The sequence below is a fragment of the Miniopterus natalensis genome, chromosome X (genome assembly GCF_054644295.1).
Source record: "Miniopterus natalensis isolate mMinNat1 chromosome X, mMinNat1.hap1, whole genome shotgun sequence".
Classification (NCBI taxonomy): Eukaryota; Metazoa; Chordata; class Mammalia; order Chiroptera; family Miniopteridae; genus Miniopterus; species Miniopterus natalensis.
The window spans coordinates 58504950-58626845 of record NC_142103.1 but is presented as its reverse complement, the minus strand read 5'-3'; the positions used below and the strand labels follow the sequence as shown (position 1 = coordinate 58626845).

At 40.6% G+C, this 121896-nt stretch overlaps 4 protein-coding genes across 5 annotated transcripts; all 4 read left to right on the top strand.

Annotated features, from left to right (window-relative positions):
- The first annotated feature begins 854 nt into the window (after positions 1 to 854).
- OTUD6A (OTU deubiquitinase 6A) lies at positions 855 to 1730 on the top strand. The gene has a single exon (XM_016207381.2). It carries the CDS (start codon positions 855 to 857, stop codon positions 1728 to 1730), a length of 876 nt encoding a protein of 291 aa, XP_016062867.2.
- A 4888-nt stretch (positions 1731 to 6618) lies between these two features.
- IGBP1 (immunoglobulin binding protein 1) lies at positions 6619 to 46512 on the top strand. Of its 2 annotated transcripts, none has more exons than XM_087829322.1 (6): positions 6619 to 7158; positions 7528 to 7821; positions 17160 to 17355; positions 19154 to 19233; positions 20230 to 20342; positions 36392 to 36489. In XM_087829322.1, exons 1-6 carry the CDS (start codon positions 6965 to 6967, stop codon positions 36448 to 36450), a joined length of 936 nt encoding a protein of 311 aa, XP_087685448.1. In that variant the 5' UTR covers positions 6619 to 6964; the 3' UTR covers positions 36451 to 36489. The 2 variants fall into 2 exon arrangements, with proteins under 2 accessions (XP_087685448.1, XP_016062918.2); XM_016207432.2 differs by lacking the exon at positions 36392 to 36489 and adding an exon at positions 46041 to 46512 and having other exon boundaries at positions 6635 to 7158.
- Positions 46513 to 56321: 9809 nt separating this feature from the next.
- DGAT2L6 (diacylglycerol O-acyltransferase 2 like 6) lies at positions 56322 to 75640 on the top strand. Its single transcript, XM_016207392.2, has 7 exons — positions 56322 to 56406; positions 67211 to 67321; positions 67932 to 68002; positions 68339 to 68543; positions 69917 to 70091; positions 74847 to 75058; positions 75486 to 75640. Exons 1-7 carry the CDS (start codon positions 56322 to 56324, stop codon positions 75638 to 75640), a joined length of 1014 nt encoding a protein of 337 aa, XP_016062878.2.
- Positions 75641 to 101584: 25944 nt separating this feature from the next.
- Positions 101585 to 107062, top strand: AWAT1 (acyl-CoA wax alcohol acyltransferase 1). Its single transcript, XM_016207391.2, has 7 exons — positions 101585 to 101660; positions 102607 to 102714; positions 102974 to 103044; positions 103907 to 104111; positions 104768 to 104939; positions 106499 to 106698; positions 106908 to 107062. The coding sequence occupies exons 1-7, from the start codon at positions 101585 to 101587 to the stop codon at positions 107060 to 107062; spliced, it is 987 nt and encodes a 328-aa protein (XP_016062877.2).
- Positions 107063 to 121896: the final 14834 nt, after the last annotated feature.

Genomic DNA, 121896 nt, shown 5'->3' with positions numbered 1-121896 from the left:
TTAAATTTTTAATTTAATTTTTAAAGAACTTTTAGAGACTCAAAATAATCATAAAGAAGTGCTTCCCGGGAATGCTAGGGAGCCTGTTTTGGAAGGTGGGAATCCAGGAGAAAATGAGTTTAGGGAAGGTGCATTCAGTTGTCACAAACCGAGAGGTCTGCGTAGTTGTAGTGAATGGCTTTAAGGAGAGTGGCTGTGGCCTTTTTACACTGAGATGGGACAGGGTGGATTTGAAACGTAAACTGAAAGAACTCTGTTCCCAGGAACGCAAGGAAATGTCTTTGTTCTAATACACAAAATTAAGGGTCCGCTAGTCAAGAGATTTGAAAAACTGGAAAAGGCTGCATTGCTTCCCGGACATTAGAAGTAATGTTAAGTCCAGCGTCACGGTACATTCAGCTGGTGGTATAATATTTGTCATGTGCTTCTCAAGCACGACCAGTGTCTGCGTTGTGTTTAGGCTTGGAAATGAAGTAGGGCGTAAGAGTCCATGAATAATTCTACAAGCCCAGTTGCTGCACATAACGTGCAAAGGCTGGATCTTTCAGGCCGAATTTCAAACCTCGTTAAAGCGGAAACACCTGTTGCTATGGTGTCTAATAGGGGCGTATCTAGGGTCTCCCAACAGCCAATCCCAGTGCCAGGCGTGTTTGGAGGCGTGGCCATAGGGACAGTGACCAATGGCAGAGAGGGCCATGAGTAGGGGGCGGGCAACCAGAGGCTTAAATGAACAGAGCAGCGGCCTCTGGAGGCTGAGGATCCGCTACCTGTTGGGCGGTTGGAGCTGTTAGTCGGAACTGTAGCGGGTACTTTTGCTGCCACCAAACTTAGGTTCTCGCCAGTCGCTAAACACCATGGAAGATTTGCAGCTTGAGTATCAGCGGATGGAACGACGCCACCTCCGCGAGAAAAAAGACCTGCAGGACCGCATCCAGGCCATGAAGAGTGCGGTCCCTAAGAGCGACAAGAAGAAAAGAAAGCAGTTGCTCCTTGATGTGGCCCGCCTTGAGGCCGAACTGGAGCAGAAGCATCAGCTGGATCTGGAGAAGTTCACAGAGCTTTTCCCTGCTGACAGCAACCTCGATTCCATCACTGAGGGTCTGGCCAAGATGGATCTTGAGAACCAGCCTCCTTGCCTCTCCAGAGCCCAGAAAAGGCGCGAAAGAAGGGCGGCGCTCCAGAGAGAGCGCCAGAAGATGGCGGCCGACGCCGAGGTAGGGTACCTGGCCAACTATCGTCGCGACGAGGAGGAGAAGCTAGCCGTCATCCTGGAGGCCAAGAATCTGGAGATGAAGGATATCCCGGCCGACAGCCACTGCATGTACCGCGCCATCCAAGACCAGCTGTCGTTCTCCGTGACCGTGGAGAGCCTTCGGGGCCACACAGCCAACTACATGCGAAAGCACGTCGACGACTTCCTGCCCTTCTTCAGCGACCCCGAAACCGGTGATGCCTACACCCGCGACGGCTTCTTCAACTACTGCGACAACATCGTGCACTGCGCGTCGTGGGGAGGCCAACTCGAGCTGAGGGCCCTTTCGCATGTCCTGCAGTCCCCCATCGAAGTGATCCAGACCGAGTCGCCTGTCCTCGTCATCGGGGAGGAGTACACCAAGAAGCCGCTTACCCTCGTCTACAGGCGCTACACCTCCAGCTTCGGGGAGCACTACAACTCAGTGAAGCCGCTGGAAGCCGGCGCCCGGGGGGGCGTCGCCCCGCGGTTCTTCTAGGCCTTTTTTGTCGCCGTCGCTGGCCGCCGCTGCCGCTGCTGTTGCCGCCGGACCCCGAGCCAAAGCCGCCGCCGGGTCTCCTCAGTAGGCTCTACTTTTTCCTTTGCCCTTCTCTGGTTTTCTTTTCTTCGTTTTACTCAAAATTTAACAACCTTTCGCCCCGCTTTGCCACCTCTCTTTCCGTCTTTGCTTCCTTCACGGGGTGGGGGACGGGGACTTGGTACAGGGAAGGTAACTGTATTGCACCACTTGAGGGGGAGTCAGTTTGAAAAGTTCCAACCACATCTTGCCCTTAAGGGCTTTTGCCTCCCTGGCCGATGAGAATTGGTTATGTTACAAATAATTTGGGGATTAAAATGGAAACTTGGTTTGATGGCGTTCTTAACTTGGGAAAAAATCAGTTTAGCTCAGAATCTTCAGATTGTCCATGAATATATTGGATTAGTTAGATAAACTTGGCTTTTATGTACTCAAAATGCTTTCTGAATGTCTTTTGCCTAGTTCTTTGGGGGAAAAATGTATCGTGGGCTGTTTGAGGTTACTTTTTTTTTTTTTTTCCAAACTACTGTACACGTTGAAATAATTAATGACCTACTTCTTGTCTCCAACTGTAAGTTCCAATAATATCGAGATGCTTCTGGTTCCCTACATATGGTATTACCATTCATGACTGAATTTTGGCCTTGTCTCCTTTGAGAACACATCTATGAATTTCTGGAGAGGCTTCCTCCTGGGTGTTTCTGTCATACTCTATGTGTATCACCGTAACATTTGTTGTCTCTCTCCCTCACCTAGTTAGATCCTTTGGAGCCAAGACTGTGCATATTTATATCCCAGTAGCTAATACAGTGTCTGGCTCATAATTGGTCCTCAATAAATATTTAGTTGCATCAAATGTCTCCTTATTGCTTATGGCACATCAAGTCTACACTCTTCTAGCTGACTGTACATCCTCCCTAAGGTGGGCCAGCCTACTGATTCAGTCTTGCTTCTTTTTACTTTTTAGCACAAGTCTGTTACGTGTCCATTTCCTCTTTTGTTTTTCAGTAGGTCTTTTATTTCCCCCTTTTGTAGTATAGTTTAGTGATTAAGATCACAGGCTCTGGAAACTAGATTAAATGAAGTTGCATTCAAATCCCAGTATAAGAGAAAACTATTGGGCCAATTACTTTAACCTCTCTGAGCCACAATTTCTCATATGTAAAACAAGGGTATATATAACAACACCTATTTCCTATGGCAGTTGTTGAGAAAATGCATGTAAAGTACTTAGCATAGTCTCCTGGCAGGAAGTGAGTACTCAGAGATGATTTGGTATTATTATTATGCAACATTATTCATTTAACATTGAGCCCCTACCTAACAGGTGTCAAGTGCTGTGCTGAGGTAAACAAAGACATATAAGACACTCTCCTTGGCCTCAATATCTCAATCTAGTGAGACAACTGTGACTAAAGAAAACCGTAGTCCAATACTAGCATAGGGAGACAAATAAAGTGCTGTAACAGCTAAGAGTAGCACACCTCACCTGCAGGCAAAAGATAGGAAATGCTTCCTGGAGGAAGTGATCCTTGAGTCAGATCCTAAGTAATTAATAGAAATTTGCCAGGCAGACAAGGGAGAGATGGACATTCCAAGCAGAAGGCACGTCCCATGTTAATGCATGAAAGCCTAAGAGAATGTGATAGGTTTGGAGAACTAGGAGAGTCTCCTAAAGTAGAGGTTAGGATCTACGAAAGAGGGGGCAGGGAGGATGTTAGATCAGAAAGGATCTCCTAAGTCAGGTATGGAGTTTGACCTTTAAGAGAATGACCCCGCAGTGCCAGTTATTCCCTTCATTCTTACCCAATCACTATTTGATTATTTGTTTATCTGTCTCTTTTGTTGAACTATGGGCCCCTTAAGGGCTCAAACCCTCTGTCTTGTTCTTTGAATTCTCAGGGCCTAGCATTCAGGTAGCACACAATGAATGTGGAAAGAAGGAAGGGACTTCTGCAAAGCCACTCAGCTACTCAGTAGCAGAGGTAGGACTCAAATCCAGGTCTCCAGAGTATTTTTAAGTGCTGTACCACATTCCTCAGAGTTGGATATAGAAGTAGGAATTGAAATCTTTCATTTAATGCAAGCTTCATTGTATTGGAGTTTTTCCTTTCATGGCTTAATGTAAGTTCTTGACACTAGCAGGCAAGTTCAAATATCAATACTACTTAGTAAAGAGAGTTTCAGCACTTAAGGATTAAGTAATTATTCCATAAAAAATTTTGGCAAATTACACTGTACACAATTTGATTTCATCTAGTGTTATTGCTGGTATTACAGGTATAAATGTCAGTAGAATATTACTTGCTCAAGAAAAACAGCACTAGACCCTCTAAAGCTGACCAAAGAAGGTCTAAACTGCCAACCAAGCGCCTCAATTCAGACAGTCAGGAAAAGGTCTACTTTAACATTTCTTTCATGAACGTCACAATTATCCAAGATAATAAATATGTATTAAGATCCATACAAGACAAAAGAACATCCGTCATCTCTACCAGTGAGTCACATAAGGAAATACTTAAAAGGTCATCTCATTTCCATGGTTGTGCATAGATGATTTAAAATGCTTTAGACTATTCTGAACTCTAGTTTCTCCCCGTCCCAACTCACTCTATATACTGTTGCCCAGTTAGTCTTCTTTAGCTGTGTGACCTTGGGCAAGTAACTTCTCAGGGTCTCAGTTTCCTCAACTGCTAAATGAGGGGGCTGTGCCAGATTAGTGCTTTTTACACTGTTATTTAGAACCCTTGAGTCCCTCAGACACCCAACGTTGGTGTCATGGGTGCCGTGGCACCCACAGTTATCCAAGGCTAGGGAAAAGATGGGCTGAGTTGGCAAAGCAGGCTTCTGTGTATCCACTTCCAACACTGCAGCCCTTTTAGAAATTATGACCGATCTAAAACTTGATTTGGAAATTCTGCTACTACAAAAAGTTTAAGTACCATTATGCTTACATGATTTCTGAGGGCCCTTCCAGTTCCCCTAAACTAAGATTTTATAAAAATCTTCCATACACAACAGGGATTTAATGTGATAAAGTGTTCACAAATAGAAACACAATAAAAAACTAATTTATATTACTTTTTTTACTTTTTAATCTTGGTATCATCTCAAAATAAGATACAATGGAATGCTTATAATAATTCAAATATATAATATGCACTCTGAAAGTAACTGGCAACTCCCATAAAGACTGTCATTTCGGAAGCCATAGAAAAGATGGCTTACAAAGTTCAGGACCAAATTCAAATTCTGAATATTTTTTTCTCTTAGACAACAATAAAGATATGCCTTAATCCAAGCAAGTGCACAGGAACAAAATTTCTTTAATTTCACAATTACTGAGTTTTCAAGTCTCCTCCACAAGTGCTAGCTTACTTCTTTGTATCCCTGGCCAAGGCTGACCCTAAAGGTTGTTTACTAGAGTCATTAGAAGTGCCAAACAAATCAAATACTAGGTAATTTGCCAGAGTCTCCCTTCCCCCTCAGCTTGTAAAGTGAGGAGTTGCAAGGGGGAGGTTTATTAGAATCACCTGGGAGGCTTTTTTCAACCTACATTTGTGTTCCACTCTGCTCTCCCTCTTGCAAAGCATTGTTTTAGCTAAGGGCTTCATTCTGCCCCACATAAAAGGCCCTATCTTTTTAAATCCAGCTCAGTTTAAGATTGAGTAAAAACAATTGAATTTAGAAGACACTGGCTTTGTCACAACTGGTTGGGCAAGTCACTTAACTTTCTGGTGTCAGTTTTTTCCTCTGATTTTTGAGGTCTCCTTCCAACTTTGAAATTCTGTGACAGCATATCATGTCTTAGAAGCTGTCTGAATTCCTAGCATAGAATGACTTGTCATTTCTTAGTTTTCCAACAGCCTGTGCAATGTGACACATCCCCTAGTTATATACTGTCCTATATTGCCCTCTAGTTGTTTTTACATGAAAATTTTTTTCGCAACTACATTTAGTTTAAAAGCTTATTTTCCAGGCCAGCCAAGGTGCATTCTCCTTAACTTAAATCCCCTAGGACAACTTGGGGTGTGTCCTAAGGTAATCAGTATATATTTATATTGATTTGTTCAAAGCAGTGACATCCCCAAATTATATTTTTACATCAGCACTGCCCAGAAATATAATGTAAGCCACAAATGTGAGCCCAATATGTAAATTTAAGTTTTCTAGTAGGCACATGAAAAAAGTGAAGACACACGTGAAATTAATTTTAATATATTTCACCCAATATATACAAAATGACAGCATTTCAACAACGTAGTCAGTGTAAAAATTATTGAGATATCGTATTTCTTGTTTAGTAATAATTTTTCAAACTCCGGGTGTCTGTTTTACATTTATAGCACATCTCAATTCAAAATAGCCACATTCAAGGACTCGATAGCCCCATGTGGCTAGTACCTACGTATTGAACAGCACGAGTTCTGCATAATTGGGCTGCTTTCCAAGCCCATCACTTATTTTTCTATTCATATAACGACACTGAGCACTTAATAACACTGGGCTAGCCAAAGGGTTGCAAAAATTAATCAGACTAATTCTGGTAAGGGATATAGATTTGTGGATGCACATAACTGTGCTTCGCTGGGGGAGGGCGGTGTCACGGAAAGTTTCACACAAAACTTTCGAAAGAAGCGTGTGGAGAGGAGTGACGTGGAGGGGAAGTGGGCGGGAGAGGATTAGGTGGGAGGATTCCCGGGGCTCCAGTTGTGGCTGGACACAAGCCTGAGTGGGGCGCCACTGTCACTTCGCCCAGACCTGCAGGCCAAGTGTGCGGCGCGGCGACTGGAGCCCAGGCTGCCGCGGCCCCTCGCTGGGAGGGGTAAGGCGCACATCGAGCCGCGGCCCGCTCGGTATTCAGCCTCGCCATAACCGGGTCTCCGGGCCCACGGAATTCCTAGCCCATCGTCGGCGACGAGGAGTAAGCCGTAAAACAGCGCCGAGGGTTTTGCTCGTGCGCTTGTTTTTCACCGAGGCCTACTTGTAAGGGCAACCTGGTCAAATGAGTCAGTGGAAACGGTTGCCAGGGCCGACAAAAAGCAGCTCCAGGAGCTTCTCACGTGCTTCGGTAACAATGGTGCGACTGAACCAAGGCAGCGCCCCTTCCGGTTTCGTAGGTTCTCGCAGAGCTCTGTACCTACGTTGCCTTTAACCCCGGAAGTGAGGTCCTCCGTGTTCCTCCTTCCCTCAAGATGGCAGCCGCCGAAGAAGACGAGCAGCTGCTGCCGCGGCTCCCCGAGCTGTTCGATATCAGCAAGCAGCTTCTGGACGAAGTGGAAGTAGCGGCTGAGCCCACCGGTTCCCGGGTAGTTCAAGAGAAGGTGTTGAAAGGACTACAGCTTCTTAAGCAGGCTGCTGAAATGTTATCGCAGCTCGACTTGTTCAGGTACGGGGCTCGGGGGATAGCTGACTGCGTAGGTAATAATGGTTACCAAGGGTGGAGCCATTGAGTTTGGGTGGAGGAGACTAAGACTAGGGACCTTTCATGCCTACCTCCCACCGTGATCTCGAGTATGTTGTTTACATTCTCCACCTTTCTTCCGAGTAGTCAATATCCCACGACTCTTGTTACCTAGTATCGGCTGTTGGCGGAGTCATTGGGTATGAGCCCCCAGCCACTTTGATTGGAAAAAAAAAAACAACTCGCCGCTGCACCGCTTGCCTCCTCCCTTTGCCTCATCCCCCACCCCAGGAAGGAAGGGCCACAATTTCAATGCCTAGCCAGGCTTCACAGCCTCCTCTTTGCACTTTCCAGCCAAAATGAAGATTTGGAAGAGATTGCTTCCACCGATCTGAAGTACCTGATGGTGCCAGCATTTCAAGGAGCGCTCACCGTGAAACAAGTCAACCCCAGCAAGCGCCTAGATCATTTGCAGTGGGCTCGGGAACACTTTTTAAACTACTTAACTCAGTGCCAACACTATCATGTGGCAGAGTTTGAATTGCCCAAAACGAAGAACAACTCAGCTGAAAATAACACTGCTACTTCCTCCATGGCCCATCCTAGCCTCGTTGCTATGGCATCTCAAAGACAGGCTAAAATAGAGAGGTAGGTCAGTAATTATTTGAAAACTGCCCAATGGCAAGTGCTGTTGGGGAGGGTGCATGGTTTTTTTTGGGGGGGGGGGGGAGATGGACAATGGTGTATGTCACTCTCTTCGTGTTTTATTGCGCATAGGCCCTGGTTCGAGCAAACTCACTACTGAGTTTTTCAAGAACCCTCTACCTTTGTTGAGATGATCATACCAAACCATTAGACTCCTTATGGTTGCCAGCAGCAGCAGTGTAGTTTGGCAGAGTGTCTCCCAATCTCTCCCACATTGCAGTATGGCAATATTTATGGTACAGTGGGGTAAATATCTCTGAAGGGCACAGTATCTTGTAGCTGTAGTCCATTTCCAATCCATTGATTGAGATGCTCTGTTCTAACAATACTGGACCAGGTGTGCAACATCCGGAACTAATCTTAGTACCGGCGCAGCTTCATCCTGTGACCTGGAACAAGTTGCTTGCTCTCAGTTTAGTTTCTAAAAAGCATTCAGAGTGCTCACAATGTCTAGGAACTGTGCTAGTCACTGGGGGTACAAACTGAGCATGTGTGTTTCTGTGAGTATGGGTGGTGTCTGCCTCAGAGGAACATACAGTCTGGTGAGGAAATGAGGCATATAAACGGTATCAATATAAAATGATGTTGATAGAAAGATGTACAAGGTACTGTGAGAGCAGACAGGAGGAGCACCTAACCAAAGAGAGAACAGGAGAGAGGAGAAGGCTCCCTGGAAGAGGTGACTCCTGTGATGAATAGGAATATTATCTAGAAAAAGAGGAAAGGAGAGCATTAGGTAGCAGAGATAGCATTAGTAAGCTACAGGTGCATTAAAGAGCTGTGCTGGGGTGGGGATATGTGGGTTGGGAATAACTATAAGCAATTAGGTGATGTTAGAATACAGAGGGGGTGATGGGGAGGGGGAAGGAATGATGCTGAAGAATGATGTAGCATTCAGTCCTAGGGGAACTTAGGGTGTGAGAAAGGTGAAGGAACAACCTCATTGCTAAGAATGTGGGGAACGGGTTTGAATCCCAGCTCCACCATTCGCTTACTCACTTTGGGTATGTTGCTTAACCCCTCGGTGCCTTAATTTCCCCAGCTTTAAAATTGGATAACAGGCCCTTTCTCATACATAAAAGAGCACTTACACAGTGCCTGATGCAGTAAGCACCCAAAGTCAGCTACTGTTACATCTTTGTAGCGAGTACAGGTTGTGAAGTCAGAGACCTGGGTTTGAGACCCAGCTTTACTTATAAGCTGTTGGACTTTGGGTAACTTATTTAACCTATCTGGGCCTCAGGTTTCCTCATATGTGAAATCTAAGTAATAGCAATATCTTTGTCATAGGGTTCAGAAGTATAAGGTGAAGCACATAACACTGCTAGCACAGTATCTGGCATATAGTAAATATTCTGTAAATGTTCCTTACAGGTAGTCCATGTTAAAGAGCTTAGACTTTGGTTGATGATTGGGATCTACTGTTTTTTCTTTTCTTTTTTAAGAGGAGCATAGCCATATTTGCACTTTAACCAGTATATTCTGGTAGCAGTTAGGAAGCAATGTGAGGGAGAAGAGTAGATCCCATTAGTTCACAGAGGTGATAAGGCCTCACTATGGCAGTGTAATGGCAAAAGGGATGGGAAGTATATTTATTTAGGGGGTTGAATGTACAGAAAACCTGGTTACTAGTCCGTTGAGGGAGATGGGGTAGAAGAAAGCAGCAAGGAGGATATCCCCATTCCTGACTTAGGTAGATGGCTGTGGAACTCATTAAGATGGACAATAGAGGAGGAAGAATAGATCAGAGGATAGGGGGAGAGTGAATTTGGTATTGAGACATGTTGCATTTAAATTGCCTAGGAGACATCCAAGTAGAGGTATCTGGTAGCATGAAACTCAGGAGAGACAAGATCTAGAAAGCTGAAAATTGATTGATTCATTTGACAAATATTTATTGACCCTTTCCTGTGTGCCAGGAACTGTTCTAGGTAATGGAGAACCAGACAAAGTCTAGGACCTCACGGAGCTTTTATTTTGGTGAGGAGACAGTAAGCTATTAAATAATAATGTAATTTCAGGTGGTGAGGACTATAAAGAATAATAAATTATGGTTAGGGACTAGTGAGAGAGTAAATGATTTTTGAGGAAATGGGATAGACTTACAGGAAGTGGAATTCAGCATCATGTCCTTTGTAAGAAGGTGAAGGCAACCCACTGGCATATAATAGGTAGTTTAAACAATGAATTTGGTATCTAAAGAATTATACCAAAAAAAAAAAAAAAGACTGCATATGTTATAGAATAACAAACAGCGTTGTGGAGAAAGACCAGGGAGTGCTCACATCTGGTTGGAGGGATGGGGAAGGTTTCAGAAGGTAATAGCATTTGAGATGAGCCTTAAAGGATGGTTAAAAATAGAGATTACAGAACTTCCTGAATGTAAAAGTAACACTCATTGTAGAAAGTTGGGAAAAAAGAGGAATATTTTTTAAATTAAAATAATCTTTAATCCTAGCACTCAGAGATGACCTTTATTAACTTTATGATGTATTTCCTTCCAGATATGTAGTTATTTTAGTTAATAAATTTGGAATAATACTGTAAATATAGTTTTTTTAAAATCTTTTTGTAACCTAACATTGCAAGCATCTCCCTGTGTCTTTTGAAACCATGGTATTTAATGGTTACATAATATTTCATCCCATAGTTATATACCATAAGTATTTAAACATTTTATTGTCAAATACTTAGACTATTTATGGTTTGGGTTTTTGTTTGTTTTTGCTATTCTAAATAATGTTAAGAACAAATATCTTTTAAAAAATTTTTGTTTTCCATCACCATTTATCCCCTCTATGCCCTCTTTTCTTCCACCCCTCTACTCCCCACTCCCCCACCTCTACACCCCCCTCCCCTGCCATCACCACACTGTTGTCCATGTCCTTGAGTTCTCTTTTTTTTTTCTTTTTTGCTCAAACGAACATCTTTAACTGCATCTGTCACGGTTTCCTTAGGATAGATTTCTAGAATATTTTAAGACTCTCGATGGTAACAACGTGTTGCTTTCCACAATAACAAATTGCAGAGTGTGTCCCACTGCACTGGTCTTGGATGTTAACACTTAGAAAGTCCAACTGGGCAAACAAAAGTATCTCATTGTTTTGATTTGCATTTCTTTGGCTAGAAAGCTTGATCTTTGAGCATTTTCTTTACATGCCTGACAAACGAGGTATCACTAGACCAGACCTCTCCTAACCTTCAGACTCACACTTCCAACACCCTATATCAATGATTTTCAACCTTTTTCAATTCATGGCACATGTAAACTAATTGCTAAAATACTGCGACACATCAAAAATATTTTTTGCCTATCTGACAAAAAAATAGGTCTAATTTTGATTAAATCACACCAGGTAACTATTTTTGTGTTGGCTGTTGTCATCTTTTTATTTGACAATCTAAGGGAAAAGGGGTCAGTGCCCCTGACTAGTCAGGTATTGCATGTTTTAAAAATTCTTGCTGCACACCAGTTGAAAATCTGCCCTACATGGATGTTTCGGAGACATCTCAAACTTAACATACCCTAAATTGAACCCTTGGCTTTTAAACTAGCAAATATCTCCCATACCCAAGACTTCACCATCTTAGTAGGTTTATCACTGTTCACCAGGTGTTTAAGCCAGAAACCTAGAAGTTAGCTTCAGTTCCTCCCTTCTGAATCTCCACATCCAGTCCATCAGCAAGGCCTGCCAATTCTAGCTACAAAATGTATCTTATGTCTGTCTTTTTCTCTCCATCTCCATTATCATACCTTAGTCTAGGCCACCAGCATCTCTCACCTGAAATAGCCGAAAGACTAACTACAAGGCCCTGCATGATCTGGCACCTGCCTCTCTCCAGTCTTGTGTATCACATTCCCTTTGCTCATTAGACCAGCCACAGTAGCCTTTTAGTTCTTTTTTGTTGTTATTAATCCTCACATAAGGAAATTTTTTCCATTGCTTTTCAGATAGAGTGGGAGGGAGGAAAGGAGGGGGCAAGAGAGAGAGAGAGAAACATTGATGTGAGAGAGACACTTCGACTGGTTGCCTCCCGCATGTGCCCCACCAAGGGGCAGGGAGCAAACCCACAACCCAGGTACGTGCCCTTGACTGGGAATCGAACTTGTGACCCTTCAGTGTACAGGCGGACGCTCTAACCACTGAGCAACACTAGCCAGAATTGCTTTTAGTTCTTTGAACAGACTCAGCTCCTTCCTTCTACAGAGTTTTTGTGCATGTTATCTTTGCATGGAATGCTCTTCATTGACCTTTCTCCCCTGCTAGAATGTATACTCCATGAGGTCAGGAGCCATTTCTCTCTTGTTCATTGTGGTATGCCTAGCACAGGGCCTGGCATATAGAAGATGCTCAAGAAATATTTATTGTTGACAAGCAGGAGGAACAACATGAGCAAAATCCCAAGGCAGTTTGAGATATGTACAGGGAATGGAGAGTAGTCTGGTTTGGCAGAAGCTCAGAGGTCTGCATAAGGAAGTGATGCGTATAGAATATTGAAAGGGAAGAGAGGCAGAAAGAAAAGTTAACATGTTAAAATAGTACTTCAACTGGGAAGAATAAAAATGAAGTTACAGCTATCAGATACATTATTTTTACAAGAAGCATTTCTGTGAATAGAAAAATAATTGTTCATCTCCTTATTTACTTTTTGTAAGTCCTCCCTCCCCTACCCCCACAACTTTGCATACTGAGGCCATCACACATAAAATACCTCTCTCAAAAGCTGTTTCTTTTTTACTCTAATTCCCATCTTTGAGGAGTAAGTGTAAGTCTGGTTGATTGACTGCACCTCCATTCTTTTGAAAGAAATCGGAGGGTAGGAGCTAGGTGAGCAATGAGTCTAATTTTAGATTTACTGAATTTAGTTTCTAAAGTGACAACTGGATAGCCATCTCCATAGACAGGTGGAAATGTGTAACTAAAACTTGTGAGACAGTTTTGTGACTAGTGCTAAAAATTCAGGTGCTTTGGTGGGTTTGTATAGTTTGCCAAGGAATAATGTGTAGAGAGAAAAAAGCCGAGGATAAAACCTTGGGGGCAAGTTAAGGGAGAAGAAAGAGAAATGAAAGAGCAACCAAAGGTAAAAGACTCAACAAGGTACAGATAGAAGTACTTGCAGAAGCCTGGGGAAGAGAGCAAAAGTCATGTCCTCCTTGAAGCTTCTCCTTACCTGTCGCCCCCCCCCCCCCATACTGTAGCACTTAGTTTATGGTACTTACAATAACTGTATATTATTGTCTAGACATGAGATTCCTAAAGGTCAGAGACCATGACTAATTGCATCTTTAGTATCCCAATTGTATCACTGTATTCTTGGTGCCCAATAATTGGATTATAGTAGGTGCTTGAGTTGTATTTGGGAGGGACAGAGTGGTCACCCGGAGGATGGAAGCAATGTGGTATGCAGAAAAGGCTTGGACTTAGGAGTCAGACAAACCTGGGGTCACCAATTTCTTAATTGGTGGAACATCATCTAGCTCCTAGACTCAGCATTCTTATCAGCTAATAATATTTGTATTATATTGCTGCTTACAAAGCACTTTCATGTATGTTGTTCCATTTGATCTCTTAACAACCCCACGAAGCAAATATCCCCATTTTAGAGATAAGGAAATTGGCTTGTCCAAGTTATATAGCTAGTGAGTACAGGCTAGGATTTGAACTCAGGTCTTCAAATTCCCAGGTTTGGTGCCATTTCCACTATAGCATAGAACAAAAAGAGATAAAACATGGATGGGGGAAGGTGTTTATAGGATAGGAGGAGGACACCAGTAGAGTGAAAAATTATAACTGCTAATGACAGGGAAGATAATTGATAGAGTGAGGCCTGGAAGAATGTGGGTGGGGGCAGGATCTGTAGCAAAAGTGGAATGGTAAAAGAGATAGCCTTGGTTCCTAAAGACAGCATTAGCCCCTTATGGACAATAGGAAAAGAGGAAAGGTGAAGCTACAGAGATTTTAAGGTAAAGAGGGAAGTTGAATTGCTGGCGGTCTGGCGGAATGGGATCAACAAAAGATGAACAAAAGGATAGCTGAACAAGAGTAACCACTCACCCAGAGTTTAATAATGTGAATTTGTAGTTGACTCACATGACACAAATTTGTAATTCATTAGCTCTCTTCAGCAGCTTGGGAAACTGGAAAAGGGAATGGTGAAAGTTGTCCAGACTCAGAAGAGTGACAGGCACTGGGGTTCCTAGGGTGATGAGGGAGTGTTTTCATGTAATGGCCCAGCATGGGAAATAGAGAACAGTGATAGGAATCTAGGACAGTGGTTTTAAATCTGTGCCTTGGAGCCCTAAGAATCCCTCCTTTGATTTAACCATGGTGGATTTTATCTGTTTATTACTTATTGGAGTTCCAAATAAGCTCTCATAAGAAGGAAGGGTTCTTTTGCTAAGACAAAAAGGTTTTAAAAACACTGGCCTGAAAGAATAGGAGTTGAGCTGTGGGCAGTGTGACTCAGTGGTTAGTATATTGGCCCACACACTGTGAAGCGTCACAGGTTCGATTCCCGGTCAAGGGCACATACCTGAGTTGCAGGTTCGATCCCTGACCTCTGTCAGGGCCCATGCGGGAGACAACCAATTCATATGTCTCTTTCACATTGATGTTTTTCTCTCTCTCTCCTCCCCTTCCCTCCTTACCTCCCTACCTCCCTTCCACTCTGTCTAAAATCAATGAAAAAATGTCCTCTGGTGAGGATTAACCAAGAAAAAACAAAACAAACGGGATTTGAGGACTAGAAGTCCCGAGGATGACAAGGAGCTGTCATAGGAGCAAGGAAGAAGAAAAGAAGGAAAGACCAGAGAGTGCAATGAGATCACATGCATGCACGGTCTCAGCTGGAGACTGGAAAGGAAGCACACAAATTGTATTCAGAAGACCAGGACACTAACCCAGAATTTTCCCAGGATTATGTACATTCTAAGGCCCTACTATGTTTTTTTTCCTGACTTAGGTACATCCAGGAAAGATGGTTGGGGTAGAAGTAGGACTGGAGTTAAATGTTTTCAAGTGATAGCTGTAATAACATTCATGAACCAGGAATTGACCTTTGTAGTATTTTACTCACAAGGCTGCCTATGACGATGCTGTGACAATTATTAGTAACATTACATAAAGTGTCCACTTGTTGAGTAAATGGAGCAGAAGAGCCTAAAAGTTTTTGTAATAATGTTTCCAGAGCAGTGGTTCTTGATTTGTCCTGGGTCCAGGTCCTCATTAATAATTTGAAAACACTACAAAATCTCTTGGTGGGGAAAAGAAAAGTGCCTATCTGTAGGATTCGACATAAAATTTTAGGGAGTTCAGGGACCAATGCCCCCCCCCCCAAAAAAAGGTTAAGGACTGCAAATTTGGGTGAACACCTCCAGAGGAGCATCTGATTCTAGAGGACTAGAGTGGGGTTTCAGATATGGATATTTCGGGATACTTCTCTTGGAAACCATGGAGTTCTTCCTCCACTCCTCTTTTTTCCTCAAGCCCTTAACATTCAATAAATCAGCAAGTCCTGTTTTATATGTTAAATACATCCATATCTCACTCACCTGGATTTTGGCAATGTCCTCTTAGTTGATTTCCCTGCTTCCACCTTTGCCTCCCAGTTCCCATGGTCTAGAGTCCACATACACAGCCAGAGGAGTCCATATAAAAAAGTTTTTATGTCACTCTATTCCTGTCATGTAGTCTATCCAAAAGCCTTCAGTGACTTTTCCATCTCACTCAAAATACAGCATTTGATATACTGGGTCTTATTCCCTACAGGGCTCTACAGATTACGTCCCTGGCTATCAGACCTCATTTCCTGTCATTCTTCACTTCACACCAGCCACACTGGCCTCCTTGCTATTTCTCAAACATAGCAGGCCAGGCACTCTTCCACCCAGGACCTTTGGATTTGCTTTTCCCCCTTAGAACAAACACCCTTCCAGAAGTTTTGCCAACCTGAAGCTGCCTTTTGGGGATATTGATTTTAAGCTGTTTATTAAGAAGCAAGACTCAGAACCTTTGATTCCCCCCACCCACCCTTTCCTGTTCGAGAGATTCAGACACAGAAACCTGCTTCAGAAAGGAGATCCTATGATGCAGCCGTAGCCCTATTTGAATTAAGTGTGGTAAACAAGAGGGCTTCAGGAAGGCTCCTGTTAGCTAGATACCCCGTGTCCCATTATATCTAAGTTGCCTAGCAAGGATTTCCTTGTCATGCATATTCTGCTTTTCCTCAACTACCTGTAAATCACCCATTCTCACTTCCGAAATCTAATTCCCTGTCCCCCCCTCCTTTCTCCAGAAATGTCTTATATACCCAGTGTTCCCTCACTGTCTGGAATTTACACACTTAACGTGAGTTCCCCATGCGCATGTATTAAAACTTGATTTTCTCCAGTGAAACAAAAAGAACAGCCTTCCAGATATTGAAGTGGCTTGCTTCCCAACTTCTTTGAAGTCTTTGCTCGAATATCACTTCTTCAGAGAGGTCTCTCCTGATTACCTTTTATATAATAGCACTCCTACTTTCGTACCAGTGGTCTATCCACTTTACCTTGCTTTTTGCTTCTTCATAGCACTTATCACCACTTGACTCCTTATCTATTTCTTTTTGTCTGTCTTCTCCCACTAGAATGAAAGCTTCAGGAGAGCAAGGATTTGTATACACAGCTGTGTTTCCAGCACTGAGAACAGTGCCTGTCATACAATAGGTACTCAGTAATGAATGATAGATGAGATACTAGAATGCATCCTAAAAAAGGTAGGCGGGGCGGTTTATGAGACTTCGAACTATATTAAGATGCATCAGAAGATCTGAGAATGTTTTGCCAAGAAGAAAAAATAAGATCATTTTTTAGGCTGTATCTACTAGGAATTCTTACATCAGTGGCAGATAAATGACCCATAAGACTCTGATTCTTTGCAGCTGTAATTCCCAAATGGACATTGTGTAGTAGTAAGCACCCAACCTAGTAAAGGTTGATATAAAATTACTAGGGCACTCCATCTCTAAAGACAATGGGAGGAGTTGCTCAGATCAGATTGTGTCTATACTTTTCTGGCTTCAAATGTATTTCTCATCCCCTGCTAATCCCTTCCTTGCCTTGTAGTCTTGAGAGAACTGCCTCGGTGGCAAGTTCTAAAGTATAGAATCTATACTGTTGCCAAAGTGGAAACTGGCGTTCTCACTGCCTGGTCACTTGCAAAAGTAAAGTCTTACTATGCCCTTCTTTTGAAGGAATACCTCTTTATTTTTAAGTTCATGGGTAATACTTTTTTGTGGAACAGATACAAACAAAAGAAGGAAATGGAGCATAGGTTGTCTGAAATGAAATCTGCTGTGGAAAGTGGTGAAGCAGATGATGAGCGTGTTCGTGAGTATTACCTCCTTCACCTTCGAAGGTGGATTGGTATCAGCTTAGAAGAGATTGAGAGCATTGACCAGGAGATGAAGATCCTGAGAGGAAAAGACTCTTCAAAAGAGGTAAGGCTGGTTACTGCCTATATAGTTCAAAAAGCTGCTGTCAGAAATTTGAATGTTCTATAGGACAATAATCAAATTAAAATCCCTTTGAGTCTCCATAAAATCATTGTTCTTATTAAGATCTGTGGAAGAAGGCTGAAGGTTCACTAGGGTAGCTTTCTCTCTGGTTTACAGTAGTGTTCCCCAGTGCTTTCTAACCTGTAGCACAATTCTAGTCATTTGTAATTTTGTGACATGTCATGGGGGAGGGAGACTTCCCTGAAGTAAAAATTGGTTTTAACTATGAGAAGTGATGACTACTGAAGGAAGGCATACGGAAATAGGCTTTTAAAATCTGCTTGACTGCCCAGCCGGCGTGGCTCAGTGGTTGAGCATCAACCTATGACCCAGGAGGTCATGGTTCAATTCCCAGTCGGAGCACATGCCAGGGTTTCGGGCTCGATCCCCAGTAAGGAGCATGCAGGAGGCAGCTGATCAGTGACTCTTGCTCTCATCATTGATGTTTCTATCTCTCCCTCTCCCTTCCTCTCTCTCTGAAATCAATAAAAAAATATTTTAAAAATCTGCTTGACTATAATAAACAAAGGGGAGGAGGAATAGGATGCGAAGGGAGAAGAAAAGTAGAACTGGAGAGAGAGAATAGAGTAGAAAGAAGGTGATAAAACGAAGGACAAGGAATATATTTCGGCTGGGGGAGGAATCCCAATTTACATACACAGTGATGCACTCTCATGCCTTTAGATCCCCCAGTTATGAGATACAGCAAGACATCTCCGTGCACAAAATGTTGGGCATACTGGTGAAGAGACCTTTGGCTGTCGTTGAAGATCATGACCCTGTTTTGGAGCTGCTACTTCAAAAGATTAGGCTCTGCTGCCACTTTTTGGTTCTGATATAACAGGAATTGAGTTGAATTTATCAGCTGGTCACAGGCATTTATTAAAGTCCTCAGAGAAACATCCTCCTAATTTGATTTGTACTAATTAGTCCAGGAGCTTTTGCCTCAGGGTAATATCAACCTTGTTCCTCATGTTAAAAGATCTAAGAATGTACAATCAGTATTCTGAGGCCATAAGGCCCTTTGAGCATATCTAGAGTGATTTTTAAATAGTATGAGGCTGGACTGTTCTGGGTCCTCCCCTTCCCCCCATCTTTGCTGCTGTTTTTTCTTTTTTCATGCTCTCTCATTTGGTATTGAGATTGGCTCTTGGAGTGATGGAGCTTGAACCAAGTGAACAACTTTTCTTTGACCAGACTTTGTATCATTGTACACCTGGACAGCCAGGGTTCCTTGAAACATTTCTATACACCTACATATGAAAACTATTAACCCATTCTCCCCCCTTACATTTAGGGACATCCATTTCTAAAGTACCCTAGATGGTTCTTGACAGTTAATAACATAATTACAGTGTCATACTTGAACTTAAGAACTGAAGGCCAGGCTGAGGAAAGGGGCTTAAAATGTAGCTCAAGGGACGTTTAGATGGATCATAGAAGAAGCCTTTGGCATCTCCTTTGGAGGGGGACATTTTAAAGCCAAGCGATTTGTTACTTATGGTGAGATGATTCCTGGCAGAACTTTCCCTTTCTCTCTCTTCAGTAAGGTACTCGGGTGTCCTCAGGAGAGCTAAGCAACCTCCATCATTAATATTCTGCTGATATATATCAGAGATTAATATGTAGGGAGTAACTGAATTTTTAATTCAGGGCTTTTCAAGCACCTGAAAACCTAAGAGGCTGCATAGTGGGGTGGGCAAAAGGCAAGTACACTTCTGATAGTTAATTTTCTTTTCAGGCATCAACTTCTCGCTCATCTCATCAGTCCAGGCCTCCAATGAAACCCTTTATTCTCACTCGGGATGCAGCCCAAGCCAAGTAGGTAGTACTAAAAAGTGGGTTGCCTTTGTAAACCCCTTGCTTCTGTGGTTCATTTGCAGTGCATGGTGCCAGACAGAATGGACATTGTTAAAAGGTCATGGCTTTGCCTGGGAGGCTGTTCTTTATCAAAGAATATTATCAAAGGGATATTATCTCTTCTTATAATTTCTCTCTGTCTTAAGTAGACACTTCCCTCACAAACCTGAGCCTAAAAGGAGGCTCAAAAGGAAACCAATAAGAGTAATCCGTTAGTTAGTTAATTAATAAACAGAAAGCCAAGCTGGCGTGGCTCAGTAGTTGAGCATCAACCTATGATCCAGGTGATTGTGGTTTGATTCCTGGTCAGGGCACATGCCTGGATTTCGGGCTCAATCCCCAATAGGGGGCATGCAGGAGACAGCCAATCAGTGATGACTCTCATCATTGATGTTTCTGTCTCTCTCCCTCTCCCTTCCTCTCTCTGAAATCAATAAAGATATATGTAAAAAAATAAATAAAAAAGGTCTCCTTTAAAAAAAAAAAAAAAGAGCCTAGCTACAGTCTGAAAGATTATATTCACTTCTCTTTTCACTTTAAAATTGTTTCCCATTATTGCCTTCAGCTACAGTGCTCAAAAGGACATGTTTGCCTATGAGTTCTTGAGATGCTTTTCCATACGGTGGCAGGAGATTCTCCTTCCTCCATGTACCTTTTAGACCTACCAACTATAAATACCGTTTTCACAGTATCATCACTGCTCTGTGGGGCATTGGCCTCTGGGATTGCTTATTGGGAGATGATCCTGGGCTATTTATCTTTTCATGAAAGCTCTTAACTTTAATACCCCTTCTTGGATACCTCTTTTTACATATCTTCACAGGACTTTGCACAACTCAGAAGATGGCTGGTTAGTGGAGGGAGGATGAAACAGACACAGGCTTTTACACTAAACAGAAGAGGCTTTTAATAGTGCTATTTATGTTTAGTTTTCTAAATACATTGTGATTCTTGCAGAGTATTTGGAGCTGGTTATCCAAGTCTGGCATCTATGACAGTGAATGACTGGTATGATCAGCATCGGAAGCTGGGAGCTTTACCAGATCAGGGAATAGCCAAGACAACATCAGGTATGAAGGGATGGGAGAAAAGTAGTTACACTATGGTCCCTTATTCCCCAGCAATTAAATTCTGACCCAAGTATTGCTATCCTTTAGGAGCAGAAGTAATCTGGACAAAGATTCTGAGTAACAGAAAGACTAGGCAGTATTTTATTTCATTTATTATTAAAATAAATAGCAAATGATTCTGGGAGGATGGGGCCAGTGGACAGGTATGTTTTTTGAATCTCTCCAAATAGTATGGCATAAAAACAGACTGAGCAGCTAGATAGCAAAACCAGAAATCCCCGGGTAGCAGTTCCACTTCTGGTATTGGCAGAGCAGGTCAACACCTCCTACAGTTAACAATTACAAACTGGAGAAACTATAATAAAACAACTACCTGAAGGCACTGGAGAGCAATCGAAAGCAAACATAGAATGGAGGTCAGTCAACACTTACAAGAAAGGAATGGTACTTGGAACTTCTTGAGGGCAGGGATTTTGACTTGCTGTATTCTTGATGCCCAAGTTGGTAATTAGATCATAGTAGATACTTGGAGGTGTCTTTGGGAGGGAAAGGTGGAAATGGGTGGTCATTAGAAAGATGGAAGCATTATGGTATTAGGAGGAAAAGCACAGACAGAGCTGGGGTAACCAATTACTCCTATCACTTGATAAGATATCATCTAGCCCCTCTGAGCCTATTTCCTTATCTCATGTAGTATCTCATTTGATCTTAATAACTCCATGAAGCATACATTTTTAACCTCATTTTAGTATGAGGAAATGGTGTCTGAGAACTGACTTATGCAAAGTCATCATAGCTAAAAAGTGGCTAAGCTAGGATTTTAATTCTGGTCTTAATATTCCAAGTCCCATGTTCCAATGCTGTTTCAGATATAGCACAGAGAAAAGAAAAGTGGTCATTTGAAAGGCTTTTCTGTTTTTTTATGGCTTTTTACCCATGGGCAGGCTGCAGGTCTTGTGATGGGAGTAGGTAAAACTTGGATAGAAACTTGCAGTCTTATTGGTTGTGCAGTGAGAGAACTGAGATCAGGGTGACTATAGCAACTGAAAAGTGAGAAGAATATCCCAGAAAGAAGAGAACCACATATAAACCTGCCCACATCTCTGGCTGACTCAAGCTCCACATGCACAGGATAGATTCCAAGCATCCTAAGGAGGGCTAAAATAACTGACTGGAGAATACAGCTGCCGCAGAGGAAATAGATAGAATTTAGAATTTTCATTTTTAAATAAATTAACTGCCTGATAAAATGAAAAATCAGTACTCTTTTATAGAATGAAACAGAATTCAGAATCTGTAAAACATACCATTTACAAAGTCTGGGATTCAATCATAAACTACATATGAAAAATAAATCAGGAAAATGTGACTTATACTCAAGAGGAAAAGCAATCAATGGAGATCAACCCCAAGATGACTCTGATGTTGACATGAGCAGACAGAGACTTTAAAGCGACTTATTTCTGTGTTCAAGGGCAGAGGAGGAAATATGCTTGTAATGATTTAAAAGACGTCTCAGCAGAGAGGTAGAAACTACACAAAACTGGAACAAAAAATACAGTATCTGAACTTTAAAAATCATTGGGTGAACTTAAAAGATTTGCAGTGACAGAAGAAAGTGTCAGTTAACTTGAAAATAGATCAACACAAATTAGCCAATCTGAAAAACAAAAATGATTGGAAAAAACATAGCCTCAGTGACTTGTGGAAAAATATGTAAAGGTCTACCATACGTACAATTGGAATACCATACCAACAGGAGAGAGAGAGAAGGGACCAGAAAAAATACTTGAAAAAATGATGGCTGAAATTTTCTTCAAATCTGTGAAACACAAATATACAGATTCAGAAATAGCAGCAAGCCCCAAGCATATTAAATACAAAGAAACTCACACATAGGCACATCATAGTCAAACTGCTAAAAACCAAAGAAAAAGAGAAAGTCCTGAAAGCAGCCAGAAATAAAGTACACATTATATATAGCAGAATAATGATAGGGATTGTTGCTGACTTCCCGTTAGAAACAGTTGTGGTCTCACATCACTGTTTCTCTCCCTCTCCTTTCTCTCTCTAAACTAGTCTATTAAAAAAAAAAAAAATGAGCACAGAAGTGGTAATCATGTGGGTAAATACAAAGGGCTAGCTCCTCTCACTTCCAACTTTTAAAAACTACATATGGCTTCTTAAAGCAAAAATTATATTGTCCTATGGGGCTTATAATATATATAGATGTAATACATATGACAGCTATAGCAAAATGGACAGGGAATAAATGGAACTATTTTTTGTGAGATTGTTCTATTTTATGTGAAGCAGTGCATATTACCTACTAACAAATTACTCTAAAACTTAGCAACTTAAAATAATAAACATTTATTGTCTCACATAGTTTCTGAGGGTGAGGACTCCAGGAGCAACTTAACTGGGTGGTTCTTGATTGAGATCTCTTGAGGTTGCTGTCAGCTGGGCTGCAGTCTTCTGAAAGCTTCATTGAGTCTTCCAGCTCATTCACTCGTCCATGTGGCTATTGGCAAGAAGCCTTCCCATGTGGGTCTCTCCATAGGCTTGCTCACAACTTAAGAGCTTCCTTTCTTCAGTGAATGATCCAGGAGAGAACAACCAAAATAGAAGCCTCAGTATCTTTTTTTTAAAAGATTTTTAAAATTGATTTTTAGAGAGAGAAACATCAATGTGAGAGTGAAACATCAATTGGCAGCCTCTTACACACCCCCTACTCTGAGCCCACAACCCAGGTATATTCCCGAGGGGAATCGATTCAGCAACCATTTGGTCAGTGGGATGATGCCAACCAACTGAGCCACCTTGGCCAGGGTGAGAAGCCTCATTATCTTTTAAAACCTAATGTTGGAAGTTTCAAACCATGACTTCTGCCATATTCCATTAGCCACCAACCCCAATACAGTGTGGGAGAGGACTACATAAGAGCAGGAATATCTGGAGACTGGGATCAAGGTTAGAGATGATTATTGTATTCCTTAGAGCAGCGATTTTCAACTGGTGTGCCACAAGAATTTTTAAAACATGCATTACCTGACTATTTAGTCAGAGGCACTGACCTCTTCCCTGAGATTGTCAAATAAAAAAATGACAACAGCCGATACAATAGCCACCCCGTGCGAATGAATTGAAATTATACCTATTTTTGTCAGATCAGCAAAAATAACATTTTTTGGTGTGCCACAGAATTTTAATAATTAGTTTACGTGTGTCGTGAGATGAAAAATGTTGAAAATTGCTGCCTTAGAGCAACCCTTAAAAAATAATGCATCAAGAAAATGTGGAGACAAGCCTTAGACTGACAGAAAACATTTGTAAAAGACAGATGTGATAAAAGACTTTTACCCAAAATGTACAAAGAATTCTTAAAATGCAACAATAATGAAATGAACACCCCAATTTAAAAGTGGGCAGAATACCTGAACAGGCACCTCCCCAAAGAAGATATACATGGATAAATGAGCCTATGAAAAGATGCCCAATGTCATGTGTCATTAGGGAATTGCAAATTAAAACAACAGTGATACCACTACACCCCTATAAGGATGGCTGAAATCCAAAATACTGACAACACCAGATATTGGCAAGGATATGGAGCAACAGAGACTCTTCTTCACTGCTGGTGGAAATGCAAAATGGTACAGACACTTTGGAAGACAGTTTCTCAGCTTCTTACAAAACTAACCATAATCACACCATACGATCCAGAATTTGTGCTCCTTGATATTTATCCAAATGAGTTGAAAACAGGTCCACGCAAAAACCTGCCCACAACAGGCTATGGCAGCTTTACTGATAATTGCCAAAACTTGGAAAGCAACCAAGATGTCCTCAGTGGGACAATGGATAAACTGTTACATCCAAACAATGAAATAGTAGTATTCATTGCTAAAAAGAAATGAAAGAACCTTAAATGCATATTACCATGTGAAAAAAGCCAATCTGAAAAGGCTACGTATTATATGATTCCACCTATATGATATTCTGGAAAAGGCAAAACTGTGGAGATAGTAAAAGGGCCAGCAGTTGCCAGGGGCTAGAGGAGAAGGAGAGATGAAGATGTGGAGCACAGAGGATTTTTAGGACAGTGAAACTATTCCGTATGATACTATAATGGTGGATACATGTCATCATACATTTGTTCAAATCCATAGGATGTACAACGCCAAGAGTGAACCCTAATGTAACCTAGGAACTTTGGGTGGTGATGATAAGTGTAAGTTCATCTATTGTGACAAATGTATCACTCTGGTCAAGATGTTGATGGTGGGAGAGGCTGTTGCTGTGTGGAGGCAGGGGTATATGGGAACACTATGAACCTAAAACTGCTCTAAAAACTAAAGTCCTTTTAAAAAAAATAATGCAGAAGCAAAACTATAAAGTCAGTAGAGAAATTAAAAGGGAGAAGGCAAGAAAGAATGAACAGAGGAGCAAAAAACATGAAAAGAAACCCAATAGTAGAATGGTAGACCCCAGTCCAGCCATATCATTAATTATTTTAAATATAAATGCAATAAACTCTTTTCTTCTTTTTAATCCTCACCCAAGGATATGTTTTTCATTGATTCTAGAGAGAGGAACGGAGAGAGAGAGGGGGGAAGGGAAACATCGATGTGAAAGAGAAACATCAATTGGTTGCATTCTGTATGCATCCCATCTGAGGACTGAACCAGCAACCTGGGTATGTGCCCTGATCAGAAATCAAACCCACAACCCTTCAGTTCTCAGAACGATGCTCTAACCAACTGAGCTAGCCAGTGCCAACACAATAAACTTTCAAACTAGAAATCAGATTATTAGACAAATTAGAAATCAATTCTCAGACTCAAGTGCATGCTATCTGTAAGAGACGCATTTTAAGTATAAGGGCACAGATTGGTGGATAGTAAAAAGATTGAAAAAGATATATTGTGCTAACAGTAAGCATCAGAAAGCTGTAGTAACTACAGTAATATCAGATAAAGTAGACTTCAAGACAAAAGGTGTTACTGGATATAAAAAAGGAGATTTCATACTGATAAAAGAGACATGGAAGACATGGCAGTCATAAACATGTTTGTGCCTAATAACAAGCTTCAAATTACATGAAGAAAATTTTAACTGAATTAAATGAAGAAATAGACATATCTACAATCATAGTTGGAGATTTTAACACTTTTTGTAATTCATAGAATTACTAGACAGAAAATAAGGACACAGTATCTGGACAACACTAGCAGCCTCCTTACCTATTTGACATTTATAGAAAAATATCCAACAACTGCAAACTATACTTTTTTCCAAATGCACAATGATTCAATCACCAAGATAGGCCACTCTGGGCCATCTAATAAGTCCCAATAAATTTTCAAAGATTGAAATCACACTGAAAGTGTTCTTTGACTACAATGGAATAACAACACACTTCTCAATAACCCCAGGTCAAAGAAGAAATCACAAGGAAAATTAGAAAATATTTTTAACTGAAGACAATGAAAATATAATACCAACATTTGTGGGGTACAACTAAAGCAGTGTTGAGAGGGAAATGTCTAACTTTTAGTACTTATATTTGGAAAAAAAATAAAATCAATTACCTGAGGCCCTACTTTAAGAAGTTGAGGGAAATAAGAACAGAATAAGTCCAAAGTACATAGAGGAAAGGAAACAGTAAAAATGGACAATCTAGTGCTGTGGTGGTGATAGTGATGCACAAATGTTGAACATGTATAACCCCATGACCTGGCAATTTTACTCCTAGGTATATACCTAGGAGTGTGAGACTATATGTTCACAAAAGGCTTGCACAATAATGTTCATAGAAGCATTACTTGTAATACCCCAAACTGGACACTACTCAAATGGATATACATAAGAGAATGGGTAAATATATTTTGCTGTATTCATACACTGAAATCCTACTTAGCAAAAAGGTTAAACCAATGATAGTTCTTCAGCTATAAGCTACAAATACAGCTAAATTTTTAAACATAGTTATGAGTAAAGAAAGCCAGACACAAAAGATTATATACTATATGATTCCATTCATATAAGGTTCAAACAGGTGAAACTTGTATGGTGTTCACTCTTAGTGGGGATTCATGAATGGAATTGGACCTGAAGGGGACTCCTGAGGAGTTAGTAAAGTTTTGTATCTTGATCAGGGTACTGATTACATGGATATGTTCAGTTGAGAAAATCCATTGAACTATATACTATGTGTGTTTTTCTACATGCATGTTATACTTTAATAAAAACACAAATGAAAACTGACAGACTAATCATAGTAGAACTAGGTGACAGTGTATCCCCATGACCCTCTGACTAAACAGGTAAGGGAAATCACCCATAGCCACAAGATCAACAAGTGATTGGTATCTGTGTGGAAGAAAGCAGAAAGAGTTGACAGACCGTGTGAATCACCTGACAAACAGGAGAATTCCAAACAGCAAACAGGTATTCATTCACTAAAAAGTATGGCAGTCCAATTTAAGAACAACACAAATGGAAGTTGTATTGCCACCAATAAAAACCGGGTGAGCCCAGCCAGGCGTGGCTCAGTGGTTGAGCGTCGGCCTAGGATCCAGGAGATCATGGTTTGATTCCCGGTGAGGGCACATGCCCAGGTTGTGGGCTCGATCCCCAGTTGGGGGCGTGCAGGAGGCAGCCAATCAATGACTCTCTCATCATTGATGTTTCTATCTCTCTCTCTCTCTCTCTCTCTCTCTCTCTCCCCCCCCCTCTCTCCCTCCCCCTCCCTCCCCCTCTTCCTTCCTCTCTCTGAAATCAATAAAGATATATTCTTAAAAAAACAAAAAAACCTGGGTGAGCCTTGGCTGGTGTGACTCAATTGAAGCATCATCCCATGCACTGAAAAGTTGTGGATTTGAATCCCAGTCAGGGCTTCTATGGGAGGCAATTGATCAATGTTTCATTCTCACATTGATGTTTTCCTCTCTCTCTCCCTCTCCATTCCTCTCTCTCTAAAATTAATTTAAAAAGCATGTCATCGGGTGAAGATTATAGAAACAACAACTGGGTGAATCAAGGGACTCGTGGTCAGAAGGTCTGAAAGGGGTGGAGTAGTCTAGTCCTTAATGAACTCTTGAAAATGACCCACCAGATCTCCCTTCCAAGACAGGGTCCCACCCTGAGGAGAAATTGCTGAGAATAGAATTGAAATTGAGCAGAACAGGCACAATAAAGAAACGGAAGAAAGAGAAAGTCCAGATAAAAATGGAAGAAAGGACCAGAACTGGGAACTAATCAAGCAAGGCTTATTTCTTTAACAATAGAAAGGGAGCTTCTGTGAAGTTAGAAAAGCCACCTGAACCATACTTCTTTCTAAAAGTTCGGGACAACTTATCACACATCAGAATGAACAACAGGTTGTGGTGATGGTTGCACAGTTCTGAATATATGAAAAACCACTGAAATGTACACTTTAAATGGGTGAATTTTATTTTATGATACGAAATATATACCAATAAAGCTGTTAGAAAATAAACAAAATTGTCAAGACCAAAGTTCACACAAAATTACTATAAGGGAGAAAAAGAATCAAAAGCATTCCAAAAAAACAACAAATCTAAAATATACTGTTTAAAAATAAGTTGGAAGACATTAAGAAAATTATATAAGACATGGAAGAATGATATAAAAAAGGGTTAGAAAAACTCAGAAATGTGGTGACAACTTTAGGGAAAATAAGAAAGAATTATTTTAGAAATGAAGGCTAAACCAGAGGAAAGCAATAGAAAATGCCATACTAAGGTAAAAGGGGAAATGTTTTAAATGAAAATAAAAAGATTTGAGAAAAATTTACAAATTAAAGAAAGCAAGGAAGACCTAGCATATGGGTAATAGGATTACCTGAAGAAGAAAATCAAAGCAAGGAAAAAGAATAAATGCTAAAAACTAATATTAAGGAAACTTTCCTGAAACTAAAAAAAAAAACAACACAAGATTTGATTTGAAAAAGCATACTGTGTATCTGAGAATTCTGACCCAAAGTGACCAACAAATGCAATAAAAGTACTAGACTTGAAAGAAAAGGAAAAAATGCTGTGGACATTTCAGCAAAAAGAGCAGGTGGTTTATAAAGGAAATTAAATTAGATCACTCTCAAACTTTTTGACACCAACAATTTATGCCAGAAAATAATGGAGTAACAGATATTTAAGGTACTCAAGGGGAAAAAATGTGAGACAAGGGCATACATCTGATAAAACTGTCTTTTAAATATGAAGAGTACAGACATTTATCAATATTCAGGAACTTAGGAGCTATTGTTCCCATGATCTCTTCATGAGGAATTTGCTAAAGAATGAGCTTCAGACAACCAAAATGAGAGAGACATTATCATAAGGATTGGTGGCAAGTATTAAATATATAATGACTTGTAGAACTAAGACTAAATGAAAGGTATAAGGGAGAGAGTAGAGTATGTAATGCCTATATACTCAGTACTCAGATAATGTAGATTCTATTATTCTTTTATTTTTTAATGTAGACTTTTTTAAAATGAATAAATGGGAAAAGCATATGCAAAAAAATAAATTTTTCTCAGTTATTGTAATAGTAACAAAATATTAGTGTTATTCTAAGACTGTAATGTGAGATAATATAAATGAGTAATTATGAGATACTCTAATTTCATCATTCTCTGTCTTTGACAACTAAGACTTTTGCTGTAGAATACAGACGTAATTCAAGAGTTTAAGTTCGAAATAAGACCCCTATAATCCTAAATATGAAATCATGAGAAATTTTATTTAAAAGTAAGTACACAAGCTTGTGTGTGTGTGTTCTCCCATCACTCTCCCAGTTCTATTTTCACGTGGGTTGTTTTCATTGTGACTGTCAAGATATTTTGTAAGATACCTCTTGTTTCCTGGAAGTTTAGTTGTGTATTATCCTGCCTTGCCAGTACCTGTGCAACAGCTTACACAACGAGGCTGGTGCTGAGACACAGTTCGCCAACCTGAGAGGAGGGTCCTCCCAAGGACTGACCAATGACAATCTAGACCCAACCACAACAGGAGAATATAAAGAAACCACAAAAAGGGACACCCACAAGAGGGACACGCCTAGAGCAAAGAGCTCAAAAGGATAAGGAAAGCACACCTCTGGGCTCCACTAGACCCACAAGACAAAATCCCATCCCACAGGACTGGGAGACAGCAAATATATCTAATATGTAGATACAAACACTAAGGCCTACCAAAATGGGGAGACAAAGAAACAACCCCCAGATTAAAGAAAAGGAAACATCGCCAGAAGAAGTCTCTGATGAGACAGAGTTGAGCAAGTTACCAGAAACAGAGTTCAGAGTATTGATGGTGAAGATGTTCAAGGAACTTAAAGAGAAAAACAAGGCAATAGAGGATAAGATTGAGGACTTTAGGGAAAACACACAAAAAAAGAGATACAAACATAAAAATCAGACAGAAATAAAGAATACTGTATCTGATATCAGGAATACACTGGAAGGAATTAAAAGCACGCTCAATGAAGCAGAGGATAGAATAAGTGACTTAGAAGACAAGGTAGAAAAAGTAACTCAATCAGAGCAGCAAAAAGAAAAAACACAAAGCATGAGGACAGTCTAAGGGAGTTTTGGGACAACATGGAGAGAAAAAACATTCGCATTATAGGAGTGCCAGAGGTGGAGGAAAGAGAGCAAGGGATAGAGAACTTGGTGGAGGAAATAATTATAGAAAACTTCCCTAGGCTGACAAGGGAGAAAGCCACACAAGTTCAGGAAGCACAGAGGGTTCCAAACAAGAGGCACCCAAAGAGACCCACTCCAAGACATATCATAATTAAAATGGCAAATGTCAAGGACAAAGAGAAAATATTAAGGACTGCAAGAAGGAGACAAGCAGTGACCTAAAAGGGAACCCCCATAAGGCTGACAGCAGATTTTTCAACAGAAACTCTTCCAGCTACAAGGGAGTGGCATGAAGTTCTGCAAGTAATGAAAAGCAAGAACATACAACCAAGATTGCTTTATCCACCAAGGCTATCATTTAAAATGGAAGGTGAAATAAAGAGCTCCCCAGACAAAAAAAGGTTAAAGGAGTTCAGTACCACCAAACCAGCATTGCAAGAAATGCTAAAAGGACTGCTTTAAGAAAAAGAAGGAATATTGAGACGTACATCAGCATAAAGGGGGAAAATGGCATTAAATAAGTTTATATCAATAGTAAGCTTAAATGTAAATGGAATAAATGGTAAATCAAAAGATATAGGTTATCTGAATGGATAAGAAAACAGGACCCAAATATATGCTGTCTACAAGATACCCATCTGAGAGCAAAAGACTCACACAGGCTAAAAGTGAAGGGATGGAGTAAAATATTCCATGCAAATGGAAAGGAAATGAAAGCTGGAGTATCAATTCTTATTTCTTATAAAATAGACTTCAAAATAAAGACTATAACAAGAGACAAACATGGTCACTACCTAATAGTAAAGGGATCATTACAACAGGAGGAAATAACCCTTATAAGCATTTATGCACCCAATACAGGAGCACCTAAATATATAAAAAAATGAGGGAGAGGGAGTTTTAAGGGGGAGATTGACAGCAACACAGTCACAGTGGGAGACTTTAACACCCCACTGTCAGCATTGGAATGATCATAAAGACAAAAAATCAACAGGGAAACACATACCTGAAATGACACACTAGACCTACTGGATTTAATATACATTTACAGAACATTTCATCCCAAAGCAGCAGAATACACATTCTTCTCAAGTGCACATGGAACATTCTCAAAAATAGACCACATGTTAGGGCACAAGGCAAGTCTCTACAAATATAAGAAGACTGAAATTATATCAAGCGTCTTCTCAGATCACAATGGCATGAAACTAGAAATCAACCACTATAAAAAAAACCTCAAAAATATTCAAACACATGGAGGCTAAATAGCATGTTATTAAACAATGAATGGGTTACCAAAATGAGATCAAGGAAGAAATCAAACACTTCATGGAAAGTAACAAAAATGAACAGACAACAACCTAAAATCTATGGGACACAGTGAAAGCATTCCTGAGAGGAAAATTCATAGTGTTACAGGCCTATCTCAAGAAACGAGAAAGAGATCTAATGAACCATCCAACACAACAACTAAAGGAACTAGAACGAGAACAGCAAGAAAAGCACCGAGAAAGTAGAAGGAAGGAAATAATAAAAATCAGAGCAGAGATTAATGACATAAAGACTAAAAAAACAATACAAAAAAATCAATGAAACCAAGAGCTTGTTCTTTGAAAAGGTAAATAAGATTGATGCACCTTTAGCCAGACTCACTAAGAAACAAAGAGAGAGGACCCAAATAAATAAAATCAGAAATGAAAGAGGCGATATAACAACTGACCCAACAGAAATACAAAGGATTGTCAGAAAATACTATGAGCAACTTTATGTCAACAAATTGTACAACATGGGTGAAGTGGACAAATTCTTAGAAGCATACAACCTTCCATAACTGAATCAAGAAGAGGCAGAAAACCTGAATAGGCCGATAACAACTAATGAAATTGAAGCAGTAATCAAAAAACTCCCAGCAAACAACAGTCCTGGACCAGACAGATTTACAGGCGAGTTTTACCAAACATTCGAAGAAGAATTAACACCTATTCTATTCAAACTATTCCAGAAAATTGAAGAGGAGGGAAAACTCCCAAACTCTTTTTATGAGGTCAGCATCATCCTAATCCCAAAACCAGATAAAGACACTACAAAGAAAGAAAATTACAGGCCAATATCCCTGATGAACATAGATGCTAAAATCCTCACTAAAATACTAGCAAACCGGATCCAGCAATACATTAAAAAAATCATACATCATGACCAAGTGGGATTTATTCTGGGGATACAAGGCTGGTACAACATCCGCAAATCAATAAGTGTGATACATCACACAAACAAAATTGACAAAAATCATATGATGATATCAATAGATGTATAAACAGCATTCGACAAAATCCAGCACCCATTTCTGATAAAAACTTACAACAAAGTGGGAGTAGAGGGATCATACCTCAACATAATAAAGACCATATACAACAGACCTACAGCCAACATCATATTCAATGGTAGAAACTGAAACCATTTCCATTAAAAACAGAAACAAGACAGGGATGTCCACTTTCTCCACTCCTTTTCAACATAGTACTGGAAGTCCTCGCCATAGCCATCAGACAAGAAGAAAACATAAAGGTATCCAAATCGGAAAGAAGGAAGTAAAACTGTCATTCTTTGCAGATAACATGATATTGTACATAGAAAAACCCTAAAGACTCCATCAAAGTACTACTAGATTTGACAAATGAATTTGGCAAGGTAGCTGGATACAAAATCAACATCCAGAAATCAGTGGCATTCTTATACACCAACAATGAACTTTCAGAGAGAGAAACTAGAAAAACAATACCATTTACCATTGCAACTGAAAAAATAAAATGCCTAGGAATAAACTTAACCAAGGATGTAAAAGACCGGTACTTGGAAAACTACATGACACTGAAGAAAGAAATAGAGGAAGATTTTATCAAGCGGAAGAATATACCATGCTCATGGATTGGAAGAATTAATATCATTAAAATGTCCATACTACCCAAAGTAATTTATAGATTCAATGCAATTCCTATTAAAATACCAACAGCATATTTCACAGACCTAGAACAAACATTTCAAAAATATATATTGAACCAAAAATACCCCGAATAGCTGCAGCCATCTTGAGAAAAAAGAACTGAATCGGAGGGATCACATTACCGGAATTAAACTGTATTACAAAACTATTGTAATCAAAATGGCCTGGTATTACTACAACAACAGGCATATAGATCAATGAAACAGAACAGAGACTCCAGAAATAGACTCATGCTATTATAGTCAGTTAATATTTGACAAAGGAGGCAAGAGTATCCAGTGGCATAAAGACAGTCTCTTTAATAAGTGGTGCTGGGAAAATTGGGCAGTTACATGTAAAAAAATGAAACTAGACCACCCACTTTCACCATACACAAAAATAAACTCAAAATGAATGAAAGACTTAAATGTAAGTCACGAAACCATAAAAATCCTGGAAGAAAACATAGGCAGTAAAGTCACAGACATCCCAGGTAGTGGAATTTTCACTGATACATCTCCTAGGGCAAGAGAAACAAAAGAAAAAATAAACACATGGGACTACATCAAACTAAAAAGCTTCTGCTCAGCAAAAGAAAACAGCCTCAAAGGAACCCCATGGTCTGGGAAAGCATATTTGCCAAGGATGTATGTGATAAGGGGCTAATTTCCAAAGTGTACAAAGAACTCATATTACTCAGCAAGAGGAAGACAACCCAATTAAGGAATGGGCAAAGGACCTGAATAGACACTTCTCCAAGAGGACATACAGATGGCCAAGAGACACATGAGAAAATGCTCAATGTCTCTAATCATCAGACAGATGCAAATTAAAACCTCAATGAGCTATCACTTCACACCTGTCAGAATGGCTACCATCAACAGATCAACAAACAACATGAGCTGGCGAGGATGTGGAGAAAGGGGAACCGTAGTACACTGCTGGTGGGAATGCAGACTGGTGCAACCACTATGGAAAACAGTATGGAGGTTCCTCAAAAAATTAAAAATAGAGCTGCCTTTTGACCCAGTGATTCCACTCCTAGGAATGTATCCTAAGAATCCTGAAACGCTAATCAGAAAGAATGTATGTACCCCTATGTTCATAGCAGCACAGTTTACAATAGCTAAGATCTGGAAACAGCCGAAATGCCCATCAGTACACGAGTGGATAAAATATCTGTGGCACATGTACACCATGGAATACTACACAGGTGTAAAGAAGAAGAATCTTGTACCCTTTGGGACAGTGTGGATGGACCTGGAGAAAATCATGCTAAGTGAAATAAGCCAGGCAGAGAAAGACAAACATCACATAATCTCGCTATATGTGGAATCTAAATAACTTAATAAACTGATGAACAGAATTGACTCAGTGACACTGAAGCATAGATCAGACTGATGAATGTCAAAGGGATGGAGGAGCGTGGGTGGGTGGAGGGGGAGAGAGTAACCAAAGAATTTATATGCATATATGCACAACCCACGGACATGGATATTGGTGGAGAGGGACTGGGGAGGGTGATGGGACGGGGTAGAATGGGTCATTGAGGAGAAAAATGGCCGTCTGTAATATTTTAAACAAAAATAAAATTTTTAAATTAAAAAACAAAAAAATACACATCTCTTTGCTTTGTCCGCTGAAAAGGCTTAGAAACAATGACTAGCCCAGTAGCAATGATGATACCTAGTAACTCATTGTGGTTTTGAAATACCCTTCCCATTGAAAAGAAACTAAGATAGCTGATTGCAAGTCTGGAGCAGGAAATCTGGATCTTTGAACACCTAGTCATAAAAGATAGGGAAGAAGCTTTCAAAGACTACTAGGGTGATATCAGATGGACTCAGAAGCCAATTTAAAGATGTTTCCACTGGCCAGAGACAGTTTGGTTCAAAAGGGTAATTGCCAGTGGCAGCGAGCACATCCAGCACCCAAATCTTGGTGTCTAAGACCATTCTTCAGTAAAAAGTTTGAAAAAGATATATTGTGCTAACAGTAACCACCAGAAAACTGTAGCTCCTTGGAGAAATTGGATTATTCTAGTGCGGGGGCACGGGATATGCAGGATGAGCCTGACACATCTTATAGTACTAGAGAATAAAGAAGTACTAAAAGAAAAAAGAAAAGAAAAAAAGACAATTGGTGTACTTTAATGGGACACAGGGGTCAGCTGAAAAAACTCTTACTGGCCAAAACTGGAAGAATTTGAGCAGGAAAATAGCAGAATTGGGTTATAACACAAGGAGTAAAAGAAATAGCGATGAGTCTATAGTGATAGAAATTAATTAAATTGGGGAGAAGAGAAAAATCTTCGCTATGTAAAAGTTCCAAATAATTTGTGTATATACTCCTCTCTCAAGGAGGTAGAGCATAACTCCTCACTCCCGAAGTATGGGCTGTATTCTACAGTGTAGAAAGAATGTGGAGGAGTAACTTTATGGTTGGGAACCCTACAAACTCTACCTTAGTCAGGTGGTCTAGGTTAACATCAGCAGTGATAAGTCATGGTGATGATGTGTAGCCTTGATTTGATGTGATGAGATGGGCACTTAACCTCTGGAGTCTTCTCTGAACCCACAACCCCAGCCTAATTATGAGAAAAACATCAGGCAGCCCAAATTGAGGTATATTCTGCAAAATACCTGATGAGGACTCCTCAACACAGGAAAGTCTGAGAAATTGTCACAGCCAAGAGGACACAAGGAGACATGACAACTAATTGTACTGTGGTCTGGATAAGATCCTGGAACAGAAAAAGGGCATTAGGTAAAACCCAAGGAAATCTGAATAAAGTATGGACTTTAGTTGTTGATATATCAGTATTGGTTCACTAGTTGTAACAGAAACCATTGTAATGTCAGAGGTTAATAATAGGGGAGATTGGGTACAAATGTATAAGAACTCTATCATCTTCTCAACTTTCCTGTAAATCTGAAACTATTCTAAAATTTAAAAGCTTATTTAAGAATTTTTTAGAAATCATTGCAATTGGTTGAAACCCATCAAATATGTTTAAATCCATGAGGTCATAATAATACTTTAAAACAAAAACTGTTCAATTTCAGAGGATGATAAGGAACCAGTTATCTTGTAAAGTGAGAGAATCAAACATCAATTTTGTGTTTCTCTTGGGTAACCAAGTAGTAGTAGATGAGGGAAAGCCTCTCTTTATAAATGCATTCTAGTTAATTAAAAGGAAATGTTAAAATTTAGAGTATCACCTTTTTGAAACACCTGGAAAATTAATGAATCTAGGTATTGAGCATCAACAGCTAACATTTCAACACATGGGACACAGATATGTACCACCTGATGAGGGAAGACAGCACCACCTATAATCATGACAAAGGGATCAACCTGAATCAGATCAAGCCTCTGTATGAACTTGCCAATCTGCAGAAATTCAGAAGAACATGTTGGATTTCATCGTGACTGCAATCAGCAAAATCCAGATTTGAGGAAACTCTACAGGTCAGATGCTTCCAGCTTCTTCAAGACAACATGTAAGGATGGGAAGGGGTAGAAGAGGAACCTCTAGATTAAAAAGATTGGTAGTTGGTTTTATTCATCTTTTGGTCAATATATATTTTACTCCTTTTTGAAAAATTTCCCAGCTTTGTTGAGTTATAATTAACAAATAAAAATGGTATATATTTAAGGTGTACAACATGATAGTTTGAGATAAGCCACTGTTACTAGTATAATATCTGTATAAATTCTGGAATACCAGGATTAAAAAAGAAATAGAGAAACTTATAAAATGTTACAAACTAATGTTACCTCAATTAAAAAAAAAAAAAAAAGGCGCTCCAGGAAAAAAAGAAAACAAAATATTTTAAATGGGTAAGACTAACCTCAAAAATATTATGCTAAGTAAAAGAAGTCAGACACAAAAGACTACATATTACTTGATTCCATTTCTTTGAAATGTTCAGAATAAGCAAATGTATAGAGAAACAAGGCAGATTAGTGGTTGCCAGGGGCTGGGGAGAGGGAGGGAATGGGAACTAACTGTAAATGGGCACAAGGGATCTTTTCGGGGTGATAGAATTTTTTTTAATTAGATTGTGGTGATGGAGCCTCAACTCCGTACTAGAAGCCATTGAGTAAAACAAATTTACAAATGGACAACTCTGGTGTCTTGGGATGCACACTTGGGTCATCAAGCTGTAATAAACTCCAGGAAGTTACTTCTATAAAAGGTGGTACAGTGGTTACCTTTGAGGCAGAGGGGAGGTTGTAATTTGGAAGATGCTCATGGAGAAGCTTTTGGGATGGGTACAGAAGATCTATTGACCCAGGTGGAGGCTATAAAGGTACAGCCTCCTTGTAAAAATGGAAGTTATATATATGATTTACAGTATTCTTTATTTTACAATAAAAGTTTAAAAAACAAAACAAAACACAAGGTTTCTAAGCTGTTAGAAGAGAAAGGATTCCCACACATTCATTCTTTTTTTTTTTTTTTTTCTAAATTGTTCAAAATATTACAGATGTCCCCTATTTTCCCCATTAACCCTCTCCACCCTGCACTCACTGCCCTCCTCAGGCCTTCACCACACTATTGTCTGTGTCTATGGGTTATGCATATATGCATATAAATTCTTTGGTTAATCTCTCCCCATTCACCCACCCCCACCTTCATTCCCTCTGAGATTCATCAGTCTGATCCATGCTTCCATGTCACTGAATCGCTTTATGATGTTCTTTAGATTCCACATATAAGTGAGATCATGTGATGTTTGTCTTTCTCTACCTGGCTTATTTCACTTAGCATAATATTCTCCAGATCCATCCATGCTGTTCCAAAGGGTATGAGATCCTTCTTCTTTACAGCTGTGTAGGATTCCATGGTGTAAATGTCCCACAGCTTTTCTGTCCACTCATCTACTAATGGGAACTTGGGCTGTTTCCAGATCTTAGCTTTTGTAAATTGTGCTGCTATGAACATAGGGATGCATATATTTCTGATTCATGTTTCAGGCTTGGATATATTCCTAGAAGTGGGATTACTGAGTCAAAAGGTAGTTCCATTTTTAATTTTTTGAGTAATCTCCATACTGATGTCCATAGTGGTTGCACCAGTCTGCATTCCCACCAGCAGTGTACTAGGGTTCCCCTTTCTCCACATCCTCACCAGCACGTGTCATTTGTTGATTTGTTGGTAGGCATTCTAACAGGTGTGAAGTGATAGCTCATTGAGGTTTTAATTTGCATCTCTCTGATGATGTGACCTTGAGCATTTTTTCATATGTCTCTTGGCCATCTGTATGTCCTCTTTGGAGAAGTGTCTATTCAGTTCCTTTGCCCATTTTTTAATTGGGTTGTTTGTCTTCCTCTTGTTGTATGAGTTATTTTTACACTTTGGAAATTAGCCCCTTATCCAATGCATCCTTGGAAAATACGTTCTCCCATACCATGGGGTTCCTTTGTATTTTGAGATTGACGACTTTTGCTATGCAGAAGTTTTTTAGTTTGATGTAGTCCCATTTGTTTACTTTTTCTCGTTTCTCTTGTCCTAGGAGATGTATCAGTGAAAATTCCACTATGTGAGATGTCTGTGACGTTACTGCCTATGTTTTCTTTCAGGATTTTTACGGTTAAGCAACTTACATGAAGTCATTTATCCATTTTGAATTTATTCTTGTCTGTAGAGTAAGTTGGTGATCTTTTTTTATTTTTTCCCATGTAGCTGTCCAGTTTTCCCAACACCATTTTCTGAAGAGACTGTCCTTACTCCATTGTATGCTCTTGCCTCTTTTGTCAGAGATTAACCGACCATAATGGCATGGGTCTATTTCTGGGGTCTCTGTTCTGTTTCATTGATCTATATGTCTGTTGTTGTACCAGTATCAGGCTGTTTTGATTACAGTGGCTTTGTAGTATAGTGTGATATCTAGTAAAGTGATCCCTCCAACTCTGTTCTTTTTTCTCAAGATCGCTGCAGCTGTTCGGGGTCTTTTTTGGTTTTATATAAATTTTTGGAATATTTGTTCTAGCTCTGTGAAATATACTGTTGGTATTTTAATAAAAATTCCATTGAATCTGTAGATTGCTTTGGGTAGTATGGACATTTTAAAGATATTAATTCTTCCCGTCCGTGAACATGGTATATTCTTCCACTTGTTTATATCTTCCTCTGTTTCTTTTTTCAGTGTTCTGTAGTTTTCCAAGTATAGGTCTTTTACATCCTTGGTTTATTCCTAGGTATCTTATTTTTTCAGTTGCAGTGGTAAAAGTTATTGTTGTTTTACTTTCTCTTTCTGAGAGCTCATTATTGGTGTATAAAAATGCCGTCAATTTTTGGATGTCAATTTTGTAGCCAGCTACCTAGCCGAATTCATTTATCAAATCTAATAGTACTTTGATGGAATCTTTAGGGTTTTCTGTGTATAATACCATGTCATCTGCAAATAATGACAGTTTCACTTCCGCCTTTCCAGTTTGGATACCCTTTATGTTTTCTTCCTGTCTGATGGCTGTGGCAAGGACTTCCAGTACTCTATTGAATAAGAGTGATGAATGGGGACATCTCTGTCTTGTTCCTGTCTTTAAGGGAAGTGGTTTCAATTTTTGCCCATTGAGTATGATGTTGGCTGTAGGTTTGCCATATATGGCCTCTATGATGTTGTGATATGTTCCCTCTATTCCCACTTAGCTGAAAGTTTTTTTCAAAAATGGGTGCTGGTTTTGTCAAATCCTTTTTCTGCACTTATTGATATGATCATAGAATTTTTATTCTTCATTTTATGTGATGTATCACATTTATTGTTATGCAGATATACCAGCCTTGCATTCCTGGAGTAAATCCAAATTTACCATGGTGTGTGATCTTTTTAATGTATTGATGGATCCAGTTTGCCAGTATTTTGTTGAAGATTTTAGCGTCTGTGTTCATCAGGGATATTGGCCTGTAATTTTCTTTCTTTGTGGTGTCTTTATCTGGTTTTGGAATTAGGATGATGCTGTCCTCATAAAAACAGCTTGGGAGTTTTCCCTCCTCTTGAATTTTCTGTAATAGTTTGAGGAGAATAGGTGTTAAATCTTCTTTGAATGTTTGTTAGAACTCGCCTGTAAATCCATCTGTTCCCAGACTTTTGTTTGCTGGGAGTTTTTTGTTTTTTTGTTTTTTTTTAAATATATCTTTATTGATTTCAAAGAGAGGAAAGAAGAGAGAAAGAGAGATAGAAACATCAATGATGAGAGTCATTGATCGAGCCTGCAACCCAGGCATGTGCTCTGACTGGGAATCGAGCCTGGATCGCCTGGATCCTAGGTCGACGTTCAGTCGCAGAAGCCACGCCCGGCTGGGCTGCTGGGAGTTTTTTGATTACTGCTTTTATTAGTTGTTACCAGCCTATTCAGGTTTTCTAATTCTTCACGATTCAGCTTTGGAAGAATGTATGTTTCTAGGAATTTGTTCATTTCACCCAGGTTGTACAGATGTTGGCATATAGTTGCTCATAGTATATTCCTATTGTCCTTTGTATTTCTGTTGGGTCAGTTGTTATATTGCCTCTTTCATTTCTGATTTTATTTATTTGGGTCCTCTCTCTTTGTTTTTTGGTGAGTCTGGCTAAAGGTTCATCAGTCTTATCTTTTCAGAGAACCAGCTCTTGGTTTCATTGATTTTTTTTGTATTTTTTTTTTAGTCTCTATGTCATTAATTTCTGCTGTGGTCTTTATTATTTCCTTCCTTCTACTTCCTCGGGGATTGTCTTGCTGTTCTCTTTCTAATTGTTTCAGTTGTCTCAGATGGTTTAGTAGAACATTTCTTGTTTTTTGAGGTATGCCTGTAATGCCATGAACTTCCCTCTCAGGACTGCTTTCATTGTGTCCCATAGATTTTGGGTTGTCTGTTCATTTTCGTGTTTTTTCCAAGAAGTGTTTTATTTCTTCCTTGATCTCATTGGTAACCCATTCATTGTTTAATAACATGCTATTTAGCCTCCATGTGTTTGAATATTTTTGAGGTTTTTTATAGTGGTTGATTTCTAGTTTCATGCCATTGTGATCCGAGAAGATGCTTGATATGATTTCAATCATCTTGAACTTGCCGAGACTTGCTTTCTGCCCTAACATATGGTCTATTTTTGAGAATGTTCTCTGTGCACTTGAGAAGAATGTGTATTCTGCTGCTTTGGGATGAAATGTTCTGTAAATGTCAATTAAATCCATTAGATCTAGTGTGTCATTTAAGGTATGTGTTTCCCTGTTGATTTTTTGTCTTGATGACCTGTCCAATGATGACAGTGGGGTGTTAAAGTTCCCCGCTATGAATGTGTTGCTTTCTATCTCCCCCTTAAAGTCCACCAAGAAATTTTTTATATATTTAGGTGCTCCTATATTGGGCGCATATATATTTATAAGAGTTATTTCCTCCTGTTGGATTGATCCCTTTAGTATTATGTAGTGACCATCTTTATCTGTTGTTATGGTCTTTATTTTGAAGTCCTTTTTTTTGTCAGAAGTAAGTATTGCCACTCCAGATTTTTTCTTTTCCATTTGCATGGAATATTTTTTCCATCCCTTCACTTTCAGCTGGTGAGAATATTTTGCTCTCAGGTGAGTCTCTTGTAGACAGCATATATATGGGTAATCAGCTACCCTATGTCTTTTGATTGGAACATTTATTCCGTTTACATTTAAGGTTACTGTTGATAGATACTTAATTCTATTTTTTCCCTTTATGCCACTGTACCTTTGTCTCAATATTTCTTCTTTTTAAAGCAGTCCTTTTAGCATTTCTTACAATTCTGGTTTGGTGGTACTGAACTCCTTTAGCCTTTTTTTGTCAAGGAAGCTCTTTATTTAACCTTCAATTTTATTTATTTATTTTTTTTACTTTTTTTTTTTTTTTTTTTTATATCTTTATTGATTTCAGAGAGAGGAAAGGAGAGGGCGAGAGAGAGATAGAAACATCAATGATGAGAGAGTCATTGGTCGAGCCCACAACCCGTGCATGTGCCCTGACCGGGAATGGAACCCCCATCACCTGGATCCTGGGTCCACCCTCAACCGCTGAGCCATGCCCAGCCGGGCTAACCTTCAATTTTAAATGATAGCCTTGCTGGGTAAAGCAGTCTTGGTTACAGGTCCTTGCTTTTCACTACTTTGAGAACTTTATGCCACTCCCTTCTGGCCTGAAGTGTTTCTGTTAAGAAATCTGTCAGCCTTCTGGGGGTTCCTTTGTAGGTCACTGCTTTTCTTTCTCTCGCAGCCCTTAATATTCTCTCTTTGTCCTTAACATTTGCCATTTCAATTATGATGTGTTTTGGAGTGGGTCTCTTTGGGTTCCTCTTGTTTGGAACCCTCTGTGCTTCCTGAACTTGTGTGGCTTTCTCCTTCACTACCTTAGGGAAGTTTTCATTTCTGTCCAATGTATTCTTGATATCAGATACAGTATTCCTCATTTCTCCCTGGTTTTTATATATCATATTTATCTCTGTTTTCATGTTTTCACTAAGTTCCTGGACTTTCCCATTAAGTGTCTTGTAGTTCTCATTAATTTCCTTGAGCATCTTTATTACCATTACTCTGATCTCTATTTCTGATAACTAACTTAACTCCATCTCATCAAGGTCTTTTTCTGGTTATTTTTTCTTTTCTTTAGTTTTGGGGTTTCTTTTTCTCCCCATTTTAGTGACTCTTAGTGTTTGTATATTAGATATATTTTCTGTCTCCCAGTCTTGTGAAGTGGGATTTTGTAGTATATGTCCAGTGGGGCCCAGAGGTGTGTTTTCCTTATACTTCTGAGCTATTTGCTCTAGCCATGTCCCTTTTGTGGGTGTCCCTTTTGTGGGTTTTCTGGGCTTTCCTCTTGTTTTTGGTTCTAGATTGTTGTTGACCTGTTCCTGGGAGGACTCTCCTTTCAGGCTGGCTAACTGTGAGGCTCAGCAACAACCACGTCCTGTGAGCTGTTGTACAGGTGCTGACAGGGCAAAACAAAACACAACCAAACTGCCAGGAAACAGCAGTAACTTACAAAATATCCTGACAATCACAATGAAAACATCCCAAGAGAAAGTAGAATTGGGAGAGTGAAGTGAGAACACAAATACTAAAGCAAGAGAGAGAGAGAGAATGTAATGCTAATAGTAGTAAAAAGTAATAATAATAAAATAAAAAGTAAAAAATATTGAAGCTACTGGGAGATAACAGAAACAGAGAAAATATTCTGAAAGGAAGGAAGGGCAAGCAAAAATTGAGGGAAGAGAGTAAGAATAGGATAGTGGTTGAAAAAGAAAAAATAGAAATGAAATAAAGAGACAAACACACACAAACAAAATACAGGAATGCAGAAAATAAAAGGGGAGAAAAAGAAATGAAAAAAAAATAAAGTTATGCCAATGGAACAAGAAGAGAGAGGTAAAGCAAGAGCAGGGAAGGAGTCCAGTAAGAGATATGGAGGTAATAATAGAGAAAAGCAATAAACTTATTGGTTATAATGATAATATCCCAGCAATAAAGTAGAGAATATCAACAAAATCTTGATCATAGAAAAAGAAAAAAAGAAAAAAAAGCAAAGCAAAAAAACCCCACAAATTTTTAAATAATTAAAAGATCAAAAGCAAAAAATTTAAAATGAAAAATTTTCCCCCTTTTTTCTAAAAAAAAAAAAAAAAGGGGGGGTGGTCAATCAGGTGAGTTTCATCTGGGCAGCATATGTTCTCTGAGGCTCACTGTTTTGTGTGCTGATTTTGGATCTCCTGGGAGGTACTTGTGTATCAGGCAATGTCAGGAGCTGTCTGGGTTTGGCTTAGGTGTCCTTAGGTAGTTGGCTGGTCTGAGGCTCTCTGGTGACCACCTGTAAGCTATTTTGCCTCCCCCTTGTGGTTTCCTGGTCTTACTCCAGAGTCTTCTGAAGAGCCTTTAGCACGCAGGCCAGCTAGTGTAGCTCGGGCTATTGTTCCCCTTTCTAAGAGGTTTTCACTGTCAGTCACTCACTGTGAGGGAGTTAGTCTGTGATCCACAGCGAGCTCCTCAGTCTCTACCTTATCTTCCAATTCTAGTTCCCCATGCACAGACCTGTTGCAGCTTCAGATTGATTTCAGCTTGTTGCCTTTTATGTATGGGCAGTTTCAGCAGCCTGGGCTCAGTGGGTTTGATTAAAAAACATTCCAGTGAGCACTTTGCCTGCCCAGCCCCCAGCAGGGATTTTCAGCTTTTCCTCCAGTTCCTAAACCAATAGTTCCATAGAGTCTTTTTCTTGCAGTGTCCTCCTGTGAGCCATTCTCCCTTCCCCTTCAGGACTGCACCCTGCAGGGTGTATCTGGGGCTTCAGTGAGCTGAACCAGCCCCTTTCCTGTTGGGGGTTGTGTTCCTAGCCTGTGAGAGAGGCAGGCGTGCTCCGCCCCTCCTTTCCCGGATCTGGTTGGCTGATCTCACAGCATGCTCAGTTCAAACTCTCAACAATGCAGACAGAAATCCCAGCTTTCACTGGTCTGTCTCCCCAATGCAAGCCAGGAAGGTGGACGCCCGTTCAGCCATCAACAATGCACAAAGCAACAAACAGAGAATGTGACCTGTGAGGTCCTGGTGTCCCCGTGCCTCAAAACCAAGCAGGAGGGGTCACAAAGTCAGCCCCATACAGCTCCCCTGCACAGCTGATCTCAGTAAAGCTGGGGCAGCTCCTTCCATGCTATCCTGGCTCCCCTCAGAGCAGGTCAAAAATCTTCAATTGATCCCATCGGCAGCTTTGGAGACCAGAGCCACCCCACTGGCGGCTTTGGTCCCTCTGGCAGCAGGAGGGCTCTCCTTCTTTTCTCAGTGCCACACAGTTCAAATGCTTTCTGGGATTCTACACGATGCCTTACAGGAAAGCAGAGAGTCCCTTTATGTCACTGCTAAATGCAGCCCTCTGGCCCCTTTCTATTCGGAAGCCACAATACTGCAGGACAGCCTTTCCTGTGGTCAGTATCTGGGGTGAAAGCCTCCTGTCCTGGCTGCCACCATTAGACGCATTGTTTCACTGGGAAGGCGTGGTCCCTTCCTCACAGGCACACTGTTCCCCTGGCTCCCTCTGCCTGCTGTACACGGGCTCTCCTTCCCTTCTCTGCTTCAGGTTTGAGACCCCAGCTTTTGGATGCCGGTCCACACTCCCAAGGGGAGGCAGCTTTGCAGTCTCTCAGGCCTCACAGCCAAGCACTGGCTTCAGGGGGGCTGCCCCTTATCAGACTCTATGTTGTTTCTTTAGTGCTCCTTACTCAAAATATGACCACTCAGGTATATTTCTCGTTTTTCCAAGCTGGTTACACAGTATTTTAGTGCTAAATGCAGTCAGTGTCTGGAAGCAAGGGCTCTCTGCTTCTTGTCAGAGTGCCACCATCTTCCCTCCCACATTTAATTCTTTATCATAGTAATGAAATTCTTTCTCATGAACAAACTCAGAGTCACCAGGAATTGCTCTTTCACCTCACAAGAGAAAAAAGTTAGTGCAAAAGAGATGTAGCAGTTGGTTCAACTTCTTTTGGGTGCACATCGCATGACAAGTGCCATTTCAACTTTATACCCTGTTCCAAGCATGTGCAGAATAACAGAGATATTCTGTTCTGGTAGATTCAACTGCCCTGCGATTTCCAGTTTTACACACAAACAAAATTATAACAGGAAATGGAAGAGAGAGAGTCACCAGCACTTCATGCTCCTTAGCATGTCACAAATTATAAATTCATACATATTTTTTACATTTGTGCCTTTGGCTTGCTGGGGTTTTGTTGGTCTGGTTTTTTGTGGGTCTTTTTGTTTTTGGAAGGCTGGGAGGGGCATTTAGCCATTTTAGCAATAATTCTTTCCCAAAATAGAATTCATCCTGAGGGGCAATTTTTATGTTTTTGCCTCCTTGTGAAAAGCACTCAGCATCTTTTCTTACCATTATTAACATGTACTCTGTTAGATATGTAAGTTGTCTTCCCACTTCTGCTGGCCCCATGGCTGGCAGCCAGCTATATGCCTTGTTCTCATTTTAGGTGATTGTGTTCAGAGTGGTGCTGATGCCCCTGACATTCCGTCAGTTTCTCATCACTTTCTCATTTTTCTACTTTGGCAGAGGTCAAAAGAGCAGCTCAGCAACAGGAAAGTCAAGAACAAAAGGAGGAAGAGGATGATGAGCAAACACTCCACCAAACTCGGGAGTGGGATGACTGGAAGGACACCCATCCTAGGGGCTATGGCAACCGAAAGAACATGGGCTAGTCTTCCCACAACAAGGCTGGACTACAGGGGGCGCACATCTCCCCCGTGAAGGAACACTGTGCAGTCTTCCCCTCCCTGGGCTCCTGCTTCAGCTCTGTACATCAGAGGCAGAGACGCTTAGTGTTGCTTTGCGTTCAATAAAGTGTCAAGCAATTAAGTGTGTATTTGTTCCCTAGGTGATGAACCAGTGATTCTTATTTTGGCATTATCCTAATCATGTTGTATTTTAGTTTCTTAGGTGGAAAGAAGAGTACTGAAAAGTGGCTCTGTATAATGGCTGTATGAATTCTCCTTAAAAAATAATTAAAGTCCTTTCTATTACATGAGCCTGTGCAGAAATACTGGTATCAGCTGTTTTTGTGTGTGCATGTGTACGGGAACGGAGTCAGCTCTGGGTCCCTGGGCTTATGGAGAGACCCTGGTTGTCTCCCTTTGATCTGCGCAGTCAATTTCCCAGCCTCAGAGCTGCAGAGGAACTGGGGCTTTCGCTCTTCTACCCCAGCACTGTGAAATGACCCAACACCGCTCCACAAGGGGAGAGCACAAAACTCAGGACTTGCCCTGCCACACAGCACTTTTTTCAGGAATTACAGCTGTAAATCAGTGGATCATAACAGTCGTATCTACTTGGTTTTCCTTGCCTTGGCCAGGAGAAATGAGAGAAACATCAGGTGCTGTGAGAGCCACCCTTGTGTATGCATCTAAGGCCAGGGCCCTTACTCTCATGGAACTATTTGCCATAACCTTTACTTAGGGAGAAGAGCAGCTCAGGCTGTAGCATAGCTCCTAAATGGGCCACCATAGAGCATTTTTTATCTCCTTGCCTGTGCTGTGCAATATCTGGCACAGTTGGAAGTGGTAAATGTGCCAGGGCGGTCATTTTGCTGGTGAGTAAGGTGTGAATGACCAGGTATGGAGGAGGGGGTGGGATAGATAAAACTGAGAGGTACCTACATTCTGCAGTAGAGAGAAGACATGTCCTCAGCTCTTGGGTTAAAAGCTTAAAAAAGCAGCCAAGTGTTGAAACAAAGACCTGTATAAAAAACATACTTTTTTTTTCTATGTGCCTTTGGTACACAGATTTCCTCAGAGGACGATGACTCAGCCTTCCTATTCTAGCTTCTGCAGTCTAGCTTAGGAGAGGGGTTTGAAAAAGAGACTCAGTTCCCTCATTTTTAGGATGGGAAGTGGAGGACTGTCAGGCAATGAGTAGGAGGCTGTGTTTAGAGGGAGATGACAGAAGACTACTGATAATATATTTGTATACTGCTTAACAAAGGACTCATCTCGCCCTCACAACATAAGCTCCTGAAACTGGTAGAGCACCGATTCAATTCCCCCAGGATTTGGGAAGCAAACTTTTGGTTTTTAGCCCTTTCATTTACTACTAGGCTGCCTCTGGCAATGGCCTATTTCCTCCCCTTGAAGCTCCACCCTGAGTTCACTCTCAAAATGGGCCAGGTTGGGATTACCCCGTTGGTCCGAGTCTATTTAAAGGTGGGCCTTCCAGAAGATCCAGCTTGATTAGCCCTCCTCATACATTTTGATTATCTAAAAAGCAAATTAGACAAGGTGGGTGTGAATCCTATAGCTTTAAAAATTGCAAGCTGGCCCTGGCCAGATAGCTTAGTTGGTTAGAGCAGTCTCCATACACCAAAGTTGGGGGTTCATTCCCCAGCCAGGGCACACACAAGAATCAACCAATGAATGCATAAATAGTGGAACAACAGATCAATGTTTCTCTCACTCTCACTCTTCTCTCTCTAAAAGTCAAAAAAATTGCAGTGTGACCTTGGGCAATCAAACTGAGCCGCTCCTCTGTTTCCTCGATGTCTATAGATGTCTCATGGGGTTGAGAATTAAATGAATAATGGCAGCCACTATAATAGAATCAGGCAACAGAACAGAATAATAGAGTAAGTGCTTTCCATTCATCTGAGTTTAATTCTGCAATCTGTCCACTAGGAAGGAAAAGCAAATGGACAGACATTGGGCCTCAGCTGTGTGCCAGGCACTGGACCCAGCATTCTCACATACTATTAATACTCAATGACCCTGCAAAATAGGTAGCGTTGGCCCCATTTTACAGACCCAGAGAAGCTGAGTGATTTCCTCAAGTTCACACTAGTAAGAAGCTGTGCTGCTATCATTCCATGTGCTTCCTAATTGCTTGTGCTTTTAGTTATGTTGTAAAGCTGCTTTAAAAGAGGCAGCTTAAAAATCCAAACCCAAACCACCACTTATACATCATTGGAGCTCTAGAAATTCCTTCTTAGCTGACTCACCAAAGAAGAGGTTATGTTAGCTCCCCTGCCATTTCCCCCTCAGCTGAAGGATAAGAAGACAGGCAGCAGCAACCCCACAACCCCATTTTCCTCTGTTTTCCTCTCCTACGGGAGAGACAAAAAAACAAAACAAAAAACAAACAAACCACCTTCTCTGCTCGCACCAGAGCCAGCAGGCCTTTCAGGGTCCTAGAGTGAGCCGGGTTTGGGAGACTATGGGAAGTGAGAATACAAAGCTTTCAATAGATAATACTGCTTCATAGTTTACAAAATGCTTTCACATATGCTGCTTATTTCATTTCCACAACCTGTAAGGCAGGAAATGATGTCTTCAGTTTATAGAGAAGGAAACTGGCTCTGGGAAATGAAGTGGATGACTTACTTCAGTTACACAGCTAGTAAGTAGAGAGTACAAGTATATCAGTGTAGCCACAATATTTGCCTTCATAGCTCTCTCCTGGAGGCCCATTTGATTAGGAAAAGGTGAACCCCTAGCACTATTTCTTTTAATGCTATGCAGTGATTTTTTCCTTTTAACTCTTGTTCCTCTCAGCACCCCTGTGAGAAAGGCCAGGGGACTGAAGGCGCTGATTTCAAGCCCCAGAAACAGTTAAGAGCAGTGAGTTAGAGACAATCCTCGAGGCTCTGCCACTTCCCAGCTGGGTGACCCGGAGCATCCAAGTCACCTGTATCACTTCTGTCATTTAAAACAACTTCAGGAGAGGGAAACATTTGAAATAAATACACCTCTCTGTGTCATCTGAACTCCAAAAGTTGTTATCTGCTTCCGCTGGGCCTCCAGTTTGCTAATCAATGCAACAAATGCATTGCCACTTATCTCTGTTGGACGCCCTACAGCAAGGTGCTGTTGTTATCACTGTCTTCTTGCAAAACAGCTCTCTCCAACACCTGCACATCATTTCCCCACAGGTTGCTTTGAACCCATTCATCCAAGGTACAGCTTAACCTGGCACAGTTCACTCATGTTTTGTAACAAAGAGACCTGGCTCCAAATACCAGCTCTGTTATTACCTTAGCTCCTCCCTGTCGCAGGTGACAAATGCCCTACTTACCTCACAGGCCAAAGTGAGGAGCAAATTAAATCCATACGTGGAAGCACTTTGAATGGTTCTAAAATGGCACAGGAAGGAGAAGTGAGAGGAGCAGGCTGTTGGCAAGCTAGGGGGACAGAGGAGCGGATGCATTTTTTCTTCTTCAGTGTTTCACAACTCTATTTTAATCCCTGCCCCTCTAATGCTTTCTCAGTGTATCTTCTATATATCATCACCAGTGAAAGGTTTGTGAAATGCTTTTCTTTGTGTGCTAAGATGAGCAACAAAGAGAATTGTTATGTGCAGTGGGAACTGGGAACCAGTTTTTACATATCTGCCCACCAGGCCACCTTTGACAAATGTATGTGAAAGGATGGTGAACAGAGTCTTAGAGTTCAGTTTCTTGTCCCAGCTAGCAATGAATCTCTCAAAGAGAATACAGCTCAGCAATGACCTGGGCCAGCCTATTCCCGTGTGGTGGCACAAATAAAAATAGTAGCCATGCAGGTACATAGTAGGGGCCATGTATTGAACACCTACTATATATTAGGAGCTTTACATTATTCTTAATCCTCACAATAGTGCAAGGCAGATGGTATTATAGCCTCAACTTGTAAATGAGGAAAGCGAGGCTCCGGAAGACTGATTTCCAGTTGGCCTTACTCAAGTCTACCGCACTACCTCCCTAGGAAGCACAAAGCACAGGTTACACTGGAAGGTGGGCAGCACTGCCTGGTGGCACACTTCTCTGAGGACAACCCCTCCCCTTTCTCTAAGTTTTGAGCAACAGTTTGATCAGCTTTGCTGGCCAGGCCCTTCAGGGTCACGTCTGAGACCTGCTCACCAGGGTAAACCCACACTCCTCAGAAACCTCCCCTTCCTTGGGCCTCACATCCCACAACCTGCAGGGGAATATTCCTGCTACCAGTGCCAGGCCCACCTCTGCCCTTACAGCCCTAGCTGCCTAGCTGATCCTTGTACAAGTAAATCTTTTTTTTTTTTTTTACTGTTTTTATTGATTTCAGAGAGAAGAAGGGAAAGGGAAATAGAGATAGAAACATCAATGATGAGAATCATTGATCGGCTGCCTCCTGCACGCCCCCTACTGGGGATCGAGCCTGAAACCCGGGCATGTGCCCTGACCGGGAATCGAACGAACCATGGCTTCCTGGTTCATAGGTCGACACTCAGCCACTGAGCAACAATGGCCGGGCACAAGTAAATCTTTTAAACCCTCTACTACAGCCTCTCACTTAAGGGTTCCTACAATTTTCTAAGCCAGTTGAAAACCTCCTTAGTCCACCAGGCCTTCCCAGGCAACTAAGACCAGACACAGGCCATGAGTACATGAGGCTTGGGAGCCAGGGGCTTGGAGGAAGGGTTTCTGCCTGAACTATGAGACCCTTCAGCACTCAGTGATACCACCTCTGCTACCCTGGTGCCCTTGGCCCTGGTTCAGAAATATTGAGGCATTTACAGAAAGACTCCTCACCAGCTTTATGTAACCTCTCTTTTCCCTTCCTTGTCTATCTTCTCTTTGGATGAGCTCCAGCCCATCTCTGGCTTACTGACCACATGTGCACTGTGGGCTAGCACTAGCCTGGACCCTTCTACTGAGCTCCCACACCTATATCCTACCATACACTATACAGCTCCTTGTGGTGAACAAACCAGGCTCAAAATCAAGACATGAAATGAGCTCATCACATTCCCCACCCCTCTCCCTCTATCAGAGCTTCTTAGCCCATTGCCTATTTAGTGTTCATCCTGAGAAGCTTAGGCATTGTTTCTGCCTTCTTCCTTTTGACAAAGCAAGCATTCAATGTTTGTGGAATGAATTACTGAATGAATGAGTCCCATCATGAATCACACTTCTTCATCAGGTAGATGCACAATAATCCAGCCTCTCTCTTTTCGTATTAAAACAATTGCACATAAAAGAAAACCCAGAACCCCTTCATCTTAAAACAGCAATCATTTCTCTCTTAGACCTTTTATGCTAACACTGAAGAGAACACATTTTAACAAAGTTCATTCAATGGAGAGGTCTGCTTTATACTCTGCTTTTAACAATAATTTCAATGACTTTTAATGACTGCAGATTAGTGTATAAAGTTGCTGTATAACAGCTTACTTAGCCAGCCCTAGATTTTGAACATTTGGATTATTTCCAGGTTTTTATTGTTTGCTCCTTTATTCATTTAACAAATAAGTTACATTATTAGCTTGTGTGAGCATAAAATATCCATGGAGAAGGAGGGGTGTTGGCTTGTTAGAGGCCAGGAGTGGGAAGGAGATTTTCACTGAATTCTCTATCATCCCTTTTGAATTTTGAATCATGTGAATATTCTGACCAAAATATACAGGGTGTCCCAAAAAATGTACACACACTTTAACAACTGATAGCTCAATTTTGAAAATGAAATGTATTTTAATAAACACTGCCTTTATAATTATTCAAAGTGTGTGTATACATTTTTCGGGATACCCTATATATTCCAAAAGTTACTACACATAGCCCTGGAAGCTGGGAGTAGAGGTGGGATCTACACTCCCAAACTAATTCCCTGATATGGGCTGTTCCAAAGGTGTGTCTAATGTGCCTTGGAAACCCAGAGGAGAAAAGTGGGCAGAGTCTCAGGGAATGACATTTTCACTGAACCTTGAAGCCTGGGTAGGAATTGGTTCAACTGATAAGAGACTACTGTGGGCAGAGGCCCAGAATAGGAAAGGGCACTTGCTGTTTGGGGAAGGAGGCTGTATCTGGTGTAGGGTGACAGTGTGGGAAATGAGACTTTCAAGGAAGACAGAAACCAGTGTAGACAGGGCTATGGGTGCCAGGCTCTGGGGTCCAAACTTGATCCCGGAGGCAATGGGAGACTTTCGAGGGTTTGAAACAGGGAAGATACAAAGGGCTATGTGTGACAGTGATCCTCTAGCAGCAGCGTGGGGACCAAAGAAAGGGAGCCCAGCGGGGAACAGCCTGCTGAAGTCCAGGGCACAGTGGCAAGGACCTAAACTAGGGGACCAGCTGTCCTGGTCTGCCCAAGACCATCCTGATTTTAGCATTGAAAGTCCCATGTCCTAGGCAGCTCCTCAGCCCCTGGCAAGCAGATAAGGTTGGTCAACCTAACCTGACGCTACATCCCAGGGCCTACCTGCCTTTGAGAAGTGATCCAGTGACTTCCGGGAGACTGAAATACTCAGTTGTACCCTACTCTCTACCTCCACAGGCCCTTCCTCGAACCACCAGTCCTGGGTTGATTTTCACTGATTCTAGATCCGCTGACCTCTAGACATAAAGAGATCTGTGAAAAAAACATCCTCACCAATTTCTAGCCTTCTTTCCTACTCCCCTCCACAAAATTGAGGCCCAGTCCAACTCAACTAGTCCCTGTGCCAAAGCAAACCTTTAGACTTTTGGGTCCACTGGGCCACTACAAGATAGGTCATGTTCCCTTTTTTCTCTGCCTGTTGGAGCCCATTGCAAATACCACCTCCCCACAGCTCAATACCAGTTCTATAGAGTAGTGCCTGGGTGTCAGATACCTCCTGAGGAGCTTCTCAAACAATAGCACTAATCCTCACAGCAAATAAATGTGACTAGTACCTTTTTCCAAATGAGGAAACAGAGACTCAGAGAGGGGAAATGTCTTGTCCAAGGTCACAGAGCTACTAGCCTTCCCCTCTGACTTATTTGTAATTCTCTGATGGCCCTAATCCTTGTATTAATTATATATGCACATCTTTTACTCTCTACCTGCCCCCCTGACCAACCACACACACAATTGCCAACCTAGAATAATACCAGGTTTACAGTAGGACCTCAATAGAAAAATGGTGAATGAAAGCACTATGTATGTTCCTTCTATAGTACCTGGTACCTGGCATTAAATAGATTCTCCACAAATGCTTTTAATTGAAGTGTAGTTGCAACTCCAACCACATAAGAGTATGTCAGAATAGGGAAATCAGAAGAAAACACATTATGGCAAAACCCCAGCTATCCAAATGACTCTGGAAATGAGCCATTCTGAAGGCTGAGGGTGAACCTTTGAGTTCAGAAAGAAGAATCCTGGGACTGCTTCTTTCTCAGCTACCCTCACTTCCACCACTCCTTCTGAGTTCCCTGGTCCCCTTGACCTTCTTTTCCTTCCATTCTTGTCCTTTCTTTGTTTTTCTGTTGCTCCTTAGAAACTTCTTAGCTTCCCAGCTTATCGCAGACCCCCCCATTCCTTCTGGTTTGGAAAACTAATTGCAGTCTGCCTTAGATTGCCCTTCATACCTTTTGTGCCTAGTCCATTTCTGCTCACTGCAGCAGCCCCTGCTCCATCAAGCCTTCTTTGATTGCCTGGGGCTAGTGGCTGCTTCTTACCTGCTCACCCCATGGTTCCCCATACAGGTGTCTGGGCTTACATCTACCTTGTGTGCTGGGCTGTGAGTTTCTCGACGGTTAGAATCATGTCAGCCTTAAATGTTTGTGAATGGAATTGGCAGACCTTTTGTGCTTTTTGGCCACCTTTTCTTTGGTACTGCTTTCTCTAAGTCAGCTAAGCCTTTGCTTTCTGGTTGGTTGGATTGTCATTGGGACATCATGAGTGCTGGCTGTTCAGGGTTTATCTGCTGGCCTACTTCTCTTCTCCCTGCTTTTCATACACTCCCTGGTATTTTACACTTGTCCATTTGGCTCAGGAGAGCTGCAGCTGGAACAGCATGCTCTGTTCAGTAGAAAAGGGGTGGCCAATCGGGTTTGGGCCCAGCCCTACCAGTCACTCTTGCTCGAAGAACCAAGAGACCAGACATCCTTCATTTGTTCCACAAGCATTTACTTCAGTGCCTACTCTGAACCAGGCCCTGAGCCACACATTAGGGGCACAGAAATAAAAATTGGTCTGTCCTTGTCCTGCCTCTGGTGTCCTGTATGACCTTGAGTCCTTTCTAGGCCTTTTCCATTTACCAATCTGAAAGTGAAGGGGGTAGAGACCTGACATGTAAGGGGACTTGGAGCTCTCAACATTGGGGATCTTGTTTATCCTGGATACTCCAGCCCTCTTCACATCTGTGCTTTCCATTAGGAGAGCCAGACCTGACTCTCTTACCTCTCTTCCTCCTCCCATGCAAATTCTGAGCAGACAGGCTCCAATACATCTCAACGTGTATGTGGTCAAGTAGCCCCAAGAAGCAGCTTAAGAACCACAGCTAGGGAAAAGTAAATATAGAGGAAGTGGAGAAAGGTGCTACAGGTCAGGTGGCCATCTAGGATACATTGGAGAATGAAAGCACACCCCCACAACATACCAAAAAGTTCTCTAAGCTCAACTCTAAAGAGTCGTATTAGTATAATCAGGAGGCCCAAACCAGAGTTGGTGGGTAGGGAGGAAGACAGAGTTCTGCTTATCTCCTTGGAGAAGGCTAAGGAATCAATATTTTCTTGCACTTGTAGGACACTTGATAGTATTCTTGTATTTGATTTTCCTAGCAACCCTTTTGATTATATTCAAAAGTGTTTTTTTGAGCACCTTGTATACTCAAGGCCTTACACTGAGAATACCAGCCCTGTTTTTTAAGACACAATCACAAATTCAAGTGTAGAAACATTTTCATGATTGTTTGTTTAAAGTCTGTCTCCTCCACTAGACTGTAAGTTCGTTGAAGGTATGAGTCATGTCCATCTTCTCCACTCAATCCTCAGAACCTACAATACAGTATGGCAAACAGCAGTCACTCAATAGATAATTACAGGAAAAAAATGAATCCAGAGGTCTGGGACCTGGGGATAATCTTTAATTTTGCAGAGGCTGGTATGCAGAAGAAAGCCTCTTACCCTGGAACCTAGACATTAATAGAACTAAACAAATAATAACAACAGGAAACAGTTACCTAATTCCTACTATGTGCCAAGCTCTGTGCGAAGCACTTTATATTCATCCACTCATTTACTCCTCAGAACAACCCTATGAAATAGGTACTGTTATTATTGCCATTTTATAGATAGGGGAAACTGAGGCACAAAGCTTCACCAGTTTGTAATTGGCAGAGCTGATATTTGAATCCTGCTATCTGGCTCTCAACTCCATGCCCCTAACCACTAAACTGCCTCCCAACAATGAATGGTTAAACTGAGATCTAGAGAGATGAGCAATTTCCAAAGGTGTCATGGGAAAAACATGGTGGAGCTAGGACTGGAACCTAGGTCTGCTCTCTGTGCAATGCTTTCCCACTCTATCATATGGTATCTGGCCACTGATACAGAGCCCCTGGGAATAGATGCACAAGGAAGGATTTGAGAAGTATAGATATCGATGCAGAAAAAGACCTCTCAGCAGGAGACAGGAGGAGGCAAAGAGCAGCCACTAGGGCAGAAACAAATGTGGTCACCAGGTCCCTTTCTTAAGCAGTGAAAGGTAGCAGGTTGCTTTCAGAGGTCCCATTTGAGGCCTAAGCCATTCTTTTTTCTGCCCTAATTTATCAGGTAACCCCCCCCCCCACACACACACACACAGCTAGAACCACCTCAAGGCTATTTCTACCTCATTGCACTTGAGCACACATGGAGAAAGAATATATGTATATTAGGGAGATTAGATAGTAGGATCTGAAATCTGATGTGTGTAGGAAGTTGAGGCGGGGCAGAGAAACAGGGAAGACTGGAGGAAAGTTTAGGCCAACCCTAAAACCTCTAGCAGCTAAAGGGACTCAGTGGTAACAGATTAAAGCAAAGCACCTGCAAGCACCTCAGCTTTACAGGCACTGGCCTTCCGTTTGGGCTTCTTGCCACAGCAGAACAGCACCACAGTCATGGTTTTCCTCTCCCGACAGAATCTTCAGGAGATCCTCCAAACCCTCGCTGTTCTTCAGTGGATCCCAGTCTTCATATTTTTAGGTGAGTGAACCCCAGGAGCTAGAGAGCACATGGAAACAGGCCAAGAAAGAGGCCAGGAATTCACAGATGAGGAGGGCTTCAAAGAGACTATTATTTGGTTGGCCCCCTCCCCCTGGGAAGGACTGTGCCTCCTCACTCACTACTGCTGAGTTCACTGGATTTCTCTCCTCCCAACTGAGGGGTGTGAAGGCCAGGAATGAGGCTATAGTTGTTCTAGTTTGAATATCACCCCAGCCTTCTCAGGACTGCCCCCTCTAGTTCAGAGTCAGATTCACAGACTGGGGCAAAGGTGGTAGTGACTTGCAGCATTGGTATTATTAGGTAGGTGTAAGGTGATTTCCCAGTATAAGGCAATGGTGAAAGAATTTGGAAAATCTCAGGGCTGCCTGAGTAACTCATTAGACAGAATTTTGAGAAAAAGCCAGCTGTTCAGTGGACTCCCAGACAGAAACCAGAGCTTTGTCAGCAGCCAATTAAAGGGCAAACTTGGAAACTGGGCAGGGAGAAATGTCATCCTGAAGGGTGAGACAAGTAGGAGGCAGCCTATTCCAATCCATGGACATCTGTATAACCCCTTAGAGTAGAGGTTCTTAAACAGGACCTCAAATCGGGGGTGTGGGCAATTTTGAATTTTTTTTCTTTTTTAATGATTTCAGAGGGAGGAAGGGAGAGGGAGAAAGAGATAGAACTGATGAGAGAGTCATCGATTGGCTGCCTCCTGCATGCTCCCTACTGAGGACCAAGCCCCCAACCCAGGCATGTGCCCTGACAGGGAATTGAACCGGGATCTTGATGCTCAACTGCTGAGCCACACCGGCTGGGTGCAACTTTGAATTTGGATGGAAAAAATTATCTCTTTAATTTCACTAATTTCAAATGGAATGATGAGTGTAGGCAACAAACCACAGAAGCGTTAGCAGTACCTGTGAATGTGTCACTAATAGACATTGCAAAGATGTGCACATCATGTGCCAGTTGCTGCAGGCATCTTGACATTTTATTTATGCTCGTGACTGCTTCAGAAATTCTTACAGTTATTTGAACTACCATTAGGCCTGGTTATTTAATGCATAAATCAATGAGCCCATGTTACCAGATCACATTTTTTTGGTAATGTTTTGATAACTGTGCTTCAATATGTTGAGTTTCCTTTGTAAATCTGTATTTTATTTTGTGCATTTAAAAATACAATCCAGAGAAGGGTCCATAGGCTTCACCAGACTGCCAAAGGGGCCCATTGCCCCCAAAAGATGAAGATTTATTGAGCCTTATTGAAGTCAAACTATGCCGAGCTCTTAGTCCATCAATGGCATGACTCTGGTAATAAGAGAAGGAAGCAATTTTTCTGTAAATGTATTTGTTTCTAGTCTTTCATTTTTTCTTCTTGTTTTCCTTTGTGTTTTTCTTAACTTCTTCAAAAAGACTCCTTTGACAAGTTCCAGACCTTAGCTAGGAAAGTGAGGGGCACAGGAATGTCCTCAGAGATTTAGCATCATGATGGCAGCCACCATTTCAAGTCTGGATCCCAGAAAGAGGGGGCAAAGAGGGCAGGGAAAGGAGGTCAAGAGAGAAAAAGCTGTGTGAGCTGACCTTTTTAGGTATGGGGTCTGTCCCACCACAGAAAGCTTTTGTATGGTATTTGAACCCAAGGGCCCAGATTGTTCTGGCTCTTCTGGGGAGCCCTCCTCAATAAAATGTGCTTACTTTTCTCCCAGAAAATGATTTCTTTTTAAGCGTTTTTTCTCTCTTCGTTTCCCCTCTCAAAAGATACTCTCTCTGGACAGGGATAGGGTAGAAGGTATATCCAACACTGACTATGTAAGTGTCCAAGAAGGTGAGAGTTTGCCTCCTGGTAATGCCCACCCCCAATCTTACCAGACTCCAGTCATCCTGAAAGAGCTGGAGGAGTGAACTGAGGATGTCAGGGACAAATGATGGCTTTGATTTATCTTAAGTAAAAACACTAATAATAAATGTGATTGTTTTCTTTGACCTGCATTTTTTAAAGCTTTAAAAAATCATGGTAAAATACACATAACATAAAAGCTACCATCTTAACCATTTTTAAGTGTCCAATTCAGTGGCATTAAGTACATTCACAGTGTTATGCAACCATCACCACCATCCATCAACAGAAATTTTTCATCTTGTAAACCTGAAACTCTGTACCCATTAAACAATAATCCCCATTCTTCCCTCCCCCTGGCCCCTGGCAACCACCCTTCTACTTTCTGTCTCTGTGAATTTGACTACCCTGGGTACTTTCATATAAGTGGAATCATACACTATTTGTTCTTTGGTGACTGGCTTATTTCACTTAACACAATGTGTTCAAGATTCATCCATATTGTAGCGTGTGACAGGATTTTTTTTTCCTTTTTAAGGCTGAATAATATTCCATTGTCTGTATATATCACATTTTGTTTATCCATTCCTCAATAGATGGACCCTTGGGTTGCTGTCATCTCTTGGCTATTGTGAATAGTGCTGCTATGAACATGGATGTTCAAATATCTCTTTAAGACCTGCTTTCAATTATTTTTGATATATACCTATAAGTGGAATTCCTGGGTCATGTGGTAATTCCATTTAAATTTTTTTTGAAGTATTTCCATACTGTTTTCCATAGCAGCTGCACAATTTTACATTCCCACCAACAGTGCACTAGAGTTTCAATTTCTCCACATCATTGCCAACACTTTTTTTTTTTTTTAAGCTTCTTTCCCAGCTTCATCTCTTATTCCATGACTTCCCAGATTCCCTGTACGTTTGGAGGTTATCGTGTTACTCACGGGCTTTGGACTCCTCCATCTCCAGGCCTTTGTTCAAGTTCTTCCTTGTGCATGGAAAGCTCTTCCTTCACTAATCTGTATGTCAAAATCCTATTCTTCTTCCAAAATTCAACTTAAATCTTGCCTTCTACAAGAAGTCTTTCTTGGTTCCCCAGTGGTAAGGAATAGTCTTTTCCTTGGGTTCCCATAGAATGACATTTGAGCTCTGACTACATAGTTCTCACTCTCTGGGATGTATTCATTATTTATGGTATCAGTCTTTCCCACTAGACTATGAATTTCTGGAAGGCAAGAACTTTATTTTCTACATGTATTAATATGAGTTAACATACACATAGTGCTTAAAATAGCTCTTGGCATATAATAAAGACTTAACAAATGCTACATTCTTTTCCCCCTAAAGCTTGGAGTGAAGGTACATGACCTCTCTGAGCCTCAGTTTCTTCATGTGTAAAACAGGGGTGATAAAATTATCTACCTCTCAAGGTCATGAGATGATTAAGTGAGATAATGTACATTAGGTGCTGAACAGAGCTTCTTAATTGAAAATGCTGGATACATGGTACCAATTACCATACTTAAATTATTTTAATTATTTTCATATTTATTCTCTTCACCCTCCTCCTTCCAGTCCCCAACCCTGTCCCCATTGCCTCTAGCACAGAGATTTCACATGAGGTGTGCTCATTCAATGTTTATTGAATTATTAAATTACTTTCAATTCCCACAGGTTCTTAGATCTATAGTTAATTTGGATCCAATAAGTAACCAAAAAACCACATAAATTCATCTCAGACACACCAGCTATGTTCTTGGAAGGCTTTGATTAGAATGCTGGGTCTTTGCTTTACACTGGAAACAACTGGTTGCCTATAGCTTTACACACACATGCACACCCTGGAGCCTCACAAGGCCTTTCCTTGCTTGGAATAAAGGCATTGGTGGTTTCTCTTACTGTAAGTTTTCACCTGCCCCTGGAGAATTTTGAAATCAAACTTCTACTAGTGCTACAATTTAGCATAACAGATTTTATCATAAGTCTTCTCGCCTCTGCTTGGCACTGTGCTAACAGCTGTTTTCAATAAGCTTATTGTTTAGTAGGGGAAGGGCCAGACATGTAAGGTATGAACTACACAAGCACCAAAATCAAACAGGGCAAGTAGAAGCATAAGTAATGTGCTGTGGATGTGTGGAAGAGGAAGCCCTTAATTCTGACCAGAGAAGCAGCAAAGATATCACCAAAGAGGTATCATGTGAGCTAAGCCTTAAAGGTTGAGAGAATTTTGATAGGCAGAAACTTGGGGAGGGGGTAGTCAGAATAAGAACAGCATTCCCAAAGGCATAAGGATCTGAAATTGCATGGTGGGCTGAAGGAATAGGGAGTAAACTAAAGTGGTTGAGCCCTTGTTTCCCATACTTCAGCCATTTGCATCCCACCTTCTGATTCTTTCCATGGCTGAGTACCTCCTATGCTATTATTATTTAACATTTTTTTCCAAATTGACTCATTTCTGTAACCAAAATTTATGTATTTTAACAAGAAACTTTATATCATTACCATGAATTCACTTTTATTCATTACACGTTAAAATAACTTTTTATCCATACACCAACTCACACCATCTAGTGTCCTTACAGTGGTATGGGACCACACTTTGAGGAATAATGGGCTAAAGCATGAGGGATGTGAGTGCAGGTACTGAGAGATGAGGCAAGGAAGATGAGGGGGGCTAGCCCATGGAGGGCCTTAAAATGCCAGGCTAACATGTTCAGATTTTATTCTGTCAGCAGTGGGAAGACATTGAAGGTTTCAGAGAAGGCAAGCAACATTATGACTGTGCTTTAAAAAATTATCTGGCAGTAGCATGTAAAATGGACTGGAGAGGAAGAGACCAGCAGGCCAAGAGCAGACACCCGACTGCAGTCTAGACCAGAGGAGATCAAGTCCTGGACCAAAGAAGTAGCAATGGAGATAGAGGCAGGAGGATGAATTAGAGAGATTTCCTTTTTTCTTTTTTTTTTTTTTGGAAAGGGAGAGAAGTCAACAACAGCTCCAAAATATTGAAACTGTGACATTTCTCCTGAGGCCTGAAAGATGAATAGGAACTAGACAGGCAAAGAGCTGAGGAAAGAATCTTCTAAGTAAAAGGGACAACAGAGGCTAGAGAGGAAAATGAGTTGAAGGAACGGACAGAACAGTATGGTGGAATGCAGAGAACAAGGGGGTGGCCAGGGCTCCATCACGGAGGGCCTTTGAAACCAAGGTTACAAGACTGTACTTGATCCTAAGAGTCATGGGAAGCTGTGTTAGTTGTGAAATTATTAAATTAACATTTGTTCCCACAGCTTCTTATATCTATAGTTAACTCGAATCTACTAAGTAATCACAAAGCCTCAGAATGCCTCTTGATAAACCAGCCATTTTTGGCTATATGCTGCAGAGGAATGGAGTGTGATTTGCATTCAGCGTGCTGCTATGTCATGGCTCAAATGGAAGCACAAGGCTTATTTAGGAAACAGTGATAGTCACCCAGGAGAGAGAGAATGGTGATTTGGACCAGGTAGTAGCATGGAGGTGAGGAAAAGGATAATTTGAAAGATGTTTGGAAGACAGAACTGACAGGAAGCAATAATAACAGCTTAATGGTTAAGGGTATAATCCCTGGAGTAAGACAATCTGCATTCTTAACTCTGGCTTCCCCACCAGCTAGCTGTGTGACCTCGGGTGGATATTTAACATCTCTTAGACTGAGTTGCTCATCCACAAATGAGAATTACTATCCTGCCCGGCCGGGCATGGCTCAGCGGTTGAGCGTTGACCTAGGATCCAGGCGATCGGGGTTCGATTCCCAGTCAGGGCACATGCTTGGGTTGCGGGCTCGGTCAATGACTCTCTTGTCGTTGATGTTTCTGTCTCTCTCTCTCCCTCTCCTTTCCTCTCTCTGAAATCAATAAAGATATATTTAAAAAAGAAAAAGAAAAAAAAAAGAGAGAGAGAATTACTATCCTAATAGGGTCTTTACAAAGATTAAATAAAATATGCATGTAAAACAGTTTTACATAATGAGTGTACAATAAATATTGGCTATTACTATATGGGGAAAGTGAACAAGTGGGACAAATCAGAAATGACTTGAAGAGAGGACAAACTTAGATTCATATTGGTACCATCTCTAACTTAAGTTAGTAATCATTAGTAATTTGAGGCTGTACAGGTTTAAGAAAGGACCAGAGATAAAGAGGGACATTACATAATAATAAAAGTGTCAATTCACCAAGAAGACATAACTATCTTAACTGTGTATGCACCTAACAATAGAACTTCAAAATATATGAAAAAAACTGACAGAACTGAAAAGAAAAATAGACAAATTAGCAATTGTATTTGGAGGCCCTCAAAAATTACAACCAAAACTCAGCATAGATAAAATAGGTAATCTATAACTACTAATTAAATTAAATTAAATATTAATCATGGAAGGTTAAAAACCTTCCAAAACAGAAATCTGCAGGCCCAAATGGATTCCACCAAACAATTTAAAGAATATATATCACAGATTCTACACAATCTTATCCAGAAAACAGAATAGGAAGGAACACTTGCCAACTCATTTATGAGGCTAAACACTGATACCAAGGCCAGACAAAAACAGTACAAAAAAACCCAAAAAAACTATAGGCCACTATTCCTCGTGAATATAATGCAAAATCCTCAACAAAATTCTAGCAAATTGAATCCAGCAATATTTACAAGGCATAATATGCCACCACCAAGTGAGCTTTATTCCAGGAATGCAAGTGTAAATATTTGAAAATCAATCAATGTAAACTACTCTATTAACCATCCAAGAAAGAAAAAACACACAATCATATCCACTGATGTAGAAATAGCAATTGACAGACATCAATTTCAATCAAGATAAAAACTCTCAGCAAACTAGGAATAGAAGGAAACTTCTTCAACTTGATAAAGAACATCTACAAAAAACCCCTGAAGTTAACATTATGCTAATGGTGAAAGACTGAAAGCTTTCCTCCTAAGACTGGGAGCAAAGCAAGATGTCCACTCCCACCATTTGTATTCAACATCACACTAAAAGTCCTAGCAATGGCAATAAGACAAGAAGAAAAAAATACATAGAAAAGCATACAAATTGAAAAAAAAAAAAAAAAAAATCTAAAACTGCCCTAATTACAGATGACATGATTGTGTAGAAAATCCCAAGGAATTTACTAAAAACAAAAAAACCTCCAAGAACTAACAAATGAGGTTAGCAAAGTGACAGGATACAAGATCACATATTAAAATTAACCACATTTCTACATACTAGCAGAGAAAAATTTAAAATAGAAATTTAAAAAACAATATCATTTCAATACTTCCAAAAAATGAATAGATTTAACAAAACCTTTACGGTATTTGTAGGCTGAAAACTACCAAATGCTAATGAATACAATTAAACACCTAAATAGATATACTGTATTCATGATTGGAAGACTCAGTATAGTAAAGATGTCAATTCTCCCCAAATCTATAAATGTAATGCAATTCAAATAAAAGTCCCAGTAGAGTGTATTAGATAAGAGTTTTGCATAAATATTAAAATTTTCCAAATTTGATAATAGCACTATGAGTGCTATAAGGGAAGAGAATGTCTTTGTTTTTAGAAAATACACACAGGTATTTAGGGGTAAAGTGTTGTTGTCTCTGCAATATACTCTCAAATACAAACATATATTTATATATATTTATATTTAGAGATAAATCAAATGTAAAATGTTAAGGAGGGGTAGATCTAGGTGAAGGTTATATGGAATTTTATTAAAATATTCTTGCAGCCCTAGCCAGGTTTGCTCAGTGGTGAAAGCATCAGCCCATTGACTGAAGGGTCCCTGGTTCAATTCCGGCCAAGGGCACATACCTGGGTTGCAGGCTCCATCCCCAGCTCTGGTTGGGGCATGTGCAGGAGGCAACCAATCAATGTGTCTCTCTCACATTGATGTTTCTCTCTCTCTCTCCGTTCCACTCTCTCTGAAAAGCAGTGGAAAATATATCCTTGGGTGAGAATTAAAAAAAATATATATACTCTTGCAAATTTTCTGTTGATATAAAGTTTTTTCAAAAGAAAATGTTTAATTTTAAAACTCCCATCTGGAGTTTTTGTAGACATAGACAAAATTTATATAGAAAAATAGAAGAACTACAATAGCTAAAACAATTTTGAAAAATAATAAAGTTGGAAGAATCACACTATCTGATCTTAAGACTCCAGGAAAGTCAGAGTCCCATGCAAGATGAGCTCACAGAGGCCACACCAAGACACATCATAATTAAAATGCCAAAGGTTAAAGACAAAGAGAGAATCTTAAAAGCAGCAAAAGAGAGGCAGTTAGTTACCTGCAAGGGAGCTGCCATAAGACTGTCACCTGATTTCTCAACAGAAACTTTGCAGGCCAGAAACTACAGAAATCAAGACAGTGATTATTGGTAAGGGGATAGACATAGTGATCAATGGAACAGAATATAGAGTTCAGAAATAGATCCACATGAATATGACCAATTGTTGAGGTTTTTTTGAAGCTTAGGATGATTAACTTCATTGTGTCAAGCATACCTCTTAATTTTATTTTTTATTTTACTGAATTTTTAAAATTTAAATCATTTTAAAAATTTTTCAATAACATTTGACATACAATATTATATTAGTTTCAGATGTACACCCCAGCAATTAGATATTTATATAACTTACAAAGTGATCATCCCAATAAATCTAGTACCCATCTCACACCATACATAGTTATTAGAATATTCCCGACTATATTCCCTATGCTATACTTTACATCCCCATGACTATTCTACAGAATTTATATTCTACCAATTTGTGCTTCTTAATCTCTTCACCTTTTCACTCATTCCCCAATACCCTCCAATCTGACAACTGTCAAAATATTCTCTATATGGCCCTGGCCAATGTGGCTCTGTTGGTTGGGCATTGCCTGTTTGATTCCTGGTGAGGGCACATGCCCTGGTAGCTGATTGATGTTTCACTCTCATATTGATGTTTCTCTCTCTCCCTTCCTCTCTCTCTCTCAAAATCAAGAAAAAATATTTTTTAAATGTTCTCTGTATCTATGAGTCTGTTTTTGTTCTGATTTTTCATTTATTTTGTTTTTTAGATTAAATTTTTGATAGATATGTATTTATTGCCATTTTATTGTTCATATTTTTTTATCTTTTTTTTTCCTTCTTTTGCTTAAAGAAGACTCTTTAACATTTCATGTAATACTGGTTTGGTGGTGATGAGCTCCTTTAGCTTTTCTTTGCTTGGGAAGCTCTTTATATGTCTTTCAATTCTAAATGATAGTTTTGCTGCGTAGAGTAATCTTATTTATAGGTCCTTGCTTTTCATCACTTTGAATATTTCTTGCCAGTCCCTCCTGGCCTGTAAAGTTTCTGTTGAGAATTCAGCTGACAGTCTTATGGCAGCTCCCTTGGGTTTTTGTTTTTTTTTCAGATTGTGCTTTTGATGTCAAATCCAAGGACTCTTTATCTAACCATGGATCATAAAGGGTTTCTCCTTTGTTTTTTACTAAGAGTTTTACAATTTTGTGTTTTACATTTAGATCTATGATCAATTTTGAGTTAATTTCTTAATAAAATGTGAGGTTTTGGTCAAGGTTTACTTACTACATATGAATATCGAACTGTTCCAACATCATTTGTTGAAAAGACTACCCTTCCTCCATTGAATTGCTTTGTATCTTTGTCAAAAATGAATTGGCCAGGACTTCCAGTCAAGATGCCGGCATAGGTAAACACAGTACTTGCATCCTCCCATAACCATATCAAAACTACAACTAAACTACAGAACAACCGTCATTCAAACTGTGGTAGGCGGTTAGACAGATGTGAGCAGAGCAAGGATGATGGACCAGGTATAGAACGTCATCAGGGCAGAAAGCCTCAGGTGCCTAGCAAAGCACAATTGTAGAGTGTGGCCTCGCCTCCAGAATGACCTTTCTTCCCCTAGCATATCACTGGTCAGGCGGGTTGGAATCCCTGACCTTTCCTCCCTAGAGAGAACATATAGGCTTCAGCTGTATTTCAGCTCCAGGCCCAGGTAAGCAACAAAACCAGCCACAGCTGACCTCAGGACCAGCTGTACTGAATAATGACCCCTACCCTGATGCTAGTGGAGACCACAAACCTGAAAGGACACACCTGGAAAACTGCTGAATATTCTATTGAGATCTTCCCCTGGGACCTCCCCTAAAATCTCCACCCTTAAAACCCAGTCAATCCTTATAAGGGGAATTCAGCCCATCACTAAGGTTTCTTCTACTCCATAACATGCCATTCTGTCTTTTTTTGTTTGTTATTTTTGTCTATGTTATTTTCATCTCAAAATGCAAGAGACGAAGCTACGTGTAAGTAACTCTTGATTTTCTTCTCTTTCTCTGAATTTTTTTCTACCTGGTCAAAAAAGTCATTCCCTTAGCTGGGTCTTTTTTTTTTAATCACAATATGTGTACTTAGTCCCTTTCTCATGAATGCATATTTTAAAATGGAATTCAATCCCCACTGCTGTAAGGTACACCACATTTGCATTTCACTGCTGTGGCCCTTTGCTAACATATATCATTTTTCCCTTATGAACCTTTGAGACGTTTTGAATGGGACAAAACTGAACTCAGTAAAGAGCAGTTTCTAAAAAGTTTTCCTTTCAGCAACAAACAGCCTGTGCACTGCAGGCAATCCTTCTCCACTGAATGTGCTAACATAGTTCTGCTGTTTCCTCAGTTAAGATCTCAACCATCAGGGGAACCCAGATTCAGGGACTCAACAGCCAGCCTGGACCACAGAAGAGCTGGGTGGGGACTAGGGGAGAGGGGGAGATGGGTCTCAAACAAGCCTTGGTCTGCTCCTTCAGTATAGAGTAAAGATCACAGTTATGAGAGGTATATTAAACTTGAGGAGAACTGAAGGGCATGAACCCTTTGTGTCCCCTCAGGAGCTATTCCCATTCTCCTTGTACCCTACTTTCTGGTATTCACTAAGTTCTGGACCTTGTCTGTGCTCACCTTAGCCTGGCTCGCCTATGATTGGAACACCCACAGTCAAGGTAAGAGACACAGGATGTCTGTGCCAAGGATGTACCCACAGGAGAGGGAGGTGGAAAGAGAGAGTGAGAGAGGCAGAGAGAGAAGGAGTGTGGAGAGAAAAGAAAGGGAAAGGGAAAGGGAAAGGGAAAGGGAAAGGGAAAGGGAAAGGGAAAGGGAAAGGGAAAGGGAAAGGGAAAGGGAAAGGGAAAGGGAAAGGGAAAGGGAAAGGGAAAGGGAAAGGAAGGAGTGATGGCGAGGAGTAGAGAGGGGGAGGTACAAAGGAGGAAGGGGAAGGGGAGGGAGAGAGGACAGTGAAGCTCAGCATGGAACAGAAGTCTCTGCCAGGCTTCCCAGGAAGAATGAAAAGGTTGATGTTCCTGGACAGGTGCCCAGCCTCACACTATTTGTCTATCACCTTTCTGGCTGGCTCCAGAGGAGCAGGGACTTCCCATGTCTTCTTGGGGGTTGGATTCAGGGACAGTACCTACAGCTCTGCCCTAGAAATATAGAAGTGTGAGAAGGATGCCCTTCCTTTGACCTAAGGACTGTAGGAAGAACCCTCCGCCTCTTGGAAAGATAGAAGAATTGGCAGTATCTCACCTGCTCTTCCCTGTCCTTCTGTACCCGCAGGTGGTAGGCGTTCAGCTTGGGTACGAAAATGGACCCTCTGGAAGTATTTCCGAAATTATTTCCCAATAAAGGTGACTACCCCTTCCTCTGGGTGCATTCTCTCTCTCCACTCAGCTTCATGTTTTCAAAGGTTTTGGTGGCCAGTAGTGAAGATCAAGTCTCAGAGGCATAATGCAGAGTAGGGGCCCAAGATGGATGGGCAGGTGAGGAGATGGATGGATAGCAGCCTTTCCTCACAGTGACAAACCCAAGTCAGCCTCTCTGAGCATCATAACCCCTGGCAACATCCCAATGAACAGGGATTTGGGCTCCCCGAGGGAAACACAGGTTACCTGCTGGGATCTGAGTCCACATGTCTTCTTTTCCTTCTTCCTATCCACTGTTCTGACTCAGTCTCCCTCTAACAGCTGGTGAAGACTCATGACCTCTCTCCCAAACACAACTATATCATTGCCAACCACCCCCATGGCATTGTCTCTTACGGTGTCTTCATCAACTTTGCCACTGAGGCCACTGGCTTTGCTCGGATTTTCCCAGGCATCACTCCTTCTGTAGGGACCTTGGAATGGATCTTCTGGATCCCAATTGTGAGAGAATATGTGATGTCAATGGGTGAGTATAAGAAATCATTCCATCCTCTGATGTACCTCAGGGCTCCAACCTCACTAAGCCCTGAGAGTCAGTCCAATTCTCACTCCCTGCTGGAAGAGAACTTAGTAAAAAATGAGTCCAGAACATGCTGGACCAGTAACAGGAGTATGTGGCTAAGCATCAGGTTCTGTCCAAGATCTGGGAGGCAGGGTTTGGTTAGGTAGCAGAGTAGATTATGGGCATTCATAAGAGTTACCAAGAATACATTCAGAGAAAGAAGGAGAAGGCTGGAGTTCAGGATCAAAGCCAAAGTGGAAAGCAGAAGGTAAAAACCAAATATCAAACCCAACTGTTGGGGAAATCAGTCATGAAATGGGCAGCTCAGATGAACTTTGTCAGACTCTTTCTGGGATATCAGTTCACTTCTTTTGGCCAGTCATTTATAAAGCAGCTCTCATCCCAGGGAGTCTTAAAGACATTTTAAAGTCTTTCATACTAGCTGGTACTTTCCTGGCCCATGACCTTCATCTCCTGGGAACCCCTTCAAACTTGCATAAGACATCAAGGGATAAAGAATAAACATCCATCAGAATCAAGAACAACCTCCCCATGCCAGGGTACAAGCCAGGGTACTGTGACAAATGTCCTTCTCTCTGGATGAATATCCATCCTCTGGACACCAGAAAACAACTGAAGCGAAATAATAAAAGGTAAGATATATTTATCTGGAGTGACCAGGTGGGAACACTAGAGTCCCAGAGGATGGCTCTGCTCCCCTCTGAGGTTGGCATGAACCTGGAGCAGAGGTCTCTTTCAATGACTGAGGCCTGGAGGCAATTTCTGCTATCCCAGGAGATGGGAAGCAGAAGTGAGGAAAGACTCTGTGACTGTTGTTGAGCAACAGGGTGCCATCCTTATTCCATGGTTCATTTACATTTCAATTTGATTTGAGCAGGCTCTTGGGTCTGCCTACTCCCCAGAAACCCCAGCCAATGGCTTCTCTTCAGCAAGTGCTGTAGGGGGAAAGCAGGTTGGTGGTGGCTAGTCCTGATCACTCCTGGGGAGATAACTCTGGTTAGTCTCCAGTGCTATCAGCCTGGGGAGAGTGGAAGGTGGCTGTGGTTAATGAGTACAGAGGGAAGGGATGGGCTTAAATACTATTGAATTAAGAGGAAGTAGGAAGAGGAACTCAATGTCACCCCAACTGTAGCAGCATAGACTCCCAACACATAAGGACCAACCTCAGACTAGGGTAACCCAGGATGCAGAGGTCAAAGACAGAAGAGTGAAAACAACAGTCAGGAAACAGAAGAACTGTCTCCACCATTAAGAGCACAGAAGAACCCCTTACCCCATCCTCAGACACCAAGTTTGTTGACTCTTTGGTTTCACAGGTGTGTGCCCCGTGAGTGAGTTGGCCTTGAAGTATTTGCTGACTCAGAAAGGCTCAGGCAATGCTGTGGTTATCGTGGTGGGTGGAGCTGCTGAAGCCCTCTTGTGCCGGCCAGGAGCTTCTACCATCTTCCTTAAACAGCATAAAGGTTTTGTGAAATTAGCACTGAAGACAGGGTGGGTCCCTAAGTTATGGTGCCCTATTGTCTGGGTGCCATAGATTCTCTGTAGCACCTCTCCAGAATGGTATCCTTCCTTGGAAACCTGTTAGAGAGGGCTCCCTCTTTGTTCTAATTAATTCTCTCTACTTCCTTACACTGTACCTCAGAGGTGTTTTGACCTCCAGACACATTTTGGTGGGTACTTTTTTACTTGAAGTTGCAGGAAGAACAATTGAAGAAGACTTTTACCTTCTACCCATTAGCCTGGTAGACTGGGGGTGTGGAGAATGCAGATTTACCCTATATCTGCCTGTTAACCAAGAGGCAAGAGAACCTACCCAGGGCAGGGAAGGCACTAGGCTTGATGCTGTGGGGATTGCAAAGATGAATAAGATATGATTACTGAGGGAAGGGTAGGGTGGGGTGGCGTAGGGAGATAAATGGTGATGAAAGGAGACTTGACTTCAGGTGGTGAACACACAATACAATATACAGATGATGTATTGTAGAACTGTGTACCTGAAACCTATATAATTACATTAACCAATGTCACTCCAATAAATTCACTTTAAAAAGGCATGATTACTGCCCTCCAATGAGCATATAATCTGGTTTGAGAAATAGAATGCATACATTCAGCAGTTATTGAACACCTACTCTGTGTCAGACATAGCACTAGGCATTAAGGATATAAAAATATGTATATAAGACCTGGTCCTCACCTTTAAGGAACTCAGTCCAATAGGGAAGACAGACATATGTGCATATAATTACAAAATATATCCAAAAGCCAACCACTTTCCATCTCAACTACCACCCCAGTTTAAACTACCATAACCTCTCCCCTGGATCATTACATTAGTCTCCCAAGAGTTCTCCCTGCTTCTATCTTTGTCTCCCCCACATCCAAGAGTCTATTCTCAACTGTAGCCAGGATGATCCTATTTTTAAATTGAATTTATTTGGGTAACATTGGTTCACAAAACCACACAGGTTTCAAGTGTACAACTCAATAAACCATCATCTGCACACTGCACCATGTGCCCATCACCCCGAGCAAAGTATCTTTCCATTCCCATTTATTCCCCCTTTTCCCACCTCTACCTACCTCCACCCCCTTTCCCCCCTGAATATCACCCACTGTTGTCTGTGTCTATCTGATATATATATGTATATATATACACACACACACACACACACACACATGCACACACATATACATGTATATATACACACATATATATGTATAATTTTGCTTAATCCCTTCACTTTCTTTCATCCAGCCCCCCAAAACCCTCTCCTTTCACAGCTGTCAGTCAGTTCCATGTATCCATGCCTCTGTTTCTATTTTTTTTGTCAGTTTATTTTGTTCATTAGATTCCACATATAAGTGAGATCATATGGTGCTTGTCTTTCTCTGACTGGCTTATTTCACTAAGCATAATGCTTTCCAGGTCCATCCATGCTGTGGCAAAAGCTAAGATTTCCTTCTCTTTTACAGCCAAGTAGTATTCCGTTGTGTAAATGTACCACAGCTTTTTTATCCACTCATCTACTGATGGGCACTTGAGCTGCTTCCAAATCTTGGCTATTGTAAATAATGCTGCAATAAACTTTGGGGTACATACATTCTTTCAAATTAGTGTTTTGAGTTTCTTCAGATCCCAGAAGTGGAATTGTGGGTCAAAAGACAGTTCCATGTTTAATTTTTTGAGGAAACTACATACTGTTTTCCACAGTGGCTGCACCAGTCTACATTCCCACCAGCACTGCACAAGGGTTCCCTTCTCTCCACATCCTTGTTGATTTATTGATGATCGCCATTCTGATAGGTGTGAGGTGATATCTCATTGTGGTTTCAATTTGCATTTCTCTGATGATTAATGATGTTGAGCTTTTTTTCATATGTCTGTTGGCCATCTATATGTCCTCTTTGGAGAAGTGTCTGTTCAGATCCTTTGCCCAGTTTTTAATGGGATTGTTTTTGGGTTTTGTTGTTGTTGTTTTGGTGTTGAGTGGTATAAAAGTTCTTTATAAATTTTAGATATTAACCCCTTATCAGATGTATCATTGGCAAATATGTTCTTCCATTCAGTAGGTTGTCTTTTCATTTTGTTGATGGCTTCCTTTGCTTCCTTTGCTCTGCAAAAAGTTTTTAGTTTTATGTAGTCCCATTTATTTATTTTTTCTTTTGTTTCCCTTGCCTGAAGAGATATATTGACAAAAATATTGCTATGAGAAATGTCTGAATTTTACTGCCTATGTTTCCTTCTAAGATTTTTATGGTTTTGCACCTTACATTTATGGCTTTAATCCATTTTTAGTTTATTCTTGTGTATGGTGTAAGTTGTGGTCTAGTTTCATTTTTTTGCGTGCATCTAATTTTTCCAAGGCCATTTATTGAAGAGAGTGTTACCCCACTCTATGTTCTTGCTTCCTTTGTCAAATATTAATTAACCATAAAGGTGTCGGTTTATTTTTGTGCTCTTTATTCTGTTCCATTGATTTACATGCTTGTTCTCATGCCAATACCATGCTGTTTTGATTACTATGGTCTTGTAATATAGTTTGATACCAGGTAGTGTGATCCCTCCAACTTTGTTCTTCTTTCTCAAGATCACTGAGGCTATTCAGGGTATTTACGATTCCATATAAATTTTTGGAATATGTATTATATATCTGTGAGGTACGCCATTGATATTTTAATAGGAATTGTGTTGAATCTGTAGATTGTTTTGAATAATATAGACATTTTAATGATGTTAATTTTTTCTATCTATAAAAAAAGTATATGCTTCCACTTATTTGTTCTTTCTTCAGTATCTTATAAGTTTCCAAGTACAGGTCTTTTACCTCCTTAGTTAAATTTATTCCTAGGCACTTTATTTTTTTGTTGTTGGAAGAGTAAATGGGATTGTTTTCTTAATTTCTCTTTCTGATAGTTCATTATTGATGTATAAAAATGCTACCAATTTTTGAATATTAATTTTGTATTCTGCTACTTTGCTGAATTCATTTATTAAACCTAGTCATTTTTTTTGGTTGAGTTTTTAAGGTTTTCTATATATAATATCATGTCATCTGCAAATAATGACAGTTTTACTGTCTTTCTAATTTGGATACCTTTTACTTCTTCTTCTTATCTGATTGCTGTGGCTAGGACTTCCAGAACTATGTTGAATAAGAGTGGTGAAGTAGACATCCCTGACTTATTCTTGATCTTAAGGCTAACAGTTTTAGTTTTTTTCCCATTGAGTATGATGCTGACTATGGGTTTGTCATATATGGCCTTCATTATGTTGAAGTATGATTCCTCTATCAGGATGATCCTATTAAACATGAGTCAAATCATGTCACTATACCAAATGTTCCAACAACTCCCATTTCACTCCAAGCAAAAGCCAAAGTCCTTACAAGAGCCTGCAAGACCCTAAATAATCTGGCCATTGGCCACCTCTCTGACCTCATCACCTACTGATCTGCTCCTTGTTCACTCCATTAGAGCTATACTTACCTCCTTGCTGATCCTCCAACAAGGTGCACATTCCTGCCTTAGGGCCTGTGCTCTAGCTGTCCCTCTTCTCAATAAGGTCTATCCTGGCTATCTTGCTCTCTTTTCCCCATTGCACTTATCATTTGCTTATGTATCATTACTTTTATTTATATATCTGTTTTTTATTTATTTGTTATTATTGTTTATTGTCTGTCTTCCCTCAATAAAAGGTAAACTCTATGATGACAGACATTTTTTAATCCATTGTGTTCAGTGATGTATCCCCAGGGCTTAAAACAATACTGGCACATAGAAAGAACTTAATAAATATTTGTTGAATGAATGACATGTTATAATGGAGATATGTACAAAGTGCTATGAAAGCACTGGTTGATGGAAAGACTTTCACCAAAAGTAGAAGTTTCATTAGTGGGTGACATCTGAATTGTGAATTGAAATATTAGGACTTGCCAATCAGACCAAAAGGGAGAAAGAACTCAGGGTTTTTTCATATCAAGTACTATGCCAGGCCCTAAGAATTCATAAGTAAATGATAAGAGTTCCCAACTTGATCAGCTTGACAGATAACATCAGTAAGACAGGTAAGAAGATGAATGTACTAGAGTTAAGATAGTATTAGTGCAGGAGAAAGATAAGCATTAGGTGAGGGGTACCTAATCTACATTGTGGGGGAGGGAATTGGAGGTGGTCAAAGTTTCTTCAGGGGATGAAATCAGAGCTGAGTATTGAACGGAAAAATAGAACTGGCCATGTGAAGACAGAAAGAAGGCATTTCCAGTAGAGGGAGCAGAATGCACAAAGACACACAGACAAGAGAGAGCTTGTCACACTTAGTATGGCTTAGCAGACTGCAAGGAAGGGGTAGGGAGAGGGAAAGCTAGCCAGGTAGGCAGAACTAGAGAACAAAGACCATGTTAAGTAGCGTGGTACAAAGTGGGGAGCTCTCGAAGAGTTTTAAAGTGAAGAGCGACATGTCCAGATACGCAGTTTAAGATCACCCTGGATGCTGGGTGCAATAAAGGCAGTTAGGTTTCCTAAGATTGGTTTCTTCTGACTATGGGGAAATGTGTAGCAGCTCCTCACAAAGGGTTCAGTTGGGAGGGTGGGGCATGGCAAGAATGAGACATAGGCTGAAGATGCTTGGGTGCTTGGAATCTTGTCCTATAATGGGGAGATTTACAGGTTTCCCACCTTGGTGAGGGTTTCACTGGGGGAAGTTTCCTGGGAGAACTCACACTTCTGCCCTTCTCTTTGCAGAGCACACCTTGTTCCTTCCTATTCATTTGGAGAGAATGAGGTTTACAATCAAGAGACCTTCCCTGAGGGCACATGGTTAAGGTTTTTCCAAAAAACCTTCCAGGACACATTCAAAAAAATTCTGGGACTAAATTTCTGTACCTTCCATGGCCGAGGCCTCACTCAAGAATCCTGGGGCTTTCTGCCTTTCAATCTGCCCATTACCACTGTTGGTGAGATTTCCAGTACCTCTGAACCACCCTGGTCCTTGATTCCCCCCACCCAAGTCACACATCAAGTCCCAGGAACCTGGCACACAGCTTGGATGGGCAATGGATATTCTATTGGGTGTGGTTGAGGGCAGGGTGGGGACAACAACGGAACAGATAAGAGTTGTGGCCGTTCACCAGTGGAACAGAGTTCAACAGCTGCCATGAGAGCATAATTATTCACATACATTCCTTCAGCACTCTCCTGAGCTTGTTCTCATACTCTGAAGCATGCGTGAGATTAGGTATTTGGAGAATATGAGACAGGATGAGGTTGGAGCAGAAGGAAAAACAAAAGAAGGGGACACTGAGTTTCAGTATGTGGACCCCTGTGAGGGAGGGCAATTTGAGTTGAGAGGGAGCTCTGATCCTTGCCTCTTCTTCCCTACAGTTGGGGAGCCCCTGCCAATCCCCAGGATTAAGAGGCCAAACAAGAAGACAGTGGACAAATACCACACACTGTACATCAGTGCCCTGCGCAAGTTGTTTGACGAGCACAAAGTTCGGTATGGCCTTTCTGAGACCCAGGAGCTGACAGTCATATAACAGAAGCTGGATTCCCTTATTATTAAACACCCAAAGCATTGAGGGATCCAAGTAAGGCCACATAGAAGAAAGAGTTTGGGGAGAGGAGAGGACTTCAGGTGTGAGATAAGAGGCCAATCAAGCCAGAAAGTACTTAATGAGTCAAGTTTGGGGGAAGGAACCAGAGGAACAGGGGAAGACTGGGCAACAACCGAGGTGAACAAGCAGTCTTGTGCAGATGTTTTTTCCCCCTGACTCCAGCCAACTCTCTGATCAGAAGAATGAGAAGCCGAAGAACACCATGCCCCTTAGTGATACCATCACTATTTAGGTTTAGACTTAGAAGACTTGTTGAGAACAGGGATGGTTTGTTTCCTCCTAGACCCTTTACCTACAATTTGGGGACAACCACAAGGTAAACTAAGGACCTGAACTGTGGTTTCTTGATCTAAGCAGACAGGATTCCCTCAGTTGTGACACAGTTCTGCACTGACAAAAACTTTTGCGTGCAGTTATGCTATTTCTTTTGTTAAAATAAAGCTCTAGATATATAAAACCAGATATGACTATTTCCTACTTTGTAGTTCACTACTGTACTTCCCTTTAACCTAGCCAGAAAGCTGATCTGTGGAGAGCCATTTTCCTCTTTTTCATCTACCCTTTATACTGCCCCTGACAGAAAATGTGAGGGAGTAGAACTATAACTGCTGCACAGTGTAGGAGACAGGAGCAGAACTGTGGGAAATGTCACAGATACACACTGAGGAGCCCATCTCTCCTGATCCCACATAACTATCCTGGGTCAGAAGGGAGGGAGCCACAAGACCATACACCAGCTGTGAGTCTACTTCATGTAAAGTACCTACTGTGTACCAGGAACCATGCCATTATTTTCAAAACCTTTGTCTCTTAATGCTAACACCAGCCCTGCAAAATTGCCATCATCTCCATTTCATGGTAGCTAAAACTCAGAAGTTAAGTAACTTGTCCATATCTTTGGATTGAATAGCATACAAACCCAGGTCTTACTAATTCTAATCCAAAATTCTTTCTAATGCACCAATCACCACACTTCCTGTTTCTCATTTCCTGGAGACCTATTAATGAACATAATTTTCCTCAATGAGGTCACATGGCACCCCACTTAAATTAGTTCATATGTGTGGGCAAAAATGACATTGATTCTACTCAGAGTGGTCCCAGGTTAGGCCTCAGAGAAAATAACATTAATTTAAAAATCTTTCTATATCAATAGAATGAATTGAGAGTCCAGAAGCAAACCCATACATTTATGGTCAATTGCCTTTTGCCAAGGGTGCCAAGACAATTCAATGGAGGGAAAGAATACTCTTTTCAATAAATGATGCAGGAGCAATTGTATACTCACATTAACAAAAGAAAAATTTGATAAATTGGACTTCACCAAAACTAAAAATATTTTCTCTGCAAAAGGCCCTGTTAAGGAGGATGAAAAGACAAGCTACAGACTGAGAGAAACTACCTATAAACAACAAATATATTCAACAAAGCCTAGTATCTAGAACATATAAAGAACTCTCAACAGTAAAAAAATCTAATCAATCCAATTAGAAAATGGGCAAAAGTCATGGAGAGACATTTCACTGAAGAAGATTTATAGACAGCAAATAAGCACATGAAAAGGTGTTCAATATCATTAGCCATTAGGAAAACTGGAGTAAAAATGCTTGATAATTACCATTTTTTATTGTAATATAAGTGTCTGACATTAACCTTTTTTGATTGCCAAGGCATCCATTTCAGAGACATCCATCTCAAATAAACATACTGCCAGCTACATAATCAGATAAAGAGCCAGGCCACTCCACCCATGAAATTTCCCTTTTAGAAAGCCCAGGGTAACCTATGTAACTGAGCTTTGGAGTCACCCTGATCTTCCCTTCCCATGCTTTAATTCCCACTAAAAGTTTTCTTTTGTTAATGTATCAGTTTACATTGGAGCTGTAACAAACTTAATTGCATAAAACAACTATATTATCTTACAATTTTGGAAGTGAAAAACCTGAAAAGGGGTCTCACTGGGCTAAAATCAAGGTGTTGGCAAGGTTGCATTCCTTCTGGAGACTCTAAGAGAGAATCCATTCTTTACCTTTTACGGCTTTTAAAGACTATTCATATTCCTCAGTTTGTTACTGGTGTTGGGGTTCTTGGGTTCCCCAAGATTGAAATTGAGAGGAAACCTCAAATAATTTCCAGGCAGAATGTATTAAGCTTATGCTTGAGCACAAGGGAGGCAGCACAAAGGAAAGGAAGGTCCTCTGAACTGGCTTGGGGCCTGGCTCTGCTAGACTGTTTTTATAAGCTGGGGACAAAGCAAGCTTGCGTGAAAAGCGGGTCTTGTGAAGAGGCCAGGAGTGGAATTTTCCATGTCAGGGTGGGGTTACTTCCTCCTTCTGTAGGGTTGCTTGGCATCTATATCCAAATCTCCATGCTTGCACTGTGGGGACAAGATGGCAGGGTTGCAAAGGAATCACACTGTATGTGGCCCTTTGCATCTAGCTTCTTTCTCTCAGCCTCATGTTGGACAGTGTGGTTTTGTGGTTTTGCTGCTCAGTTGTTAGCAGGCATATGTGTTCCTCACATTAAAGGGAAAGAATTAGCTTTCAGGAGAGAGATCCCCAAAATACTTCACCTGTATATACATTTCTTTCACTTAAGAATTTATAATATTTCTCTTCTCTCTCTCTCTCTCTCTCCCTCTCTCTCTCTCTCTCTCTCTCTCTCTCTCTCTCTCTCTCTCTCTCTCTCTCTCTCCTCTCTTCAAACTTCATGCTCATACTCGGCCAGCTGGCATCGCTCAGCAGTTGAGCATCAACCTATGAACACCAGAAGGTCATGCATGGTTCAATTCCCGGTGAGGGCACATGCTTGGGTTGCAGGCTCGATCCTCAGTAGGAGGCGGGCAGGAGGCAGCTGATCAATGACTCACATCACTGATGTTTCTATCTCTCTCTCCCTCTCTCTGAAATCAATAAAAACATATTTAAGAAAAAAATTCATGCTCATACTGCCTCTGAGACATCAGGAAGTCAGATATAATTTCTATTTTATAGCTGGGAAAATGATTTTCCCAAACCCATGCAGTGATGGTCAGCAGGAGACTCCTGATTTCACCCAGGGCTCTACTCACAAAAGGCCTCATTTTATACCTCTGTTCTTCCCTGTTACTAATTCAGCAAAACTAGGCAGGAGACCCCAGTGCCTTCCTTACATTGTGTAGGAACGAGGACTTATCATTAGAATATTATATCCTATATATAATCCAGCACAGGATGGCTCTCACCCACAGAAGTCCCCCACCATCTGCTTGAGGAACTTGATAATCTCTGGTGTTTCCTTGGGAGCGCAGAGGGCATTGGGCCCATCTCAAACCAGAAGCTCAGCAGCTTAGGTGCTGGACAAACCTTGAGAAAGTTGAACAAAAACAAATAGAGTTAAGAAGTACAAATTGGCAGTTACAGACTAGTCATGGGGATGTAAAGTGCAGCATAGGGAATATAGTCAATAATATTATAATAACTATGTGTGGTGCCAGGTGGGTACTAGACTTATTGGGGGGAATTACTTTGTAAGTTATATATATAAATGTCTAACCACTATGCTGTACACCTGAAAATAATATATGAATGTCAACTGTAATTGAAAAAAATTAAAATTAAAACAATAACAAAAAAATAAACAACAAAAAAACACAAAACAACAACAACAACAACAAAACAAAAGATGTGGTAAGAAACCAGAAACACCAATCAGAAAGAATTTATGCACCTGTATGTTCATAGCAGCACAATTTACAATAGCTAAGATCTGGAAACAGCCCAAGTGCCCATCAGTAGATGAGTGGATAAAAAAGCTGTGGTATATTTACACAATGGAATACTACTCAGCTATAAGAGAGAAGTAAATCTTACTTTTTGCAGTAGTATGGATGGACCTGGAGAGTATTATGTTAAGCGAAATAAGCCAGTCAGAGAAAGACAAGTATCACATGATCTCACTCATATGTGGAATCTAATGAACAAAATAAAGTGATGAACAAAATAGATCCAGAGACATGGAAGCATGGAACAGACTGATGAATCTCAGTGGGCAGGCGTGGGTGGGGGAGTGGGTGGGGAGAGATTAATCAAAGAACTTATATGCATATATGCATAACCCATGGACACAGACAATAGTGCAGGGAAGACCTGGTATGGGGGACAGGGAGGTGGCGGATGCAAGATGGAGGGGATCAATGGAGGGGAGACATCTGTAATACTTTCAACAATAAAGATAGATTTTTTTTTTAAGATGGTGGTATTGCTCATTACCGTCATCCCAAGAAGATCATATAGCAGTCAAACCTTGATCAACTGTGCATGAGGAACAGTGGTTTTGATTTTCTCTGGCTACCTGGTCTTAACTTGGCTTCCTAGACACCTGGTATTTTTCCATTCCCAGACCCAAGTCCCTATTGTATCAGATGCATGACCCTCTTCCAGCAAAGGCATCACTCCTCCCTCTACTTCTATTATCACATCTTCTCTGTCTCATATCTTCTTGCCTCCCTCTTATAAGGACCCTTGTTATTACATTGGGCCTATGTAGATTATTTAGGATACTCTCCCCTTCTCTTAATCATATCTGCGAAGTCCCTTTAGCCACATAGGGTATAAATTTACATTTCCAGGAATTAGGATCTGGACATTTTGTGGGGACTATTATTCAGCCTACTACGTGGCTCTTGTTTTGGTGTCATGTCTAAGAATACTTCTCCAAGCCCTAAGTCCCCAAGATTTTCTCCCATGTGCTTTTCTAAAATTTTTCTAGTTTTATGTTTTACATTTAGGATCATGATTCATTTTGAGTTAACTTTTATATAAAGCATAAGAGAATAATAAATTTTTGATTATGTACAAAGTGTAATCCAGAGGAAATGGAACCAATGAATTTACTTCAGAGAATACCACAAAGATGGCTCATTTCCTTAGAGTGTTCTCAATGACAGTACCTGATCCAAAACAGAGACATTGCACATGCCAAAAAGGAAACTACTGTATAGAATAATATCACTTATAAACAAAGATGTAAACCTCTTGAATAATAAAAGAATAAATTGGAATCAAAATTTCCTTAACAGAAGAATTTTCACTACCAAAAAAGGTTTATCCCAAGAATGCAAATATGGTTAAAATAACAGAAAATCTATTCTTATGACACAACAATGGGTCAACAAACAAAAACTGTGCAGTTACCTTAACACATACTAAGAACATATAAAATAAATTAAATGTCTATTCTTGAACAAAAACTGTAAAATCTATGAATAGAAGATATGTCCACAATATCATAAGTGGTATCTATCTCAAAGCAATAGCCAACACCATACAATAATGAAACCCTATAGACATTTCTATTAAAATCAGAAAAAACCCAAAATGTGTCCTTTACCAATACAGTTATTTACCACTCTTTTCAAATTTTTGGCCAAAGTAACTAATTGTTAAAAAATAAAATTCAAATGAGTACATTTGGAGATCTACTTGGTCTTTATTAAGCAGTTCATGAATCAGATAGCAGTTCACATAGCAACTAGAAGGGTATTCAAGGGGTTGTACAAAATGGAAGGTTTTTATAGGAAGAAAGGTGGGGCAAGGGAGTTATTAACATAAGAAAAGAAAGGATTCTTTTCAAATCAGAACATTTTCTTTTGGAGGGAAAAGAACAGGCAAGGGTTTTTATCATGCAGATTGCCTCTTCATTTTATGGGGAGGAGGTTGGAGAGGACTAGCTTTGACAAATTACCTCATTGGTGTTGACCAGAAAATTCCAGACTGGTTGATTTAAGATTTTGTTTCTGGGAGAGGTTGAAACAGCAATTAGGTCAAGTATTAAATCCAGGCTTGGTGTCAGAGGCTTTAGCACAAGTGACACCATTTGGGGCCTATGGTATTCTGTTTCATAAAGTGAAACAGAATGGAAGGAATAAATATAAGAAAGAAGGCAACAGAATTATGTTTAGAAGTGACTCCTTTATTATTAAAACTATAGTCCCCACAGTAATACCTAAGTTCCTATTAACACTGATACAACATCAATTGATTATAAGCTCAAGTGTGGGAGAAGTATAAGGAGAAGAATAAGAACAAGGTAGGATAGGTAAGCAGGAATCAAATTACACAAGGTGTTGGAGGTCAGGGTAAGTACTTTGGATGCTATTCTGAGTTATACAGAAAACCACTGGAAAGTTTTGAATGGGAAAGTGACAATATCTGATCCTTTTTAAAACACTCTTTAATTGTTTTGGTCGATTTTCTTCAAATTTAAAACTTTTTTATTTTCCCAAATATATGAGAAAGGAAATGCCAAATCAATAAAAAAGAAAAGCTATAACTTAAAATTGAAATATGGTATTTTGACTCCATTTATGCATAATGAGCCAAGCACCAATTTGGACAAAAAACATCATCTTTCTTTAAGAACACATAAAAACAACCAGTGTGAGCTATCCAAGGAAAGCATTTCATCCTAAACAAAGTATACTTCTGATTTAACAGGGACAAGAAGAGAACTGTTTGTTGTAACATCAGAATTGGGAGAGGGGGTATCTGCAGGTCCTATCACAGAAGCATTGAAGAAGTTCTTGGCAAAATTAACTGAATTCATTGAGGAAAGCTCCTATTTCCAAATAGGTGTCTAATATTGATTAAACAGGACTTTTTGTAATCTAATGCTGCCACAAATCTACAATGTCAAGAAATACAAATCAAGGCCTGGGTATAAAGCAGAAGTGGTTGAATTGATAGATTCTCAAAGGAACTCTGCTATAAAGATTTTCTTGAAATGAGACAGCAAGGGGTCACTGTTAGAGTTGCCATATAAATGAGCCCGCTCGAAATATTTACCTTGTGTCAATACACATTTCATCAACAAAAACTTTCCAGAAAGATGACCCTATTCTAAAATGCACTTAGAAAGTCCTGAGAATAATAAAAAATGCTATATTTATTCAAGGAATATTTAACAGAAAAATGTGACAGCTTAATTCTAAACTTCAAGAACTTGTATTTTTTCTTTTATTTTTTAAATTGAAACATAATTCACAGACCATATAATTCACCCTTTTAAAGAACACAGTTCAGTGTTTTTTTCATATACTCACAATGGACATCTTAGACAAGCCAGCCCATGAGGGAAAATAACCTCCAAAAGAAGCATTTATGGTGCAGCATTTCTATTTAGTGTTTTATTTTACATAGTTAATGAAGATCTTTAAAAAGCATATCTTTGGCCCAAACCAGTTTTGCTCAGTGGTCAGAGTGTCACCCCGCAAACTGAAGGGTCCCAAATTTGATTCCCGTCAAGGGCACGTACCTCGGTTGCAGGCTGGATCCTTTGCTCCCTTCTGAGCGTGTTCAAGAGGCAACTAGTCTATGTGTCTCTCTGACATCAATGTTTCTCTCTCTCTGTCTCTCCCCCTCCATTCCATTCTCTCTAAAAAAATCAATGGAAAAAATATCCTGGGGTAAGGATTCATCACAACAACAACAAAAGCATATATTTGGATATTCTTTTCATTATCAATTTTGGTATTGTTACAGTGTGAGATGAGTTTTTAGAAACAAATTCCAACATAAAAGCATACCTCCTTTTACTGTGCTTTGCATTATTGGGCTTCACAGATGTTGTAACCACACAACCAACTCAAAATGATCCTATCCTGTTTGATGACGTGCTGAGTTGTTTTTCAGAGACAACAGACCAAAACCACAAGTTCACACAGCTGCAGCATGCGCAGAGGAGAGAATTTTGGCTTCCAGCTGCACTCGGAACCAAAGTCTCTTCCTACCCCTTCACCCCCCAGAACCAAAGGACCTGGACATAACTGGAATTTGAATACCGGAACCCTTTCAGAAGCCAAGGTACATAGGTCTATTGTACAGGAAGATCCGGTGTTAATGCCCCTTTACTCTAAATGGCCAAGTTCCAAGGTCCTCCAATTAAAACTCGCCCCACCAGCACTTCTGCATACCTGTTCCCCTAGCCCCTCAAAAACCCTTGGCCTGGTTCATTGAGCAAGATGGGTTTGAGGTACCATTAAGTTTATCTTCTCCATTGGCACCTCTCAAGCGTGGGCACATGGACTTTGGTTTGGTAACAATGTTCCATTTTTTACAAATTGAAGGCAAGACTAGCCAGCAAGATTACAACTTGATTTATTGTGATACCCGCTTTATGGCAGTGGTCTAGAACTGAACCTACAATATCTCAAAGTATGCCTATATTATATTGCAACAGTATAATGTGAGCTTACCTTATGAGAGCTTAATTTCTGAACTTGGTCCAGGAACAACCAGTCTACAAGTTACTTGCAAACAATGATTGTTTAAAAACTCAAGAAAATAAACTGAGAAATTGTTAGAATTGATAAGACTTCAGTGCAGTGTAGTTAAATACAAGATAATATAAGCAAAAATAAATTTTCCTGTAGACTAATAATAAGCCATTAAAAATAGAATAGGAAAAAGATCTACAAAATTGCCTGGCCGGGCTTGGCTCAGCGGTTGAGCGTCAACCTAGGATCCAGGCGATTGGGGTTCGATTCCCGGTCAGGGCACATGCCCGGGTTGTGGGCTGATCAATGACTCTCTCATCATTGATGTTTCTATCTCTCTCTCTCCCTCTCCTGTTCTCTCTCTGAAATCAATAAAGATATATTTAAAAAAAATTTTTTTATTGTGATATATAAAGAAATGGGTAAATAAATGAGATACAGCACATTCGTGGCTAAGAAAACCCAATATTGTGAAGATATTATTTCCAAATGAAACTGAACACTTAATGAACCTCCAATTAAAATTCTAATAGGGTTTTGGCACTTGAGAAAGTCACTCCAAAATTCATCCAAAAAAAACCACCAGTTAAAAATACTCAGGCAATTTTTGAAAATTAAGAGTAATGAAGAGGAACTAGCACAACTAGATGTTAAAACACATTATAAATATTCAAACATTAAAGCAGAATAGTATTAGTACAATAATAGGTACATAGGTCAATGGAATAGAACATAGAACCCAGAAACAGAGATGATAGATAGATAGATGATAGGTAAATAGCTTGATTGATTGATAGATTTACTATATCTATATCATATAGATCTATCCATGCCATACTTTGGAGATATTGCAGGTTCAGTTCTAAACCACCACAATAAAGGGAATCACACAAATTTTTTGGTTTGCTAGTGTATATAAAAATTATGTTCACTCTACATAGTAGTCTATTAAGTGGGCAATAGCATTATGTCTTTAAAATGTACCAAACTTAATTAAAAATTCTCTGTTGCTAAACAATGCTAACCATCATCTGAGCCTTTAGCAAGTCATAATCTTTTTGTTGGTGGAAGGTCTTGCCTCAATGTTGATGAAAACGCAGTATCCGTAAAGTACAAAAAGCAAGGTAAGCCTGTACTAAACACAAGATAAAAGAAGCCTCACAAATAAATGAGAAGGGGTAGATTGTACAATAAATAGTATTATAATGGAAATATGTCTGAGGGGAAGAGCTATAATGTCATTTCATACTGTATACCTAAATACAGGGTGGGGCAAAAGTAGGTTTACAGTTGTGCATACACAAAACAGTTTATTTCTGTATTATTTATTAATTATTATATTATTTTCCATATGAACAACTGCAAACCTACTTTTGCCCCACCCTGTATATTCTAGTTAGATTAAAGGATTCCATTTAAAGCTTCAAACTATAAAAAAATAGCAGAAGAAAATGAAAGGAACCTCAGAAAATGGGCTCAGGGTTTAGTCTCTCTGCTTACAGTTCCTTTGTGTTCTCCTCCCTTACAAAGATTTTCCTTGGCCCTGGTACTTTCAAGACCAAAGCAAGACCCCAACCATGGCATAACACTGTTGTCTGAGTGTGCAGCAAAATCAGTGACCAAGGTACCTCAGAATTTGTTGAGCTGAAGAACTGAATGGGGCCTCTGCACAAGCATCCCTGAATAGGCTTTCCTCAAGTGCCACGAGCCCAAGCTCATTTTTGTCTTGTGGCTGTATAACATAACAAGAGAGTATCAAGAGGTCCAATGGAAAGCGGGTGGGGAGAAAACAGATGAGGTGGAGGTTTCCTTGTTGGCCAGGGAAGGAGGAGCCCCTGGGTCCAAGACCATCACAGGGAACTCACTCTTTTTGAGCTTCCACAAAGAAACCACCAGAGTCTCAAGGCATAACGTCTGAGGAAAAAATAAGACTTTTTAGAGCCTAATCTCTGGATCTCAGGACCTGGTGGAGCTTTTTGTCAATCATCTATGTCCGTCTTTTCCCCAGTAACTGGAAGCAAACTGCATTTAAGGATGGCCTAGGACAGGGAACTAGTGAGTCAGAAAACAAAGCAGTTAAGATGATAGCTGGAGGGGGACTCCACCCTCTTGACAAACCCAACTGCCTGGAAGTAAGCTAGGAGTCACAACCCAAAAACATCTGTGCAAACAAGTCCTCCCTGAAGATAAGCGAGTCTTGGGAATGCCTCATTCCTTAAACCCAAGATCTCACACCATATGACATATTCAGGTGATTACAGCACATGCTGTTTGTAGAGGATTAGCAGCTCAGCAAATGTGTCAAGCTGAATTGTTATCTGTCCCATATCACTTAGTACTTTCAAGTTATCACAACATGACTTTTTCACTATTTTAATAAATGCTTATGGCATTTTTACTATGTCACAAGCACTGTTCTAGATGCTGGAATTGTAGCACTGAATAAAACAAAGACCCTGCCCTCACAGAGATTATCAAGCAAGCAATGCCACCAGATAGTGATAAGTGCCATGAAGAAAAAGAAAGCCAATAAGGGATCAGTGTGTGATGGGGAGTCTTATTTCAGTGAGGGTGGTGAGGGAGACCTTCCCTGGAAAGGTGTTATTTGAACAGACATCCGAATTAAGTGAGGCAGCCAATCATGTTAATATTGGGGATAGATCAGTTCTAGCAGAGGGACCAGCAAGGATAAAAACCCTGAGAGGAAATCTACTTGGCAGGTTCAGAGAACAGCAAGATTGCTTGGTAACTTGTTAGAGTGGAGTGAACAGCAAGAATGTAAAACAAGGTGGAGGCAGGAAAGTTAAAATAGGGAACAAAACCTCAAGCTCCATCCCTTCTCTTCTCTGTCTGGGTGAGGCATTCACTGACCATCTGTTCCCGCTCTTCCCTCCCCAATTAGCTTGAATTGAGAAGACCAAGAAGAAATCGTTATCTGGAGAAGAGAGACAAGGATGAGCCACATCAGCAGTTACTCTACCAGCGTCAGAAGCACGAGACCACCATATCCTCTGCTTGCCAATGTTTAATAAAAGCTTTCCACCCAAACCACACAGGCATGTCTCATTCTCCCAGGTCACTCTCTCTCACTTCTCAAATATGTACTATCATTTTAATAAATTTACTGCAGGCCTGATTTGCTTCTGGATTCAGGGCTTGAAAAAGCAGACCTTGGTGTGCATCTTGGTCCTTTCCAAACACACCCAGTCCCAGAAGAGGGAACCACAAGCTGTGAAGTACAGAAAACTTCAAACAGGGTACTCAAGGGCAGTCACAAACAGCGTTTGACATTGGCCTGCACCAGAGATGATGCAAAAGACTGGGAGTCCTAGCAGATCTACCTAATACATAGAAACTACACCAAACAGGCAGCCAAAACGGGGAGACGAAAAAACAAGCCCCAAGTGAAAGAACAAAAGAATTCTCCAGAAGAAGAGCTAAATGAAATGGAGATAAGCAATCTATCAGATATAGAATTCAGAATACTGATCATAAGGATGCTGAACAGCATGAGAAAAGAAATGGAAACTATGAAGGAAAAGAAGAATGACATAGTAGAAATACATTAAAAAACATTGGAAGGAATAAACAGCAAATTAGGGGAAGCTGAGAACTGGATCAGTGAATTAGAAGAGAGGGTAGAAAAAAAATCACTCACTCAGAGAACCAAAAAGAAAAAACAATTAAAAAACAGGAGAACAGTTTGTGGGAGCTATGGGGCGACATGAAACATAACAGTATTCGCATCATAGGAGTGCCAGAAGATGTAGAAAGTAAGCAAGGATTAGAGAACCTGTTGAAGATATAATGGCAGAAAACTTTCCTAACCTGGTCAAGGAATAAGTCACACAACTTCCGAAGGCACAGAGAGTCCTAAGCAAAAAGAATCCAAAGAGGCCCACACCCAGACACATCATAATTAAAATGCCAAATGTTCAAGACAAAGAGAGGATCTTACAGGTAGCAAGAGAAAAGCAATCTGTTACCTACAAAGGAGCTCCCATAAGGCTGTCAGCTGATTTCTCATCAGAAGCTCTACAGGCCAGAAGGGAATGGCATGAAGTATTCAAGGTAATGAAAAGCAAGGATCTGAAACCAAGACTACTCTATCCACCAAGGCTATCATTCAAAATAGATAGTGAAATAAAGAGCTTCCCAGACAAAAAAAAAAAAAAAGGCTGAAGGTGTTTATCACCCAAATTGGCGTTGTAAGAAATGTTAAAGGGACTGCTGTAATAAGAAGTTGAGAGAATGAGAAACATAGGCATAAAAGAATAAAATGGCAATAGATAAGTACCTATCAATAATAACTTCAAATATAAAAGGATTAAATGCTACAATCAAAAGATATAGGGTAGCTGAATGGATAAGAAAACAAGACCCAAATATACGCTGTCTACAAAAGGCCTATCTCAGAACAAAAGACACAGGCTGAAAAAAACACACAATTTCTTGAGGATTAAGGGAGAGATCGACAGCAATACAGTCATAGTAAGGGATTTTAACACCCCACTGACTTTATCAAATAGATCTTCCAGACAAAATATCAACAAGAAAACAGTGACTCTGAATGACACACTAGATCTAATAGATTTAATTGACATTTAGAGAACATTTCACCCCAAAGCTGCAGGATATACATTCTCCTCAAGTGTACATAGGACATTCTCAAAGATAGACCAAATATTAAGAAACAAAATAAGCCTCTACAAGTTCAAGAAGATTGAAATCATATCAAGCATCTTCTAGGACATTTACACCATGGAATACTATGCAGCTGTAAAAAAGAAGGCTCCCTGACCCTATGAGACAGCATGATGGGACCTTGAGAGTATTATACTAAGTGAAATAAGCCAGTCAGAGAAAGATAATTATCACTCATATGTGAAATCTAATGAACAAAATAAACCGATGAATAAAATAGATCCAGAGACATATAAGCATGGAACAGACTGATGAATTTCAGAGAGAAGGCTGGAGCATGTGGGTGGGTGGAGATAGATTAACCTAAGAATTTATATGCATATATGCATAACCCATGGACACAGACAATAGTGTGGTGAAGGCCTGGAGTGGTGGGTGTGCAGGGTGAAGGGGATCAATGGGGGAAAAAGGAGAACATTTATAATACTTTTAATAATAAAGATAAATTAAAACAAAAAAATTAAATAAATTTACTGTGCTTTGCTAAATCCTTTTGTCACGAATTCCTTCTTGGGCCATGTCAGGAACCTGGATCAGGTTGAGGCCTCCCTTGGCCTCCCTGGATGCCATCCAGCATCAAGGTGAGAGAGGTAGAAAAGTGCTAGATCAAGTAGAACCTCATAAGCCAATGTGATGGCTTTGAATTTTCTGCTAAGTGAGGTGAGTAGTTGTTGGAATGTTATGAAAATTTTTAAACATACACAAAACTAGAGAGAATATTATAATGAACCTCCATAAACTTATCAACAGTTATCAAGATACTTGCACTTGTTTCATCTATTCCAACTTTTCCCTTTTTTAGCTGAAGTGTTTTAAAATAAATTTCACCCTTATGTATCTCATGTCTAAAAAAAAAAATTACTCTTTTCTTACATAACAATAAAGCCAATGTCACACCTAAAAAATTCACTATAGTTCTTTAGTGTCATCTAATACTCAGTCCATAGTCAAATTTCCCTCATTGTCTTCAAAATATTTTTTTACAGTTGGTTTATGACATCCCATAAATTATTTTAATCTAGAAAAGCCCTCCCACTCCCCTTCCCCATTTTTAAAATACCATTGACTTCTTGAAGAAACTATATTATTATCTTGTAAAAGTCCCATATTTGGGGTTTGGCTGCTAGCCTCCTCATGGTATCTAATTTGTTTCTTTATTCCTATTTCCTGGAAACTGGAAGTTAGCCAGAGGCTTGTTTAAATTCAGGTTCAACTTTGGAGGTAGGAATACTTTACAGGTAGATATAGGTAGGTACTTCACATTGGGTTTATCCCCCTTTTAGTACTTGTAAGATTGACCCAAAGTGTGGGTGGTGATAGCCAAATCTTTTCATTGTGACATTCCACATCGACCTTTCACCTCATGGTTTTAGCAGTCAATGAAAATTATTGCATGACACAATTATTTCATAAGAGGTTGTACAATGTTTTTCTATTTCTGTCATTCTGTCCACACTTATTAGTTCACATAATGCTATATATATATTTTAAATCTTTTAAAATATATTTTTAATTTATTTTTGGAGAGAAGAAGGGAGAGAGAGCCAGCGAGAGAGAAGCATCAATTTGTTGCACCACTTATTTATGCATTCATTGGTTGGTTCTTGTATGTGCCCTGATTGGGGGTCAAATGTGCAACCTTGGCATATCGGGGTGACATTCTAACCAACTGAGCTACCTGGGCAGAGCCATAATGCAGTATATTGATAAGTTTCACTTCCAACTTTACCCCTTCTAATCTGTTCCTTCCCTCTCCTTACAGGTAAGCATTTTTGTTAATTTGGTGGTTTTTTTCCTTCTAGAGTTCTTTTTGCAATTAGAAGCATTTATATGTATACATTTGTATCTCTACATATATATTTGTATCTTCCCTTTCTTGACAAAAGTTGCATTACTGTATATGCCACTCTGCATCTTCCTTTTTTTTTTACTTAACTATATCCTGGAAATCACTCCATATCTGTATCACCAGATCTTCTTCATTATTGGAGGAAGATCATCTTCATCATTGGTTTTGAGCAAAAGAATGGCAAAATCTGACCTATAGTTTAGAAGTCTTCCTCTAGCTGACTTATAAAAATTAGATTTTAAAAGGGCAAATACCAAAGCAGAGAGATCATTAAGAGGTTGCTATAATAATCTAGGGAGACATGGTGATGAGCCATCTTGTATCATGCAAATCATCCCAACACCCTAAGGATGGAGGAGCTTGAGACCCTTACAACTTCACTGATTAGACCTGCACAACAGCTCAGACATCTCACAGTGTCTGAAAGAGAGAGAGAAATAGATATTTATCTTATTTAAGCTACATTTTATTTTGGCTCTCTGTCACATGCTCTGAACCTGCAACCTAACTAATGCAAATCATTCTAGTTCTAACATGCTTTGATTACTATGCGTGGAAGTCAAGACAACTTGACTCTATTGATCATGTGACCTTGAGCAAAGAAGAGCTGAGAAGATGTTCCTGGTAGAGGGAATAACATAGGTGAGGTTTCAGAGACTGTAATTTGGCCTTTATCTCATAAGCAATAGAGAGCCCATGATGGTGGCAATAGGAATTTTCAAAAGATTAAGTGAGTAGTAGTACAGAAGGGAAGATAAGCAAGAGACCAGGAGACCAGACTAGGAACTCAGGCTTATGCCTTGCTTCTACCCAACAGGTAGTCACTGATGACCCAAAAGAACTTATTTCCTCAGTGACTTACCATGGCTAACTCTAGCACCACCTCTCAAACTCCATTTCTTACTATATTCTCTACTTGTTGCCAACTCCACTCCAGCCACAGTGACCTGCTTGCTGTTCCTTGAATATATTCCTCGGACAAGTATGCTCCTGCCTGAGGGCCTGTTTCCTCTGTCTGAAATGGTTCTTGCCCTAGATAGCCACATGCTTTCCCTAACTAATCTGCCTAAAATGGCAGCCCACTTCCAATTTCCCGCACTCAGATTTGTTTTACTTCACAGAATGTATAACCACTTTAATTATATATTTATTTGTTTTTTTGTTGTCTTCCCTCCCTATACTATAAGCATCAACATGTAAGTGTAACTACAACACCTAGAACACTGCATAAAACATAGCTGTCACACAATAAGTATCTGTTGAATGAACGAATGAATGAGATATTAAACAGATTTCACTTAAATCCTTTTACTAGTACTTCAAGGAGTCTTAGCTAAAGAAAACGTGAGGCAACAGAGGTGAGGAGAGGAGGGCTAGAACGGAAAATTCAGCCCTGGCTGGTGTGGCTCATTGGTTGGAGTGTCTTCCCGTGCAGGGAACATCACGGGTTAAATTTCCGGTCAAGGCACATACCTAGATTATGGGTTTAATCCCCGGTCAGGGCATGTATGGGAGGCAGCCCATCAATGTATCTTTCTCACATGTATGTTTCTCTCTCTCTCTCCCTTTATAAAAAAATCAATAAAATAAAAAACTCAGCCCTGAGACTAAAATCACAGGGGAAGGAACTTGAAGAGGAACTAAGAAGCTTAGCTAAGCCCCATTACAGACTTAAAAGCACTCAGATCAACTTTTGTGGACATTTTTAAGTTTTATATAACTAATTAAATCTCCTATTTTTGCATCCCTATCTTTTCCCCAAAGTTATAAAAATTTTTAAAGAACAATTTTTAAACTGTTGGAAGAAAATATAAAAAATAACTTTATAACCTCAGAGTGGGGAAGAATTTATTAAGTGACACACAAAAGAACAAAGCTTAAAGAAGAGGATCGAGCCTGGCCGGGCATGGCTCAGCAGTTGAGTATTGACCGGGGATCCAGGAGATTGAAGTTCGATTTCCAGTTGGGGCACATGCCCGGGTTGTGGGCTTGATCCCCAGTCAGGGATGTGCAGGAGGCAGCCGATCAATGACTCATCGTTGATGTTTCTATCTCTCTCTCCCTCTCCCTTCCTCTCTCTGAAATCAGTAAAGATATATTTTTTAAAAAGAAAAGGATTGAAAATTCAATCACATTAAAATTAAGAACTTTAAAAAGTCTCTTAAGAAAGTGAAAAGACAATCTACAAACTAGAAGAAAGATCATTCATTCAGCAAGTATTGTTGAACACCTACTATGTGAAGGCACTGTTAATGGTTCTTAGGATAAACCAGTGAACAAATCAAAACAAAATCCCTGCTCTTGAAGAGCATTCTATTGAAAAAATATATGTTCACCATAGGCTGGGTATTATCCTAAGTACTTTATGTATACTAACTCATTTAATTGGCACAATAACTCTACGAGTTTAGGCACTCCACAGATGAGAAAAATGAAACTCAAAGAGGTTAAGGAAATTAAGACACAGAGAGGTTAATTGCCTGAGATCGCAGTTAGTAAAGGGTGGAGCTGGGATTCGAACCCAGGCAGTCTGGCTCCAGAAGCCATGTTCTCTGTACCTTATTGCTAATTGTTACATTGACATTCATAGAACCTAACTCACAAAGGATTAGTATATGGGCTATATCAAGAGCTCCTACAAATCACTAAGAGAAAAACAATCCATAGAAAAATGAGTAAAAAGCATAAGCAGGTATTTTCCAAAAGAAATATGGCCCATAAACATTTGAACCAAAGCTCAACTTCTTTCATAATTAGGGAAATACAAATTAAAACTGCAATAAGGAAGCACTGGACACTAAACTGATTGGCAAAAGTTTAAAAAGTCAGTTAAAGCCAAATGTTAGGATATGGAGCAATGTAAACTCATGCCTGGTGAAAGCATATAATCACTGTGGAAAATAATCTAGCATGTCCTGGTAAAATTGAATTGCACAGAACCTGTGACTTAGCAGTTCCGCTCCTAGGCATATATCCTAGAGAAACTTACACATGAGCACCAGAAGACATGTAATAAGAATGTCCTAGAAGTATGGTTCATAATACCAAAAAGAAGCTGGAAACAACCCAAATGCCCATCAATAAGAGCATGGATGAGCCCTGACCAGTGTGGTTCAGTTGGTTGAATCTTGTCCCCTTCAAAGAAAGGTTGCTGGTTCAATTCCTGATCAGGGCACATGCCCGGGGTTTCAGGTGATACCAGGTAGAGGGTTTGCAGGAAGCAGCAATCTCTCTTACATTGATATTTCTCTCTCCCTCTCCCTCTCCCTTCCTCTCTCTCTAAAAATCAATTTTAAAATATTTAAAAAATAAAAGCATGGATGAATAAATAATGGTATATCTACCCATTTTTATACAATGGAATACAAAAATCAGAGGTACATATGTCAACAAAGATGAATCTCAAAATCTTATTGTTGAGTGAAAATAATCAAGTCACAGATGAATACTATTACATATATATATATATATATATATATATATATACATATTTTTATGTATGTGTATATACACACAAAAGTAGGCAAGATTAAAACAATATTTTATTGCTTAGGAAGACATACATATATATGTGATGAAACTACAAATAAAAGCAAAGGAATGAAAGACACATATAAGAATGTCCTGGAAGCATCAGTATAGTGGTTATTGATGGTGGAGGAAGAGATGAGGGTGAGGCACACAAGGACCTTCAAAACTACTGGTAGCATATTATTTCTTTAGATGGGTGATAAATACATGTGTTCTCTTTATTATTCTCTTGACTCTTTTATATGTATGATATATTTCACAATAACACAAAGGAAACCCTAGGTGATCTGGAAAGTATTATATAGTCTTTTCAGCAACAATAAGGCTGGGGAGGAGCTACAAGATCATGCATATTTCTGCTGGTCCACTCTTTGCTCCATGTGAGATTTCCTGATGTTGACTGGACTCCTAGGACTTTGTACTGGTCCTTCTCCTGTGGTCACAAATTAGCAGCCCTTGGGCCAAATCTGTTTGCAATTGGATTTTGTTTAAACAGTACAGTTATTATTGTTTTTAAAATTAGAAATGGTTCAGGAAAGGAAAACACACATTCACATAAATGTATATCCATCCATATTCATATAATGAGATACAGAAATCAGAGGTACATATGCCAACAAAGATGAATCTCAAAATCTTACCATTGAGTGAAAATAATCAAGTCTTGGTACATATGTACATATATTGAGAGATAAAATATGCAAAATATTGATAATTTTTGAATTGAAGAGATAGATAATATACAGGTATGAATTATGCTGTTCTCTCAAATTTCCTGTATGTTTCAATTTTTTACAAGAAAAAGTAGGAAAAACTAACTTGGAAGGCCTTTAGAAGGAGCCAATGCCACCACCACTATTCCTTATTAATAACTCTCAGCCTGTTTCCTCATTTCTAGTACCTAGAGATGTTTGAGTTTACAACCTGTGGCCCTGCTTGTTGGTCCTGGTCCCTCCTAGATATCCCTGTCTCCTGCATGTAAACAGGTCATAGTATAGTGATATGACAGGCATTTCTCTCATTCCCATAGGCAGAATAAACCATACATGAAATTTTGCTTTTTAGAACAGGTTAAGTAAAACACAAGCTGATGTAATTCCCCAAGACTGTGCAGTGGAGAGGAAAGCCCTCTTCACTCACCTCCCAGCAGCTACAGCAACTTTGGCAAGTGTACTATACCTGATAAGATAAAGGTGGGGCCTTTATCACAGAAGATAAGATGAAGAATTTTATGATTCTTTATGACTCTTGTAGTCTCTCTGGCACCAAAGGTGAAAAGGGTGGGAAAGTAAGATCTTCCAGGAACGTCAACGGACCAGTGAGGTAAACTACTGTATCAAGGATACAATGGATGAGATAAATGGCTGTTACCTCTGCTTGGACTTGGGAGTGAAAAAGAGTCCATTGAGGATGCACAGGCCCAGAGCTTGTAGGCAATAAATCATTCCTCTACAGACTGATCGCTTCTTAGTTCCTCAGAGTCCAATGACAGAAAAACTGAAGCAGATTCCCAGTTAGCATTTGCCTAGCCATATTCAGTGACATGACAGGTACTTTCTTTGCAAACCTTGGTTTTCACTCCCACAGCTATCACATTGCACCAAACAAATCCTTGACCCTTGCCACCCCCAACTTGGCTATTTCTGTATATATCATGCAGCATGAATTCATCCAATTGTTTAGCAGGCAAAACAGGCTTAGAAGGAACAGGCAGATGGCCACAGGCAGTGCCAATTGGGGGATAAGCTGGGGTTGACCAGAAACACTGCATGACAGGCTGGGCCAGCAGGCCAAAGCAGGTGGGGAAATGGCAACACCCCTGTCTGATTGTTCTAATCACCCAAACTAAGATATCAAGATCACTTGCCTTCCCAATCTCTACTCACCTTTGACCTAGGACTAGACCTGGGTAGTTTTCACTAGCTGTATCACCTTTGAAAATGGCCTTGCCTTTTCATTTATTCTTTTTTAAAATTTATTCTTGACTTGACCTCCATGCCTTGCTGACTTCCCAGATCTTAGAACTTCAATTTGTTTCTGATACCTAGATCTCCATATGACCAGGCATTGGCTTAGGGGGAATATTGATGCCTGCCAATACTTCTCTGTGACCTGCTTCATCTATTTGCTGCCCACATTCTATTGTGACAGAACTCACTTGAGGATTTGATGCTGCTCTGATAAATCCTTACCAGGCCAGGGACTGAAGATAAGGGAAAGAAGGATTCTATTACCAAAGCTGCAGCATCAAGAAGATACCTGTAGGCCTCTGAGAGGGAAGTGAAGGCCAAGACCAGACAATTAGCTGCTAAATTGTGACCCAGGGCAAGGACAATACTTTTCATGTATAGTGCTAAAGAGGTAAGTCCCTACTAGAAAAATGTGGATCAATAAAGTTAGATAGGTAGAGAAGAGGACATGCATAAACAATGATAAGAGTGTGTCATCAACCAAGGAGTATGATTAATACAATTCTGTGAGGTCACGTTTGAAAAAAAAAAAAGGATCAGTGTACTTACTAACAAGTTCTCACATTCCCAGGTTTCCTGATTTCTTTTGGTTATCGCTCCATTTTCTTTGATACAGTTTAAGGTGTCGAGGACCACCCACATACCAAGAAAGTCCCTGGCCTAAGAAATTGCAATCACTTTCACCTTTAGTTCAGGCGAGAGCCGATTAATTTTTTTCTCAAAAAGAAAGAAATATGAAAGCATAAAAACCAACATAGTGAAAAAACATATTGCTTACCCTAGTTTTTCCAGGCTACAGGCTGATCTCAGTGATCTAAAGCTAACAAGTCTCATTTTCCACACTTCAGCTCAGTCCTGGACTTGACTTACATTTGAATGTTCCCTCAACTTGAGCTGAGGTGAATTTATGCAGCAACCCTGAAGGTCTAATAAGATTTTGGGGGGGGGGGGGGGCTTCATGAAACCTGTTAGCCAGACCTGCTTAGATAAGAGGCTTAAACTCTCTCTTCAGATCCAGTTATCTCCTTGGAGTGAGAGACCAATTCCACTGACCGGGCTAACTGGTTCCTGGATCCTACCCAGGTTAATGGAGGCTCAAGGAAGTGACCCACCTTCTGCAGTAGTAAATTCTAAAACCTTCTGCGGAGAGGAAACTGAGCCAGTGCCGCAGAAAGGGCTGTGGGTTAGTGAGGGTTTCTGATCGGTGACTTTTCACCTACCATTAAAAGCCTAGAAATCGGACCAGGTGGTGGAAGAGGAATGTCTAAAAATTAGTGCTTCCTCCATAATATGAGGTTGGTTAAGTGAATCATGGCATATCAACACAATGAAATGTTCTGTGTAATGTTATAGAAGAAAATTAACATAAAAATATCCACGATGTACCATTAGGTGAAAAAGCAGGCCACAAAACTATAAATAATGTTATTCTAGTTTGGTTAATAAATTATACATAATAACTAACATGGAGTGAGCATATATATGAGCAAAACACTAAGTAAAGTGTTTTACATTAATTACTTTATCCTCATGGCAACCCTATGATGTACGTAGGCATTATACTCATTCTTCTACAGGTGAGGAAGCTGCAGCACTAAGAAGTAATTTGCCATCGTTCACTTAAGTGGCAGAGCTAAGATACAAACCTAGATGTGTTGAAGCCAAGAGCCCAAACTCTTCACAGTGAACTCTATCTATATCCATTTTTGTGCAGAAAAGGGGGAAGAAAGAGGGATACCAGTATGTTGATTTGACAATTAACAGTGGTTATTTCTGGGTGGCAAGATTATGAGTGACCTTTGTTCCTTTTATGCTTTTCTGAGTAGTCTGACATTTTTATGATTTACATGGATTATTTTTATAATCAGGAAAAACAGTAAATCAATTTCCATTTTGAAAAAAGCAAACAAGTCATTGTTTCCAACCTGTAGGCAGCAAACTGCTGGCAAGTGGGGGTAACTTTATTACAAGGGTTCTGGAAATTCCTACATGACCCAAGCACTGTCTAAAAGGAATGCATAATGTGCTTCTACATATGTTTTTTCAAATGGCATGTTGTATGCTGCCATGATGTGCACCCATAGTCCTTGAGTTTATTATATATTTATTGATCAATAGTTATTAAAAATACAACTACTATCCTGTGAAAGCCCATGATATTTTAAGCCTTAAAATTCAAAAGCAAGGGATGGGATCTACTGCTAAGAGGAAAAATGTATGTAAAGATCAACTCTCTGTAGTTTGAGTGTCTTCTCAACAGCTTACTTCCTTTTTATAGGGGGGGGGCGGGTGGCAGGAGGAAATAGAGGGAGGAAACTGAAAAAGCACACATTATTGAAAGTTAATCTAGGAAAAATCCTGGAGAAAACAATTTACAAGGATGATAGAGAATGGAGAGGGAGTTGATGTAGGCCCAGAAAATTCTGTCATGAAAAGACAGAATGCTAATCCCTGTATTGCCAGGGGCTAGTCTCCAACCTCAACCACAGGGATGTCAACAGTTAAGTAGGGCAGAGACGCTGCAATACCTGAGTGCTGACATTTGCTGGAGGGCCAGGCTGGTATTCAATCAGCAGAAACACCTGGAGTGGGGCTGGCCCCCAGGTGTAGGGGAGGCAAAGTAAGCAGAACTTTGTCTCTTGCCAAACTGACTCAAAGGTCAGCACCTGCCTTCCTTTCTCTCTTTCTTCTCCCCTTTTGTAATGTGTCCCTTGCCCTCTATTTCTGTGCAGCCTCTTGTCCCTCACTCAAGCCTTTAGGACACGCTCCTTCATAAGACTCTTGTGATCGCATTACCCATAAGAAAATATCCTGATCACTGACCTCAAACTAAGATAGTTACTGAGGACTTAGGACTTTCCAGGCATTAGGGGCAGATGCACTGACAATAAGATGTGGTCCCTACCCCTTTAGAAGTGTACAGTCTTCAGGTGTGAAAAGCAAAAACAACAAACAAACAAACAAACAAACAAACAAACATAAAACAACCTCACAACCCAACTTGCTTCAGCGAGCATAAAGTTACAACAAAGTAAGAAATGAGTCAGAGAAAGGAATGGGGTTTCAATTCCCCCTTCCCACTTTGGCCTGTATTTGGGACTTACCTAGCAACCAGGTTCCACACTCCTACCCCTGCTCATGGGAGCTGGTACTTAAGCCTAGAAGTCTGGCTTACTCCAAGTGAAAACAGTCTTCAATAGGTCAATGACATGAAAAAAAAAAAAAAAAAAAAGAGCTGGTAGGAAGGGGGATTATTCTGTATCAAAAACAAATAAAGCCCTGGCCAGTGTGGTTCAGTGGTTAGAGCGTTGGTCCCTGTACGGAAAGATCATGGGTTCAATTCCCAGTTGAGGGCACCTACCTGGGTTGCAGGTTTGATCCCCAGCCTCAGTCAGGGGCAACCAATGATGTGTCTCTCTCACATCGATGTTTCTCTCTCCCCCCCTCCCTTCCACTCTCTCTAAAAATCAATGGGAAAAAAATCCTCAGGTGAGGATTAGCACAAAGGAAAAAAGGAAGGAAGGGAGGGAGAGGAAAGAAAAAAAGAAAGAAAGAAAGAAAGAAAGAAAGAAAGAAAGAAAGAAAGAAAGAAAGAAAGAAAGAAAGAAAGAAAGAAAGAAAGAAAGAAAGAAAGAAAGAAAGAAAGAAAGAAAGAAAGAAAGAAGGAAGGAAGGAAGGAAGGAAGGAAGGAAGGAAGGAAGGAAGGAAGGAAGGAAGGAAGGAAGGAAGGAAGGAAGGAAGGAAGGAAGGAAGGAAGGAAGGAAGAAAGGAAGAAAGGAAGAAAGGAAGAAAGGAAGAAAGGAAGAAAGGAAGAAAGGAAAAGATCTTACCAAAGGGCTGATACCTGAGTAGTCCAATCCAGTCTTTGAATGCAACTGCCAATCTACTGGAAATCCCAGGAACCTGTTGAAGTGCACCATGAGCATGCAGTAAGCAACATCCAGGCTGTGGGCAATGCTCTGTGTCAAAAGCCATGGGTTCTTCAACAGATAAATCATCTGTAAAGAAAAGAGATTGGGGGAGAACTTGTACATTAAAATAGACTTAAACTATTCAAAAGTGTCAAGTTCATAAAAGACAAGGAAAGACCAAGAAACTGTCACAGATTGGAGGAGAATAAGGAGACATGATGAGTAAATACAATGTGGGACCTGATGGAATCCTGGAACAGATAATGGACATTAGTAGGAAAACCATTAGTGTAATTCAAGTCTGGAGTTAATAGCAATGTGCCAGTATTAGCTTCTCAGCTGTGATAGCTATACCATGGTTATTTAAGATGTTAACAAGGGGAAGCTAGGTGAAGGGCATAGGGAACTCTCCATATTTGAACTTTCCATAAATCTAAAATTATTCCAAAATAAAAAGCTTAAAAAAGAGAAAATTTAAGGTATATATCAATTTTTTATGGGCAAGACTGAACCATAGTCATTAGGGAAGTACACTTGGGTAATAAAACCATAAAAAGGCAAGGAAAAAATTACTCTAAATGTCAAGATAATAGTTAATTTGGGAGGAGAAAGAGGGTTGTGATTGAAATGGGACATGGGAAGGCTTCTGGGGAAGGTGGAAAAGTTTTTATTTTTTGACCTAGTGGTGGCTGCAAGGTGTATGTCTTATAATAATTCATTACCTATACATTTGTTTTAGGTAGTTTTCTGTATCTGGGTTTTAGTTTACAATAAAAAATTAGAGAGAGAGAGAGAAATTTAAGACACAGAATCCAAATATAATCAGTGGCTCTTGTTTGGATCCTGATTCAAATTAACCAACTATAAAAAGACATTTGAATATGGGCTGGCTATTAGATGTTATTAGAGAATTAGTAAATTTGTTAAGGGTGATAGTGGCATTGTTATTATGGAAGAAAAATCCATTTTTTAATGCATAGTAAAATATTAGGAGTGAAATAACATGTCTTAGAATTGCTTTAAAATACTCCAAGAAAAAAGAGTGAGGAGATAAATGAAACAAGTATGGCAAAATATTAATTGTTTGAAGATGAACATAAAGATTAAAATTTGTTGCTTTCTCTAGTTTTGTGTGTGTTTTGAAATTTTTATAATAGAAAGTTAAAAGAAGGAACAGCTCCAAACCAGGCTGCCTCAGGTCAACAGTAAGTTACAACAGAAACCTAACCCCAGGTGCTCCCCACCCACACAAACCTCCAGAGCTCCCTTCCCGCCAGCCATCTCCCTGAGGTCATAAACCCTGTGCTCTAGAAGTAGCCTATGAGATGTGTGTTTCTTCTCTGGATCTCTGGGTCAGTAGGACTAATTGCAGTCCTTCTCAACTTTCTCCATTTTGATGTCCCAATAATCCCAGAAAAGAGAGTCAAAGGGCAAATGTGCAGAGTCCAGGGCTCAGATCTGATAGGGCAGTCCTTGGTGCTCCAGAGCCTGCCCCTGAAGCGGGTAGTAGGTGTGAGACAGCACAAGAAGGGAAGAGAGCAGGTAAAAAGCCTCATAGTCACTATTGAGTGAGCTTCCAGAGGCTGGTGGCACCTTTGGTTGGAACACTGTTCTGGGATCTTCGCCTCTGTCAGGCTCCTGGGCATCATGCCTTGTTTTAAGCAGCCTAAGCACTTCCAGAGTCTCATACTTCTGCATTGGCCCTTGAGCTACCTTGCCATATGTGAGTACTGATCTAAGAGTGCATGGCAAGAGCCAGAATCAGGGGTCAGGGCCAGATCTGGGGTGATTGATTTTTAAGCTCATGAAAAGTTTCATCTCTGGCCTTTCATCATCTCAGATGGTACTGCAGAGTAAAGGCAAGGAGTCTTGAGTTCCACGAATGCCCTAGAGAAGGAAGAGATAGAGCCCCAAGGGGCAGTAAGGACAGGCAGGGGGGTAGAACAGGGTCATGATGGGTATGAGTAGATCTAGCTCATTTCAGCCACTTCCTAACCCTCACTCTCTGGAGAAGAGAAATGAGACCCAGGAAATAGGCATGATAGGTTCATGGTCATAAAGAAGCATGGGGAGTGGGGCAGAGGAAGCATTAGCATTGCAGACTTAGAGGAGTATAGCCTGTGTTTAAACCACAGTTTTCCGTTTTGAGAGTGGGGGTGGTAATATGGCAGGAGACAGGGATAATGAAAATAATGGTGAAGGGAAAGAGGACAAGAATGGTGGATGGGAAATGGTAGAGGGATACAGATGCTGTGTGGGTAGGGTGTGGGAGATATGGACAGTATATGGGCAAGGGAGGGTGGGCTAGTGATTTAACAGGGTTCAGGGGTGATGGATAGGGACGGAGACAAGAGAAACAAGATGGTGGCCAAATAAGAGCAGGGGTAAAAGCTGGTGGCAGGCAAGGAGCAGGAGTAGAGGCATAGAGGGGGGGGCAGGGAGGCAGGTGGACAGGGGTGACAAGAAAGCAGAGAAATAGGGCTGGTGTGTGGCAGATGGTAGAGGAAATGTTGGAAGGACAAGTAAACATGGATAGTGGATGGGAAGGAGCTCAATTTTGCAAAAGGCCCAGACCAGAGGCATGTGTAGTTTGGAGGGCTCTTAATAGGGCGGGACATGGTCAAGTTCTGCTTGCAGCAAAAATTTGGTCTGACTTGCTCTCTCATCAGTTTGGATTGTGCAGCCATTGTTCATTTATCTGCTGTTTACATCCTTGTGGCCACTACCAGCCCTTTACTTTGTCTGGTTTTTCCTGGACTGGAAGACCCCAGAAAAAGGTAAGACTCATGGATCTAGAAAGAACAGGACCTAAGAATGTTCCTTCTTAACCTGTAACTAGGGAGTTTCACTCACCATGCCACAGGCCTCTCTTCCAAGTTCTCAGAGCCACAGGAACTGGGCCAGGCAGGACCATCTTGGGGTCTCTTTCTTTTCCAGCTCTCTAGCAAAGCCATGGTCCCTCCATGCTGCTAAGGAAGCCCTGGAAGGGGTAAGGTTGTCACACAGACACTGTCCCTACTGATATTTCTGTCTCAGGTGGCAGGCGATCCACCTGGGTAAGGAACTGGTATGTCTGGACACACATCAGGGACTATTTCCCCATCACGGTAAGTGTCTCTTCCTTAGCGCCATTCACAGTTCCCCAAATACTAGGCATTAATGCCAAATGACTAGGGTTGTCCAAAGGGAAATGAGCATTCCAGATGAGTCTCAGTGCAGGCCAGACATACTTTATCATCCAACATTGCTACCAGGCACGCATTACTCTGCTAGGACACTTTGGATGCCCTTGGCATGGCCAGATGACATAGACAAAAATGGAAATACGTTCAGTTTAGTTTAACAAACATTGATTGAAAGCCTACTCTGTGCCACATGTTTGGGGTACAGAGAAGTGAGTAGAATACCATTCTCTTCTAGCAAGGAGCTCACATCTAATAGGGAGGATAGACAGTATATTTACAGTTTGGTACAAGGTATACAAATAGTTCAGATGAAGGGTAAGGAAAGGCGCTTTCAAAGTTCAATAAAAATTACTTAAGTGGGCACTGAAATGGGGTTGGGGGAGAAAATAACAAGAAGAGGTTCCAGAAATATACTGCTACACAGATCCTCTGAGTACACTTTGGAACAGACAACAAACACTGCCCTGACTTTTAGAGCAGAGCTTGCTGATCTTTTCACTTAAGGGCACTCAGAGAAAATGATACCATCCATGAAGTGCACTGACATAAATGGCTGAGGCTCCTTGTAGCCATAGGCAAGAGACCTAGCAGTTCAGCTGCCCCAGATTCTACCTGGTTTCCCAGGGGCTGAGGAGACCAGTATCTCAGTCCCTGAAACCCACTCATGGCCTATATGTTGAAAAGCTCTGGTTTAGAGAGTACCCTGTTCGCTGAAGTGTCTCTACATTTGCTTCCCCATGTAATCTCATTCCACCACCTCTGTCATTTATCTCCGTGGCTGCAGATCCTGAAGACTAAAGACCTGTCACCTGAGCACAACTACCTCATGGGGGTTCATCCCCATGGTCTCTTGACCTTTGGCGCCTTCTGCAACTTCTGCACTGAGGCCACAGGCTTCTCGAAGATCTTCCCAGGCATTACTCCCCACTTGGCCACGCTGTCCTGGTTCTTCAAGATCCCCTTGATTAGGGACTACCTCATGGCCAAAGGTGCTTCTTTCTCATACTTACTACTTCTTCTGGCCCATTTTTCTGCTTGGAGATGCACCTTTTTAAGCCCCTCATCCGCTACCTCTCAACTCCCTCTCACCCCCCCCCCCCCCATCATTATAGCATAGTAGTTAAAAGCATATGTTCTGGAGCTAAATTGTGGTCTTGGGTGACCTACCGAAACTCTGTTGGCCTCAGTTTCCTCATATGTAAAGTGGTGCTGCTGCTGATAGTCTGACCTCAGATGTGGTGTGATAATTAAATAAGATAATACAAGTGAAGTGTTCAATATAGTGCCTGCCACAAAATATGTGCTCAATAAATAATCACTGGTGCAATTAATGGTGATAAAGGAAAAGAAAGGAGTAGAATTATGGTGGAATTCAGAAAGTCCTTCTGATTATCCCACTGAAAACCTTCCTGCTATAGTTCTGATCCAGTGCCTCCTGCAAAGTGGAGATATTGCTTCAAAGTGAATTGTGTTTTGTGTGCCCACATCCTTCTCTTCTCCACACCCTTTGTCCCATCTCATTATCTCTCCTCCTGGGATGCATGCTAACAGAGGGCATACAAACAAGCCAGTGAGGAGTAGAGCAGAGGGTATTCCCTCTGTCTTTTCTCTTCTCCTGATCTTTGTGCTCCTTGATTCTTTTCAGGTGTGTGCTCCGTGAGTCAGCCAGCCATCGACTACCTGCTGAGCCACGGCACTGGCAACCTCGTGGGCATTGTAGTGGGAGGTGTGGGTGAAGCCCTGCAAAGTGTGCCCAACACCACTACCCTCATCCTCCGGAAGCGCAAGGGGTTTGTGCGCACTGCCCTCCAGCATGGGTAGGTGTTCCTCCCAGGGCAGGGGTGGGTGGCCTTCTCTGGGCAGCATGCCTGGTAGGCGATGCCAAGATAAATGAGACATGACTCTTGCCCTCATTGAACTTACTAGTGAGTAGGGCAGATGGTCATAGAATTTCAAAAAGGTTCAGGTCAGCTATTCCTTCTGAGCTAACTGGACCTGTTCCCAGCAAGCCAAACTGCAAACCCAGATTCATTATGAGGAGAATTGGCTAGAGCTGCCCTAGTATATAGAGGACTCCTACATTATCTCTATCAACATCAATATCTATATTTGCCTGTTAATGTTAAATGCAAGAGATAGTACAGTATGGTCAGTATGCACCAGGATCTGGAGTCAGGGGCCTGATTTTAAATCATGGCTCCATGACTTACCATGCACTCTGGGACAAGTTAATCAACCATTCTGAACCTTCATGTTTTCATCTTTATAATGTGGCTACTAATAATTGTACCTACTTCATTGGGTTAATGTGGAGTTTAAATGAATTCGTGTTCATAAAACACGGACCATGTGCCTGGCACACAATAAGCGATGGATAAACATTAGTCACCCTGATGTTGGGGTAAAGAGAGGAGGTTATGAGCAGAAGCCCAAGGCTGGAGCTATAGGTTGTACCACCAGGTCAGCAGGCAACTCACTGGATACAGGGGTAATTGTCCTACTGCAGACTCATAAAATAAGGAAGCATTTCTTCTAAGGACCGTGCCTGAGTGGTCTGTTGATCAGTTTGGAGCAAATGTAGGGGCAGAGAGTTCTGAACTCAGAGGGAGGAGTCCTGGGGTCCTAGTCTAGGTCCTGCTACTCACTGAACACCTGAGTGACCTTCCCACTTCCAAACCTGGGCTTCTGGACTTGGAAGATAAAGAAAATAACCCCCCACTGTGTCCTCCACTGTCTCTGCTGTGAAGAACCATTAAGGTAACATTGGTCAGAGTGCTGAGAGATTGCTATTAGTAACTCAAAGATTTGTATAAGAGAGATTGTGTTCTCTTGATGCTTCTCTCAAAGAAAGACTTAAGGAGCCTGATTCCCTACCTGGGGCACTGTCAGCGTGGATTCCCATGGCCTATGAGAGGGAAACAACTTTTCCCTGTGCTAATCCCAAGACCCAAGGACAGAATACATTATGCATAGTCTCTGTGGGTGAGGAGCATATCATATAGACACATCTGTGCAAAATTATCATCATCTCTGTGTTTCCTCAGTAGGAACAGAGTCAGCTATTCCCCTCCCTGACACCTCCTGGAAGCTTTTCTTTATGCGATGTGGGTCTTTGGGAATCTCTGCCCAAACTCTTCTTCCTTCCCTGCATTCCCATATCTTGCCCCTGTGATCCTGGCCCAGAGATAGCACTTTCACTGGCCTTGAAAATTTCAGGACAAGAGACATTAAGTGTGGGAGCTCTGTTTAGTGCAAGAAGAAATACTTGTGCCACAGGGATTTCATAATGGATGGGGGCCTGCCCATGAATAAGTGTTCTTCCTGAGTGGTTTCCACCTAGATTGTGTCTGGGAAATAAATGGGAGTTTTCCTACAGCGCTCATCTGGTCCCTACCTTCACTTTTGGAGAAACTGAGGTATATGAACAGGTACTGTACCAGAAGGACAGCTGGATGTTTAAGTTTCAGAGCCACTTTCGCCGTCTCTTTGGTTTCTATTGTTGTGTCTTCTATGGACGAGGCTTCCGCAGAGGCTCTGCTGGGCTCCTGCCATACCCGCTGCCTATCACCACTGTGGGTGAGTGCTGCTCTCAACCCAAGGACGCCTCACTCTTTTTCAACTTCCACCTGAGCTCTGACCCCACTGTCCCCACCAAAGAATAGAGCAGAGGAGGGGGAGAAGCTAGGAGTTGATTTGGGATGCTAGAGGATCAGGCCCAGGTAAAGAGAAAGAGGCTTACAGAGCACAAGATTCCGACACTTGCCCTTTCTCATCTCTCTTGGCAGTCGGGGAGCCTTTGCCAGTACCCAAGATTGAGAAGCCAAGCCAGGAGGTGGTGGACAAATACCACGCGCTCTATATGGAAGCCCTGCACAAACTATTTGACCAGCACAAGACCCTGTTAGGCTGCTCAAAGACTCAAAAGCTGCTTTTCTTGTGACTGAAGGGGCTGTGTGCCCAGAGGCAAGTGCCTCGAAGAGGAGACTCATTTGCTGCTCTCCAAAAGTGGGAAAAGGGAGATGAAGGAGGGCTATATATGGTCAGGGAGGGCATCAGGAATTCCTTCCTTGGCACAGAGTCCTTGTAATTGCTGTCCCTGAGTTGCTTCACTCAGTCTTTCCTCAGATGCAGACATCCTGAGGCCACTCAAGCCCAGACATGCATGCTCACTAACAGGCTCCCTACTGGCTCTCCTTTCCCAGTCCAACCTCCCAGGGCCTGGAGGGCTCAAATGACAGCCAAGAAGTCTGAGTAGCTACCACCTTACTGTTGTTGTTGTCTTCATGCATTTTAAAAATTGAGATATATTTTGCATACGATAAATTTAACCCAGTTTAAAGTGTAAAATTCAGTATTTAGTATATTCACAGAGTTGTGCAACCACTACCACTGTCTAATTTTAGAGCATTTTTCAGGAACCCCAAAAAGGAAATCCAGTTCACATTACTAGTCACTCCCTATTCCCCCATCTAATCCACTTTCTGTCTCTGGATTTGCCAATTCTAGGCACGTCATATAAATGGAATAATAGAATATGTGGTCTTTTATGCGTGGCTTCTTTCACTTAGCATAATGTTTTCCAGGTTTACCCATGTTGTAGCATGTATCAGTATTTCATTTCTCTTTGTGGCTAAATAATATTTCATTGAACATACACACTGCATTTTTTATCCATTCACCAGCTGATAGACTTGTGGGTTATTTCCACTTTTTGGCTATTATGAATAATGATACTATAAACATTCATGTACTTTTGTGAGGTAACCTGCTGTCTCTAAATACAAAGGCTTACTTTATGTCCAGACCACTGAGCTAACAAGCATGCCTTTCAGATAGGTCAAAGGCATCTCACTCAGGGTTTCTTTTCAGTTGGTAGAATTATTTCACATAAGTCATTTGGGCATCATGATGGTCTTCTAACACCATAATCCCAAGGTATTTGTTACCTTCTGGGAGTGTACTATGGGGAAATCCACTTTATCTTATATGCTTATTAAGTTTTTCTTAAAGCCAAGCAGGCAGCCAAAATGGAGAAACAAAAAAACAAGCCTCAAGTGAAAGAACAAAGGAATTCTCCAGAAGAAGAGCTAAATGAAATGGAGATGAGCAATCTATCAGATACAGAGTTCATAATACTGATCATAAGGATGCTCAACAGCATGAGAAAAATGGAAACTATGAAGGAAATGAAGAATGACATAGTAGAAATACATTGAAAAACATTGGAAGGAATGAACAGCAGATTAGGGGAAGCTGAGGATCAGATCAGCAAATTATGAGACAGGGTTGAAAAAAATCACTCAATCAGAGAACCAAAAAGAAAAAACAATTAAAAAACAAGAGGACGTTTAAGGGAGCTGTGAGATAACATGAAAAATAACAATATTCGCATCATAGGAGTTACAGGAAAGGTAGAAAGTTAAGCAAGTCTTAGAGAACCTGTTCAAGAAATAATGGCAGAAAACTTTCCTAACCTGGTCAAGAAAAAAGTCACACAAGTTCAGGAGGCACAAAGAGTTCCAAGCAAAAAGAATCCAAAGAGGCCCATGCCCAGACACATCATAATTAAAATGTCAAAAATCCAAGACAAAGAGAGAATCTTAAAGGCAGCAAGAGAAAAGCAAGCTGTTACCTACAAAATAGTTCCCATAAGGCTGTCAGCTGATTTCTCATCAGAAACTCTACAGGCCAGAAGGGAATGGGATGAAGTATTCAAGGTAATGCAAAACAAGGCTCTGAAACCAAGACTATTCTATTCAGCAAGGCTATCATTAAAAATAGATGGCGAAATAGGGAGCTTTCCAGACAACACACACACACACACACACACACACACACACACACACACACACACACACAAAACGCTAAAGGAGCTTATCACCACCAAACCAGCATTGCAAGAAATGTTAAAGGGACTGCTGTAATAAGAAGTTGAAGTAGAGAGAATGAGAAATATAGACATAAAGAAATAAAATGGCAATAGATAAGTACCTATCAATAATAACCTTAAATGTAAATGGGTTAAACACTCCAAACAAAAGACATAAGGAAGCTTAATGAATAAGAAACCGAGACCCAAATATATGCTGTCTACAAGAGACCCACCTCAGAACAAAGGACTTACACAGGCTGAAAAGAAGACAACTTCTGGAGGACTTTAAAGGGGAGATTGACAGCAATACAGTCATAGTAAGGGACTTTAACACCCCACTGACTTTACTGGATAGATCATCCAGACAAAAAACTCAACAAGGAAACAGTGACTCTAAATGACACACTAGATCAGATGGATTTAATTGACATTTACAGAATATTCCACTCCAAAGCTGCAGAATAGGCTTTCTCCTCAAGTGCACATGGGACATTCTCAAAAATAGAACCCATGTTAGAACACAAAACAAGTCTCTACAAGTTCAAGAAGATTGAAATCATATCAATCTTCTTATCAGACATCTACACGCATGGAATACTATGCAGCTATAAAAAAGAAGTATCCCTTACTTTATGAGCCAGCAGGGAGAGTATTATGCTAAGCAAAATAAGCCACTCAGAGAAAGACAATTATCACATGATCTTACTCATATGTGAAATCTAATGAACAAAATAAACCAATAAACAAAATAGATCCAGAGACCAGCTGGCATGGCTCAGCGGTTGAGTGTCAACCTATGATCCAGAAGATTGCTGTTCAATTCCTTCCCAGATTGTGGGCTCAATCCCCAGTGCAAAAAGCAGCAGATCAATGACTCTCTCATAATTGATGTTTCTCTCTCTCCCCCTCTCCCTTCCTCTCTCTGAAATCAATAAAAATGTATTTAAAAAAAAAAACAGATCCGGAGACATAGAAGCATGAAACAGACTGATGAATCTCAGAGGTGGGTGAGTGGGTGGGGAGAGATTAACCTAAGAACTTATATGCATAACCCATGGACACAGACAATAGTGTGGTGAAGGCCAAGGGGTAGGGGTGCAGGGTGGAGAGGATCAATGGGGTAAAAGGGGGCACATTTGTCATACTTTCAACAATAAAGATATATTTATTTTTTTTTAAATGGAAGGGGACTCCAAGCTCTCAAGGTTGAGGAAATTCTCAGTGGTGGACTAGATCAGAGGATAAATGTCCCAGCTTTCTAATTCTGCAGTGATATGTAAAAAATAAAATAAAAATAAATTTAAAAAAACACACAAAGGCAGAAAGGAAAAGAAAATTTAATTAATAAATAAGTAAACAAACACAGAAAGGAACAAAAGTTAAGAGAACTTTTAGAAACTCATACAACTCAATAGCAAAAACAAAAACAAATAATTCAATTTTAAAATGGAGCATAAGACCTAAATGGACATTTTTCCAAAGAAGACATACAAATGGCCAACAGGTACATTAAAATATGCTCAACTTCACTAATCCTCAGGGAAATGCAAATTTAAACCACAATGGGGATATCATCTCACACTTGTTAGAATCACTATTATCAAAACAACAAAAGATAAGTGTTGGAGAGGATGCGGAGAAATGGAAACCCTTGTGCACTGTTGGTAGACATATAAATTGGTGCAGCCACTAGGGAAAGCAGTATGGAGGTTCCTTAAAAAAATCAAAAATATAACTACCATATGATCCAGCAATCCCACATTTGGGTGTATATCTGAAGGAAATGAAATCACTATCTCAAAGAGATTTCTCCATCTGTATGTTCATTGTAGCATTATTCACAATAGCCAAGACTTAAGTGTCCATTGAAAGATGAACGGATAGAGAAGATGTGAAACAAATCAGATAGAGAAAGACAAAAGTTGTATGATCTCACTTATATGTGGAATCTAAAAAACAAAACAACAGTGAAACTCATAAAAACAGAGTATAAAATGGCAGTTGCCAGGGGCTGAGAAATGGGGAAAATGGGGAGATGGTGGTCAAAGAGTACAAACTTCCAGTTATAAGATTAGTAATTTCTGGGTATCTAATGTACAGCACGGTGATTATAATTAACCATAATATATTATATACTTGCAAATTGCTAAAAGAGTAGACCTTAAATGGTCTCACCACAAAAAAATTGTAATTATGTGGTGATGGATGTGTTAACTAACCTTACTATGGTAATCATTTTGCAATATATCTGTATATCAAATCATCTATGTTTTACACCTTAAATTTACACTATGTTATGTGTCAGTTATATCTCAATAAAGCTGGAAAAAAAGGGGGAGAGGATTATTTAGATTAACCTTTTTTCCTTTTCTTAAGTCTTAAATATTAGGTTTTGGCGGGGTCCCACCCTCTTCTCTAAATTTTACAATTTCAGGTCTGAAATATCTACTTCCAACCCAGATTTCCCTCATATGTAATTTCCCTCAAAACCAGTATATCAAGCTTACCAATGTCTAATAAGCACTTTAACTTCAACATGCTTAATACCTGGTGAACAATCTATCCCTTCCCAATCTCATATTTTATCACCAAATCCTATCCATTTTACAATTTTAATATTAATCCAACCCCTTTTCTCCTTCTCCACTGTCACAACCTAGTCAAAAACCCCACCAATTCCTAGACTATAGCCACTCCCTCTAGTAAAGTCCCCTCTAATTAGTCCATGCATCATACTGCCACCAGGATGTTCTTCTTAAATCTTAACTATGCCTTGTTAGTCCTCTGCTTAAAATCCTTTATTGCTCCTACAATGCTTCTATCACCATATCCTAAATTATGTTCTAGGTACCACTTATATTCCATAGATATTAATGAACACTGCACAGAAAAGTGGCTCCGTGGTTAAAAACTATGGGAGATGCTGGATGAAACCAAGTTATATAGATGTATTTACTGACATATTTTCAGAGTCTTTACTACACTAATGGACATTGTGACTATCCAAGAGGGAGTATTTAGCATTTCCCAACCTATCTGACAATAGAACCCTTGTTTTAAGTAATGTGTATTACCATCTCATAGAACATTTAAGGTTCCTCTAAATATAGTCTTGGAAATGCTGGTCTTGGAAATATAAAATAAAGTTCAAACTCCTTCCCATGGCAGAGAATGCTACTGGTAATACAGGAAAAGTGGCTGATTTGATTTGGGCACCTATCAGTGTAATCGGTGGAAATGGGGTATCCCTTTCCCCACTGAGTGCTGAGGGTGGAGTCCTTATGATATCTCAAGAAAAAGAATTTTCTGAAATTCCCAAGAGTGGATGAGTGATTTTTATTTGCATGGAATTACATCTCTGTGTTTCTAAAGTCTCATTTCCCTTAATCCAGTCCTGGAAGAAGTGCAGCTGGAAATCCAGTAGAGCTAAAGTCAGAGCCAGTGTCGAATTTCTGTTCCATGTTTTAGCCAGGTCCAGTTCAGCATCAAGCTAGTTACGATCCATTGTGTGTGGGGTCCACATGGCTATGGTTCAAGTGGGTAAATGCAGGGGAGCAACCCCTGCAACAAGAGTCTCAAGAGAACTAAGAGCACAAGAGCAAGAACTCCTTTGTTTAGGGGATTAAATATCTCAAATCTTCTCATGCTTGCAGTGGCCATGACTACTCTGACCAATGACATGTCCCCAGGTGTAATTAACAGCAAGTATCTTCACTAGCCTCCCCAAGTTTACTGGGCATGCGTTTATTCTCCTCTTGTCCAGTCCCTTCCCCCCGGAATATTCAGAGAATGGACCAGTGGCTCCATGGGGAGTGTAAAGCTGCTACTTCCTGGCAAAGCTGCCCAAATGATATGCCTATAATATTTGGCCTTCCCTTTGCTTCTTTTCTGTTATTAATAACTAAGTTAATTACAACGATATCATCAGATTCTTAGAAAGCTTGGTAGGAGTCATTGGAGCTAACTGGGTGGGTTGAAGCCTCATAAGGGGCGACCAGAAGATAATTGAATGAAAGGAGAATTGCAATTGAATTGTTCTGACTTGTTTCGGTTGTCCACGAAGGGTAAATGAGAGCAAAATTTTTCCAGGAAAAAGTGAAGGGCACACATGAGAAGGAGGCTATACCTGAAAGACTAAAAGAACAGATGGATTTCTATTTAAGCCCTGGCTTTCCTATTTTTAAAATAATTTTTATTTTTCAACTACAGTTGACATACAATATTATATTAGTTTCAGGTGTACACTCCAGTGATTAGACATGTATAACTTACTAAGTGATCATCCCGACAAATCCCGTACTCATCTCATACCATACATTGTTATTAGATTATTATTAACTATATTCCCTATGCTGTACTTTATATTCCCATGACTATTCTGTAACAACCAATTTGCACTTCTTGATACCTTCATCTTTTTCACCCATTCCCCCACCTCCCTCTCATCTGGCAACTTGTCAAAATGTCCTCTCTATAGTAATCGGGAGATACAAGATGGCAATGGATTGAGTGGAAGCTACACTGACACTTTCCCAGGACCAAACTGGAATTACAACTAAAATATAGAAAAACAACCCTGAGTAATCAACTACAACTGAAGACAAGCTGGAGAGCACCCTCATAACCAATGAGGAAAAGTGCAGACCATATAAAGATGGGTAGGAAATGCGGAGGCAGTACAGGGCTGGCTGGGCTCCTACAGGCAGCAGCTGAAGGTCCCGAGGGATATCTCAGCTGTGGGGGAAATTCCACTGAGAACTCTGGAGTCTAAACCCCAAACTGGGCTCCCCCTCCTAGAGCACCAGAACTGAGAAAGATGCCCACATAACATCTGGCTGTGAAAAGCAGTGGGGTTTCTGTCTGCCAGAGAGAGATGGCTGGAAATGCAGGCACCCATTTAAAGGTCCAAAGCACAAAGTTTTATGTGCAGCCACTCACCTTGGGCTCCAGTGGAAGGAAAGCAGAGTGGACTAGAACAGTGTGAGGAGAATCCAGAGGGGCTGGCTGGGGAAAGAGATCTCAGAGGTCACCCCTGTGGACCTGGGTGGTGAGTCATTTCCCCATTCTGCAGAAGATATCTTTGTCAGGCAGATATTTACCTTCTAAGTAGCTTTTGCCTGTGTGTGGGGGGGAATGCCCCACCCTTCTGGAAAATCTCTGGCCCCACCCCACGGAGTTTCTACAGCCAGGGGTTCATTAAGAGACTGAACAAAAGCCTCTGGGTGCTTTGAATCTTTGCCTGATCTGCTTCTGGAGCCAGGGCTTGTAAAAGTAGATCTTGGTGCACATCTTGATCCTGTCCAAACACACCCAACCCCAGCAGAGGAAACCAGAAGCTGTGGAGTGTGGAAAACTTCAAACAGGGCACTCAAGGCCAGTCACAAACAGCACCTGACCAGAGACCATCCAAAAGGCTGGGAGTCCTGGCAGATATACCTAATACTTAGAAACAAATACAAACAGGCAGTCAAAATGAGGAGACAAAAAAACAAGCCTGAAATGACAGAACAAAGGAATTCTCCAGAAGAAGAGCTAAATGAAATGGAGATGAGCAATCTATCAGATATAGAGTTCAGAATACTGATCATAAGGATGCTCAACAGCATGAAAAAAGATATAGAAACTATGGAGGAAATTAAGAATGACAGAATGTACAGCAGATTAGGGGAAGCTGAGGATTGGTTCAGTGAATTAAAGACAAGGTAGAAGGAAATCACTCAATCAGAGAACCAAAAAGAAAAAAACAATTAAAAAACAGGAAGACATTTAAGAGAGCTGTGAGAAAGCATGAAAAATAACAATATTCACATCATAGGAGTTCCAGAAGAGGTAGAAGGTAAGCAAGGTTGAGAGAACTTGTTGAAGAAATGATGGCAGAAAACTTCCCTAACCTGGTCAAGGAAAAAGTCACACAACTTCAGGAGGCACAGAGAGTCCCAAGCAAGAAGAATCCAAAGAGGCCCATACCCAGACACATCATAATTAAAATGTCAAAAATCCAAGACAAAGAGAGAATCTTAAAGACAGCTAGAGAAAAGCAAGCTGTTACCTACAAAGAAGCTCCCATAGGCTGTCAGCTGATTTCTCATCAGAAACTCTACAGGCCAGAAGGGAATGGCATGAAGTATTCAAGGTAATGCAAAGCAAGGATCTGAAACCAAGACTACTTTATCTAGCAAGGCTATCATTCAGAATAGATGGTGAAATAAATAGCTTTCCAGACAAAAAAAACACTAAAAGAGCTTATCACCACCAAACCAGCATTGCAACAAATGTTAAAGGGACTGCTGTAATAAGAAGTTGAAATAGAGAGAGTGAGAAACATAGGCATAAAGTGTTGGGAACTGGTGATGTGTCTGGACATGGTCCACATCACCTGAGGGCCTGGCGTCAAGGACTCGACCCTCCCCACAATTACCCTTGAGGGGGTTTGCTATCCAAGATAAGGAAATACCAAGGTCTGGGCTGATGCAAGAGGCAGGATATTTACTCTGAAAGAGTGTTTATACTTTGTATCACGCTCACCTTATTACCAATTGTTTGTCACTTACTATATACTAAAGGCATTGAAGCCATTTGGGGATGCTCCTCACCAGAGGACAGTTCTCCTGATCCCATAACTTTGTTTGTCTCTTTCATTCCCACCGCTTGACTTCAGGTTTGTTTGTTTTTCAGGCTGGTTCCAGACAATAAAGAAATAAAATGGCAATAGATAAGTACCCATCAATAATAACCTTAAATGTAAATAGATTAAGAAGAATCTTGAACCCTTTGGGACAGTATGGATTGACCTGGAGAATATTATGCTAAGTGAAATAAGCCAGACAGAGAGACAAACATCACATGATCTCGCTTATATGTGGAATCTAAAGAACTTAATAAACTGATGAACAGAATAGATTCAATGACATGGAAGCATAGATCAGACTGACGAATGTCAGAGGGATGGAGGAGGGTGGGGTGGGTGGAGGGGGAGAGATTAACCAAAGAATTTATATGCATATATGCACAACCCTAGGACAAGAACAATGGTGGGGAGAGGCACTGGAGAGGGGGATGGGACAAGGTGGAATGGGTCATTAGGGAGAAATAGGGACATCTGTAGTATTTTAAACAAACATAAAAATTTTTTAAAAATGTAAATGGATTAAATGCTCCAATCAAAAGACATAGGGTAGCTGAATGGATAAGAAAACAAGACCCAAATATATGCTGTCTACAAGAGACCCACCTCAGAACAAAAGGCACACAGGCTGGAAAAAAACAAAAAAGAAAAAAGAAACCCAGCCAAACAAAAAAACACTTCTGGAGGACATTAAGGAGAGATCAACAGTAATACAGTCTAGTAAGAAACTTTAACACCCCACTCACTTTACTGGATAGATTTCTGGACAAAAAAATCAACAAGGAAACAGTGACTCTAAATGACGCACTAGATCAGATGGATTTAATTTACACAGAAAATTTCACCCCAAAGCTGCAGAATATACATTCTCCTCAAGTGCACATAGGACATTCTCAAAGATAGACCACATGTTAGGACACAGAATAAGTCTCTACAAGTTCAAGAAGATTGAAATCATATCAAGCATCTTCTTGGACATTTACACAATGGAATATTATGCCGCTGTAAAAAGGAAAGATCCCTTATCCTTTGAGACAGCATGGTGGGACCTGGAGAGTATTATGCTAAGTGAAATAATCCAGTCAGAGAAAGACAATTATCACATGATCTTACTCATATGTGGAATCTAATGAACAAAATAAACCGATGAATAAAATACATCCAAAGACATAGAAGCATGGAACAGACTGACGAATCTCAGAGGGAAGGCAGAGGTGGGTGGGAAGATATTAACCTAAGAATTTAGCCCGTCCAAGTGTGGCTCAGCGTTTGAGCATCAACCTAGGATCCAGGAGATCGGGGTTCGATTCCTTGTCAGGGCACATGCCCCGGTTGCAGGCTAGGCAGCTGATTAATAACTCTCTCATCACTGACGTTTCTATCTCTCTCTCTCCCCCTCCTTTCCTCTTTCTGAAATCAATAAAGATATGTCTTTAAAAAAAAGAAGAATTTATATGCATATATGCATAACCCATGGACACAGAAAATAGTGGGATGAAGGCCTGGGGGAGGTGTACAGGGTGGAGGGGATCAATGGGGAAAAATGGGAACATTTGTAATACTTTCAACAATAAAGATAATTTTTTTTTAATTTTATTTTTGTTCAAAATATTACAGATGTCCCTTTTTCTCCCCAATGATCCATTCCATCCCATCCCATGCCCCTCCCCAGCCCCTCTCCCCACCATTGTCTGTGTCCTTGGGTTGTGCATATATGCATATAAACTCTTTGGTTACTCTCTCCCCCTTCACCCACCCGCCCTCCTCCATCCCTCTGACATTCGTCAGTCTATGTTCTCTCTATTGATGAGTCCGTTTCTGGTCTGCATGTTCATTTATTTTGGGTTTTTAAAATTTAATTGTTGATAGATATGTATTTATTGTCATTTTATTGTTCTCATTTTTTCTTTTTTTCCTTCTTTTTAAAGAAGATCCTTTAACATCTCATGTAATACTGGTTTTGTGGTAATGAACTCTTTTAGCTTTTTCTTGTCCAGGAAGCTCTTTATATGTCCTTCAATTCTTTTTTTTTTTTCCTTTTTTTGAGTTTATTGGCGTGACACTGGTTAACAAAATTATACAGGCTTCAGGTGCACAATTCTACAATGCTTCATCTGTCTGTTGTATTGTGTGTTCACCACCCCAACCATGACTGTGTCCATCACCATTGATCCCCCCTATACCCTCCTCCACCTCCTTGTCCTTCAATTCTAATGATAGCTTTGCTAGGTAGAGCAATCTTGGTTGTAGGTCTTTGCTTTCATCACTTTGAATATTTTTTGCCAATCCCTTCTGGCCTGCAAAGTTTCTGTTGAAAAATCAGCTGACAGTCTTATGAGAGTTCCCTTGTAGGTAACTAACTGCATTTTTCTTGCTGCTTTTAAGATTCTCTCTTTGTGTTTAACCTTTGGCATTTTATTCATGACTTATCTTGTTGTGGGCCTCTTTGGGTTCATCCTGTTTGGAACTCTCTGCACTTCCTGGACTTGTATGTCTGTTTCCTTCACCCAGGTAAGGAACTCTTCTGTCATTTTTTTCAAATAGGTTTTCAATTTCTTTCTCTTTTCTCCTTCTTGAATGCCCATTATGAGAATGTTGGTATGTTTGATCTTCTCCCAGATGCTCCTTACACTATCTTTATTATTTGAATTCTTTTTTTCTTTTTGCTGTTCTGATTGGGTATTTTTTGCTTCCTTATATTCCAAATGGCTGATCTGATTCTCTGCTTCAGATGCTGTACTGTTTTTCCTGTAAAACATTCTTCATTTCAGTTAGTGAATCCTTAATTTCTGACTGGTTCTTTTTTATGGTTTTTATATCCTTTTTTATGCTGTTGAAATTCTCACTAAGTTTATTGAGCATCCTTATAACCAGTGTTTTGAACTCCGCATCTAGTATATTGCCCATCTCCATTTTGTTTATGTCTTTTTCTAGAGTTTTGTTCTGTTCTTTTATTTTGTACGTTTCTTTGTCTCCTCATTTTAGCAGCCTCCTTATGTTTGTTTCTATGTATTAGGTAGAGCTGCTATGTCTCTCAGTCTTGGTAGACTGGTCTTATGTAGTAGGTGTTCTGTAGGGTCCAGTGAAACATCCTCCCCAATCACCCAACCTGGGGGCTCCAGGTGGGCCTCCCATATGAGCTGTGTACATCTCACTATTGTAGTTGAACCTTGATTGCTATTGGCACATCAATGGGGGGAATTTACCCCCAGGCCTATTGGCTATAAAGACTGGCTGTGACCACCAGCCACCTTGGATCATCAGCTGTGCAGGGGCCCACTCCACAGAGCAGGAATTATTTGGTGGGGATCTGGTACCCTCTGAGTCCACCCTTTGAATATGTTGTTGTAGAGGTGGTTTGGTGGTGCATGGATGTGGACTGAAGCTGTCCACTTGGTGCACTGGCTCTGGACCCTCCAGGGAGGGACAGGTCATGGTCAGCTGCCACCTTGTTCAGCCTGGGGCCACTTGGCATGAGCTACAAAATGATCTTCAGATGGCTGCTAATTGTGCTAGGCTTGGAGGTGCCCCAGTAAGGGCAAGCTGTAAACCAAGGACAGCTGCTGTTAGTGCTGGTCCTAGGGTAACTTAGCAAGAGGTATGGCACATGTGGCCAGATGTTGCTTGTGTGAGAGATTTTAGAAAAGTCTCAAGCATGAGACAAGATGGGCCATTTGTATGGAAAAACCAGTGGAAACAGCTTGGGTGGGCCCACAATTGGTGAGACAGGGTCTCAGGAAATCACCAGGGCAAGGAAAACAGTGATAGAAAGGTTGATGGAGACTTAGATATGGCACCTACCTGTGGGCTCTGAGGGGGTGGGTCCTAAGAAAAAGAACAGTGGTCTCTGCCAGTACTTTTGTCTGGCAGAAAGCTGCCCCACAGCAATCACACTGATGACAGATAATTCATTTCCTTCTGGATTTTTTCAAGCTGCTGCTCCAGCTCTGGTGCTCAGAGGCAGTGAGTCAGGGTAAGTTCGTGTGCAGGCCCTTTAAGAGGAACTGCCTGGAAACCTTACAGAGTAGCCAACATGGTGGTGAGCAGGACCAGAGTACAAGTAAGACTGAGTGGGTGAGTATGTGCAAAGGAGAGTATGTGTTGGTGCAAGTGTGGGTGGGCACCTGTCTGTCAGTGTGGGAACCCCACGCAGGTGATTCAAGTGCTCTTGGTGGAGGAGATGCTGGCCACTGTCACACAATGCTCAGCCGGGCACTTCTCTCCACTTGAGATTGGAGAATGCACCATTTTGGAGGATCCACAGGATCCTCCTTGAGAGAAGGCTGTGGGGAACAGCTGTGACCCAGGGCCCTGAGGACACAGACAGTGCAACCCAATGCCCATGATGAATGGACCTGACACAGCAACCCAGCTTTCCTGACCCAGCGACCCTAAATGACTGGACCTGCTGTAATGATGCAGCTCTCACAGACACAAGGACCTACCATCATTACCGGTAACCCCAGTTCACCCTGCTGCCAGGACCTGATGTCCCAGATGCACAGATGTGCCACAATGACCAGGCACACCTGACACATTGCCCCCGGAAGACAGGACCATGCCATGACCCAACGTCCCCGGATGGAAGGACCGGACGCTTTGAACAGGCGTGACTGACCCAGCACCCGGGAAGACAAGACCCACTAAAATGGGAAGACAAAGAAACAACCTCCAAATGAAAGAAAAGGAGAAATTGCCAAAAAATGAACTAAATGAAATGGAGGCAAACAATTTATCAGATATACAGTTCAAAGTAATGGTTATAAGGAGGCTCAAACAACTTAGTGAGAACTACAAGCAACTCAATGAGAACTACAAGAAATTTGGTGGGAACTTCATAAGCATGAAAAAGATGTAGACACCATGAATAAAAATCAATCTGAAATAAAGAATATCCTGGAAGGGATTAACAGTAGATTAGAAGAAGCTGAGGACTGAATCAGGGAATTAGAAGACAAGGTAGAAAAAAATCACCCAAACAGAGTAACAATTAGAAAAAAATTAAAAAGCAGAAGGAGAGTTTAAGGGAGCTTTGGGAGATGAAATGTAACAACATACATGTCATAAAGGTCCCAGAATAAGAAGAATCTGAGCAAGGAGTAGAGAACCTGTTTGAAGAAATAATGACAGAAAACTTTCCTAACCTGGTGAAGGAAAAAGTCACCTAAGTTCAAGAAACCCAGAGAGTCCCAACCAAGATGAATCCAAAAAGACCCACACCTAGACACATCATAATTAAAATGGCAAAGATTAAAGACAAAGAAAGAGTCTTAAAAAGTTACCTACAAGAGAGCTCCCATTAGACTGTCAGCTGATTTCTCAATAGAAGCACTTCAAGCCAGAAAGGAGTGACATGAAGTATGCAAAATAATGAGAAGCAAGACTACTCTATCCTGCCCGGCCGGGCGTGGCTCAGCCATTGAGCGTCCACCTAGGATCCAGGCAATTGGGGTTTGATTCCCTGTCAGGGCACTTGCCTGGGTTGTGCGGGCTCGATCAAAGCCTACTCTATCCGGCGAGGCTATCATTCAAAACTGAAGGTGAGATAAAGAGCTTCCCAGATTTAAAAAAAAAAAAAAGTTAAAGGAGTTTATTACCAAACCAGCACTGCAAGAAATGCTAAAGGGGCTGGTGTAAGAAGAAGAAATATAGAGAAAGAGAGGAACAGAGGCATAAAGAATAAAAATGGCAATAAATAAGTACCTATCAATAATAACCTTAAATGTAAATGGCTTAAATGCTCCAATCAAAAGACATAAGGTAGCTGAATGGATAAGAAAACATGACCCATATATATGCTGTCTACAAGAGACCCACATCAGAACAAAACACTCACACAGGATAAAAGTAGCGGGATGGGAAAAAATTTTCCATGCAAATGGAAATGAAAAAAAGGCTAGGGTAGTAATAATTGTATCTAACAAAATAGACTTTAAAATGAAGACCATAACAAGAGAAATGAAGGTCACTACATAATACTATAGGGATTGATCCAACAAGAGGCTATAACCCTGGTAAATTTATATGCACCCAATATAGGAGCACCCAAATTTATAAAAAAAAAAACTTCTGGATGATTTTAAGGGAAAAGTCAACAGCAATACAATAATAAAAGGGACTTTAACACCCCACTGACATCACTGGATAGATCTTCTAGAAAAAAATCAACAAGGACACAGAGATCCTAAATGACATACTAGATCAGATGGAATAAATGGACATTTACAAATCATTTTACCCCCAAGCTGCAAAATATACAGTTTACTCAAGTGCACGT

Coding starts and splice junctions, on each gene's coding strand:
- OTUD6A (XM_016207381.2), top strand. CDS start 855: ATGGAAGATTTGCAGCTTGAGTATCAGCGGATGGAACGACGCCACCTC.
- IGBP1 (XM_016207432.2), top strand. CDS start 6,965: ATGGCAGCCGCCGAAGAAGACGAGCAGCTGCTGCCGCGGCTCCCCGAG. Junction 7,822..17,159: donor AGACAGGCTAAAATAGAGAG/GTAGGTCAGTAA, acceptor TTTGTGGAACAG/ATACAAACAAAAGAAGGAAA. Junction 19,234..20,229: donor CGGGATGCAGCCCAAGCCAA/GTAGGTAGTACT, acceptor TGATTCTTGCAG/AGTATTTGGAGCTGGTTATC.
- DGAT2L6 (XM_016207392.2), top strand. CDS start 56,322: ATGGTTTTCCTCTCCCGACAGAATCTTCAGGAGATCCTCCAAACCCTC. Junction 67,322..67,931: donor TTGGAACACCCACAGTCAAG/GTAAGAGACACA, acceptor CTGTACCCGCAG/GTGGTAGGCGTTCAGCTTGG. Junction 68,003..68,338: donor GAAATTATTTCCCAATAAAG/GTGACTACCCCT, acceptor TCCCTCTAACAG/CTGGTGAAGACTCATGACCT.
- AWAT1 (XM_016207391.2), top strand. CDS start 101,585: ATGCCTTGTTTTAAGCAGCCTAAGCACTTCCAGAGTCTCATACTTCTG. Junction 101,661..102,606: donor CTTGAGCTACCTTGCCATAT/GTGAGTACTGAT, acceptor CTCTCTCATCAG/TTTGGATTGTGCAGCCATTG. Junction 104,940..106,498: donor CGCACTGCCCTCCAGCATGG/GTAGGTGTTCCT, acceptor GTTTTCCTACAG/CGCTCATCTGGTCCCTACCT.